General features: G+C 42.6%; 3 protein-coding genes and 1 long non-coding RNA gene across 4 annotated transcripts; 3 read left to right on the top strand and 1 right to left on the bottom strand.

The window, feature by feature from the left end:
* The first annotated feature begins 35,986 nt into the window (after positions 1-35,986).
* Positions 35,987-41,446, top strand: CUNH4orf54 (chromosome unknown C4orf54 homolog). Its single transcript, XM_051185427.1, has one exon. It carries the CDS (start codon positions 36,068-36,070, stop codon positions 41,429-41,431), a length of 5,364 nt encoding a protein of 1,787 aa, XP_051041384.1. The 5' UTR covers positions 35,987-36,067; the 3' UTR covers positions 41,432-41,446.
* Positions 41,447-64,692: 23,246 nt separating this feature from the next.
* Mttp (microsomal triglyceride transfer protein) lies at positions 64,693-104,467 on the bottom strand. The gene is made up of 18 exons (XM_051185426.1): positions 104,330-104,467; positions 98,839-99,026; positions 97,505-97,648; positions 92,638-92,745; positions 90,843-90,959; positions 90,412-90,551; positions 89,577-89,727; positions 88,343-88,500; positions 86,853-87,021; positions 86,137-86,244; positions 81,220-81,432; positions 79,408-79,619; positions 75,341-75,438; positions 75,137-75,258; positions 73,664-73,891; positions 68,223-68,347; positions 66,167-66,337; positions 64,693-64,905 (listed from the first exon to the last, which is right to left on the bottom strand). The coding sequence occupies exons 1-18, from the start codon at positions 104,388-104,390 to the stop codon at positions 64,731-64,733; spliced, it is 2,688 nt and encodes an 895-aa protein (XP_051041383.1). The 5' UTR covers positions 104,391-104,467; the 3' UTR covers positions 64,693-64,730.
* A 12,457-nt stretch (positions 104,468-116,924) lies between these two features.
* On the top strand, positions 116,925-120,990 carry LOC127222949 (uncharacterized). The gene is made up of 3 exons (XR_007834603.1): positions 116,925-116,945; positions 119,946-120,149; positions 120,973-120,990. It is a non-coding gene; the product is annotated as an uncharacterized LOC127222949 (long non-coding RNA).
* Positions 120,991-121,058: 68 nt separating this feature from the next.
* Trmt10a (tRNA methyltransferase 10A) lies at positions 121,059-130,072 on the top strand. Its single transcript, XM_051185420.1, is given in 11 exon segments — positions 121,059-121,133; positions 122,126-122,176; positions 122,179-122,196; positions 123,173-123,247; positions 125,155-125,304; positions 126,924-126,951; positions 126,954-127,001; positions 127,004-127,027; positions 128,278-128,421; positions 128,424-128,617; positions 130,034-130,072. Coding segments are annotated over 11 exon segments (783 nt in total). The 5' UTR covers positions 121,059-121,121.
* The last annotated feature ends 14,107 nt before the right edge of the window (positions 130,073-144,179 follow it).

Genomic DNA, 144,179 nt, shown 5'->3' with positions numbered 1-144,179 from the left:
GCTATTGGACTCTCTTTCTTCTCAACAAACAAACACAACAACAACAAAACCCAAACATTTGTATATATCTATTTCAATTCATTTAGCATCATCTCCTCCCTCCCGTAAACCACAAAGATATTTAATATCTCCTCTACTGTTTTGGCCCTGGACCACTTCCTCCTCCAGCAGCAGGATGGCAAGTTAGATGTGGCATCTGAAGGAGACTAGGACCTATGATCAGGATAGAATTTTGTAATCTTACCTCTAAACTTCTGGATGCTATTTAGGAGGAGTTTGATAACATTGGGGAACTCATTCTTAAATGCCCCCTGGACCTCTTCACAGAACATGGGCTGCAGTTATGTCCCTCAGCATACAGGCTCTCTCGCCACAGACACCTACACTGTATCTCACACCTAATGGCAATAATATGGGCCTATAATCCTCTTCCTTCCCCCAAACAGAGGAAGGTGTATTTCCTCAGTTCTTTCTATTCATCCACCCACTGGTCTAGAAATAAAGGCTCAGGATATGATGCATCAACATTTAAGCCCTGGCATCCCTCTACCAGACAGCAGCCACACTTCAACCACAAATGGGTTCGCCTATGTTATATTACCAGACAGTCACCCAGCTTCAGGGAACAGGGCACTAAATCAACTAAACCATGAATTCTATATCCCAGAAACTCCCTGTTTGTGTTCAATTGCCCACAGTAGTGTCACTTTGCAAAACTATTAACCCTTTCCCAACTTGGGTAGAGTGTAGAAAATTGTGAGTTTTAGACAAGCTTATTATAATATTAAACAAAATTATTAATAAAGTTGGCAGAAAGAATTTGGTTGGGGTGGAGAAATAGTGGTGACTGCTCCAAAGCCAGTAGTCATTGTGCCTAGCAGACAGCTAATGGCAGGTATCGAATGAGACCCTCCAGTGCTGAGACAGCACATGGTCAAAATCAAAGCACTACTGCCAACATGCCAAGCACCTTCTTAATGTAACTCCTATATGTGATAAAGCAAGCAGAGCCAAGAAAAATATCCTGGTCATGGGGATAAACCAGCTAAGCAAATAACTGCTTTAACCCCTACCCCCACACACCTTTAATCCTTGATTTGCTCTATGAATCCGAGAAAGAGGAGAATCGGGATAAGGACTTTAATACACTTCCAACTCTAACAAGAGCATTGTAGCGTTCAGAGTCTCATTGTTCTTTCCTCAATATCATCATGGATCTCATCCTCGTTTTTTGTTACTCCCTGGGGAATTATCCCACAAAGGCTGTGTCAGCCATTGTTATCGTCTCCAGGTAGCATTCTCTTAAGCACCTCAATTGCAGATCAGTCCTCATATACTAGAGATGCTAGTTTAACTCGGTGAGGATTATCACACACCAGCTGTTTATAGTGACAGTGCCAGACTCTGGGAATACTATTGACCTCAAGGATATGCAGGGATTCAGCTCCAAGACTCCCCTCCAAAAATCCTTCAGTGTACATGAAGACCCTTATGTAAAATAATATAGGAAGCTGGAAAGTTGTTATTTACAACCCACACATGCCCATGCCCTTTAAAGTCATCTCTGGATGTCTTAAAATATCTAATGTGCTACGAATACTATGAAAGTAGTCATAACTAATTGTGTGAGAGTTAGTGCATGTACAGTACAAATGTAACTTCAAACCTTCCAGCATTTTTGATTCAGGGTTGTTACGAGCACTTTCCTACCAGCCTGGTCCCAGAGCTGCATCAGCCCCAAATAACACACAGAGATGCTGTATTAATTATATTGCTGTTGGCCGATTACTAGCATTTCTTATTGGCTAGCTCTGTCTTAAATATTAACCCATTTCTATGAATCTAAGTGTTTCCATGTGGTCTTACCAGAGAAAGAGAGAGTCCGGACCTATTGTCCCCTCATGGCGTACATCTTGGCTCCTCTCTACTACATCTCCCAGAATCCTCCTTGTCTCCTAGTCCTGCCTATATTGCCTTCCTATTAGCCAACAGTGCTTTATTCATTAACCAATAAGAGAAACACATTTACAGAATGACAGCTTGTTTGAATCTTTGGATCCAAAAGCTTTGTACGTAAAACTTTTGGACACAAAGACCCAACTTTATAGTGTGGACTCAAAGCCATACTTTCAGGCATCATTTCTGTAGTTCTTTATAGAGAGGACTCATATATGGATTCCCACCTCCAGAAGTTTATAACCCAGGACTGGGAGACATTTCTGATAGGGTGAATGTTCTCACAGGTGTGTGAGCCTGGTGCTGTAGGATACTTGCAGAACCGAACCCACCCGGAGAAGCATTCCAATGCTGCTAGAGGGATGGGGTGGAAACAAGACTTCACCAAGTAGAGGGAAGGGGCTGACAATAGTGCCCTTAACATCTGACCTGCATTAAAACAATAGCATTGGCACCAGCTAAGAAAGAGATCCAGCCAACCAGGAAAGACCCTGTTAGGGAGAACAGACATCATGTTTTAATTAAAAAATCATCCTTTGGGGGAAGTTCCTAAAACTGGTTGAGTTCTGGGTCCCAGAAACATGACATCCACTATGTCCCGAAGAACACAGAAAGGACAGATAGGGATTCAGAAGACAATGCAACTTTGGAATGTCTAGTTATGAAAGGCTCTTTCACCTTCCTCCCCTCTTTGACAGAGAAGGTTGAGAGTCCCAGGCAGCTTCCACACTCACTTGCTAACGGGGTTGGGAAATTGCTTTTTATCCTTGGAGATTTCCCTCTCCAGGAGACTTACCTCTCCGCCTCAGATTAGAGCTCTGTCTAAATGATTTCAAAGTATCTTTTACATTATTTTTTAAAATAAAATCAGTAATGTAGGCATTCACTGCAGTAATATAAAAATGCCCAGATGTTTCTGAAATTCAAATTAGCAAAGCTAGAAAGGAAGGAAACAAACAAAAAAACCTTTGACAGAAACCTTCCCATTGGAGTGTTTCCCTCTGGAGGCAACATCTGCTTCACACAGACTAAGAAACAGTTCATGGCCCTGCCCACTTCCACAGAAATCCCCCTCCTTCCAGTCCAAATCAGAAATGGAGAGAATCTATTTGCTGAAAAGTTGATTATAGAAAGGCAACTAATTCAGAATGAGGGGGCCTAGTTTGTAGTCCCTTAGTCTGCCCTGTTCATTTTTCTCTGTAGTAATGATAACGCCACTTCTTCTAGTCCCTAAACTTCCACACGGAGTCTTTAAATCATAGAATGCATTGAGTTATTCAACCCGTGAACTGATGGCGACAATTAATCAAAACTGCCCTAGTGTTTGGATTAGGATTATGGCCCATAATCTTAATGTAGTCAATTTAGAAAGAGCTGAAATCTTGGTGATTTATATGCGCTGATCTGTGAACATTCTATAGCTCTTAATTCTCTTAAATCTTTACATTTTATTTCAGCCACCTTTACAGTTTTCAGTGTAGAGGTACTGCTTGACTTTCATTAAATTTATTCACAACTATTTTACTTAAAATATTTTCCAAATATTTCCCGTAAGTATATAAACATAAAATAGAGCTGAGGAAACAGTTTAGTCACTAAAGCTCTTGCCAGACCAGCGTGAAGAAGATCTCAGAATTTAGGTTTAAAAAAAATTCCAGGAATGGCAGGGGGCGCTTGTCACCCCAGTGCTGAGTGCTGGCGATGCAGAATTGGGCAGGTCCTTCATGCTCGATGGCCACCCTAGTCTGTTTAGTGAGCTCTAGGTCAATGAGAGACACTCTCAATAAAGCAGGATGAGCATCTGAGAAAGGACATCCCAGTCTCCACCGGAATCTGCACGTACATGGTTAAACATGCACCTAGCCCCACAAAAATAAAAATAAGTACTTAAAAAATTCATTTTTAGTTTCATGTATGTGTGTAGCCATACATACACATACATGTGTGTAAAGGTGCTTCCAGAGGCCAGGAGAAGGCATCATATCTTTGGGGGCTGGAGTTATGTGGGTGCTTATAACTGATCTCAGACCTTCCAGAAAAACAGCAAGCGTTCTTCCTTGTTAAGCCAACTCTCTAGCCCCAATAATTGATTGTTGTATATACTCGGCTTAGATTCTATGACCTTTGCACCTTCATGTGCTAATATCAGTAGTTTACCAGAGGACCTGGGTTTGATTCTCAGCACCCACATGATAACCCACAACTGTCTGTGACTCCTGTCCTGGGGATCTAACTCCCTCTTCCAGCCTTTCTTTCTCACCCTCTAGGGTCTTTTGGAATCTAGACAGAAGCAACATGTCTGGTTAATGCCATGTCATTATTTGCCTATTTTAAAGATGAGGTCTCACTATATTGCAAAGGCAGGCATGGCACCACTGGTTCAAGGGACCCCCCAGCCTCCTGCCTCAGCCTCCTGCATTGGTCCTTGTGCAGGGCAAGTTAATGGACTTTTGAGACAGGAAGGAAGGCCTTCCGGCCATGATACCAGTAAGTCACTTAGTCTTTCCCAGTTTTTCCCTTTTGTAACACAGAAGTAACTGTGTGTTCTAGAGAGGTTATGGCCGTCACACACAAAGCACTGGGCACATCGCGTTTAGTTTATAGGTGTTCAGATAAAGGCCATTGCAAAGTTAATGACTGTGACCATTATAATGGAAACAGCAAGTGTTGCCAGGCACCACGATGCAGATTCCTACTGTCACTGTGAGGTCTATATTTGAGATTGGATCCCTGCCTCACTGCACACCAGGTTCAGGACACTACGCAAAGTTGCCACCTCTTTAACTGTGCACCCCTGGCTCTCCCTGCTCTCCCTGCAGTAGCCGGCTCTACGAGGAGCTGTCCTGAGGTGAGGATGAACTGAGGGGGAGGATGGGGCGGAGCAGTCCTATGGTGGCTCTGAATCCCCAGCACACTTCTCCCTGGCAGGACTACTCTGGGGTGACGATGATTCATTCAAGGACAGAACAAGACACTCTTTCCACCCCACACCCACCGTAGCACAACCCAACGAGAGAGGGAAGGCGCACTGTGGTGGTACTCCACCGTACCTGCTGATACTCTTTTCCCACATGACACCTAATGGGTCATTTTACAGTAAAATACACTTGAGGCCCCGTGATGGAGCTCAGCTACTAAAGTGCTTGCCTGGTATCGATGAGGAACAGAGTTCAGTCCCTGGTAACACAGAAAAACCAGGCATGGCAATCCCATCACTCAGGAGGTAGAGGCAGGAGCATCAGAAATTCAGGGTCATCCTTGGGTACATAAAGAGTTCTAGACCAGCCTGGGCTATGTGAGAACCTATCTCAAAGTAACAAAATAGTAGCAAACAGAAAAAAAATCTCACATGGATCGTGTCTTTTCTTTGGTATATTTTCGGCGGATATCCACCCTTTATGCAAAAGTGAGTTTACTTACCATTTACTTATTCAGCCAAGGATGCCACAAATAGGTAGAGTGTTGACTATATAACAAGCACGGAGCTAGAGGGCCCTGAAAAGACAGGTGACAGACCAGCCTAGAAACTACACAGTGTAGAAGTGTTGGTGATTGCCATATGTTTGTATGTATGTGTGCACACATATACACAGTGCTGAAAGGCAAAGCCTGTGTGTTTCCAAGGCTGATTGAGAGTGGCTGCCAGCACCATCTGCCCGAGGGCAGAAAGGCAGCTGCCAGCTGAGGCTTTAATGTACTTGTTTAGCTCCATCCAGCATGACCCGGTGTGACCACCCTTTCTAGGTAAAGAGGATTCTGTCTCCATTGGACAATAAATCCTCAAGCTGGATCTGGATGACTTTAAGTCACAGGGGGTTGGAATTTTTAGCACTTAGTACTACCACACAAAGGCCAGTGCTGATCTCTCAGGGTGAAGCCAGGTGAGTTAGGTCTGGGATCCAGTTTTAATCAGTTGTTCAATATCAGTGAGCAGAGGGAACGTGATAGTTCTGAAATACTAACAAATGTTCATTTCCTCTGGTATTTCAAGCCCCATTAAAAATCCAGTAGCTAATCTCTGTGAATGGCAGGCTGGCAGGGGTGAGGCAGATGTCAGCAGGGAATAGAGGAAATCGAAGTTCATTCCAATTAAGGTTTCAACTATGTTAACGAGGACTTAAAACAAAAATTAATTTGCAATAAGAGAAAAGGCAAAAGTCTCTTTCTTACACACTTTTCCTTTTCTGTTGTAGGAACATACCTGGTACCTCACACATGTTGGGCAAGCACACTACCACTCACCTGAATCCCTGCCCTCTTCTTTTGAGACAGGATCTTGTTAAGATGTCCAGGCTGAACTTGAACTCACTTTGTAGTCCTGGCAGCCCTTTGTTTTGCAATCTTCCCACACAAGCCTCTGGTCTAGTTTGCTTTCTGTTGTGATAAACACTGACCAAAAGCAACTTGCTGGAGGGAATGGTTTGTTTCATCTGATACTTCCAGTCAGAATCCACCACTGAAGGAAGTCAGGCAGGACAAGAAGTCAAGAAGCAACTGAATTAAGAAACCATGAAGGAATGCTCCTTACTAGGTCTCTCTCCCTTATGTTCAGCTCACTTTCTTATCCAGCCCAGGACCACCTGCCCAGAGATGGGATAGATCAACTCGGCAGTCTCTCACAGACATGGCCAAATGCCTGTCTGATCTGAGTTTTCAGCTGAGGCTCCCACTTCCCACAAAACTCTAGGTTATGTCAAAATGAAGATTAAAAACTAACCAGTACAGAATGGTTAGGATTGCAGGCCCGTGCTAGTACACTCTCAGATATTGGGTGATGGGAGATGTCATTCTGTATATGTTTCTCATACTGGTTAATGAATAAAGCACTGTTGGCCAATAGGAAAGCAAGACAGGCAGGACTAGGAGACAAGGAGGAAAGAGGAAGTAGGAAGGAGGGGTCAAGATGGAGAGTCTGGAGAGAGCAGGACACCAGACAGCTTCCTGGTAAGATGAGACCACGTGGAAATATTAGATTAACAAAAATGGATTAATACTTAAGACAGAGCTAACCAATAAGAAACTAGTATCTGGCCAACAGCATATCTAATACAGAGTCTCTGTGTGTTAATTGGGGCTGGTGCGGTGGCGGGACAAGACCAGCAGTGGGAGAAAAACCTTACTCCTTACAATTGGCAGTTCTAGTTGCATTAGAAAGTTTGGGGTGATTTGGTCTGAAAGGTAAGTAGCCCAATATTAATGGCTCAGCAGCTGGCAACTTTAGCAAATTGTTTATTAATGACAGCAAGCCCAAGGTCCTTGAAGACATCTGGGAAAGGCAAGTGCTTAGAGAATTTACTTATGACATTGCATTCATTTCCTGTTCTATCTCCACCTAAAATACAATCAAAATTTCTGTGTCTAAATTTTTCTACTGCACTTTTCCAGTAACACTACCTATGTAGAAGACTGTTTTATTCTAACACTAAAATTTCTATGCCATTAAACATATACAAAATTATTATATTTAAGTGTAAAATTAATCCTTCTTTTTGGAATAAATTTTAGAAATTATAGTTAGGAAAAGAAAGCTTCCAAAAAAGAAACTTGACTAACTGGTGATAATCCCCATGAATAGTTATCCTGCTAGAAGCTATTTTACCTCTAACATCTTCCTCTCCCTTATCTTTATGATAATTAATAATAATGTATTGCTTATAAGGCTGTTATATATTATTTCAAGTAAGTGTAACACATTTCTCACAGTTTCTTTGTGTCACAAACACCTATTTATAACTTTTTATACTAATTTTAAACAAAGGAACACCAACTTATATCAACTTTTCTATAACCTGAAAACTATTATTCAAGATCATTTTCCATGTTGTTAATCATGAGTGTGCACAACAGTTCAAATATTTACATGGTATTCTTTCCTATGACAATGCTATGCTAAAGAGGCATTTAGAATGCAAACATGATTTTATTGACTTCATAATATATGCATTAAAATTTATTTAACACTTTACATTTTTTCTTTTTATTAAGAACAGATTTATTTTCTCACATAATATATCCTGATTACCATTTCCCCTTCCTCTACTCCCCTTAGCTCCTCTGGCTTCTCCCCCCCATCCAGATTCAATTCCTTTCTGTCTATCATTAGAAAACAAACAGGCTTCTAAGGCATAATAATATAATATGTTATGATTGAACAAAAACTATTACATCAGAATTGGACAGAACAAGCATAAGAAAAAAGTTCAAGAGTCAGCACAAGAAAAAGAGACTCACTTGTTTGTGTACTCATCCCATAAAAACATTAAATTAGAAGCCGTAAGTAATACTATATATACAAGGGACTTATAGGGTAGAAGGAGAGAAATATGTAATATTTATTTGTTTATTTAATATGTAATATTGGGCTGGAGGGATAGCTCAACCATTAAAGGCTAGGCTCACAACCATAAATATTTAATATATAATATATATACATATATAAATGTTGGTATATATAAGAAAATATATATAGAACATATATCAATTTTTTAAAAGTTAAAAAAAGAGGAAAAGTTCTAACATGACGTTATGAGTCAAGGGACTTCCAAAGATACCATTGAATTTGTTTTCTGCTGGGCATCTACTGCTGGGTGTGCAGCCTTCCCTTAAGAGTAGTTTGTTTTTCTAGTGAGACTCCCTTGTGTTAATCCCACTGTGGTATAATAAGAGCACTAGAACAATTTTGAGTCAAATTTGAAGCAAGCTTTAATTAAATACTGGCCATGGTGATCTACTCTGGCCAGGTCCATTTCAGGTTTCCCAGAAAATGACCTCAAACTACATAGGACAGGTGCTTATAAAGGCAAACCCACAAGGCTACTTCCCACCTTCATCCAATCAGGGGCAAGCATACATCCTGGCATATTTCCTGCTCTCATACCTTCTGCCTACGTGTGATCAACACATCTTGTGCAGTTGGGTCAACCAAACTTGTTTAGGGAAGTAGAAACAGGTGGATTGTTATCTATCTTACATGAATAATGGCCCCCAGCACCTCAAGAAGTATCTGTCCTTGGGGAAGGGGCTTGCAGAATAGAGGCATTTTTGTTTCAAAGATCTCTTAGACACAGAAATGAGAACTTAAAACATAGCTTTGGTTCTCACTCCTGTAGGAAACTGAATTTTCATTGGTAATACACTTTACATTGTTAATTTTATGTGTTTGCTTTGGCCTCTGTGTCTGGGTAAAGTGAGACCAGTGGACAGAAGTGTCTCCTTTGTGCCAACTGCCTTTCCCTGGACCCCAGGCTCTCCTTGAGACTGCTCATCTATCATCTCTAGAGGTCCCAAGAGATTCATTAATTTATGAAATAAGCAGAAGTTGAGCAAATGTTATGAGCTTGCTGGGATAGTGGTCCCACTAGGTCCCCCCTAGTCACGGTTCTCTTAGCCTTTAATCAAATAACCACTCAGTCAGTGAAACTGACAGAGTTATGAAGACATACAGTGGGATCAAGACAGGGGTAAGGGTCTGACCTGGATGAGAGCAGGAACAGGCTCTAAGGATCAGAGCTGAAATGTAGGGATGTCCACCAGGTCTCTGGAGGCATGATAGAAAGGGAGGAGGTTGGGTAAGAAGAAAAGACCCACACAGGAAGAGTCTGAAGAAGAGAGGCCACACCTTGGGGAACAGACAGAGCCTCCAGAGTTAGTGAGGAGACAGAGGGACTGAGGGTTGAGCAGAGACAGTGAGAGTCCTCAGTGGGGTTCCCACAAGAAGGGCAGAAGTGCATCATCTTTTGGGGATTGGCTTCCACCACTCTAGGGCACAAGGGTTGGGAGTAGGGGGCAGAGGCAGAGGAGAAGGTAATGCAGAGATCTGTCCTCGAGTGTTGGGGTCAATAGGGAAGGAGATGTAGGATCTAGATTTGCAGTGGTTGATTTACATATGAGAGTCCCACACACACAGGCTAACTGTTCTCCCAAGAGTTAACTTGCTTTGCAGGAAAGTCTGCAGGGTCCCAAGGCCCTAGGAAGTATGTCACTGTGAAGGTGGCTTTGAGGTCTCATGTAAGTTCAAGCCATGTTCAGTGAGACAGACCACTTCCTGTTGCCTGCAAGATATAGAACTCCCAGCCCCTCTCCAGTACCATGATTACTTGCACTCTGCCATGTCCCACCATGTTGGTAATGGACTCAGCCTCAGAAACTGTAAGCCATCCCATTACGGTTTTCCTTTCTAAGACTTGCCATGGTCATGGTGTCTCTCCATAGCAATAGAAACCCCAGCTAAGACAGAAGGTGCCTTTTATCAGCGTATTAGAGAGGTCCTAGGGAACAGGAAGGTAGAAGTTGTCAGTGTCCATAAGAAATTTCATGCTGATAGACCTTTTGGACTCTTGTGCCTTTCCCACAAACAAGCATGATTAGAGGGAAAATCTGGCTAAGAGGAACACCTATTGTTGAGTCTCTTGCTGATATTTTTATTCTTACACTCATGTGTGTGTGTGTGTGTGTGTGTGTAGAGAAAGAGAGAGATAGAGAGATCACTCAGACATGCATTGTAGAGGTCAGAGGGCCCAGAAGTCAATGTTGAGTGTCTTCCTCTATTGTGACTCACCTTGTTTTTGTAACGGGGTCTCTCACTAAGCCAGTGGCTCCTCATTTCCACTAGACTGGCTGGCTGGCTGGGGAGCTCCCTGGGACCTGCCTATCTCTGTGTCCCTCCCAGGGAGGGATTACAGATGGATGTCATGACACAGAACTTTTATGTGAGTGCTAGAAATCTGAACCCAGGTCTTTGTGCTAGCATAGCATGCATTTCACTCTCTAGGCCCTTGCCAGCCCATATTTTCTTACAGTCTTTGGCTCAATCAATTCTAGAGTGGTAATTCTCAATTGGAAGCAATTTAGTCACTCAAGAGCCATTTGGCAATGTCTGAAGACAGTTTTGGTAGGTCCAATGTATTAGTAACTTTTCTATTTCTTTGCTAAAACACCGTGGCCAAGGCAACTTTGAAAATGGAGTTCTTAATTGATCTAAGTAATAAAAAGCCAGAATCAGATATAGAGGAAAATGCTGAGACACCATAGAGAAGGAGCAAACCACCACCACACCTCACCTCCTTAGCATCTCAGTAGACTAGAGTGTGGTTTCCTGTTTCTCCCTGCTTATCTCCTGTTTCTTCCCAGCTACCTCACTTCCTGTCTGTCTGTACAGACCTCCAGACCTCTATGGTTAGCTAGTGGTAAGCTCTATTCTCTGACCCTCACAGAGGCTTTATTTGCACATGCAAGATATCCCCACATAGATTACAGGAAGAAGAGCTTTTGAGCTTATGGTTCCAGAGGGTGAGCCCGTAGCAGGGACATGGCAGCAGCGTGCTGAAGCAAGAAGCTGAGAGAGCACATCTTCAACCAAAAAAAAAAAAAAAAAAAAAAAAAAAAAAAACCAACCCAAAACAAGGAAAGTGAACTGGAGACGGGATGAGGCTGTGAACTCTCAAAGATGCCCCCAGTGACATACTTCCTCCCAATTGTCCCATCTCCTCAGCTTCCCCAAACAGCACCACTAACTGGGAACCAAGTGTTCAAACACCAGAACCTCCGGGGACTTTTCATCTGTACCACCCTAGGTAGAGTGGGCTACTGTTGCTTAGTGAGTAGAACCCTGGGATGCTGCTTATAACGATGCAGCGATGGGACAGTCCCCCAGCATGGCGAGATCCAAAACACCAGTGCTGCTGAGGATGGAAGACAGGTTTTCTGAATATCTGCATTCTGGAAGTGAGTGATGCTAGGACTTAAACCATGACCAGCACACAATACGTTTTCTCAGATGTAGCGACTGTAGACATATTGTATAGAATGCTTTCATAAATCTCTGTTTTAACTTAAGAAGCATTTTATGTTTTTGTCCCTTTTCCTCTCCACACTTCAATTTCTGAGAAAGGAGACCTGGGGGGGTTGATATGGAGAGAGTTGTTTGGTCTATGGATTAGTTACTTTAGATGGCAGCAATAAGGGAGTGTCTTAGTTTTGGTTTCTATTGCTGCAACAAAACACTATGATCAAAAAGCAAGTCAGGGAGAAAACTGTTTATTTGTGTTACACTTCCACTTAAAGGAAACCAGTACAAAAACTCAAACAGGGCAGGTTCTTGGATGCAGAAGCCATGGAGGGGTGCTGCCTATTTGCTTGCTTCTCATGGCTTGTTCAACCTGCTTTCTTATAGAACCCAGGACTACCAGCCCAGGGATAGCACCCTCCACACATGGACTTGGACCTTCCCCATTGAAAACTAATTAAGAAAGTGCCTTACATCCTGATTAGGGAAGCATTTCCTCAATTGAGATTCCCTCCTTATAGGTGACTCTAGTTTGTGTCAAGCTCACAGGCCAATACAGGAAGATCAGATTTATTCTAGCCCATTATGGGACAGATATAATCCATCCTATCAGGAAAGACATAGGAACTTTCTTACACTTCAATGGACAAAGAGAAGAGAAGTTGGGCCCAAACCAGGGACCAGGATAAAGCATATAAGACCCACTGGCCAGTGACCCATTTCTTCTAGCTATGCTTTACCTCCACAAAATTCCTCAAGCTTCCAAAGGAGAGCCACCAACGGGGGACCAAGACTGTGGGGTGACATGTCATGCTCAAGGCATAATAGTCTCCTAGCTCGTAGTAGAGTTTCAAAACCCTCTCTCTTGATTATCTATTTTCCAAGGCACGCAATTGCTTATTAAAGCATGTCAACTAGGACGTCTTTTCTGGCTGCCCATCACTTGTCCAAACTCTGCATATCCAGCACAGTTTGGACACAGTGCACATGGGCTCTGGCTGTGGGCCCGCAATATCCTCTTTACTTCTTCCCATAGCCCAAGTAGAAGAATTAATATAAGTCACACAAGAGTAGCCAGAGGGCTGGATGCTTAATCATGCCAGGTGACATGATGAGTATGTAGGAGCCTGTGGACTCAAACACTGCTGTGTGGTTTGACTCCAGTGCCAATGACCTTGCTGTGCACCTCTCCAACTCCCTCTCCGGCTTGGAGATGGATCACATGTGCATTTTTTGTCCCTATAAGACCTGTGCTCCAGCTGTCTCTTTGGAGTTGAGAAACTCCATTAAACTCAATCTTAGCTTCCTTTTAGGTTGATAAACATAGTCCTGGGTAAGGGTGTAACACAATCAGGGGAACACACACCCACAGGGAGCACAATCCAGGGAACACATGCCCACCTTGCCAGAAAAGGCTGGCTTCTCCTACTCTGCTTTGCTGAGATGTTGTCATCAGCAGATATCAGTTGGGGAGAGTGGCAACGTGAGGGGACATATCTGACAGGATGGCTACTCTTCACAGTCAGCTTGACTGGACTAAGAAATGCCCAGGAGGTTAATGGGCCTAATGATGCTTCTAGAAAGGATTTTAGGATGCAGTCTCTCACGTAGAAAAAGGGTTAAGTCTTTGATGGACTCACACCTTGGTGGCTTTTTTGGAAAGTGGCCAAAGGTAGAATGTGGGAAGTCCTTAGCGGAAGCATGTCACCGGGGCATGTTTCCGTGGCCATTATTGCTCTCAGCTCTTCTTGTATTGCCTCTTCCTATTCATCAGGAAATGGTTCTTCTGAAACTGTCCTGTCACATGATACTTTGACAAACCTTATGGGATCAAGAAACTATGGACTAAGAAGAAGTCACTACAGTGTATATCATATAGAATAGTTAATGTTCAAATATCGGTTAATGTTGAATCAGAACATTTGTTCACATGTCTTTCAACTATGAATGACACCGTATACATGCACAAAAGTTTTGACCATTGTATTTTTATAATAGATTCATGTGTGTTTATGGCGGCAACTTGCAAAATAGAGGCTACTAGCTAAATACTCTCAGTCATGGAAAAGTAAAAGTTTAGGTACGTCATGATTACACAAATACATACAGCTTATAGGCCATGAGTTTTGAATTTTTCTAATTGTTACAAAGTAGAAAAAGAAGTTTGCCCATATACAGACCTACAGAGTTGAGCAAATGGTATATATTCAAAGGAAATGAAGTCAGTATCTTGAAGTGACATTTGCACCATGGTATATCCATCAAGATATCCCACCAACTTAAGGTGGCTTCTAAATATAATGGAATATCATGCAACCTTAACATTAATTCTGTTGTGACAGCATAGATGAATATGTAAGACATGTATGTTAAGTAAATCAACTGAGACTTATAAGCCCCAGTATTCTATGGTCGACCCCACTTGTGTGTGGAATCTTACAAAGTCGAACTCATAGAACAAAGCGACAACAACAAATACAAGGTAAAGTCTTTCAGTGACTGGAGAGTAGAACCATGAACACAAGAGAGTCAGGAACTTAAAGGTCATTTTTGTCTATGTAGCTAGCTTATGTGACATGAAACTGTCTGAAAAAAAAGGTACAAAGTTTAGATTATCCAGGATGAATACATTCTAAATGCAGCATGGTAATTATGGTTAATGATACTGAATTGTGTCCTTAAACTTATGAATAGAACAGACCTTGAATTCCTACTAGCCAAACCATATGTGTGTGAGGTAATTGATATGTTAATTAGCTTGATTGTACAATGATATCACAGTGTGTATAAAAATAGCACATCATACATTTTAAATGCATAGCATTTTTATTTGTCAGTTATTCTTCTGTAAATTGGAGGAAATTCACACCATTCGAAGTAAGGTTCACAAAGCAAGTTGCTGAGTTAGAAATCCATATTACTGAAATAGGAATGTTTGCATATTAAACAAATATGTACCGATTTATAGCTACTACCACACTGTTGTGCAATGTTTGTTTACACTGTGCAGATGTCTTTGCCAAGGTGCTTTCTGATTAGTTTAATAAAGAGCCAACTGGCCGATAGCTAGGCAGGAAGAAGTTAGGTGGGACTTCCAGAGACAGAGAGGTCTCTGGGAAGAAGAAAGGTTGAGTCCCCAGCCAGACAGAGAGGAGAAAGGAGGTGTAAGATTGAAGAGAGTTAACACCACATGGCAGAACACAGATTTTAAAATACGGGTTGATTTAAGTTATAAGAGCTAGTTGAGACAAGCCTAAGCTAAAGGCCAAGCTTTCATAATTAATAATACATCTCTGGGTCATTATTTGTGGGCTGGTGTTTCAGTGATAGTTCACAGAGAGCTTGCTGTACCACACAAAAGATATATGGTAGTTCTATCAGGAATAAAGTCCAAGGTCATAAGTACTGATTTTTAACTGGGTTGTAAGAACACTTTGTATTTTTAATTGCATGTTTAGGTGTGCATCTGTGTATGTGTGTGTGAGTACAGATGTCCTGGGATGTGTCGGATCCCAGGAAACTGGTTATAAGCCACCCAACCTGGATGGCTGGAGTCAAACTGGTCCTCTGCAAGGGCAGTATGTGTTCGTAACTGCTGAACCATCTCGTTAGCCAGAACAATCATTTTAAATTAGGTATATATATCTGCAGTGAGACAATGGTTAGCATGACAGAGAAAGGTCAGGAAAGCAGTAATATTTGACAGGCATTTGCTTTTCAGAGGTGTAAGGACCTAGTCAGCTTTCCCAGGCAGAATTCTCCAGGGGACAAGCTACCACTTAGCACACTCATGCCTTATGCATAATTGAAGAAGACATTATGAGCTTCAATTGCCAACTAAAGGTTGTTCTTGAACAAGTCACAGACCCTTCTAATAAAATACATTTAGTAGTCTTTGATGAGACTGTTTTCCACACCCAGGATCTCTACTCACAATCTACAGACAATGTAGTCCGTTGTCCATGCAACTAATGGATTTCATTTACTTGGCTGAAGTAGCTTTCTCTAGATCCTTGGCAAGGCTGATTTTGTTGCAAATGGTTAAACTATCTCAGAACAATTGTTCAGTGTGGTTGGTGGCCTGTCATTACCCAGCAAAACAAGATAAGTCATTCAGTGACCGGTGACAGTAGAGAACAAAATCGATCCATCTCTGCCATGTTGGGCTTGTCAAGCAGAGCTCCCTGGCACTGAGAACACACTGACCAGCTGCAGATGTCCAGGCCACACCACTCACTCCACACCCCAGCTAGCTCCCTTCATCTCTTCCAACTTTTTTTTTCCATGACCATACTGCAGTCTCTGCTGAAATTTAAGAAAGACTTAAAATCAGGGACACCTGTTATAGTTGGAAATGACCCTGTTGTCTGTGTTACAGTGGCCACTGAGCCTGGGACAGCTGCATGAAGCATGGCCAGTGAGGGTTCACTTCAGTGGTAGTATCTCCTGGAAGAACCCAGCCCCTTGGTGCTGCAGTAGGTTGGTTTTTGCAGAAAGACAGTTTTGCTAAGTAAAAACACTTAAACATACACATGTGCACAGGTTTGCACACACACATGCACACACACACACACACACACACACACACACACACACACACACGGACTAGCAGTAACTGAAAAAAAGGTAAGTTGAATGATGCTAAAAATAATCAGCATATATTGAAATACTTTACGTTGAAAGACTGAAATCTATTTTGTTGCAACGTCCTCAGTAGACTAACACTTGATTGAGTGTGAGCACACCAGGCTCAATGAGATTTTCATGCATGTCACTCTCATGAACTAGTTCTCCTTCAGTGAAGATAGAGTTCTTGGGCTGGGAATGTGGCTCAGGTAACACTGTGCTTGCTCAGTATATACAAAGCCCTGACTTTGGTCCCCAGCATGGCATAGACAGAGTATGGAAGCCTACACCTTTGACTCCAGAATTTGAGAGGTTCAGGTTCATCCTCACTACATAGTGAGTTGAAGGCCAGACAAGGATATATGAAACATTGTCTCAAAGGAAAAAAAATGGAGTTCTTTTCTTCTGTGTTCCATTGGCTTATATAATATAAAATTAAATGAAAGGAATCTAAATAATGAGAACAATGATATTGGCTTGCCTGGGACAAAGTCTGACAGTAAGTGCCCCCTCCCCCAGGAAGAGTGGCCTGGTGTGTGAGACCCAAGCAGTCTGGGGGAAGATGATGGGCAGGGGGATGCCTGGGATGTTTGCCATTTATACATCTTTTTAGAGAATTGAAGCACATTTTAGTGGTGTAGCCCTTCCTTCTGATGTCCCTTACCCAGAAGAACAGGAGCTCCACAGAAGTGGAGTTGCTTTTCAAGAGCTCTGTTTATCCTCTGTCCCCCTGCCCTGCCCTTTGAGAAAGGCTGGGCGTCTGCAGGTTTACGTGAAGCACAACATGAGATTCTAAGTCGTTTCCCTTCAAAATAATAAACCAGTCCTGAAGATAAGCACAGCCAGAACTCAGCTTTCCTCATCCCTAATCTTTGATTTCCCATGTGACCTGCGGCTGCCTCTTCTGGGGTTCTTCTGCAGCCTGATCATCTCAAGTGGCTACCCAGAGTCACTCATAGACACCCACTGTTTGCTATCTGGTGCTGGCCCAGTGCTTTAGTAGAAAGACAGCAAGTCAGTTCAGGTTCCTCTTCACCCTGAACTTGGCACTATCAATCAGTCCACATGTATGTAGTGTGTCATGGGCACAACCACAACTTTGACCTTTCTTGTGGTCCAGTAAGTATTGTTTTTTGTTTTTTGGGGGTTTTTTTGTTTGTTTACTTTCACATTGCTTCTAGGGGAAGCAATATCCAAGCTGGGCTTAGTCAAGTCAAGAGGATGTGAAATTAGGGGTGTTCTAGGCACCGACAGCCCCATGCTCAAAGGCGTTCACTTGAGGCTTGGAGGCAAACGACAGCACAGGAGCCAGTCACAAATAGCCATAGATTGTCTTCTGTCCAAGCTGAGGAGTTTGCACTTTGTTCTGAGGCAGTGGAAAGTTACTGAGGGAGCGAAAGTAGGGGAATGAAGCCTCAGGTTTGATTTACACGGGTCAGCTTGTCAACACTAAAAAATGGACAGGGTGTGGGAGGAGATTGAAAGCAAGGAGGCAAGCTAGAGTTCTGTTATCATAATTCAGGAAAAGATGAAAGAGTGCTGGGCAAAGGCACTGACAGTCTGGATAGAGGCTAGGAGGTGTGTCCCAAGGCATTAATTAAGCAGGCCTGGACCTGGACAGAGCTTTGTCGTTCTCTCTGTCTGTAGAGCTTGACTAAAGTGGCCAGAAGATGACAGAGAAGGCAGAGTTCGTGAGTGATCCAACTTCAGATTCAGTTTCAAGAAGTGTTTCAGAGCTTCTAATTTTCCTTAGGGCTGTTGTGTATGGCAGCCTGTGTACGGCAAGACTCTAGGACAATGCTATAGAATAGATTAGACTCTGTTTGGAGGACCCTTGAGCTATGCAAGTACAACCATTCTCCTTGTGACTAGCCCAACCTCCTGAAGATGGTCTCCATAGCTTCTTGAGTTGGGTGTAACAGGTATGTTAGACTCCAGGAGCTAATGTGAGGCTAAAATAGTTCCTGTCATACACAGCAAATGAAAAGAAGCCTGCCAGCAGCTGAAGACCCTATAAAGAAGCCATGAACCCTCAGCACCAGAGCAGATGGAGACAGAGCCTCCATCAGTGTGACAGAGCTTGGGAGTGCTAGGAAGTAGTCACCAAGGGCTGTCCTACCAGAGCCCTGGACACAGGGCATAGGAATAGATACAGAGGCATGTGGAAGGGCCTCCAGAATGCTGAGCCCTGGGTAGCATTCACACCCACAAATCACGAGGCCTGTTGCTTCTGTTTTGCTGAGAATGCATAGTTTTTACTTTCTGTTGTCCAGTTAGGATGGCATGTTATTTAAACTAGATTCTTTGTTCACAGTTCTCACATATTTGAAAGACATGAAATAATATGGTTGATTTTGTAAAAACACCGAACTATCAAATATGAATCTTTTCTTTCAAATGCTATAAAACTTGTTTGTGACAAGGAATTCAAATCAAACCTTTGTTTTCCCGAAGGTCCTGGTGTATTCCCAGATTAAAGTAGCTGATCACTTCTCAATTCATCTCTGTGCACCAAGTCTTTCAAGACTAGTCAACCGAACAAGATGGTGAGGTTGGACCCAGGCAACAGGGAAAACTGGGTCACCTCCTGAGTTAGACTAGAAACCAAGCACGTGTCTCTCCCGTGGGCTCGCTTCTCCAAGCTCACGCGTCTCTCCTGTGGGCTTGCTTCTCCAAGCTCACCCTCTGGAGAATGTGCCTTGTCAGACACGTCTCTGACAGTGCTGCTTTCTCTCATGATCATGAACTTATTCTTAACAATTTGTCCTCCACCTTAGGCAGTGACTGTATTTCCAAGAGGTTATGACACCAAATTTTATGTATTTATATTTGTGTGTGTGTGATTTTTCCAGACAGGCTTTCTCTATGTAACAGCCCTAGCACCTGCTTTGAAGAACAGGCTGGCCCCGAACTCATAGAGATCTGTCTCATGCACCACCATTGCCTGGATTTTATCTATCTATGTTTTTCAAAACAGGGTTTCTCTATATTTCTTTGGAGCCTATCCTGGAACTAGCGCTATTGACCAGGCTGGCCTCGAACTCAGAGATCGGCCTGCCTCTGACTCCCAAGTGCTGGGATTAAAGATGTGCGCCACCAACGCCCGGCCAAATTTTATTTTTAAAATGTTTCCATCGCTGGACACTGGTGATGCATGCCTTTAATCTCAGCGCTTGGGAGGCAGAGGCAGGCTGATTTCTCCCATCATTATAACATTCTTAAATTTCCCAACACTGGTAGTTGAGTAAATAAATGTATCCAATTACTATATGCACGATAGAATCCAGTATCATATAGCATTTTAACAAAAGATAGACATCTCAGAAGTAAACTACAGTGGAAAATGCCCGGGCTATATGTATCACAACTTTAGCACCAAACCCATCTGGACCCCTGGTACATGATGGCCAGTCACTGAACTGACAAATGAGTAGGCTACTGTGACAAAAGTGATCTCAATCCTAAGAAGTCTGTGAAGTAGGTATTACTATTTTTGTTTCATAAATAGGAAACAGAAACACAAAACAGACTCCAGTGGTCAAGGTCACAGAGCTAATCAATTTATTAAAATCTTTTGCTTCTTCCCATGGCATGACACCTATTAGTACTATTAGTAAACACTTTGTTTTGCATACTCTGATTTAAGAGCTCCGACTACACTCCTCTTATAAAAAGAAACCCTAATTTACATTGTTGTAAATTAAAAAAATGGCGGAGTTTTTCCTATGATAGGGTTGTTTATAAGTGCACAAATGTGGCAATATATTGTTTATGATCTAATAAAGCTTGCCTGGAGGTCAGAATGCAAAGCTAGCTACAGCCATAGAGGCCAGGTGTTGGTAGCACACACCTTTAATCCCAGAACTCGGGAGACAGAAGTAGGTGTATCTCTGTGAGTTAGAGACTATCTGGGGCTACATATGAGTGAATCAGTCTAAAAGAGAAATAGCTCACACCTTTAATCCCAGTACTAGAGATATATACAGGAAGGAACCCAGGGTCTCAAGAGTCATTCATTATTCAGTCTTCAGCAAATAGTCTCCAGCCATGTTGCATCACCCCAGCCTTAGTAGAGGTGAGAACTCTGGTGACTTAGTTGCTTTGCTTTTCTGATCTTGAGCAAGTTTTATGAGATCATAAACAACCTTATTATTCACACAAAAATCTTATTATTCAACCTATTTTGAAGAAAGATGGATGGAGCTTATCAAGAACACACAGATAACTGGTAGCCACCAAAGGAGAAAATGAAAAAGGCAAATTACAAAGCCCTAACAAAATTTCCACTTATCCTTACCTCTTTTGTCCTGTGTATTGCATCGCTCTCACATTTTACTAACATTACCCCATAACTACACTTTTTTCCTACTTGCTTTTAGACTAATATTATTTCTATAAAGTTGTTACTATAAATTTGATTGATATGTTAAATTAATAAAATAGAAATTGGCAAATATCCCCCAAAACCCAGTAGATTTTGGAAATAGTAGACGAGAGGGGTAGGATTGTTTTGGAGCGCTGCGCATCTTTCTGGGCAACAGTAGATCCCGACAGTGGGGAAAAGTTATTTTAGAACATGTGCCACAAAGCACAGGCAATGCCCACTGCTGGCTGCTCATCTTATGTCTCTCTAGTTCAAGATACCTCCAGCCATCCATTCCCTCCCTTAGCAATCCTATGACTCACAGCTTCCTGTCCTGAACTCAGGCGGGGCTCTGCACACAGGATAAGCTATCTGTCCTAATCGTGCTTTCCCGAGCAGGGTAGACAGAAACTGAAAGATCAGGCACTGGCTACGATAAGAAAGATTTTTGTTTCTATATTTGGGCCAAAGGTGAACATGAAAGGAAAAACAAGACAGCATCTTCACCATCAGGGTCCTTTCAAATAATAAAAGAGGGTCCATCTCTATCATGGCCCCCATGACTGTTGTGGGGTGGCAGTGTGCAGTGGCAGTGTCTTCATTTGTTTGACTCCGTCTTTGATGAGTGAAAGTATCACATCATGATCATGGGGACACTGATCTCAGCAGCAGCCTGGCTGACATTTCCCAGTACATTCGGAGACACGGATCAAATCATCAGTAAATTGTTATTTAATGGACTGGTTCTGAGTCAAGGGTCTTTTTCTTCAAATTCATTTACTGACAGCACCACACACAGACGGTTGGAAGGTTGAATTTTAAGGTAAACAGTGAAGCTGATGAGAAGAAGGACCCAGCAGCTATAAATACGTGCCTGAGAATTGCGTGGAAGTGGTCATGCCCTTCCCAGCCAGCACACAGCAGATTCACCGAGCTGTTTACCGAAGGGCTCTAAATTTAGAAGAGGCAAGTCTAATGCAGCCAGATCGAGAGCCAGCCAAAAGCCATCTGATCCTGCCTTCCATGGCTCTGCAGAGGAGAGGACTCTGAGGCCCCTGTGGGGGACCACCGGGGTTTCTACCTTTACCCTGTGACCAAACATAGCCTTGCTCATCAAGAACTTTGCATGAAAGGGGATGCATCTCCCTTAGGTTCTCCTTTCGGAGCAGACTCATCCACAGATCACGCTGGAAGAGACAAAGGGGGCCATTCTTGGGCGTTCTGGCCAGCCTCCCAGTGCTTCAAGCCTACAGTGCAAGCAACTGGTTTAATCTGCTCCTCTAGACACAAAGACACACTGAACAAACCCTTGAGGCTAGAACAGGAGTGAGAGCCTGGAATCTTGAATGTTTATCTGATTTTGAAAAAGCCACAAAAGCTGTTGTACTTGAATTTTTGTGCACTTGAAATCTTTAAACTTTCAGAAATGGTATTCCTTCGCCTGTGTTTTAAGAAAAAAAAAACATTTAAAAGCTACATAACTTTGTCAAGAAAGAGTTTCCAGCATCTGTTGTTATCAGATGACTAAATTAAAACCATTTAAAACAAAAAGATACACACACCCCCTTTTGGGGGATTGTTTCAAGACTCACTCTATAGACCAGAGTGGCCTTGAACTCAAAGAGATCTGCCTGCCTTTGTTTCCTGAGTGCTGGGATTAAAGGTGTGGGATACCACAGCCTGGCAACTATATCCCACTTTCAAATGAAATGTATCAAACTTGATCTAAAATAATTCTCAGTGGTTTGCTGACTGTTATCCATTAACAGACACTAATCTCAATGTAGTTATAAAAAAGTAAATGTCAAATAAAATATATTTGCTGGTCTTGAGGGACTCACAGTGTGTTGCTGTGCAAAGATGTGAAAGCCAATGTTCAGACACCATGATGGGCAGGCATTCTGTAAAGGATAGTACCACGATGCTGTGAAAACAAGATGTGGCAAGACGTTTGGCAAGAATTGGTTATGGCTTCTCATGGATATCACGATTTAAACTGGGGTTTTAAAAGATGCTATAAGTAAGATTTGTCAGTCAGACCAGGGTGGAGTGAGGACAAATCACAAAGTAATGGCTAAGAATGCATCTAGGTGGCTGGGGCAGAAATGTAAGCACTTACCTGACACAGTGTGTGAGGCTCTCAACTGGCCTTCCTGCCTCAGCTCTGAGCTCTGCATAGACGTCTCTTTTCCACACAGCCTTCATGCACAGATCTTTTATTCCTTAGACATCTATAAAGCTACGCCCAGAATTCTAGGAGGCGTGGAACAGACAGTTGACTAATGAAAGGGCAACCTCTACCCGTGGTGACTCAGTTCTCCAGGAAAGGACCGATCCACCATGATCCACAATGCGGAGAATATTAGGTGAGTACAAACAGCTAAATACATAGAGGGTTAGAAAGTAACAAATGCTGCCTACAACAAGGGAGCAGTCAGAGAAGCCTGAAAGTAGCAGAGAGGGGAAGCAGAGCAACCTGGAACATAGAACGGTTAGGGTGGGCCTCATGCAGGAAGTCCCACGTAGGCCTGCGAGAGGAGGAAGGAGTTAGCTACCAAAGCAGAAAATTAAGAAACAGAATGAACAATATACTTAACACACTAAACAATCTGTAATGTTCTTGTGCTGGTGATATGTAGCAGGCTTTCTCCCAAATAAAGACACGGAGACTCACTATTAATTATGAACGCTTGGGCTTTCTCTTATGGTTGTTCCACTAGCTCTTATAACTTAAATTAATCTGTTTCTCTTCATTGCATTTCGCCTTGGGGCTTTTTACCCTTCTTTCATTCTGTACGTCCTACTGCATGTCAGGCTGGCTGGTGGCTGCCTGGCTGGCTGGCCCTGGAGTCTCCTTTCTCTCTTCTCCTCTAGATTCCTCCTCCTACCTAGTCTCTCTGCCTGCCAGCCCTGCCTGTACCTCTGCTGCCTAGCTATTGACTCTTGTTTTTTTTTTTTTTTTTTAATTAGGTCAATCAGGTGCCTTAGGCAGGGAAAGCGACACATCCTCACATAATTAAACAAATGCAGCATAAACAAATGTAACATACCTTTACATAGTTAAAGTAATATCCCACCACAGGGATAGACTGGAGGAATAACAAACTGACAATGTTTGCAAGTCTCTAGTTGTCTAGGAGAGAGAGAAGAGGGTTTGGAAACAGAGAGATGCAGAGGCAGTGATGTGCAGTATAGTTTTAATAAGCCCCCCCCATAGGACTGGAGAGGGCCAAAGCATTTCTTGGGGTGTTGTATTTTGTTTTGAGACAGTGTCTCACTGGATAGCCCTGGATGATCTGAAGCTTGTTATGTAGGCTTGATTGGCCTCAAAATCACAGAGGTCCACCTGCTTCTGCCTCCAGAGGGCTAGGATTAAAGATGTATTTATTAACCAGGAGTTAACAATTGGTTCTTTCCTTCCAAGACCCTGGGGTCCTTTCTGTCTCGAGCTGACCTTGTGGCCAGGTTCCTCTTAGTGGCTTTGTGACTCTGTTGGAGTCCTCTCCCTTCAGGAGTCTGCCTTATTCTGAATTCCTTTGAGGTTATTTGGTGATTTATTTAAAAATGATTCCATGTATATAGCAGCTATAGATAAATTCTGGTTGTTAAGGACAGCTTGAATATTGCTTATGTCACTGTATGTATGGCAAACTGTGCTCAGTGCTAGGAACACAGAGACAAACAGGTCAGCTATGTTTGTTTGCATGTGAAGAAAGATGCATAGTGTTCTATACAGGTAGAGTCTGCCTATAGGTTCATCAATGCCAGGATGGGGTGGCATCTACAGAAGTATGGTGGTTACTCTTTCTATAAGTTTCATTGAAACTTAAGAGGATGAGAATGGAAAATTTTTGGGTAACGAATGACTGTCAAATGACACTAGCCACAGGCAAAAACCTTAAGTTGATTTCTCTGTCTACGTTTCTTATGGTGTATGGAAGCTTCTTAAAAATAAACACAATAATGTCTTCAAATGGCTACATAGAAGATCAGTATGTCCATGTTTTCAATGTAGGTTAGGTTAATTAGATTTCCATCACTCTAATATAATCAGAATAGAAAAAAAGAAAGTTTATTTTGTATCAGTTTTAAAAAGTCTGTGATGAGGTGACTTGCATTTCGCCTTGGGGCTTTTTACCCTTCTTTCATTCTGTACGACCTACTGCATGTCAGGCTGGCTGGTGATCTTGACGCATGGCAGAGCAACATCTCTCATTTCATGCCTCAAAGTAACAAAGAGAGGGGGAAGGCTGTGCCACACCATACTCTTTAAAGGCCACGCCCACAGGGACCTAAAGAACTCCCACTCTGCCCATGGCTCCCAACCTTACTAATTCAGCAACCTTTTAAAACAGTTCCTCCGGCAGTGGTGACCACCAACAATAAAATTATTTTCGCTGCTACTTCATAACTGTAGTTGTGCTACTGCTATGAATTATAATGTGAGTATCTGTGTTTTCCAATGAACCCCAAAGGGTCATGACCCACAGGTTGAGCTGCCTCTCCAAGTCTACCACCTCCTTGATGGCGGATGTTCTTCTGTGTGCAATGAATACATGTTTCTCTTATTGGTTGATGAATAAAGTTGTTTCAGCCAATGAACAGGCAGGATGTAGCCAGGCAGGAAGTATAGATGGGTCCCAGATTAGGAGGATTCTGGGAAGAGGAAGGAGGAGAGTGGGTAGCAAGAGAGGAGACACCATGTAGCTACTGGGAAGATGGGATGTCTGGGTATTCTCTGATAAACCAAGACCATGTGGTGATACATAGATTAATAGAAGTGGGATAATAATTAAAAAGAGCTAGCCAATAAGAAGCCTGAGCCATTAGTCAAACAGCTTATAACTAATATAAGCCTCTGTGTGTTTATTTGGGACTAAATGACTGCTGGACTGGGTGGGACGGAAACTTTTGTCTACACCTCCCCAAAGTAAACTCCTCATTTATGAATTAGGGTGGGGTCAGCATTTGCCCCTGAACCTTCTCCATGCATGCATAATTGAATCTGTAGCAGTGACCATTTACTTTTACAACAGGCCACTTTTCTTAGATTCCTCAGTCTTTTTATACAGCAGGATATTGTACACATTCTTATGAAAGAAGCACATGCAATTGAGTCAAGTGAAGTCTAATTTTAGCAATAAATTTAATTTTAGTCGTATATTATATTCCTCTTGATCACTCCCTTTGCAGATAAGTGCCTTGGTCCTAAGGAGGTAACTAAAGTGCACAAACTATTCAGTTATTGAACCCTTTTTTATAAAAAGTGTTCAAAGACGTTTCTGACCAAATATCTATACATTTTTCCAGATTAGATAAATCTTAAGAGTAGGGCAAATTTTCAAATCTATACAGAATTCAATTCTCTTACGGATGATCAGATTACATTTTATTGTCCTTTTTCTATAGTTCGACAAACGAGGAAAGATCTACTTGTCACTAATGTAGACAAGTACTTCTGACTGTAGTGTGTATGCTAGATAGATTGAGCTAAGTGGCCCAGCGGGTCATTCCTCATGCACATTTCTACTGATTTTCCAACAAAATCCACAAGCCTACCTCACCCCTCCCTGAAGGCTACACAACTGGGAAGGCTTGGCTGAATTTGTTTCTAAACACAAACCCAGGATTAAGAGCTAAACTCTACTCTTTGGAATACCTTGGGTGAGTAAATTAAGAAAACTGCATCCTATGTAAATTCTTCCCAGTTACCCATTGTCCCCAAACCAGCAATAGAAGGAAGCAATAGCTGTGAACAGCTGTGGAAGGTATATGGCGTGTTTGGCACTGTTTTGAGCAATTCACACATGCTATCTCCTTTATGCTCCATGCAGACCTCAGTAGCCATCCTGAACCCATTTTAAAGGGTTGTTTGGGGTCTTACCAAGCAGGCTCTACACGGTCGATGACAAGTTGCAGCAAAGGCCATTCCAACTCTCTGTACAGTGAGTGCCATTAAGTAGCCAGCATTGTCTTCTTCATACAGCAGTGGGGGCTAAAAGCCCAACAGTCTGGGGATGAGAAGATGCAGCCGTCAAGGTAAAAGGACAAGTGTGTGGCCTAGAAGGCTATCCTAAGGCGGATGGCATTTTGCTTAGAATTGATAACACCTAATGCTTCCTGCCCAAATACGTTCATAAGCTTATTCCAGCCATTGTACAAAAATCTAAACTATATACCACAATATAAAGAATGGAACATTCGTTTACTGGCTTTTAAAGACTGCTTGAAATGCCACACACACACACACTCACACACACAGTGAACGAATCATTTCATAAAGAAAGGCAGCAAATAATAAATAGGTAATTGAAAAGATCAGGGTTCTGCATGGGAAAGAAAACACTGCCTGTGTTTGTAGATAGATAAGATGCTGGGCCCAGATTCTGGTAATCTAGTGAAGGCTTTGAAAGTGGCTCCTTGAAAACAGTGCCTAAGGTTCACAACTGATTCCAAATGGACTTTTTTCCAACACACGGTGGGGACAAAGCTTCAGGACTGAAGACAGGGTCTGAAACATAAACCTGTCTCAGAAGCCAAGACACTTGTTGAACCTAAGGGATTTGCATGGGTACAAATCCAAGCACAGTGGTGGGGAGCAACATGTTGAAAGGTATTATTTTGCAAATGTGTTATTTCTATGCAAGGTGGTATCCTCAAGATCCTGAAATGGGATTCAAATGGTTTTCAAAGGTGACTTTGACTTCATTTACCTTTTGTGGTAAGCTATGTCTCATAGGCCTGGCCAGTGTCTAGCCTGTGATCCATTGAGTGAGAAAGCCTGTTACATAGATGTTTTCCAGTCTCCGAGTGAGTACTGACCTGGACCTGATTGTTAATTCAGTGGGATTTGCAGAAATAAAGACAAGAAAGTCTGAGTGGGCAGACTGTGTTCTTCTAACAAGTCTTAGGCTTGGACAGAGCTTGTTTAGTCACACTAGGACTTTAGGGGAAATCCAGGGAAGACCACCAACTAGAACATATTCCCGAGTTGGTACTGATGTGGGGAAATTACGTTGTATTAGCTTGGATGAAGATGGCTTTCCTGCCTATGTTTCTCGGTAGCCAGAAGCCTTTTCTGCACCGATTTCTATTCCAAGAGGCTGTATGGATGGCAAGCATACAGACACCAACTTGAGTCTTATAGAAGGAACACACAATTTCAGGACACACTGAAATAACGCCACACCAAAACCATCTTCTTAAAGGAGACTGGGTTTTTTAAAAATAATATTGTTATTATTTAAATGTTTTCAGCAAAGTAAATGGTCACTAAGAAAACATGCTGTAAACATATGAAGGGTTTGTTGGCTTGAAATTTATCTGGCCGATTTCTCCTTCCTTTGTAATCCCATTAAGCTCAGTTGCAAAAGTCAGACCTCCTGGCGGTCCACCCCACTCACAGCTGCCAGCAGAAAGTAGTCAGGGTTCTGAGCTCTGAGGAAAGGCTTCATTGGTTAATGACCCCTGACTTTTCAAAGGCACAGTCTTCAGAGATCTCTCTTGACTTGGAGGCCCTTACATAATACACAGGCTGATCCACAGGTGGCAGAGAATTTTGTTAGTTTTGCTAGAAGCAGAAGCTGGAAGAACAGCCTGAATGTATCTATTCTGGATTCGACTCTATTGTTGAGCTTAATTTTAAAATTTACTGGGAAGATTTTGCTTTTGTTTTGGTTTTGGTTTTTCGAGACAGAGTTTCTCTGTGTAGCTTTGGCTGTCCTGGATCTTGCTCTGTAGATCAGACTGGCCTTGAACTCACAGAAATCTGTCTGCCTCTGCCTCTCGATTGCTGGGATTAAAAGCGTGCACACCACTGCCTTTAACTGTGATTTTTAATTTGTATTATTTTTTAAAAGTGAGTTTTACTTTGTATTGATAACAATGTATTTCGAATTTTATCTTAAACATTTTGTTGTCATTAAGGGGGTTTAAATGGTTGGCAAAATAAAAAGGTGTTATTTATTTATTTATTTATTTTTGCTACTTTTGAGTCTCGTTTCTAAGGACTTTGTGACTTTAAAACTGCATTAATACTACACAGGCCAAAGCACCTTATTGTTTCACTTATAAATCACTCTTAGCTAGTCAGTCAGTAAGGCTCTCCCTAAATAAGTTTAGTAGTTTGCCTTCAATTATCCCCTATAAACTATTTAACCATTGATTCAATGATGTAGGATAAGCTAGTGTTCACTCATTCTCCACTGTTCAGTCATTTTCAGGTTATCAAAGGTTTATTTTGTTCCTCAAGTATGCCAGACCCTTCACTGAGAGGAAGGGAGAAGTGAATGAAAGAGAGATGGAGAAAAGTTTCATTTTATGAGACTTATATTATCCTAGATGTTAGAATAATAACAATAAACAAGTCAGGAGAAATGTCCAGAGACCTACAAGACTGACCCCAACTAACAATTTGAGCAACAGTGGAAAGGCTACCATTGTAAGGAGTATGGTTTTTCTGCCCACCACCTGGTCTTGTCCTGCAGCCACGCCGCCAGCCCCAAATAATGCACAGAGACTCAATTTGATACAATGCTATTGGCCCGGTTACTTGTTTCTTATCGGCTAGCTCTGTCTTAATTATAAACCCATTTGTGTTAATCTATGTATTTCCATGTGGTCTTCTTACCCGGAGCCTTACTGCTGCGTCCTGCTCTCTCCAGACTCTCCATCTTGGCTCCTCCTTACTACTTCCTATTTCCTCCTTGTCTCCTAGTCCTTCCTATCTTTCTTTCCTATTGGCCAACAGTGCTTTATTTATTAACCAGTATGAGAAACATATACAGAATGACATCTCCCATCATCTCCTCTTTTCTGTCTAAATAAAAAGAAGGGTTGTAAGGAATAAGGTTTTTCCGCCCGCCGCAGCTGGTCTTGTCCTGCTGCCGTGGCAGCTCCAATTAACACACAGAGACTCTGTATTTGATATTATGCTGTTGGCCAGGTGCTAGTTTCTTATCGGCTAGCTCTGTCTTAATTATTAACCCATTTCTATGTATTTCCACGTGGTCTTACCAAGAGCGGAGGAATGGCGGGCTCTGTTCTCTCCAGGCTCTCTATTCTGACTCCTCCTTACTCCTTCCTATTTCCTCCTTGTCTCCTAGTCCCTCCTATCTTCCTTTCCTATTGACCAACAGTGCTTTATTCATTAACCAGTATGAGAAACATATACAGAATGACATCTCCCATCATACCATAAATGCCCTTCCCTGATAATGAGATCAATGACTAACTTATCCACCATCATGGGGCCCTCATCTAGTAGCTGATGAAGCAGACACCCACAGCTAAACACTGAGCTGAACTGGAATCCAGATGCAGAGAGGGAGGACAAGACCAGGCTACAGAAACCCACAGAGACAGCTGACCTGAACAAGGGAGAGCTAATGGGCCCCCCCAGACTGATAGCTGGGAAACCAGCATTGGAGTGATTCAGACCCCCTGAATCTGGGTCTCAGTTAGAAGGCCTGGGCAGTCTAAGGGACCTCAGACAGTGGAACTAGGATGTACAGCTGGTGCACGAAAGGACTTTGGGAGCACATTCCCCATGGAGGGATACTGCCTTAGCCTAGAGGCAGGAGGGAGGGCCTAGTCCCTACTCCAAATGACTTGACAGATTTTGTTGACTCCTCCTGGAAGGTATCACCCTCCCTGTGGGGTGGGATTGGGGGGTTGGATGGGAGGGTGGTAGGGGGGAGTAAGGGAGGTAAGAAGGGAGGAAGGGAGAGGGAACTGGGATCAATAATGTAAAATAAGAAAAAAAAAAAAGTCAGATACCATCCTGCCTGTATCTGAGTGCTTAGTCAGTAGGGAGTAGAAATGTTTGGAAGGATTAGGAGGTGTGGCCTTTTGGGAACAAGTGTGTCACTAAGGGTGGACTTAGAGGTGTCAAGAGCCCATGCCAGGCCCAGTCTCTCTCCCTCTCTCTCTCTCCCACCCCCCCACCCCCCCCCACCCCCCGCTTTGGGATCGGGATATAGCTCTCAGCTACTTCTCTAGAACCAGTCCTGCCTGCCACCACCCTCCCAACTACATGATCATGGACTGAAATCTCTAAGTTTAAGCAATTCCCGATTAAATGTTTCCTTTTATAAGAGGTGCATTGGCCAAGGTGTCTCTTCACAGAAATAGAACAGTGAAGGCATAAGGTAATTTGGTAATAATGTAATATACAGGTTGGTGAGATATGACATTTATTTTTTTTTTTTTTTTTTTTTATTTTTTTTTTTTGTTTCTTGAGATAGGGATTCTCTGTGGGTTTGGAGTCTATTCTGGAGTGTGCTCTTGTAGACCAGGCTGGTCTCAAACTCACAGCGATCCCCGCCTGCCTCTGCCCAAGTGCTGGGATTAAAGGCCTGCACCACCACCACTCAGCTATGACATGGTCATTCTAAGTACCATTGTAGTTAACACCCATTTTCCAAAGCAGATAGAACCAAAGGAGAGAGAGAGAGAGAGAGAGAGAGAGAGAGAGAGAGAGAGAGAGAGAGAGAGAGAAAGGCCACAAAAACAAAAACAAACAAACAACAAAATCCCAAACAAACAAACAACAATAAAAAACACCAAGAGTTTAGGGCTCAAATGTAACATCAAGATTTAAAATGAAAAACAAAAAAAAAGATTCTCAAAAATTACAGAAATATGTGACCTATGTGATTACCCAAGTAGCTGACTTGGCTAGTTATAACCTGCTTTCTAACTGTAATTTATGAAAGACAAGGAGATATCTGCCCTTCTCTGCCCTCACAGATGGGGGGGGGCGCTGGGGTAAACCCGTGTTACCTCCTCCTCTCTGGATACCACGGGTCAGATGGACCAAGATTTAGAGTCAGGCTACTTAAGTAGTGTTATAGCTTTCTCCCGGGGGTGGTCTTCAAGGCAGCATCTCTCTTTATATGGTCATATCTGAAACCCTGACACTTCCACAGCTCCCGAGGAGAAAGGCCAGGCAGAAGCAATTGTCTAACAACAAGTCTGGGGCTCAGAGGAATAAGAGCAGAGAAGGGGGTGCAGAAGGCCCAGTGGGGGCTCAAAAGACAAAAGGGAGAGGAGCCAGCTGGAGAAGGTGTGCTCCCTGAGCTGCCTCCTGGCTCAAGGGGCAAAGTGAAGCACCACTCAGCTCCACATCTGAGCTCCTGTGCAGGCTCTAGGGTTGGTTAGTAAGGGTTTATTTCTGGTGGTGAACTGTCCCTTCCTGTCCTTCCAAGTTTTAAGGGCATAGCTAAGGGGTTGCATCTAGGGTGTGTGTGGCCCCAGGCTACAACGACGTGCTTTTCTTCACTTATTCATCCCCACTGGACATGCTGTTTGTCCCTTCACAGGGACGGTCTCCTCCTAATCCTGCCTCTCCATATCTTTGGACCAGCCGGTCCTGTGGGCAGGCAGCTGGCTTGAGGCTGTCAAAAAGCTTAACTGGCCTGGAAAGGGCATGGCCTTGTGACAGCACCCCCCCCCACCCACACACACACATGCACACACACACACACACACAACCTCATAGACTCAGTGTTCAATTACACACTTAGTGTAGGCCGGAACCACCTCAAATCCAGTTCTAACCAGGGTCACAGTGTTTCTTACGTGAGGAAACTTGTGAAAAGCCATATAAGGCACAAGTTCTACCCAGCCTCCCTGTTTTCAAGCCACGAGGTGGAAATAATAACTACTTTTTAGTCATATGATTGTGAAGTGCTTATTTCAATAACTAAATAATTAGGCACCTTTGAATACTTTCAGAAAAATAAAAAGATAGCTAATTTTCACATGTTCCCACCTGGGCCTGGGAGGAAGGGGCTGGCCACACCCTGGGTCTTAGGCAGCAGCCAGCAGAAGAGCCTTCTTCACCTAAGTTTGTGCTAAGAGCTAAACACACCTCTATGGAAAGAACTTCAACTTAGTATAAGGCATCGCCCTCCCTTCCCATGGCACCCCAGAGGAACTAAGAATGTTTGTGCCTGGGTAAGCATTTGGCATCTAACCTGAGGCTAAGTGTAATCTAATTCATCTCTTCATTTTCCAGCCTATGGCCTACAATCAGTACACTGTTTTGTTTCTCTTGAACGACGTGCTTATTTATCATAGTATGCCAGGGTTGGAGGCCCTAAATATAAGTATATCCTTTGATCAACTGGTGAATGGTGTGGCCCTCCTACTTAATTTCTTAAATCACGTTAAGGTTTTACACACACTGAGCTAGCTCAGAAATCCTTCAGGGAAAGCTAAGAAACTTTCTCCACAGAGACTAACATAACAACACTGCTGAGTCATATCCTTTGTTGCTCTCTGGATTCCCATATAAAGTTATCAACAGGGCATACCTTGCCTGGCTTACCAAGCATGCCTGCTCAGCATGGGTTAATGCTGCCACTATTAGTCACTGCCAATTGCTCAAGACTTGAGATCGGGCAGGCAATCACTGAGTTCATCTGTAAAAAAGTGATTGTGATCATATGAAAGAATAAAAGGCTGTGTGGCCACCAATGACTCCAAACTATTCAACAGACTGTAGACCGTCCCTTTTCATAGTACTGTAAACTGACCCAGAACTCTAAAAAATGCCCCAAGGTAAACAGTTTGGACTTCTTAGCTGTCTTCTTTACGCTAAAATTGGTCATTATTTTTTCTATTTATAGGTTTCTTTTTGAATAGTCAGTCCTACTGAAGATTTTCAGCTTCTTTGATTTTTAAAAGGAATTCATGGTTTGACTTAAATGAAACTTTTTGGAAACTGACTTTATAGGAAGGAACTCTCCCCCAACCCCCCCCCCCACACACACACTTAATATTGTCTCACTAGAGAACAGAGAAGGAGCCACACATCTCCTGAAGGTAAGTACACAGAACTGTGCTGGTCTGAGTCTCTGGGGTTTTGTGCTCAAAGAGGGAGCAGGAGGTGGGAAGGAGATTTTTAGGAACTTTGGATATTTAGAAATTGTGCTGGGCAGTGGTGGTGCATACCTTTAACCCTAGCACTCAGGAGGCAGAGACAGGATGGATTGATGAGTTCAAGGCCAGCCTGGTCTACAAACTGTGTCTCAAAAAATGAAAAAAAAAAGTTAGGAATTAACTTACACTCAATGCTCCTGACCTTCCAGTTTTATACTGTGCCAGCCACAGGAAGAAACTCGGGAAGATCTGTTGTGTTGTCATGATAGACAGGGCCATATGAAAGTGTTGGAGCTATTCTGCCTTAGGCTATAATTGCCTAATGAGCAGAAACTCTGCCTCTTGTTCAGCCATGAAGTACTCAAGCCTCATAGTACCTGGGTCTGTCCTCAGGGTTTACTGGCTGAGGCATGGTCAACCTCCAAGAAAATTTAAAACTGGAGAGATGAAAATTCTGCTTGCTGGAGAGGTGGTAACTATATTTAATCCCATTTTATTAATAGGATCATGGTTCTTAATTCCCCGAGTCCATAAGGTGTTCTCAGGTTGATTTTATGAAATGAAAAACCAAACTCAAGCAGCTACGTGACTTATTTGTGGTCATGCAGACTTAGGAGCTGGTGCTTTGAATTCTGTCCCATCTCTGGGTCTCGGTTTCCCCATCTGTAAAATCAGTACAGTAATTATACTTAACTCACAGGTTCTAAACAGGATTCAATAATTAATATATACACAAATTGCTTGGCAGTGGTGGTGTATACCTTTAATCCCAGTGCCCAGGAAACAGGCAGGAGGATCTCTGAGACTTTGAGGCCAGCCTAGTTTACAAAGAGATTGAGGGTTGCCAAAGCTACACAGAGAAACCTTATCTCAAAAACCCGAAACAACATATACGTACATATGCACAAAGTTAAATGTCCCTAATTATTGTATTCATTCATCAAGAAACTCTCTCTCCTCTCTCCTCACTCCACATGAGTTATGGCTTTATAACCATAATTTTATTTGTGATGCTTTCAGGCTCTCCTGATCATGTTTGAGTGGCAGTGGAGAGGGCAGAGGGCTGGTCCAGGGAGAATGGTTGTGTTGAGATGCCTGCATCCCAGCAGGGAGAGAAGGCAGAAGCTGCAGTTGTTAGGTGCCTACTGCCCACCTACCCGCAAGCCTACTCAGAGGAAGGAACACTTTTCAGCGTGGGGGGTGGCATTCATGTCAAAAGGGGATGCTTGATCGTGTTATTTTTGCTTTCCACAAATGTGGATGTTTAAAAAAGGGCTTTATCCAGTCGGCATAAGTGACACACAGACTATGTATAGTGGTAGAACCTGGCAGCTGATGAGGGCCAGATCTCACCAAAACCAAATCGTAGTTCTCCATGGGCTGCGCCCAGGGAATTGCCCCACAGGCTGCGCGCACAGCCCCCTGTGGTGGGTTTCCTTGGCTACTCTGCCTGCAGGACACTTGACTTGTTTGGAATGGATATGTCTCAGAGCTGGTGAACTGGGATTTTGGCTGTATTTCATGGGGCATGCCAGAGGCTCACATTTCCTTTCTAAAGCTCCCTCCAAGTGGCACTGTACTCATGGGGGGTAAGCATGTTCGTTGTTCTTTCCTGTGGTTTGACTCTGTGCCCTGCCGCCCTGGCATACAGCCAGGGGAACCCAATCGCTGAGCTGCAGCTCAGGCTATATTTAACAGGGTTTATTGTTCTTGTCATGGGTTTACAAGTTTTGAGCTTGAGTAGATGCGGTAGGGATCTGAAAGTCTGTCCACATTGTCCTCCCATGTTTCTTCAGACTGCCCGTAGCTCCAAGTTTATTTAAGCAGTTTTTTAGACCTTTGAAAATCCCCCCCCCTTTCAGCTTTGAATCAACACAGTAAGGGTCCTAGAAGGGGCCCTCCTGCCCCCCATTTTCAAACAAATAGGTTATGTTCCACATAGTATAAGTTTAACCAAAGGAAAGGGGGATGAAAAGCATTCTTGTTCTAGGAAAACTTTATTACCACCACTCATCTGTTTTTGTTCTCCAAAGACATAAAGAATATGCAAATAAGGCAAATATAAAATTAGCATATGCACAAGGGAGACTCGAAATATTTCTGGAGTTTCCTTAATTGATTTGAAACCTGGTGCAAAATTTGAATTTTGAACAAGGGGAGAAAATTCATGTAATCGGAGGCTGGGGAGAGAAAGATGGCAGCTAGTGAAGGGTAACTGTGTACTTGCTAGACGGCTCTAAAACAGATTACAATGAACATTTGGCGGATTTGAGTCAGAAGCCACATTCCTCTCCCACCCCACCTCCTCTCCTCATCTCTTCACAGCCTCTTCCTTTCACCCTCAAGTGTAGTTTCGATATGACTAGGGAATGGACACTAAAAATATTTCTGGAATGACGTGACCCTCTGTCTCCCCATCCAGAAAAGCGCCAAGGCTGCACAAGACACAGCACATGCTTTCCGTTCATTTCTGGCAGACCCGGGGTCGACCTACAGATGCAGCTTCTTCGCTGGCTGATGGCATTCAGACCCCCAGCCACGGACGGTGCCAGACAAGCAACTGGACAGGACAGCTCGGCAGCAGGACACTGGCCACAGTCGCGGCCAGAGCCGCAGCCCCCTGGCTACAGACCACCTCTGCTGCCGCTCTTGGGGGCCCTCCCCCCTCACTCTGGCTTGCCGAGGCCCCGCCACAGGGGCTGAAGCACTGGGCAGTGGTGGCAGCTGTAACACTGGTACCTAGAGCCTTGGGAGCAGCCCCGGCACGTGGGAACCTGTTTCAGGTCACTCTGCGGCCCCTCCGGGATCAGAGGGGGACCCAGGACAGCCCCAGAGCTCACCGCTGCCTCTTCTTGTCCCTGAAACCTGGGCAGGGGCTCAGAATGGAAGGCGGTACTTCTGACATGACCCCTCAGACCAGCCTGATGCCTGCAGAGGACCTTGTCAGCCGAGCACAAGACAGCTCGGAGCCCAGGCAGCAGCTGCTGCCGCTTCCTGAGCCTTTAGACTCTACTCAGCCCGAAGCCAAGTATGTGGAGATGTGTGCTTCAGCTGGAGTCCAAAGTAAGAGCCCCCAGACCGTGGAACTGCTACTGGAACACTGCTCCAGGGAGCAGGCCTCCGGGAGCCCAAAGACAAAAGCCAAGGATGAACCCAGCAGCCATGCTAGTGAGGCTTCAACCCTCAGGAAGAGCCCTGCTTCCTCCCAATGCCCCAGCTCCCGGGCTGGTGAGAATGACTTCTCATCTTCCTCCTCCTCCTCCTCCTCCCCGGTGGACAGAGCAGAAGACGCTGGCCTTTCCAAAACGGATGATCCTACCAAGTTACTGAGGGTCCTGGCTACCTCCTCTTCATCCTTGGGCTTTGAGAGTGAGGCAGAAATGAACTGCCAGCAACACAACGGAGAGGAAGCAGGGGAAAGGTCAGGAGCAAGGGAGGATAAAAGAGGAGGGGTGGGTGATGGGACAGAGTGCAAGGACATCATCGCCAAGTCGCAGGGCAAGAGGGACCCTCTGAAAAACGAGGAAGCACACTACATCACCACCCATGAGATCCAGCTGAGTGAGGTAGAGCAGGGCATGGATTTCGATGTGGGGCTGGCTTCTCGCTGGGACTTCGAGGACAACAACGTGATCTACTCGTTCGTGGACTATGCTTCCTTTGGTGGCAGCGATGAGACCCCAGGAGACATCACCACCGAAGAAGATGATGACAACAGCTGTTACGTCAGCACCACTCCGAGCACCAATACCACTCGGACTCCCAGCCCCATCAGCAGTGACCTGGCTCGCCCTAGCACAGGCAGCAGTGGCCGTGACACCAGCAGCACAGAAGTGGGCAGTGGCCCCTCTGACAAGGACACTATTCCCCCACCCACTGGGCCTGGCACTGCCACTCCACCAGAGCCTTTACTGGAGCTCCGGGACGCAGCGTTAGGGGCACCCGCTACTGCTGCAAGCAGCTGTGGGAGTGCAGCAAGCCAGATCCTCCTATCAATCAAGCCAACTTCCAGGGCTATAAATGAGCCTAGCAACGTGCATGCAAAGCAAAACATTATTTATGCTGCCAAGCATGAAGGCGACATGAGCCTCCGCGTCTCTACAGCTGCTGAACGCAATTCAAGTTCACAAAAGCAAAATTCGGCTGCAGCCGTGGCTCAGGACCATGCAAAGAAATTCATTGCAGTCCCAGCTCGACTGCAAACCAGGTGCGGGGCCATCCGGGCCAAGGAGCTGGTGGACTACTCCAGCGGAGCCTCCAGCGCAGTGAGCGAGCTGGACGATGCGGACAAAGAGGTGAGAAACCTAACTTCCAGGGCCTTCCGGAGCCTTGCTTACCCCTATTTTGAGGCTCTGAACGTCAGCTCCCGAGAATCCTCCGCCACACTCTCCGAAGTGGGCTTTGGACGATGGTCAACCTTCCTGGACTTAAAATGTGGAGGAGTTGGAGCCAGGGTCGAGCAGAGCCTGCTGAGGAGCAGTGCTGCCTCTGTGGCTGCAGGTCTGAGGAAGGGTGGTGGCACCCGAGCCACTGCCGACCAGCTCTACCTCCAGGCCAAGAAGTCCCAGACCAAGGCCTTGGAGTTTGTGGTCAGCAAAGTTGAGGGAGAAATCAAGCACGTGGAGACACCTCTGTGCTTCCAGAAGGAGATCAAAACTGGCTCCCGGGTTGTCACACTTCTGGAGCCCCTCAGTCTACGAAGTGAGAGCAAAGCCAGCTCAGCTACGGGACACTGCAGAGTCAGCAAAGGTTCTAGCAAAGGTCCAGGGTCTGTGTACACAGATGATGGATCAGAGACATCGGAGAGTAGCAAGCCTGCCTCCCGCAGTGACGGCCCCCAGAAGAAGTCCAAATTTGCTTCGAGTCTGCTCAAAAATGTCATTTCCAAGAAGATGCAGCGAGAACATGAGTTCAAAATGGAGAGAGGAGAAGTCACTGATACATCTCACTCTAAGGCTCCCAGCACCTCTCAGGAGACAGAAGGGCCTCCCGGGGCTGACAGGCCCCGGGAGAGGGGCCTGCAGAGGCAGAACTCTCGGCACTCTGAGGCTAGTTCCGAGTACACAGTGGTCAGTGTGTCTGATGCAGGTGGGGAAGGGTCTGTCATAGGTTCTAAGTCCCCCATTTTCAAAGCCAGTACTCCCCGGGAGAGCAACACAGGCCCTGGCCGAAATGTCTCTGATGGACACACGGAAGTGTGTGAAATTAAAAAGAGTGCCTCAGAAACTGTGAAAGGCATCTTCCTTCGGAGTCAGAACAGTGCCTTCCGGACATGGAAGGAGAAAGAAGCGGAGAAGCTGGAGGAGAAAGCCCCCGTTGGGAAGCTGAAGCTCCCCAAAGGTGGGGACTGGAGGGCTGATCTTGGGGAGATCTCTGCCAGCAAGTCTACCATCATGTCTCGCCTCTTCGTTCCCAACATCCAGCAGATGCCCAAGGACAAACAGCCGGAGAAGCAGGCCACCAAGTACGCAGCTGCCTCTGCCCAGGCTACCTCCACGGCAGTGATCAGACCCAAAGCTCCTGAAATCAAGATCCGCCTGGGAAGTGTACAACAGCCAAGCTCGGACTTCAACATTGCCAAGTTGCTCACACCCAAACTGGCTAGTGGCAGCAACTCAAACCTCTTTAAGACTGTTGAGGACAACAGCAGGACCCAGCAGAAACTCTTCCGCGGTGGGGATAATCTGGAAAAAGTGCCCCAGTTCCAGGTGAGAGATGTTAGAGACAAGTCCAAGGCCCCAGGACCTCTCCACCAGGTGAGGGATGTCAGGAAACTAATCAAAGGGTCAGGGGACAGCAGTGACAAGGGCAGTGTCACCCCAGAGCAGGGGTTGGCAGGGCCTAAGCCTAGGCAGCTGACTGCTACAGCTGGAGGGTCTAGGTCCTTGTCCCCTATGGTGATTACGTACCAGGCAGTTGTGAATCCAAGAGAAGACAGTGTGGAACGAGAGCCCAGGGACGGTGTGAGCAAAGTGGGCAGCGGCAGTAGAGTCTTGAACTCCTCTCCAGAAGGGACTGTCTTGGTTCACAGGGCGTCTGGCAGGCTGCCTGTGGCCACCATTGCTCCCAATAAATCTGAGCAGGGCCCTTACCTGCCCGTGCTCAAGATTGTCTCCAAGGCTTCTGCTCAGCGGACCCCGGAGAAACCCAAAGAGGAAGACACCAAGGAGGAAGGGAAAACACCCAAGCCAGCCCGGAATGCCTTGGAGAAGCTAACGGCTGCGGTGAGGTCCATGGAAGAGCTGTATAGCTTCAACAGGAATGAATGGAAGCGCAAAAGTGATCCTTTGCCCATGATGGCTGACAGCCATGTCCTGTCACTCATCGCCAGTGAGGAGAGGGAAGGGGTGGCGGGACCTGAAGGAGACCCTGACAAACTGGCCAAGCAGCTGGGGCAGATGGAAGAACCGGGCGCAGGACACAGAGGTGGTGTGGTGCTGAGAGGGGCCCCCATTGAACGTCTACAGAGGAGAAACTCTAACCCCAGCACGGAGAGTGTGTCTGCCCGGGCAGCTGCCTTCGAGAACATGGCCAGAGAAAGGCCCAGGTCGCTCTATATTCCCCCAGTCCACAAGGATGTGGAACGAACCCAACCTCTGCAGCCCCTCCCCCCACTCCCCAGCAATCGGACCGTGTTCACAGTGAGTGCAAGCAGCACTCAAAAAACCGGGGGTGTTGCCGGCAAATTCACACAAGGGCCTTCTCCAGAGAACCTTTCAACAGCCAAGGGCATCAGATCGCAGGGGCTCAGATCGCTCAAGATCTCCCCAGCCACCCGAGCGCCTCCGGATGAGGTCACCAGCAGGAAAACTGTTGTCAGTTTGGAAAAGAGCAACAGTGAATGTGAGAATTACCTGACCACCCCCCTTAAAGGAAGCTCTGCTGCAGGGGAGTTGCTTGGCAGGCCAGGGGTTTCCAGAGATGCACCTCCCAGCTCCTCAGCTGCCACTCTTTGCAGCCTACCTCCACTGAGTGCCCGCAGTCAGGTCCCCAATAACTCCAAAGGCGTCAGTGGAACCAGTAGGCCAGCTTGGCGTACCAAACCTGACAACCACCGAGAAACAGTCGCTGCCGGGACAGGGCTACAGAGCCCCGAGCATACTCCCACCGCTGTCTACCACCAGCAGGCACTGCCCTTTACTCTCCAGGGGGCCCAGCCTCAGGTCCTCTGTTTCTCCCCACCCGGTATGCCAGCTCCAGCACCTGCAGGCCCAGCCACAGTCCCCACAGACCCCTTTCAGCAGACGCAGCCTCAGCAGACACAGCGCAAGATGCTCCTCGATGTCACCACTGGACAGTATTATCTGGTGGACACGCCCGTTCAACCCATGACCAGGAGACTGTTTGACCCGGAGACAGGACAGTATGTGGATGTGCCAATGACCTCCCAGCAACAACCTGTGGCACCCATGTCGCTTCCTGTACCTCCTCTGGCCCTGAGTCCTGGGGCTTATGGGCCCACCTATATGATCTATCCTGGATTTCTGCCCACAGTGCTGCCCCCCAACGCCCTGCAGCCCACGCCCATTGCTCACGCAGCAGGGGGCAGTGAGCTCTCAGTAGCAGCAGAGACCCCCAGCAAAGAGACAGCCGCAGCGTTCCCTGAAGCGCCATACTTCATGGCATCTGGTCAGTCCCCTGCCTCCTCTTCTTCCTCGGCCCCGGCAGTCACATCCCAGCTTGTGGGGGCCAAGGGCTTTGCCCAGTTGCATGGCAAGCCTGTCATCAGTATCACCTCCCAGCCCCTGGGGCCACGGATCGTCGCCCCCCCTTCCTTTGATGGCACCACCATGAGCTTCGTGGTGGAGCACAGATGACAAGAGACACAGGAAAGCAGAGCGGAACAGCTGCTGGTGAGTGACTTTTACTCTGGTGGTCTGATGAGAGAGAAAGACTCCGTGTCTCTGTGTTGGGCGTGGGAGGGTTGCAGCGACTCTCTGTAGATGTGAGTGTTCTGGTTTGTGAAGGAGCTAACTTATTTTCCGCATTCCCTGCTCTCGGCACGCCTCAGTCTGCCATGGATAGATAGCCCTTTCCCTTTGACCTTTGCAAATGGCCTGAGTGCTGGTCCCACCAGAAAATGACAGGAAAATGAATCTCTTGGCCTTTGTTTCAGTCAAGGTTGGTAGCAGGAAAAAAAAAAAAAGCCTGGTTTAGATTTGGTGGAGTGAGCCAATCTGTTTGTTCCTGGCCTCCTGGTGAGACAGAAAACCCACTTTAGGTCACTAGAAACACACTTAACCTGTTTGCTTCCCAGTAAGTAAGAATTATTTCAAATGGATGTTTTCTAAAGTCATCAAAAATCCTTTTCCCCTTCCTTCTCATCTTCCCCTTGAAATTTCTTATACTAAAACTCTACATTTTTTTAAGTTCTGTTTTTGAGTTTTCAAATAATCAGAATACTTTTCCTAGGGTCTGTAGTATATCTCATGTGTGGGTAGATATACAGCATGAACATGTACACACACACACACACACACACACACACACACACACACACACGTTTGACCTTCACAAGAGGGGGAGATTCTGCAGCCACAGTTACCCCTTGGATAGAGTTGCTGCATTTCGTGCAGTATTGCACTGACTGAACCCACCATGCTCCACATAAGCCCAACCCCATAAGCACCATAAGACCTGCTCCGCTCCCTTTGAAAAAGAACAACATCCATGCTGCACAGGGAAGCAGAGAAAACCCTTTCTGACACCTAGTCTGCTCTGCACGCACAGGCAGGGATTTCTGCTGGAAATACAGTCTGTGGAACTTGATAGGAGGCATGGATGTGGGTGGTTGGAACCAGGACACCTCAGGTCAAACACAGAAGGCAGAGTGAAGACACCTTCCAGCAGGAGACACGGCATCGGAGCTTTGGGAGGGCTTGTCTGGGATAATCTTTGCCTTACAGAGCAGGAAGGGTTGAGATTTTGTGTCTCTAGGATTTTCACTTCTTGGGAAAGCCACATTGGATGAAAAAGAAAAAGGGCAACCGAGATAAGAGAATAGTGTATTCTTGAGGATGATAATAGACTCTAACATTCCTATGTTATCTCAAGAGGGGACACAGTCATCACCCCTCACACCCTTGTGTGTGTGTGTGTGTGTGTGTGTGTGAGTCTCCCCACACTCTTGTGTGTGTGTTGTTGTTTATTCACACATCTAAGGTAAGCAGACCTATTTACCAGCTTGGGGACATCAATATCTATCACCGGATGTGTGTCAGAATGTCAGCTGCTAGGACAGTGTATTGCTGCAAAGTGTCTTCCAACAAGAAAACTTTGCATAGTTCACATTATTGGGATTTTTGCTAAGAATTCAAGCGAGAACACAAACTTTGCTCTAGCTGCAACCTAGAGTGTTTGGGTTGTTCCTCACCAAGAGTCTGCCATAGGCACTGCAGTGTGTGATGACCACTAATGAGGAGGGGCAGGGAGGGGACACAAAGGGAACCCTGGAGGGCCTGCAGGGGACTCTCCGCATGGAGGAGTAGCTCTGCAGAGACACTGTCTATAGGGGACAGCGTTTTGATCCCCTGGGCAGATGGTATGTTCACCTAGGGATGATCAGTTAATTCTGAGGAGTTTGTGGAGCTTTGATGGTGCAGAGAGCCGAGGAGGTTGCAGAGCAGTCACCCCCCGCCCATGATGTTCTTTTAGCAGCTGCCTTTGGCCTTTCTTTGGTCTGCTCTGTCTGGAGAGGTTTGGTGTGCTGCTGCTTCCATCAGACACGGGCATAAAGCTGAGTTTTGCATCTGGAAAGTTGAAGGGTAGCTTTGAATTGTTCTTGCCCTTGCTGGATGCACAATGTTTACCCTAGCAAAGAGCCCTAAAGATAGAAAGGCGGATGTTGGCTTTGATCTAAGCGGAGGAGTTGGGAACCAAGGTGAGCCTTTTGTGTACAGTCAAGAATCTAGCTGCCAAACTTAGATATGGAGTCAAGGTCTTCAGGACCCAACCTTATACTTCCCAAGGAAAGATCAGATTTTAAAAAGTGGTGGGTAGCTCTTTTGACAGTTTTGGAAAACAGTGTCTGAATATTCCAAAGCGCCCATTGGTTTTCCTGATTGAAGTCTCTGCAGGTGGTTTTTCAGCTGCAATGTTTCCTTCAGAACTCAGACTTGAAAAGGTTACAGGGGACTTTGTAGGATAGGGTTTTATGACACCCTTTCAAATGACAAGCTACACAAGGGATTTGATTCAATTATAGCAGTGAATCCACCAACAGGTAAACTAGACTTGGAGAGATTTTTGCTGAACTGTCCAAAGGATGAGAGGGAAGTCAGAGCGTGGGGACTGGCCCTTATCTCTGACATCAGCGTTCCTCAGTAAGGTACTAGAACAACAAAGGGGGGTCCCAGAGGAATGTCTGTGGTTTACTCCCCTGTGACATTTGCCTCTGAACTACTGATGTTTCCATTGACTTTGGGGGTACTTATTAAACACAGATTTTAAGGGAACACTGTTAGATTTTCCATTCAGTCAGGGAGTATGAATTCCATGGCTACCCTCTGCAGCCATTGTGTGCTCTGGGGTGGGCTGCAACTCCACAAGGTGAGGGACGCACTATGGCTCTGTAAGTCAGGAGCAGATATTCAAACACGATGATGAGGCGGTCCCCCTTCTAAACTGAAAGCTAAGATTCCTTTCAGCCCAAAGACAATCTAATCTCATTGTCTATTTTTAGTACTCTGCGTAAAGGGGACACCTCCTGCTTTTACTCCTTGGGTAGACTGCGTGCAAAAGCTCACAGCCTTGTTTCTGGTTATCCCACTAGGAATCTCTTCCCCTTTCCTTCTTCTAATTCCTGTTCTTTTTGCTTTGGGGGATTCATGCCAGCACACAAAGCACTGAAAATTTTCAGTGTGTGTGTGTGTATGTGTGTGTGTGTGTGTGAGAGAGAGAGAGAGCGTGTGTGTGTGCATGTGTGTATGTGTGTATAGGACTGTGAGGAGATAGTGTGTGTGCGTGTGTGTGCATGCATGTGTATGTGTGTATAGGACTGTGAGGAGATGGGGTGTGTGTGTGTGTGTGTGCGTGCATGCGTGTGTATGTGTGTCTAGGACTGTGAGGAGATGGGGTGTGTGTGTGTGCATGCATGCGTGTGTATGTGTGTCTAGGACTGTGAGGAGATGGTGTGTGTGTGTGTGTGTGTGTGTGTGTGCATGTGTATGTGTGTATATGTGTATAGGTCTGTGAGGAGACAGAGTGTGTGTGTGTGTGTGTGTGTGTGTGTGTGTGTGTGCGCGCGCATACGTACGTTCGTGTTTTGGCATGGTTTGGGTCTATTTTGGTTTTGAAAGTTACCTCTCCACAGGATCTTTGATGCCTTTCTGAACACAATAACTTTAACAAAACTTTAATCAGCACTATACCTGCCACCTAGGGTCCAGCCTTAGAGAATGGCAATGAAGATGGAGTTTCTGTTCCTCCTGGTCCCACAGCTGTTTTGCCTCAAATAAACACAAGGAGACTTACATTAGATATAAACTGTCTGGCCAATGGCTTAGGCTTCTTACTGGCTAGCTCTCTCTTAACTATTAACCCATTTCTATTAAACTATGTATTGTTACTAGTCTGTGGCTTATCTGTAATCACTCCTTCTGCAAATTGGCATCTCCCTGGCAGGTTGCTTCTCTCTGCTTCCTCTCTCCAGAATTCTCCTAGTCTGGTTAGCCCCACCTATTTTCCTGCCTAGCTACTGGCCTATCAGTGTTTTATTCATCAACAATAAGAGAAACATATACAGAAGGACACCCCCCCACACACACATCGTGGCAATGATTTTGTTTCAGTTGAGTGTCCCTTGCTTTTCTGCAAGACTTATTTCTTCATTTCTAAGCATGTTTCATGACCTCTCTTCTCTCCTTACTTCTCAGGGTTATTGCTATGAATAGAGCCTCATAAAAGGAAAAAGAAAGCTGGATTCAGGGCTACATCAAACATTTAAACATATTTATTAATAAAGTAGATTTGTTTATTGTAATAACACCCCCCAAAATGTCAGGTGCTCATTTGTTCGCTTAACCCACACATAAAATGGAAGTTTAGCTGAAGTGGAAAATGAATTGTGATGATGAAATAAACTTTCATAGTGTGTTCTGAGTGACCCCAGAGGAGTTCTGACACTATCAAACCCAGATCTGTTTGTATCAAAACTGAAAAGTCAGGCAACTCTTCCTTAGCTACTGTCCCTTCTATGGAAGGCCTGGTTTTCAACCTGGACATGCATATCAGTGTCATTTCACTCTCCATATCCCCTCCCTTCTAGGGATACTTTGGTAGTTTCCTGAATATCTGTTCTGTTGTTTGCTGTTTGAGAAATTATTCTGGGCTCTTTGTTAATTGTTTATTTATTTGCAATATCTTCCCACTGTGGGTTCTCATTTCTCAATTGACTTTAATGATCTACCACGCGCATCTATGCATAGGCCCATGTTGTGTTTTGTTTTTATTACAGAATAAATAGCTTAAAGTGCAGGACTGGGTAGCCTTGCCAGCTCTCTCACCAGAACATACTCCAGAATGCTGAGCATCCCTGGCAGGCCAGGAGTATGGTTACCCTGCATGCCCCGGTGGACAGAGGTACCCAGCTGCTGAACTGCTGTAACTCCACACTTCAGTTTCAGTTAGTCCCATAATTACATCCCACAACCAGTGGTTCATTTCTCTTCCCTTCCCTGAGCGTGGCTGTGGTGCCCTCTCCCAATTATTGTATATAGCTAGAGTCTTTTTCTATTTTTTGTTGTTGTTATTTTGCTTTTCAGGACAGGGTTTCTCTGTGTAGCCCTGGCTGTCATAGAACTAGCCTTGTAAAGCAGGCTGGCCTTGAACCCACAGAGATCTGCCTGCCTCTGCCTCCTGAGTGCTGAGATTCTCAATGTCCTTTTATTTTAATTGACTTTTCTGTTCTCCATTTTCATTGGATTGAGCTTACCTCTAGCTTACTCTCATACCCCTCTCCACGATTCTATTGTGCATACACATATTAGCCAAGGCTAGCCTCAAACTCATGTGAAGCTAACCTCAAATCCCTGATTCTTCTGCCTTTGTCTCCCAAGCATTATGATTACAGGTGTGCTCTGGGTACCTTTACATTTTCTTCCTCACCAAAACTCAGCCTATTGTCATTGATGTCTTTAAACAAGCAGATAACTTTCTTATTCGCTGTTAGGCAAGTGAAGGCATAAGTTGCCCCAATTCACAGCAACTGAAGTTGAGGCCATCTGAAGCCCACGCCTGCATTATATTACATTTCTCTCCCTTTTTTCCATTTGTTATGAAATATTTCCCTTTCCTTTTGTGCCAGGCTTAACTTCCCTGAAAAATTTCAATGTCTTTACGTTGTCTCTTGGCCAGTCAGCCTAGTAAAGAATTAATTATGTGACATTTGTGTCCTCGTAGAGGATGGCAGAACATGGCTAGGCTGGTGGCCCTGGTGCTAATTTTTCTAACTTCAGTCCAATCAGATGGGAAATGAAAATTCTATACAAGAGCAAATTGAATCTTCTAGCCATTTTACTAGAAGACAGAGAGAAAGGGAGGGATGGATGGACGGACGGATGGAGGGAGGGAGGGAGGGAAGGAAGGAGCATGGGAAAACTGCCTGTGTGTCTGTGTATGCATGAGTGCATTCATTTGTGTGTGCTGAGTTTGAGGAAAGGGACAAGAAAGGCGGGAAGAAGGTAATAAGTTGAAGTCTGAATATATCCAACATATACCAAGCTTCTCTATATGCTTTTCTCATGACTAAAGAGAAATCTGAGCCATATAGAGACACTGGACTCAAGGGTGTGTCTTCAGTGATGAGAGAGTTTGGGAGAGAAAAGGTATGGGAGGTACACACGAGGGGATTTCCCCCTCCCCAGGGATGTGGACCAGTTGAAGTACTTCGGTTGAAGGGAAGCTACGTGACTGTGACCAGGGCACAGGTACACAGGAAGTCACATAGCTAGAACTCAGATAGCGGGACCATTACTTACTGGTCTAGGCCAGTTCTCCATACACTCTGAGCCTTACTTCTCTCATTTGTGAAATGGCAATAACCTTGAGAAAGTTGTAAAGATGGAACTGTCAACCCCCCCCCCTCAAAGAACATGGCATGCAGTAAGTGCCAAGGCTTCTTGGAAACAAGAACCCATAAACGCCCTGATATTTCCCTCAGGCCCTAGACAGAGCAGGAAGCCAGCCCTATTGTTTCAGTCACCCAGGGTGGTGTCAGGTCCCTGTGCACAGATAGCTCAAGTTTCCCAATCAGGAGACAGTACCCATAGCTCTGCAGTCCCCTCAGAGCTGGCTGTTCTCCAGACAAGTCGGCTGGGTGCCAGGGTATTCTAGTATCCCACATAACCTTCCAGCCTGTTATAAAACTCTGGGTCCAGCGTGCCAGCTGCGTGTGGTGATTTTCCTTTCTGTCTGGGCACAAGCCTGGGAGGTCCACCCTGACTCCCTGCTGAATGCTGTCAGTGTTCCAGGTCTAAACCCCTAGGAAGGCACCGGGGAGAGCCCCTGGTAATGCGGTATAGAGCTAACCCTTCTTCTGTATCCCCAGGATCCATTTGAGAGGCCTCTGATGGGTTTTATTGACTAATTATTGTGATTTCATCTTAAGAAATAAATGGATACTTTCACATTTTTAAACAGAACTTCTCTAAAATTAATAGAAGCAAAAAACGAAACAAAACAAATACCGTATAGATAGCCACAAAGTAATATCTAGATTAATGATCTCTATGATCCCAGGACATTGTCTCAGTTGGCTATCATCTTGAAGGAGAGTCTCCTTTTCCTCTTCCTTCTCCTCCTCCTCCTATTGGTGCCCTTATAAACCTTAAAAGCCTTGCTTTATGATGGCACCAAGCCAGAGCTACTGTCAAGTTCTTTTATGCAGTTGAAATCATTCTTAGTCCTATGGCAACCCCTGCTGTGGTGTGGCCTGATCACTGATCACGTTCAGTTAGTTTCCTCTTGCCATTCAGTGTGAGTTAAGGCAGAAAATCAACCTTAGCCAATAGTGTATTAGTTGTGGACACTGCATGCCCCATGTGTGGACATTTCCCTTAGTCTGAATGTATTCTCTCAACATAAACAGGAAACAAAACGATACTTCCTTTCTTAATAAACAGGTGCTTAAAGGGCTTCTGTCTCCTAGGTCCCTCGCCTTGCTGCTTGATTGGTTGTATTTAGGGAGATGCCATCTGATTCTTCTTCCTCAAGATGTCTTACTCCTCAACAAATGTCACTTGCAGTTTATTTTATTTTTGCCTTTGTAATCTTATATTTGGACATTAACTTTTGGGCATTAAAAAAGATCGGTGGTGGTGCACAACTTTAATTCCAGCAGGCAGATCTCTGTGAGTTCGAGACCAGCCTGGTCTACAAGAGCTAGTTCCAGAACAGGCTCCAAAGATATAAAAAGATCCCTCTTAAAAAGTTCTAGAAGACTATAGTAAAATTTTTTTAAAAGGAGAAGAAATCTTTTGAACAATGCCAGTGCTGTCTTAAAGTGGATTTAATATAACCAGTCTATCTAATTTATATAGCAGCGCACTGAGAAATTCCACATGATTTAGTTAATGGTCATTTGCTTTCCAAGAATCCCTAGTGTTTCAATCATCTGATTAGATAACTGACATAGCAAATTTCAAATGATGCCATTTAATTTAAGAATTGATTCTATGTGTTAATTTTAGGCATGCATACAATATATTATTTTGTTTTTGTGAATGGTTTCAGAGAAACTAAACAAATAACTCTAAAATCATTTTTAAAAGTGGATTGAATTTTATTTTATTTTCAAAGGCAGGTTCCACTTGGCATTTTCTGGAAGTCAGCAACGGCTAGTAGTTACAGAGGCATGGTTTCAAAATTTTAAAATATAAGTTCCATATTATAGAGAAATGAGCCAAATAATTAAATAACAGATGAGGGAAGTATGACTTTCATGCACCTTTACAGGGGAATACTCTTTGAGAATTAACTACCTTTTCTTTGACCATGTTTTCTTTGCAATTTTTTCTTTTGCAGGAGCAAGACAGAAATAAGGACTGTTCTTTTATCTGAGAGTGGCATTGTAACACTACGAATTCACCTGAATAACTTCCAGTTGTGTTACGAACTTTTATTTCTTATGAACCATGTGTGTAAGTTTGTATATTTTCCTGAACTACAACTTTAAGGTAGTTTTTGTTATTTCAATTTCACTGAGATGACTGAATGATTGCATATCTCCCCATAAAATATCTCTTTTTATACTTTAATACAGGATATAAGCTTTCTTATCATTGCCTTCCCTCCAGCACGTGTAACCAGGCAAACGGTATACTGAGTATTTGAATGGTTTATTCAAAAACAGGCCATAGAGTCTGATTGGTTCTGTTATAAACCAAATCAGCAAATCCATAATAATAGGATCCCAAATCACCTTGGAGTTCCTTGGACTATATGGGCGGTTCTCAAGAATCCAACCTTTGTTGTAAGAGTGCAGCACACACACACACACACACACACACACACACACACACACACACAGCCCCTTTAATGATTCCCTTCAGAGATTCCCTCCTGCCTCTCACCATGTGCAGCCTGGTTTCGGGGAAGTAGAATTGGCTGAGAACTTGCTTTAGTGCTCGAATATCCTCCAGTCCTAGCCATCGCAAAGTAGAAGCCTACAATCCCAGTGCTTGCTTTTTGCTTTGAGTTTTAACAGATGTTAAGAGTCCAGACCGTAGGATGTTTTGCTAACCAATTGTGACCCAATTCTGACTGAACAGATACCTTCAGCTTGTCCTAATTGATGCCTCGATAGAGTGATACACTGAAGAATTTCTTGATTCCTTTCTAACTGAATGCAACTTCAAAACCAATAGTATTATTATGCCAGGACTTCTGTAAGGAATCTCTGTTCGGTTACTCATTGTTTAAAGATAAAGTATTCTGGTAAATTCTTTAAATAATAATCATTTTGATTTTGATGATCATCAATATTTGATTTCTACTTAATGTGTTTCTTGAAGAGCAGGATTTTAGAATGCCTTAAAATATTGAATTTTCTAAGGTTTTACAATTTTACTACTTTGTAATTATGGGGATTGGGGGGCAGACTCAAAAACAAGCAAATTCAATGTCATTTCCAGGGCCTCCGTAAAAAGGGAAAACCAAGTACTAAACATTAAGTTCTTTTTGATAAAGGGCAAGATTTGAAGCAGCAGGAATGGTGGTCGTGGCCTCTTGGTCACTGGCTAAAGAGCTATGAGATAAAGCTTTGTCTGTGAGGCTTGTGGTAGGAAGCATGATCTCTGGGATGAAAGATGCCTTTGGGCCATATTTAGGAAAGCATTATTCCCTTCTCATATAACATTAACCTGAGAACTTTAGCATTTTCAGGCAAACTGGCTACATATAAGGTCACTTAATACTGGAACAAGAAACTAGAACCAGTTTCTTTCAAAAATCTCAAACTTGTAGGCCCTACAGCCGCAGCATGAAATCTCAAGGATTTGAATGGAAAGCATGGAATGCACAGGGTTTGCATGGAGAGAGCCCTCATCAGGAACAAACTCACGGGTTTGCTTGCCAGCTCCCTACAAAGAGAGATGTCTCTTCAAGAAAATGTGTCAGTCCAGAGACTAGGAGCCCATGGGCTACTATCGATATTTATCACCAGCTGATCTGAGCCTTCCTTTCTCACAAAGTAGGAGGGAAACTGAGGTTAGTGGGGAGAGGAAATTTTATTTGTTGCTTCTGGGTAAAAAGGCTGAGCCCTCCCACAAATTTCCAAGGATGTGGTTAAGTGCGCAAGTGGTTAAAATGCAATTATAAACTCGTGTCTATGCCGTCCATACGAGTGAGCTGTTGATCATTTCACAGCTGCACCATCATCTGCTGGACTGTTTCCTACCTCAAGTGACAGAGGAAGAAAATTCTCACAAGGCACACATCCCAATCTCAGTTTCCTTTGTTTTGTCGTTTCTTGAGCTTATATGGACATTTGAATGAAGTGGCTGGCTATTCCTTCTCCTTTCAACCAATGTCGATGAACCAAGAATCTAGGCAGCCTTCTATGGTATGAAGCAGTAACTTTCAACAGTGTCTCTTAACAACTGAATGACCTGTCTCATACTTTTCATCATAAAACCATTCAAAAAAAAAAAAAGTACCCTAAATAGAGCTATGAGCTTGAATCTAAACAGAACATGCCCTGGCCTTTGTAATGTTTTCCCCAAGATCATGTGTAAGGCTTAGTTTCCAGAATGATCATGAGAAACTCTGTGACGGAATCTCAATCCATTGACCCCCCCCCTTTCTCTGTTGAAACAGGCCCTAATTGACAGTATGAAAATTCAGCTGACCAGGATGTATTTCTTTGGAGACTCACTGAAACTACCTTCATATGTAAATGAAGCCCAGGATAAAGCATTAGTACAAATATGACTATCTGTGAGAAACTAAGCAAAAAATGAATTATACTTTTATAGCTTTATGATATATTTCAAAAGTTAGCATGCATTTCAAATTCATCTTTACAACTAGAAAGTGTCTAGTGACACAAATATCTTTTTTCTTTATTCAGATTTGACCTTTTCACTCTTGCTTCTTAAAAAGATTTGATGTGTTCTAATGTGTTCTCCTCATCTGCTGTAGAAACTAAAGCCTGTGTTTGCTGCCAACCAAATGATCCTATTCCCTGAACTCTGTCTACCTTGGCCTGCAGGACAGAACTGATTCCTAAGTAGATGGCTACACTTCCACAGTGAGTGTGTGCAGTGTTGGTTTCTAGGTAGATGATTATAATCTCATGATAAGTACTCATGTGTGCATTGAAAACACATTCAACAATACTCTTTGTATTTAAGACTATCATGGTATACATTTTCCTATGTGGTGCTTGAGGAGTTTTATTCTACGGTTTACAGGGTGTAACATTTGCACCCTAAAAATCTCAGGGTATGCTATTTTACCCAGATACTTGAAAGAAAAAGGTGCCCTGTATTTTATCCGTACTGTTGATGGGGGAAATTGTGTGTAAGTTTGTTTGAGAAAAGTGCTCATAAAAATCAATTTGATAAACTGTTAGGTTTTTACATAATTTCTAAGGAGATGTATACATAAGTAATATATATTGTCAAGAGACTGCTTATATATTCTTTAGATTCTGGCCCTGAGATAGGCCTCACCAGTATGTAAAATCACTAAGAAAGCATGTAGCCTTTGCTCAGTAGTGCCTTGACCTCAAGTCGAATCTGAATCACACTCCATTTGTGACATCTTTGAGCACAAGACCCAGAGGGTGGGTTCTAAAGTATGGATTTTTGTGTATGCTTGTGGGTATCTCTGAAGGCAACTGAGCATTCACTATGACACTTGCAAGCTGGTAACACACTCAGCATTAATTGTTGCAAGTGTATTATTGGATTAATTCCTATTTAATTCAAAATGGTGCAGAATAAAAGACACATAATGAATTTAGTTTTTCTTTAAGTATCTGAATTGCTTTTTTTCAATGTAGTATTAGTGGCTTCAAGTCCTTTCCAGGGGTCCCTGAGTTACCCACTGTGCCCATATCTGTTTTTCTGGCAGACGGTCTCTTCCTACCCCAACCCCTTATGAAGATGTGTGTTTATGTATTTACATATAAGTTATATTCATGTATAGTGATGACAGTGGAGGTTGAAGAGAATGTGAAGACTGTGGAAGTTATGTATGAATAGAAGAGTATATATTGTATAATACATAAAGAGGGACATTGGGGAATGTTGAGCTGTACCCTCGACTATGAATGATGGTACATGGAAAGAATGTGCAATTTTAAAGTTCATCAGTGTAGTGACCTTGGTGGAGAAGTTCCCAGCCAAGGTTTGATATAATTGATGGTGAGGTGCTATAAGTGTGGCTAAGGGAGCTTTGAACCCAGCCAACAGCTCCAAGATTTGCCTTTCAAGTGTTCTTGCCTTTGTAGAAGACTGCTGAGATGGGGTTCTGTGTGAAAAGATGACTTGCCTTTAACTGCCAGCATTTATAAATGATGGTGCAATCTTGTGTGTCGGTTTTTTATTTTGACAGTTTTGAAAATGTGGTTGTTGTTGTTTTCCAGTAAAAGTAACTATAAAGAAAACATGAGTTGTTGGTATTTATTTCAACTCATAAAGCAAGCTTTGGATATTTTCATTTCCTCTAGCTTCCGGTTTAAACTCCTCGTTTAACAAGCATACTCTGTTAGTGCCATACCACCGGGTATATTCATTTTCAGGTGGTATGGGAACTAACACCTACAGGTTCAATGACTTGGGGCAATACACATTTATGACCTCATTGCTCTGGAGTTTGGAAGCCTGGTACTGATTTTTTTTTCTGTATCCAGAAAATATCATCAGGCCAACCTAAGCATAACCACTTCATGAATTCACATTTGTGGGTTCCCAACAAGGTAGGTGCTGCTTCGCTGACACTAAATAGCCACTGTAACAAGTGTTTCTGAGAACAGGCATGGAAGCCAACAAAGCAGTGGTCATTAGGCCTTTTAAAATCTGAAGATTACTACATGTGACAAAAAATAAAGTTAAGGAAACCCCCCCACACACTTGAAATGAAAGACAGTCTGACCTGGAAAGCTAACCCAGACCACTATCAGTTCCCTGGAATTTGCTAACTTCCCCTCACAAGGCCCTAAGATAGCAGGATACCAAGAATTCACACTGCCCCTCCTTTCAGTGAGTCAGCAGGTGGTAAATAGGGTCCTTAAGAAACAAAGAGATAGCTGCAACTCCAGTGTGCCAAGACAAGATTAATTAGCCCACCCTGAGGCCCTAAGGTCTACTGACCCTAACAGTGAGACCCTCCGGCCTCAAAGGGTCAAAGGGTCATGTACTCAATAGACAGAGGGTCACACCTCCTCCCTAAGCTTGTGGGTTTTGCCTTTAAAAATGCCTGTGCCTGGAGAATGACGATTCTCTCTAGCCTGCGTGCTAAGGGAGCCCGGTTGAGCAAACGTTTCCTGTTCATTAAAGCCTCTTGCATGTTGCATCAACTGGACTGGCCACTGAGTTCTTGGGGGAACCGAGCGAAACTGGGAGACTCCTCATCCTGAGGGTCTTACAGTGTCATTGTCCTTAAGCACAGCACAAACCAACTGAGAGCACTGTGAACATGGGTGTTCAAGACACCTGGACCAAAGCTCAAGAAAAACTTCCGGTTCCCTTTGCATTTGAACAGGAGGGAGCTGGCCTACACAGAGCTAGAAAGAAAATGAGCACTTCGGCTATATTTTCAAGAGTCACCTCTGGCTTCGGCTCATGTTCCTTGGGGATTTTCAGATTTCTCTGAGTCACCCTATATGACACCATGTTTCTCTGCATTGTGCCACCTCCCTAGTTGTCCTGGCAATGTGGGGAGGAAAGGCATTATTTCACCTTGCTTCAAACAGTTCTTGCTTTTCTATTGTGAGAAAACACTAATGAAAAAAACGGCTGGGCAGGAAGCCGTTATTTCAGCTCACACATTAAAATCCAGCGCTGAGGGAAGCCAGAGCAGGAACTCAAAGAGAAACTGAAGCAGAGATTAAGGAGAAACGCCCCTGACTGGCTTGCTCTCCATGGCTTGCTCAGCTTGCTTTATTATACAACCTAGGGTCACCTACCGGAGAGTAGTACCACCTACAGTGGGCTGGGCCCTCCCACATCACTCATTAATAAAAAAAAAAAAAAAAAAAAAAAATGTCCCAAAGACCTGCCAACAGGCCAGTCTTACGGGAGCCTTTTCTCAATCGAGGGTTCCTCTTCCCAGACAAGCAAAGCGTGAGTCAAATGGACAAAAACCTACCAGGATTCCAGTCTTCATTACAGCCCTATCCTAACATTCCCAGCCTCAGGAACTATTATGTGTGGTCAGAGTTCCCAGAACATTTACATTAAGGGAATGCAGATCAGCAGGTGGCCCTTCACAGGCTGACAGTTGCCTTAGCAAACACCTTAAGCATGAACTACTGGCATTCTTGTTCTTAAACAGCACTTCTGATAGAAGGTCATTTTTACTGATTTTGAGGTCATTTGAGTTCAGCCTTGCTGGCTCTCCCCAATTTCCTGTCATTTTGATAGAGAATTTATTCATCTAACAACACCCCAATTATTGAAGATCTGCTGCATGTGATATTGTAAAATCTGTAACTTTAGAACAAAGCATGCCCCTTCTTCTTACCATTTATTGCTGAGCACTGATCTACACCCAACCTAGTAGATTAGAACAGCGATGGTGGTGTGTTTAGTTTACTTATCTGCCAGTTAAGCAGGGCTGGGCTTGGAAGGCTTTTCTCTGCCTCAGGGGCTGTAGGCAGCGACCAGAGAGCCCTATCTCCTACTGCTTCACTTACAGACCTGATGTGTTTGCTGAGAGCTCTGCTGAGCCACAGACAAAATGACCTCAGGTCCTCTTGGGCCCCTGGCTGCTCAGAAATCTTCAAAACGTACTGGCTAAGTTCCATAAGTGAGAATTCCAGGAGGCAGGAAACAGATGTTGCCAGCTGCTTAAGGCCTTGTGCAGAAATGGATACAGCATTGTTTCATCATCTCCATCCAACAGGTAACTATAAAACTACAATGCAATAGATAGGAATACAACCAATTCCTCTAAGAGAGGTTTGCTGAAGAACTCGGCGGTGTGTTTTATACCTCCGTTCTCACTGAAGAGTGCTTTCAAACACACTTTTTAGGAAGGAGTTCTAAAGTCGGTTCTTAGATGAGAGTAGGCTCAGTCAAATGTTCTAGAAAAACAAATCTGGAATGAGGGAAATTGATAATGGGTTAGGTGGGCAGACTTTTGTGTTTGTGTTGGGCAACACTTTGGAGACAGGGGTAGACATCACAGATGTCCATCCAGTGTGGAGAGAACAGCTTCCTTTGGGGGAAAAAAAAATGAATGCCTAGGACAGCTATGCCAGATGCTGTGGTTCAAGACAGACGTTAAGTTTTAGGAAAGCCTTTAACTATGATGGTAATGCCTCACAGGCTTATAACGCTGTTTAATCCCAGCCATGCCTAAGACATGAGATTGAAAGGAAACTGGCCAACAACCACCAAAAAGAGAGCCATGTCAGTTACCTAGCTCAGGGCCAGCAGGGGGCCAAGAGCACCAGGTCTGGCCAGGACCAGGAAAATAAGGGCCCTGAGAGAGACTGAAGTGGAGTCTTTCTGGTCGTTCAGAGGACAGGGCAGCCACCAAGGGCAATGAGGAACAGTGGCAGACAGGGAGCATACTCAACATTCAAGATAAAACTACCCAACAGAAGTAGTGTGGGAAAAAAGTAACTTTTTTTTTCTGTTCCTTGACACTATAGCTTAGTCAACAGAATGTCCCTTACAGACAATGTTTCTAGAAGGCTTACATTGCTTTCAATACTACTGCATAGAGAGTAAGAATGGATTTATTTAAGACAGAAATACCCAGGTGTGAAATTTAATTCTGTCTTTCCTATTAATTACCTTTATTCCCTAAGTCTTTATCTCTGTTGTAAAATTGGCATAGTCATGGCCATTAGAGTATGACATGCATGCATATTATAGTACTGAAGTACACACACACACACACACACACTCACACATAAACACGCACGCACATAAACACACACACACAAAATAAATACTTTTGAAAATGAAAAAAAAAAAAAAAACAAAGCTAAAAAACCTAAAACACAATGGCAGGAGACAAAACGATAGCCAGTTTTGTTGGTATAGTTAATCCCATCTGGGAACACAGAAAAGCCCTTGGAAAACAATTATCTTCCTCCTGACAGTATCTGTGAGCAGGGAATGGGACAGGAGGTGGGCTTGGGAAGGTCCATTTGGGGAGGAGGAGGAGAGAAAGCATAGAGACTGGAAAGGAACAGCAAAGTGAACATAAAGCTTATCTGGGAAAGTGGGCTTCCAAGGACAGGGAAAGGCATTGCTCATGAAGAGTTGTGGTGAGATATTATTTGTGGTTTATTAGAGCTTGTCTAAGGATTCAGAAAGCAAAGTCAGCCACAAGCCATAGAAGCCAGGTACACACTTTTAATCCCAGCAGCCAGAAGCTAGGAGGTGCTGGTACACACCTTTAATCCCAGGATTAAGAGGTGACAGATCTCTGTGAGTCCAAAGTCACTCAGATCTGCAAAAGACTGATCCAGGCCTGAAGAGAAACAACACACACAGATGATCTCAGCACGTGGGATCCCATGCCTTTAATCCCAGCACTAGAGGGGGTATATAAAGACTCAATATAAGGAAGGCATTCATTTTCCAGCCAAGATGAGGAGAGGCAGCAGGGTGAGCCCATTCAGCCTGAGGCAGTAGTAAGAGCTACCTTGCTTTTCTGACCTCAGCTTGAAGTTTTAACCACAACCTCAGTCTCTGGGGCCTTTATATTTCATATTACAAAGAGTCATTCCCATGAGGCTGGAATTAAAAGTACAAACTCACCAGTCTTCTCTGTGTTTCCATTCTATACAAAAAAAATAGTGTACAGTGACAGTTGCTCCCCAGAAGGCCAGTTAGGAGCAGGAATGATTGGATATCTGCAAAGTATCTAGAACAGTGCACAGCAGTTATGTGCAATTACACCATGTATGCTACATAGCTACATAGTAAAGGGAGGGTGAGACTTTGCTTAGATTAAAGAATCTTAACTTCTGGGAAATGCCCACCTTCCTAGTTGAAGAGTATGAAACCATGTCTGCCTTTAATCACCTGTCTATCTCAACACCCCATCTCACACTGGACCAGAGCTCTGTGACTGTGTTTACACAGCTGATTATCAAGCAGAGTGAGGGGAATAAGTATAGAAATGTGGGGATAGATCCCAAGAGCAGGATGAAATTGACTCACTGAGAAGTCAGGGTCATTTGAACCTTAGGCCTAGGCTGGAAAGAGAATGTCCATACTTTTATGCGCAATCTTAGATGATGTTAGCAGGAATCTTTCCAGTAAAAAATAGAAGGATGGAAATAGTGCATAGGTTTGTGCAATTCTCCAAGCCAGCTTTAATTAAATTAAACCTTCCTTAATTGGGGGGGGGTCACTGATGTTCTAGAGCTCCTGTGGCCCCACAGTGGAAGAGAAATAGTGAAGCTCTCTCCAATGTTGGAGACTTTAGGAATCTGAAGTTTCTTGTTGCTTTTAATCTTATCACACACAGTCTGCACTGCACAGCTGGGTCTCTTTGAGCACAAGTTGTTTACCCACTCCAGCTGAAGAAATAGACCTGACTGTGCTCTGGGATCTCAGATGACCCAGACAGTAAGGCAAACTGGAAGCAGCCACAGCTGGAAGCCAGTTGTGGGTGAGCAGTGACTGGGGCAGCACTGAAGACATCATGAGTATCACTCACTTATTGGTTTTTTTCTTCCCCCCTTTCCTTGGGATTGTGAACACGTTTGTAACACATTGACACTGTTGTAAGTTGTATTGTTTCCTTTAAGGTTTCTTGAGATGACACAACATAGCCTGAGAAGATGGAAGGAACAGAACTTGGAAAACTATTTGTTCTTTGAGAGCTCATACACAATCTACGATGTGCTTCGATCACATTCATCCCACATTACCCTCCCTAATGTCCTTCCCACTTCCACTGGGTACCCCCCCCCACTTGCTTCAATGTTTGTTTGTTTGGCTTTTTGTTGTTTGTTTTAATTAACCTACTAGATTTAATTAAGGTTGCCTGTATGAGCATGGGTTAAGGTTATTTCCTGGAGCACACTGGTAATGAAAAATGGCTCACAACTTCCCCCCAGAGGCCACTAACTGCCAATATCTCCTCAGTTAGGGGTGGGGCCCCATGATCCTACTCCCACCCATACTGGAAGATTGACAGGCTAATCGTATATGAGTAACCATAGCTGTTAGTCCTGAGTGCAACCTCTGTGTCATGTCCAGGAGAGAGCATCACAGCACTCCCGTCCTTCAGCTCTTCTGCCCCTCTCCCATTATATTCCCTGAGTCTCGGGGAGGGAGGCCATATAGATATCCTGTTTTTAGCTGAGTATTCAGTAGTGGCTTATTCTCGACACTCTGATCTGGAAGTGGACTTATAGATGGTTATGAGCCACCATGGAAGTTCTGGGAATGAACCCAGGTCCTCTGCAAGAGCAACACATGGTCTTAACCACTGAGCCACCATTTGCACAGTTATAAAGTGTAAGAGTTTCAAATAAGTTTTTATTAGCTTTCAGAGTTCTCAAAATTTGCATAAAAGTCATGGACTTCATTGTTACATTTTCATGCACGCGCATACACACACTCACATACACACACGTTCTTATTTGTCACTTGCCACAGTCCCCCATCCACCTTGCATCCCCCTGCCTTGCCGGTCCCCTTCCTCTGCCCAAATAGTCCTCCTTTCTGCTTTTATGCCACATATGTTGTTGGACAAACTCCACTGTGTATATGTACAATATGCAGCCATTCATCTGCTGACGGACAACTGAGCCAATTCCATATCATGTTTCTCTGTGGCATGCTGACTTAGAATCCTTTGAGTAAATAACTAAGAGTATCCTAGCTGGGTCATATGGTAGCCCTAGTTTCTAGGGTTATTTATTTTATTTTATTTTTTGAGAAATAATCATAGTGATTTCCACTGGAACTCTACCAGTTTACATTTCCACAAGCAATGAATAACAAGTGTAACCTTTCTCCATATCACTGCCATCAATTATGCTTTGTTTCCTGGATGTTCGTCATTTTGGCTAGAATCTTGGTGTAGTTTGAATTTACATTTCTCCTGTTGGCTAAAGATGATGACCACGCTTCCAAGTCCTTAATGGCTTTTTAAAATCTCTTTCTTTGAGAACTCTGAGTTCAGCAGTCCATGATCTGATCACATTACTTTGGGTTTGGGGTGCTTCGTTTTTGTAGGTTGTATTGTTTACTATTTTTGTTGCAATGACCAGGTCCCTGGCAAAATCAGATCAGGGAGGAATTGTTAGGCTCATGATTTGAGGTGATGCAGTCCATCATGATGGACAGGCACGGTGGCAGGGACAAGAGGCACATTAGGCCTGCAGTCAGGAAACAGTGGACAGGAAGTGTGTCTGGGCTATAAACCTCTAGGCCCACGGTCTGTGACCTACTTCCCCCGGTAAGACTCAACTTCCTAAAACTTCCACATCTCTAAATCAGCACCACCAGCGAGGAACCAAGTCTTCAAACAAGATCCCTTAGGAAGCACTGTGCATTCAGACCACGACAAAAGCCTTTGTAGGCTGCAACTATTAATATCTTGTCTGATGTGTAGTTGGCAAAGATAGTCTCCTATTCTGTGGGATCCTCCCCCCAATTTGGCTGATCCTTTCATGTGCTGTTCAGAATCCCTTTAATTTAGTGCAATTCTATTTGTCAACTCTTAGGATTGTTCCTGTGCTGTTGGGGTTTATTTAAAGAAAGTGCTTGCCTATGCCTATGTCTTGAGGTATTTTCAGAGTTCCAAATCTTTGACCCATTTTGAAAAGATTGTGTGCGTGTGAAGGACATGGATCCAGTTTCATTCTTGTGTCAGTACCGTGTGTTGAACAAGACATCTTTTTTTCTAATCTATGTGGAGAATACCTTTGTCAAAAGTTAGCTGTCTATAGCTATGTGGGTTTATTTCTGGGTCCTCTATTCTATCCCATGGGTCCACATCTGTTTTGTATGAGCACCTGGCTTTGTAACTTCACAGGGTAACTTGAAGTCAGGCACTGCTGTGTCTACAGAATTTCTTTCTGCACAGGGTTGCATTTACTATCCCAGGCCTTTTGTGCCTCCTCGTGAACTTTTGACTTCTTTTTTTCTGCTTTTGTGGAGAATGGTACGGGAATTTTGGTGCAGGCGCATGGTAGATTGCTTTCCTTGATGTAGACATTTCCCAATATTAATTCTGGCAGTCTATGAGCATGGGAAGTCTTTTTATCTGCTGCCATCTTCTTCAGTTTGTTTTTTACAGTGTCTTCAAGTTTCAGTTATGGAAGTTTGTTAGCTCCTTTGGTATATTTATTCCTGGGAAGTTTTTTAATGTATTGTAAGCAGAATTTTATTCCTGGGATTTTTCAAAGAAAGCTTGGTATTGATATATAGAAAAGAAGGTACTGATTTCATCACATTGATGGTGTATCATCCTACTTAGCTGAAAGAGTTTGTCACATTGGAGCATTTTTTTTTCTGGTCATTTTTAAGGATCCTTGAAGCAAAAGATAATACCATGCATCCTTCCAGTAATGAATAGGTAAACAAATGATACATTTATGTGAAACATTATAGCTGAATGTTATTCAGCCATGAAAAGAATGAAGTACTGATTATGCTACAATGTAGACAAAAGTTGTGAACATGATACTGAAGGAATGAAGCCAACCATCCAATACCAAGTAATATATCTTTCTTATTCCATTAGTATGAGATGTCCAGAACAAATAGGTTATTGACTTCTAGGGGTAAGAGATGTAAAGATTGGAAGTAATAGTTAAAGGGGACAGATTTCTCTTTGAAATGGTGCAAATGTTCTAAAAATGATTGTGAGGACTATACAACACTGTACATTGACTTCTACATAAGAAATACTTATGTATAAATTCTAATGCTATAGAGATTTTGCCAAAAAAATGTATGTTAGTGTAAATTCGAATTTACCTGTGGGCCCAAACACCCTTTAAAGAGGAAGAGACTTTTGGCAAAAGAAAAAGGGGAAGGAGAAGAAAAGGAAAGGAAAGGAAAGAGTCCTATAATAGAGCGAGAAGGAGCTGTACAGTCATAGGCCAGGATCTACAGAGGATACAAAACCTCCCAGGATTTGGATTCTTCCTCAAAGCTTTGTAGCTGCTGTTGAATCTTTACACAACCTACCACCCAAATCCTTTTAGCAGGAAACCTTTGAAACTAAAAGACAAACAAAGTACAGTAGAGCCCAACAGCAGGCACTGGGGCAACCTTGTTTAGGAGTCCTGATTCTATCATTCTCTAGGTCAGATAATACTTTCTGTGCCTCAGTTTCCCCACCAATGAGTAAACTGTTTGGTCCAGCAGTCATTAACACTGCAAGCCTGCCACGCACTTGAAATGTTAGTGTGAGAAGCGGGGAACAGCTTGTCATGGGCCATTCTGCAATAATCAAGGACGGGGATGGCCGTCACAAATGATGGTCGAGAAGTCTGGCTGAACCCTTGAGGTCTGTAGGCAGGCGCTGGCTGAGCAGGGATCGGGAGCCCACCTTAAGAGGGTTCCACAGCTCCCAAGCCTCTTACTACACGAGGGCTTTCTCACATCCACTACAGCAAAGACTCCAAGTGGGTTCAAAGTTAAGTTTCTGACTCAAACGATTCATTTAGTCTGGTTCCATTCCAGCATGGTCCAGTACTCTGAAATTTTTTATCTTGTTTCTCTAAAAAGGAGTTACTGCTTGTCTTAGGCTTGTGGATTCTTGACTCTTTGGAGCATGCTAAGTACTACACATTCTCTAATGATGAGGCTCAGCCAGCTGGGTGGAAGGGACATGACCATACACGCGTGCTCAGGGCATGCAGTCATCCCTTCTAGAGAAATGGGTACTCTACATTTCACAGAGGCAGTTGTGGCTTACTCAACAGGCTTAGAACTGAAGTTGCTCAGTCCATGACCGCCTGGCTTGTGCCCCGAATCATTTTGTCCGTCCTGTAGTGTCAGGACAGTGCTTCGTACCATTCACCACCTACCACATTTCCACCCGCCTTCAGTATTTTACTCCTCTCACAATTCTGTAACACAACAAGTGTGCCGATCTATGTTGCTTTGTTGAAAACTTGAGCTGTGTGTTGTTTGCAAGCTGCCCGGTCCTGATAAATTGGTGCTATTTCCTTCAGAGAGATGACTTCCCATCTAGAGACTGCATGCTTGGCTTGCTGAAGAGGCTTAGCTCAGCACATCCCTAGGCTCATAAACAGCTAGATCAAAGAATCATGGATTCAAAGCAATAAAGGACAAAGGGAGCTCACTAAATTACATACGTTTATTTCATCATCACAATTCATTTTCCACTTCAGCTAAACTTCCATTTTATGTGTGGGTTTAGTGAACAAATGAGCACCTGACATTTTGGGGGGTGTTATTACAATGAACAAATCTACTTTATTAATAAATATGTTTAAATGTTTGCTGTAGCCTTTTAATCCATACAAATAAAGACAGTCTTTATTCAGTATCATAGTTTTGAACTACAAATCCATCATTCTCTTGAAGCAACAATTCATCCAACCTCTATTGGATGTTGCACAAAGTATAGTCAAATAGATGGAGCTTCTCCCACCCATCAATTGAGGTATAGAGTGGTAATTACAGTTATGTCCCCTACAAAGAGCTGTGTACCATGTTACAGTTTCAGAAAGACACATCCTAAGAAAAAAAACTAATGGATGCTCTGAGACTCAATTATTTTTATTCCTGTATGCTAATTCCAAATTAGGGTGGATGACTTCCAAGTGGTCTCACTGTAGGGTCAGCGGAGACACGTCACAGGATGCTTTAATTCTGTCTCTTACTCTAATGCTTATAAGACTAACAGAAAACATAAATAATAATTCTTGAGGTTGACTAACAAAAAATTTTAAGTCTCATCTCTACCATCTCTCTGAACCTTCCAGAAAAAAATACATGGGGGGTGGGCAGGGCAGGAGGTAAAGACAGAGGAAAAAGAGAAAAAGGAGGAATATGGCTTGCTTGGATTCCCTCCACTCCTGCCCTACTTAGGAAATGTATTTCAAGCCTAAGATTCTGTCAAAGGCTCTCTTTGAAAGCTGTTGAATCAAATTCACATTCACCTAAGCTTTTTATGGTTTGGGGTATTTTTGCTGTTGCTGTTGTTTTTGATAGACACTAGTTTCTTCTTAGAGCAAAAACTAGATTCACTGTAGTGGTGAAGTACAAAAAGTAGGCCTGTTGTTGCAAGTGTCATATGGTGGCTCAGAATGACACTGTGGGGCATCTCCTGAATGGGCTCACATTTAATCAATTGAAGCTCTCCATTGCTCTTCACAAGATCTTAAACACAGGTAAATATGTAAACACCGTGTACTCAGAGAGCAATGACTAGGCACATTGAAGCATATGGCTCTCAAAGGAATGGATCCAAGGGAAATACCACTCATCAGTTTCAAAACCATCCACCCGAGTTGTCACTCTCTGGCTGAGGCGGGAATACCACATTGCACATCTCAGAGTTCTCTTGATGGAGTGGGAGTTCACATCCAGACAATAGGCTTTCTTTTCTTCTCCGAGAGACATAGCCTCTGCCCGTGGACAGCCTTTCATATTTTGTCTCAAATTGCCTGTGTAACAAGAAGAGGAAGGGCAGAGTTACGCACAGTCAAACCACCTATGCTGCTCCCAGGGCTGCGCCTACCCTGCCCTGGAAACTCCATCTGGAGAGGAGGCGTAGGTACTATTCTGTAGCATGTTCCCATTGTTTTCTCCCCTTTCCTTCTGATACCAATAAGCACATTGTGACTGGATGGACATGGGGAATCCTACTTTGTTCTGGAATGAAGGACTGGATTCCTGGGATGCTCTTAAAACTCACAGTCCTTGCTGTCTCTCACCACTCATCCCAGAGCCCCCACCCCAAGAGCACTCCCCTTCAAAGCATCAGTCCAACAGGATTGAAGAGCAGAATGTTGAGAGGGAGCTATTCCCAGCCTATGGCCCAAGTAAAATGGTGAACCAGTCTAGCTAGCCATGTGGCTGGGCTCGTGGTCACTGCATGTATTTATGGGGAATTACTCCAGACATAAACATAAGTTAATGTTAGTGGACATTTAATGTTCTGAATGTAAGCTACTATTGTTTATTCTAGGTAAATGTAACTTGCTGGCATTGTTCTTGAATTACTGATGCATTTTTTTTTTTAATATGGATCATGAAATACCAGTAAAATAAGGCACTTAACTTTGGCCTGGTTATTGTAAAAGATGACATAACTTGCCACTTGCTAATTCAAATCTACAAATTATACCTTATGGTTAGGTACAGTTCAAGGAAACATTTGTAACTACTAGGGAGGAATTGGCTGTTACCTAGACTCCAATCATTCTAGCTCCAGAAGTTCTTGGCTACAAAGAATGGCAACTAGACCCAAGGACATGGTATTAATGAAAGACAGACCTAGAACAAAAGAGGAGTTGTGAAGACACATGGGCAATTGTATGATAGGTTTTCTAAGGACCAAAGCTTTGTAACACATTTAAAAAAAAAATTCAGAATGTCAAATCCTCAAATTTAAACAAGGTCACATAGCCATTGTACAAATAACCGTGGATTCCCATGGGTCATAGGATATCCAGATGTACTTTGTCAACGAAGAAGTTATGAAGATACCAGACAAAAACTGCACATGTGGCATGTTTTTCTTAAATGGTGTGGCAATTCCTACAGTAAACTGAACCCTTTGTATGGGTCTCCTCTTTAAAGGTAACTTGTTGCTGACCTGGTTTCTTCTGTATGCTTTTCATTCTCAGACTGGATGTTAAAGACTGAATGCAAGCTCTTGGTGATGTAGGGATGTCTGGGGAACTTCTGTGAGTGCTCGTTTACCTGAATGGCGCTTCTGCCCTGTCCATCTGCATGCAGACTAGGAATGGATACTGTGAGAACTGCACTGTTGAGATGAACTCCAGGCCTGCCTCTGTCTCCGCCCTGCTTTCCAGGCCAGCCTTCACAAAAGATGAGTCCACTGTGACGTCGCTGTTGATTACCACGGCCACCCTGGAATTTTTGAAAAACACCTCTTATTGTCACAGTTAACTGAACAGGACTAAGAGAACTTCACCAAGTCTCAAACTCGTGGTACCAGCAGACTGGTGGGACATGCTTAAAAGTGGAGAAGTGACCTCAATACACATAAAACCAGGACACGGTGGTGCCAAGGGTTGGCTGCCAATGGGTTGCTCTTTCCCCAGACATCCCTTGCCTGGAATTCTAGACATGGGACCTACGTGCATACCACATACAATGCTGTTTGGGATGTCTGTACCAAGGACCAAGATGAAACATGCCTGGAACCTAGTCCTCTCTCAGTCCCAGAAACTCCCGCATTTTCTTAAAGGGAAGTGTGAACACACGAGAAGACAGCTGACATTTGTGGTAATTTTCTTGTCAGCTGTCTCCCTTGGCTTCATGTTAGCCCATTCAGTGCCATGTCGTTGCTTCTGAAAGGTTCACTGGAGGCGTGTATGGTTGCCAAGATACCTGGCAGAGTGTTGTGTGACCAAAAACCATCCCCGTAGATGAGCAAATAGGATGGCTTAGCAGTGGCCACTTAGAAATAGACAGGCAGGTTAGGGACTAGGGCATGCGGCTTGGATAACAATGAAGAAGTTAAAAAAAAAAAAACTAGTACAACTTGATATTTCTTTAAGCAATTGTAAATTTCAATTAAATGTGGTGGAAACATACACTGGCAATGAAATCAAATTTACATGTCCATACATTTTTGAAAAAGAGATACTAATTTTTGTCTAGGAATTATAAAAGAATTTCTGCTGCCGTTGTTCTAGTATAGAACAGGACAATGGGTTGTTTTAACCTTTTGTCATTTAGCAGAATCTTCTACTGTCTTATACTCAAGCAACGTTTAAGAGATATTTAAGTGAATGAATGAGCAAATTAAAGATAGAAGACAGATCAGTTACAGTTAGGATGCCAGGAGAATGGAGGGTTGAAGAGAAAAATGGCCTCAATAAACAATGTATACTTAGTTGAAATTATGCTTATGTTTTATATTGCAATATTAATATGAGGTCTTGGGATGGACAAGAAGGAAAGGCTATGGTTTAATAGCAATGTGTTTGTTCATCAAGATGACAAGGGATCAACTGTGCTGGCTAGCTTGGTGCCAACTTAACAGGAGTTAGAATCATCTGGGAAGAGGGACTGTCAATGCAGGCGTACCTGAGGGCATTTTCTTAATTAGTAATCGATATGGGAGGGCCCAGCCCCTTGTAGGTGTTGCCACCCCTAGGCTGATGGCCCTGGGAGCTATTTTTAAAAAAAAAAAAAAAAAAAACTTATTTATTATATATACAGTCTTCTGTCTGCATGTGTGCTTGGCTGGCAGAAGGGGGCGCCAAATTTCATTATAGATGGCTTTGAGCCACCATGTGGTTGCTGGGAATTGAACTCTGGAAGAGCAGCCAGTGCTCTTAACAACGCCCCCCATACTATTTTTAAAAAGCTGGCTGAGCAGCACCCCTTTTGCCCTCTGATCCTGCTGTGAGTTACTTCCTCAACTTCCCTTGAGGATGGACTCAAGCTGTCCTTCACTACAAGATGCAATAAACCCTTTCCTCCCCAACTTGTCATGATGTTTTATTACATCTATAGGAACCCCTAAGGAAGACAAATGTCAACTACTAAAGTGAAATGTGGAGAGTGAGCCTTCATCTAGTGCATTGATTGTGGATGTCTTTAGAAGCAGAAAGACCCTCGGTGCTCAGATTGACCTGTTTCTAAGATTCTATCAATGTAAGGAGTTCCCATGATCATGTCCAACCGAAGCATACAATCGAAAACAAAAAGCACAGGTTTGGAAAAGTCTGAAGGTTAGATAGCTCCCCAGACATAGTCTTGCTTTTCTTTGCATTGTGCTTACCGATTTTTCACTCGGGTTTTGGATTCACGATACCACAGACTGAATTCCATTGAACCTGAAATATCGATAGCCAGACCTCCCTGGATCTCCATATTAGCCTTTAGTCCAGATTGCAGCTGAATATCCTAGAAGCAAAAATTACAGTAATAAGCACCGCTTAGTTAATGCCTCTCACAGAGACACGTTTGACTTCTTGCTGTACAGAGAATACTGAACTGGTGCTGCTAGCAATGCTCACTTGTTTATTTGTTTGTTTGTTTGAGTGTGAGCCCAGGACCTCTCACCCTCTCTGCTAGTGTTCTGCCCCCAAACTATACCCCTAGTGAAGAAGGCTTGGAAACATGTTATTCCAATCTTGGTCACCATTGCTAATTTGCTAAGTAAGTCAGTTAAAATAGCAGAGGGTTGGAATATCAATTAAGAAGGCTGTTTTCCTTCAGTCATTGCCTTTCTCTGGGTATGTGTGTGTGTGATTCATTTTCAATGTGTGGCTTCTGGCAGAGAGTCAGCACTATAGGAGCAGTTTCAAAACGCACTTTCTCGGGCACGGGTACCCCAGTCTTCTGCTTTAGGAACTCTGAGGGTGGGGCCCAGCAACCTCCTTCAGAGGGAGAGGCCTTCTTGTGATTCTGACACAACTAAATTTGAGAACCACGGGACCAGGAAAATGATGGTATTTTTGTCAGAAGCCCAGCCATGACTTTTTTTAGAAATATCAAGATTGGACAAACGATCTCTTCAAGATCTTAAGCGCGTCTCTGGTTTTGTGTCGGGGCAAACACAGGCAAACAGAAAGGCAGGATGGAAATCCCCAGTGCGGTATTCAAGTTCCTGGAACTGCCTAGGTCGAGCTAGAAAAGGAAGGGAAGGCAACTGAACTAAGCGCCTGCTGTTTGACACTTGAAATAACTCCAAAGGATGGTCTAGTCAAGCGCAAACTCAACTGTATTTCCCAAAGGCATGGTGGCCACTTAAAAAGAAAGCCCACCCGGATGGCTCTCTTATTGTCTGAAGCCCACAGCCTTGTAGTGTTTGCCTGTGTTTAGGTTTTTATTCTCATACATCCCCTGCACATTGAGTGGGGTGATGCTGGCTGAGGACGTTTTGTGCTGGACTGGAATCAGGTGGTCTGGGTCAGTGCTGAATGTGATAATGATTCCGGGAACACAGCTCTGAGTCCTTCACTTTGGTATTCCTCCAAAGATGTTAAGAGTTCCTGGCGGCTAAGAGCATGACTAACTTCTTTGTGCGGCTGCCATAAGCAGACCAAAAGGCCATGCATCTGCCAGGTACCAATGCCATGACTGCACTTTTTAGAAAGGGCTGTGTACAACTGTTCTCTCTGAATTGCAAACAAACAGAAATACCAAACATGGCAGGGAACCTCAGAGGACTGGTTCATACCCAAGCAGAACAAGAAAGTTTGACCTTGATAGGAATATGCTTTAATTTTGAAGGACACTCTTGAGTGCTCTGTGCCAGGGCTGGGACACATGAGGTGATATCCCTAAAGATGCTTAAAGCGGTATTTACTCTAGGACAAAATCTGGCTGCCATAGGATCCAGGAGCTATGTCACGCTTCATAACCAATGTAAAGAATCACAACCTGTCCTGTAAAACCCACAACAATCGTGCCCAAATGTGTACTTAAACCTATGCCATGCATGACACCAGAGGTCTGCTGTACACTGTGCCCGGCCTGTTGCCAAGTAACTACTGTAGTGTCCTGACCCAGGAATACTCCTTTCTTTGCATAATCTTGTTTTCTTGACTGGGAATCTATACACCTGTTAATCCATTCCGACCAGCGGAACCCTAAGATGTAGATCCCAACCTTCTCACAGGCTGTGCATTAGCTGGGCCATTTAGCATCCAGACCACAGAAGAGAGCATTTCAGTTATCGGCCAAAAAGCCTGTGTGAGAAGAGCATTTTCACAGCAAGAGGTTTGGAGAAACAGTTTGGCAGAGGAAGAAGGAATTGTACTGGATCTACCTGAGGACAAACCAACATTCCCACCCCCCACCCCCACCCCCACCCCCACCCCCACCCCTGGGAAAGGGACTAGACTATACAGTGCAGTGGTTCTGTTCCTTTAAGAAAATTAAGAGTGGAGGTAACAGATCTTGAGCAACTCTACGCTCAAAGCCTTACATGTGAGAAATCATTTAAACATGGTGCTGATCTACACTGGAGCCATTGTAATTCTTCACTGATAGGAAAAACGATGGTTTAATCTGCACCGGGAGCACTGCACCGGGAGCACTGCACCGGGAGCACTAAATTGGGAGTACCGCACCGGGAGCAGTGTCTAAGTACAATTTTTTCAGCTACTGTTCATAGCTGTCACATAGTTACAACTCTGTCTCACGGTCTGTAAGAAAGTCTGTTCTGAGGAATGTTGCAAAGAAGATAGAGCATAAACAAGTCCTCAATTGGCCCTGAATATATATGTATTTAATATTTTGTCTATGGACTAGAAGAAGAAGGTGTTGGAGCTTGGGATGTAATCTCTTTGATTTTTAACTATGACCTGCAAGGTGTTTTTTGTTTGTTTGTTTTTATAGAACAGGCACGGGTATTTTTGACAGCTCATCACATTGCTTCTATTTAAGAAAATGTTATTTCTTGGCTAAAGAGATTCCTCTTTTTCAGACACCTGTCTCTGAAATGTAATCCAATGACAGACAAAGACAGACAGACACACTTACACACTGAGAGACAGAGACAAACAGAGAGGGACAGGGACAGATACACTCACAAAGAGAGACAGACACACAGAGACAAATACAAACAGATATACACACAGAGAGAAACAGAGAGACAGACCCAGACATACACACAGAAGGAAACGGAGACAGAGACAGACAGACACATACAGAGTGACAGACAGATACAACACAAACACACACAGAGAGACAGAGACACACAGAGAGACACAGAAAGGGAGGAAGAGAAAGGGAGAGGCAGAGGGAGAGAGAGGGTGAGCACACTGAGTAATTCTAGCTACCCTGGTGGCTGTGACAGGCTGCCAGCTGCCAATGTTTCCTTCAATGTCAGCACTTGACCTGGAGTGGTGTGCTCTTCTGAAGCTAGCATGGCATCACTGGCATGTTCTGCAGAGCCGAGGGCCACGGCAGTTCATTTGTGAAATAACCTCAAATCTGCCGCATACCTCAACCTGATACTCGGACACTGGTTACATTTAATAGCGAAAGGGGCAATCTCTCATAGACCACGCCTAGCCCAGGGCGAGGTATCTTAATGAATAGGAAAACCATACAAGAACATTTAAGTCAAGGATTAACAAACTATAGCCTGCAGGAAATTCTGCCCAACTGGCTATTTTTGTAAATACATTTTTTTTTTTGAACACAGCTCTACTCATTTGATATACTGCTGACGGCTGTTTTCACTCTGTAATAAGGCTGCGTAGGTGTATGGAGACCGTTTGGCTCTTGAAGCCTGATATGTTCACTCTCTGCCCTTTACAGGTTTGCCAACACCGAGTGTTTATTAATGCGTGGCTTGAGGGTTGGAGAGTATGAGTGGCACCTTTCCTTTTCCTCTTCATTCACATGAAGAGAAACGTGCTTTTCTTCACAGAGCACCTACACCCAGGGCGGAGCTGTAAAATCCAGCTTCCCTTGCAGCTAGAGATAGTTGTGTGACAGCACTTTGGACAATACCATCCATTGTACCAGGGCTTCTCGATGGCCATGCAGCTCTTCACCCTCGCCTCCCTTCTTTGGGGGACTGGGGTTAGAAAGGAAGTGGTAATCACATAGTCAGGAAGTGACAAGCGTGAGATCAGAAGTTCCAGCAAAGCTGGACATGGTGGTACTCGCCCTTAGTCCCGGTACTGGGGAGGTGGAGGCCGGCAGACCTCGGTGAGGACAAGGCCAGCCTGGTCTACACAGTGAGTTAGGCAGGCTGAGCTGAAAGGCACAGATTGTGGCCCCTGAGGATTTCTGTGTTAACCCTAGACTGCCTGCTTCTCAATGCTTGTTATGTCATAAGAGTCACACTATCATCGTTGTCATCTGTGTCTACTTTGGACTTATATAAGATATACAGATAGAACATCACATTTAATTCCAGCCATTGCTATTTTGGGGTAAATTCTAACAAAAAAAAAATGGGATACTTAAGCCTTCCTCAGCTCTTAAAACCTGTGACTTCATAACCAGAACCTGAAAAAAGAAAACCAGAATCCTGAAATGATTTGGTGGAGAAGATACAGGGTGAAATCTTCAGATCTGCCAATCTGTTCTTCACAAAGGAAGCCAGTCCCATGGTATGTAAATCTTAAGTGAAATCTTGTAACACTTCAATACAATAAATACCAGTTAGAGTACATACCAATGCCCAATAAGATGCTACCTAGCACTGTCCCATTTTTAACATCATTGTGTACATAAAACACTAAAGAAAAAGATGTAAGCATCAAACCCTCATCTCGAGGGCAGTTCAGATGACCCCTCTTCTGTTTCTCAGAAAATCCAAACGGGCAAATCAGCTGAATCCCACAGTGTCTTTTTTTTAGTCACCAAAACTCTTCTACGTAAAAAGGAGTATTATAAGACTTAGAGCCAAAGAGCTCTTAAAAAGTCCTGGAGAATAAGTAAGGTCAAGGAAGCGAAAGTACTTTGTTTTCTAGGAAATGAGCAAGCATCTCTAAGAAGGAAGCTGAAACATGGGCTGGTGTGAGCAGTGGCTCAGGCTTTCACTAGTATGACATCATAAAATGGTGCAGCACACTGATTTTCATAATCGTTGTCATTACAGTGCCAGCTCCCGCACTCAGGATAAATAGCCAAGCTCTTCGTGCAGGAAAAGCAAGCATGCAGGTAATGACACCTGTGCTGTGTTGCACCCAGGCATTCTCCACTAAGCAGCTGAGAGTAGAGAAGCAAACGATGCTTCTAGAAGCAATGGAGAAAGGGTCACAACAGCAAGAGAACCAACTGCATAAAGAGTGAGCTCCAAGACCCAAGGGCTCTAACTTGTATTCTCTAGACACATTGAAAGTGTGTCTGGTGGGCCTCGAGGGGCTCAGTTAGGTGGTGTCTGCTGTGCAAGCCTAAGACCTGATTTCAGTCCCCATCACTCATGTGAAATCAAGGCACAGCAGTGCACATCTGTAATCTCAGTGCTGGGACAGCAGACAGGAGAAGTCCTGGGGCTTGGTATCTAGCCATCCCAGCGTAACTGAGCTTGGCCCAGAGTCAGTGAGAAACTGTCTCACTGGGAAGCAATTGGGGAAGACATCTGAGGCTGACCTCTGGCTTCCACACGATCCGATCATACAATGATGTGCTTATTGTGCACAGACAGGCACGCGCGCGCGTGCGCGCACACACACACACACACACACACACACACACACACTGTGCTGGGACTCAATAAACACTTGTAGGCTGAGAGAGGTAGAGAGTTACCTGGGAATGGTCTATTAGCAGAATAAGCCCTTTCACCACGCTGACAGGGTCACTAGATGCTGACAACATTTTGGACATCAGATCACTGTATCCATTGAAAAAAGTGACGGGTCTGAGCTGAACGTCAAACAGGATGGCTGACATGCCAGCATAGGAATCAAGGTTTTCCTCTCCTTCATCAGGAGTGGCTGCAATCAAGCTTTCCAGCCCTTGGGCTTCAATGACCACCTGGGAAGAAAAGGGCACAAGGTTGATGGCCTCAGTTTCCCTGCTCCATAATGATGCAGCTGCCTCCAGGATACAAATAGGACTTTTCCAGGACCCAAACCCAAGTATCTTCCGTAACTAGGCAAGAATGAAAAAACTAAACCTCTGTGCCTGAACAGAATGGGGATTACTTTTCTCCGTGTAATCTTTACAAGTCCCCCTGCATGTATGGAAGATTTGATTCCTTTAGCAGATGAGGTGAAGACAGGTGAATATTCACTTAGCTAGGATGAGGCAGAAACAGAGCTGGGATGCCTTCTCTGTGACTGCAAAGGGCACAGGCATTCTGTTGGATGCTTAATCTCCCCACTCTGCCCCACACACTGGACCTGCCATCTTTGCCAGCCTTTGAAAGGAGAGGGGGAGGCAGTGCCCTCCAGTCTGCTGTTCTGAGAGGGTGCATTTGCACCATGTCCAACTTTCATCCATCGCCACACAATACGGCCACACTGTGAGGAAGCTCACACCCGATGACTAGCATGTAAGGAATTTTGCATATTTTCCATCCTGCATAGTCAGGCACTAACCACTGTGTGTTTGGCATTCCTGAGTGCATATCAGAAAGCAGATGGCAATGCCTTGGCATGGAGGGACTGTGGTGCTATTGAAGGGTGTGGACATTTCATATTGACAAGCAGTCAAGTCTCCATAGCAATGGATCATTTTTGAAGCTTGAGTAGCTTCAATTAGAAGGTTAGAATATGATATCCATTAAATTAAAATGATGGTATACTTCATAATAATGATAAATCATCACTTAATTTTGAACTAAAATCCAACCAGTTCTCAATTACCAACACTTGATTCTTTTCTCTCCTAGCAGTGCTGGAGAAATATAGGTTAACTCTTTAAGAAACCTACACTGTATTATAGTTTCTTGTAAGGGGCAATCAGTCTCTACAGAGATGAACAAGCACGGCATAAATTAAATACTTAGAAACACACCCAAGGAATCTATCTGTGAGTGAAAGTTTAACTAGAACTTTCGGCACGACTTCAATTCCGTAAATGTTGGTGTCTCTGAAGTTACAGAAAGACATCTGGAAAGTGAAGCAAACCAAACTACTTTGGTTTCAGTTTTGGATTTGAAACTTTACCACAGACGCCACCATTAGTTTACAAACATAGTCTGTAATGCTACTGTCAGTATATGTCATTTTACTCACAGCAGTTTCTTTTGCTAATAACTCATGGGACATGAGGTACCTGACTACCATGAAGATCTGCCTTCCCCAGGTACTGGAAGATGTTCAGGTTGCTCCTCCTCAGAATGCCGGAGCCAGAGTAAAGCATGTCAAGGCTGTATGTGGATGCCGCGTGGGGACTACCTAATGACAAAACAATCACGGGCTCAGTAACACTTCAGCAATGCTAATGAAAGAGTGGGGGGGATCTATGGGGGTCACGTACGTTCTATGTAGCCAGTGTAGGCAGAAGAGGACCCGCTCTTGGAGAAACGGTCGTAATTGTGAGCAACCATCTCCTTGAGGACCTGGCGGATCATTTTGCTGCAACACAGAAGGAAAGACTTCTCAGTCATGGCAATGTTTGTTTCCCAAGTCAAATTGGGAATGCAACCAAATCCTCAGTATTAGAAAGAGAAGGCCATGTTTTCCGCATGCTACAAGACTAAAGGAAGTCACAGCCAGGCATCAGGGCTGAGATGAGGGCTTTCCTCTTCATTCCCCAAAATTCAGAAACTTAGTTTGCCATCAAAAGGACAAAGGGTAAGGGTGGCCAGCTATGAGATGTCTTCAGCTGACTGGTGGACGCTTTGGGTAGAAAACACATCTCCGAGTCATCATGGTTATGTTGTTAAGATAATATATACATTTAAGGAAGCTGTGCCAAACGGGAGGCTCCACACATTCTTTACTTTTTCTACACCTTCTAAAATCACCACAGGCAGATGACACAAAACAATAAATTTCCAGGATTGCTATCTGTATTTTATACCACAGACAAAGCTTAGCAAAGCCTACCGGGGAACAATTCTACCCTCTAAAGCATTAACTCTTACTTCAGGCCTGTGTCGTGTTTGTGCAACCAGCACGGAGAGCTTTTCATTTCTCATCAGGCCCTACTAATCTACCAGTGACGGTAAAATTAAAACACATCAACCCACGCCCCCTCGGTCTGAGGCAGAAATGGTTTGCAATAAGGAGCGGCACTTTCTGTCTCCCTGTGTGCCAGGATCACCGGCTCACTGGACTTTAGCTTAGAAGTGAAAAGGTCATGTTCTCAAATAATCAGAGGGTTTTCATGTGGATGAACACTAGACACATCCTGCTGTGCCTCAGGGACAAAACCAGAGCCAATACAAAGGCATCAGTGTGTTGGAAACGGTTTATGGCAGCTGCCATCTTGACCATGTGGCCTAGCCTCACCCCACATGGTTCTTCCCTCGGCTACACGGGCAGCCTAGGCAGAGGGACAGTCTAGCCAGCTTCTGCCAGACAAAATCCATTTACTTTCTGCCTTTTCCTCTTTGTCTCTACTTCCTACTGGCTCTGTTGCGCATGGCTTGTTTGCAGAATCTTGTCCCCTTCCAGAGCAAACCTTGCCTGCTCCATCTGCAGCAGATCTCCTTTCTTGTCACTGGTGGTTTTAAGTCTACTATCTCTTTAAATGCCCCGTTTGCTGCAATGTACAAATCAGAGATTACAGTCTGGTTCTCCCTTTCTTATTTTTACCCAATCCTGTTTGATATAACTGTGTATATCTGTACATGTGATTTAAATTTAACTTTATATGTGAATGTAAGCTAGCTCTATATCAACTTAAATTCAACTGTGCTAAGTCATAACTATTTCTAAATTGTCATGTATCTTTAAATGATGGCAAACATTTAGGGTTACAAAGGTCTATTTCAAATTAACAAAATATTTATGCCACCCAATCCTTCCTGTAAGCTGTTTACAAAGGTTAAACTTCTATTACAAAAGGGATTTCCTTTCTCTACTACTTTGTCCTTTACAGGCATAAATCTAGCCTACTAAGTTGAAACCAGTTACAGTCAGGCTGGAGGGCTCTGAGTAAAACATCCCTCCACAGCCTCTCAGCTTGGATCCAGTTCTCCAGACAGATTAATTAATTACAGGGATAAAGTCTTACCTAGCCACCTATGTGCTTCAGACAAGTAACTAAAGGCAAATTTTGTCTGTGGAGATATACTAAATAGACAGACAGCACTCAAATGCTCCGAGATCTAGAGAATGTGGTATTTAAAATGTTTCATTAGAAAGCTTTTATAACAGAGAGACAGGCCAGCTGCTGGCACCACCCATTTGCTCCAAGAAGCAAATGGTGGACACTGAAGAAACTCTACCCACAAAAGTGGCAATGCTAACTACTGAGAAATCCTGCCTTTCATCTCAACTGCTGCAAAGTCCTTAGAGCAAAGGGCTCTAAGGACTGTGGACAAGAGGGAAGTGGAATCGACTTTCTCCACGTTGCTTGGGCCAAGGGTACGTAAGTTTTCCAAGAGCCCCTAATCCACAGGTCCCACGCTATCAGCAGAAGGCAGGTGTCCTTTGACCTCAACAACTGTGGAGGACCTGGGGGATAGCTGTCCATGAAGCCAGCTAGTAAATCTCTGTTACTCTCTAATCAATAATTCAGGTAGATTTTTATCCTTCTCAAGAACTCTGATGCTTTTGATGACTGGTAGCTTTGCCAGCTTAAAGCAGCAGCCAAGGCTCCAACTGTTATAAAACAGATTTCAGGAACAGGTGTTCTAAGGTTTATGTGAAGATAGGAAAAGTGTAAGATGTATGGAGGTCTGAGGATGGAAAGTCCTAATATAAGGTCTAATGCAAGTTATGAAGGTCTGAGGATAAAAAGGCTTACGTGATGACAGAAAAGTGATTTGAGGCATTCAGATAAATGGAACATGCTCCAGGTTTCTCTCTCTCTCATAATGCTAGTGTTCATAGTCTTAACATTTATCAATAAAGTTTTAATGACCTACTAATCCAATTCCGACAAAGAACTAAACACCATACTATGCCACTATACTATCATAACTGTAATTACAAGCTCAAAATTAAGGTGCTTTTCATTGTGCTAAAGGTATGTCAGTTTAAAAAGTGCTAATTCTTTCAGCCAAGTAATTTCTGACATGAGTATGCTGCTAATGTGCCCAATATTTATGTTTTCACAAACTCAAAGGATTCTTGTAAGATCCAGGGAGCCGAATTAGACCCACCCAAACATGTCAGATTCACTCCAAATAAATATTATTCAACCTCTTCCTGGTTCCAGGACTCCCTTCCCTCATCTTGGGACCCCCTGGGGGACCCCTCCTACATCTTACAATTCTCCCTTCTGCTCTGCCAACATCTTGCCAGATCAAAGAGACGCCAGAGTTCCATACAGCCAGGACTGTGATGAAACAACCAGCTATCCCAGGACATGGCAGCACCCCAGCTTTCTCAGACCCGCCAAAAATGATCAATGCCTCCCAAGTCAGCAGGAAGCAGTCTTGAAAACTCGAAATCCTTATTCCCTAACCTACCACACCTAACTCCCCACCTTTTTAATAATAAGAAGAAGTGGGAATGTTGGAAACTGGCATTCTTCTGGCCACTCCCCCTAATGCTGGGCGGAGAGGCGTGCCTGGCATGGCCCCATTATGGGCTGTGTAAGGGCTCAGTACGCATGTGCAAACTTATCCTTTAGAGCAAGTGCCCCCACCCCACCCTTTTTCTCTTCTGCTCCCGGTGTCCCTGTGTGTCTTCACCTCTTTTCTCTTCCCTTCCCCCTCCCTCCCCTTTCGAATAAACATCGCACTCAAGCTCTGTCTGCCTGGCATATTTGTCCCTCCATCTCGGTCACCCTTGCCTACCATGGAAGCCGCCATGGTCCCTCACGTGGGACCCCCATCTCCTCCAGCTTTACCCTATCATTGAAACAAATGAACAACTCAGTGTGTAGAAAGACACAAGAATGAGGTCCCAGCACAGATTTGCTAAGTGGCAGTGAGCTTCCTGACTGGCAGGGTCTGGTGTCACTCCCAGAGTGAAGTCCCTGCTGTTCCCAAACTTGGGCCTTGACTGAGGTCTGCAGTTGAGCAGCAAACTCAGGGGAGTTATGATGGAAGCCTGCACATTTCCCTCACATTTGAAAAAACGAAAGAGCATTTGTTGGAGTGAGTGGTTTGCTGCATTGTGCTACTTACAAAATTAGTCCTGTTGAAAATGTAATTGGGTTTTAAAACTTTGCTAACATTTGCTGATTTTATATACATATACACATACATATACATACATACATATATTTACCATACTACCTGGAGTTCCAAATCTCGGCCAGTGAAAGGGAAGCTGTTTTATCTGACTCTTTGTGGAAATTTGCCTTTCATTGAGTTTATGTAACACTACCCAGTGTAATGACCGGGTCATGGTTATTAGCTATGTGTGCCTGTCTCGATACCCAAATGGGTTTGAGTGGGAAGAGGCGTATGGAACGCATCGTACCTTGAGGGCATTTCAAAGTTCAGGATGTCTCGCACGAAGGTCAGCATGTATTTATTCATTTCTTTGGGCAGCTCCCCAATAGAGAGCAGAATGTTCTTCACATCCATGTAGGATGGGTTGCTCTTTAAGATGACGGCAGCGGCAGTCGTGCGCACAGTCTTTTCGTGAACCCTCCGATTCTGGTGGTATATCCTGTTCAAGGTCTTCTTCACCTGTTAGAGACGTCCAATCTTAGCACACCCATGGAGTTTTAAAATGGATACTGGGGGGACAGGGAGATGGGGTCATCAGGTAAAGGAGAGAATGACTTCAAAAGGTTGTTCTCTGAACTCTTCATGTGTGCCACGGTTCTCTGTCTCTCTCCCCCTCTCTCTCTCCCTCCCTCCACCTCTCTCAGTAAATTCATATAACAATGTAAAATTTGATCTTGTAGTGAGAGTAGCAAGTGCTTATTTAGATACACATGTGTTATTACATTGGCTAGATTCCTTTGAATTAGGTTGATTCCATGTGACTAGGCTAGCTTGGACCATGCATAGAATTGATGTGAATGGCTCTTAGACAGGAGCAGTTAAGACCTGGCATGCCTTCTGCATCTCTTTCATGACTGCTGTGAATCATAGCCACATAGTCCCTGACCCATGCTAGACACAGCATGAGCAGTAAACTGTGGATCAACTGTAAGGCTTTGCAGTTTATGTATCATTGTAATAGTGCTTGTGATTACCTAATATAGATTTCTAAGGCTGCTGCAGTGGTAATGAATTCTGGGGGAGAAGGCAATGTGATTCATTTCCTCTCTTTTAAAATAGAAAATCTAATGTGCCCATTCCCAAAAGTAGCCCATTCCCAAAAGTAGTCTATGTTCATGCTAAAGGTAAAAACAGTTTCCAAACTTTTCCCCAACCCCAACTCACGCACAGCCTCCCCATATTGGCATTCTGCACCAAACTCTGTGGTGTGAATGTTTTTCCCCAAAGGTTTACATGTGGCCATCAGTGTGGTGGTGTTAAGGTGGTAAAGCCCTTGAGAGGTAGTTTTGAGGGACATCATTCGGTCATTGCCCTCAGGAGGAATTAATACAGGTTTCACAGGAACTATAGTTCCTTCAACAATTAGTTTCTATAAGGGATTACATCACCTCTCTTGAGTCTTTATTCTACATGAACTATGCCCTTTTCTTCAGTTCTCCTTGTCTCTTGCCTGCTCCTATCTTCTCCAATCTTGCCCTTACTCTCAGAATTGTAGGAGTTCGATAACCCACCCAAGAGCAAACAACTAGGAAAGGGCCACCCAGAATTATAGCCAGATTGGTCTCCCTTAAAAGCCCACACAGTCAACTACTTGTCACACAAACGTGGTAAGAGACTCTCAGCTGTAGATGGCATCCTCAATGGTAAACACCCTCAAGGAAGCTCCTAGTGGAATGCTCTTCTTTAACAAAATCATAGTGTAGGCTTCTAGAAAACCATGCATGAGCAGGTGAGGTCATGTAGTTCAACCAGTTGGAAACTTAAACAATTTTCTGAAATGTACAGAAGCAAAGACATTTCTAAAGAGAATTTAGCTACCTAGCTAACTTCAATAATTTGTTTCTTAAAATAAGAAAATGTGTTTCAGGATACAGGACATATCTGTTCAAAATGTGAGGCTGGCTTAGGATAGCATTAAATACAACTTAAGAGTTATTTCTGAGCAAAAGGGAGTGACTGTTATGAGGAAAAAAACTAAACAAAAGCAGAGTGACTTGAGAGAAGATGGCATTTGGTTTAGCAGAAGTGTTTTTTCTCTCTCCTTCTGCGAGGTGTTTACCTCATCGGTGATGAAGGAGACATCATATCTCTGGAGCACAGTGATAGCCAGGTGGCTGATGGGCCCTTCTCCAGCCTCAGCGTACTTCAAAAGGAGCGGGATACCTTCGGGAAGCAAGGCATTCTTCAGAGCCAACAGGTACATCATGGTGTCCTCCTTTTTCTCTGGCTTTTCAAGTCCATTCAGGATTAGCTTCTTAGCCTCAACCACAGCCTAAAAGATCACACACCTCAGACAAATGCCCAGCTCCGTACTTAAAAAGAAAAAGTCAACTTTTAGGACGTTTGCTCTGGCTACCAAGTAAAGCTTGTTAAAGGCACCCAATGGTCTCAAATGTCTGTTTCCATGTTGTAGAGAAGCAGAGCATAACCAATAGTTGCCATTTAGTCTTTAATACACTCCAAACACAGAAGAAGCACAGTTATTCTCTATGGAGGACACTTTCTCAGCATCTCAAACAAAAGATAACTGTGGGTCTATATCCCCAGGTCCTTTTGTTCATCTTTGTTCATGGTTTAATACTACAGTGTCCATGGACCTCTTGGTGATACCATGATTCATGGGTGCTTGAGACTCTTAAATAAAATAAAACAGTATTTGCATGTAATCTGTATGAACCCTCGTGCCTATCTGAGTCATCTCTACATGATGTGTTGTCCTCAGTATATTGTGACTGCTGGGTGAATGGCTGTGCTGTGTTGAATACATGGCCACTGCACTTGCATTTGCCCTCACTATTTCAACCTAAGGCTGGTTAAATCTCAGCTGGAGAATCCCCATAAGCAGAGGACTCGCTCGCTGTATTGGTATTTCTGCATTTGGTGAACTGACAAGGAATTCCTTGAGGGTGGTATGATATTCTGTGCGTCTTTATGTTAAAGGATTGGCATCATGCCTAGTACAGAGTCGATGCTCACTAAATAATGCTGAGTGGGTGCTTTTATGTATGGATTTTGTCTAAAACCAGCTATTTAATAATTGTTGAAATTGGACATGCAGAGATTTATCATTCACTAATATCTTAGACGTAATACCAGCTTTGATTTCTGTCAAACTTGACAAACATTTTCAACATCCCTGTTGCTAGCAGTCCTTTCTCATGTGTTCTATCTCTGACTGCTACCTGTGGCCTCAAGAATGACTCTCTGTATTGTTTTTAACAACAAGCATTTAGGAGGAGGAGGAGGAGAAGAAGAAGGGAACTGAATGCCAGCTCATAATAAGAATGGGAAAAGGGGCTGTATCTATTCAGCGTTTTAATGGATTTTACTAGATTTTAATCCACTTGGTTTTCCGTATATAGTTATGCTTACAAAGTAAATTCTTTTCTATTTTTTTTTAATGGAACATATGAGAGATTTGATAGCCTACTCAGGCAAGCAAAGACATTTTTGCAAATAGGACCAAGATACAAAGTTGTAGGTGATTAACAGCGAGTAAATTCATAGCACCAAAACTCACATATGAAGAAAACGTTCCAATCAAGGAGGAAGTTGTGGAGTCCCATAACTTCTAAGGACAAGAACACCACTCAAAAGAGATGAAGAAGATCATTCAAATGTGGTAAAGGGTAAATGTCATCAAGAGAACAGAAAGAACTACAGACATATGCACATGCAACAACAGAGCATCTGAGGTATGAAAGGAGACACACTGCCACCCAAGAAACACACAGGACTTCACGGGTCACCCAGACAAAGTCAACGAGGAAACACTTGAACTCCACATGGGGGCAAGCATATCCCAGTCATAGGCTGAACATCACATCCAATACCTACAGGGTAGGTTTTCTTCTCAAGGACACACAGAAAATTTGCCGGCTATGTCATCTATTAGGCTACACTATATCTTCAGGGGTTTTGTTGTTGTTGCTTGGGGGCTTTTAGTGGCCTGGAGCTCACTATGTAGACCAGAGAGCTCTAGATCCTCTATTTCCCGTGTGCTGGGACTAAGGGTACACAGCACTATATCTAGTACACTGTAAGTTTTAACACATTTAAGAAGACTGGAACCATATCAAATATTTTCCAGCCACAATTAAGTAAAACTAGAAATCAAATAGAAGAAAGAAATAAAGGGAAATTAACCAATATGTAGAAATTAAACAGTATTCTCCTGAACAACTGTTGGGTCAAAGAGAAACTTAAAATATACATTCAGGTAAATGAAAAAGGAAATACAACTCGCTTCATGGTCACAGTAAAAACATCCCTGAGAACAAAGCTTAGAGCATACTTGCTGACATCAAAAGGGATCTCCAATAAACATCATGTTACGTTTCAAATAACTGTTGTTAAGAACTAAAGAAACTCAAAGTTAGTAGGAGGGAGAAAATAACAAAAACCAGACAAATAAGTGAAGTAGAAAATCAGGCAAAAGAAAAATCAATGAGAATAAAACTGTGAATTTTTAAAATATAATGGAAATCAACAGACCTTATGCTAGAATAAGAAAAAAAGACAAAAGAGTCAAATAGGCAAAATCAGATATGAAAGATGAGAAGTTCCCACTGATGACACAAACACAACAGGTCATCAGAGTCAGCCGTAAGGACTAAGTGTTACACAGAGACTGCACAACTTAGGGAAACAGCCCAGCTACTTGGAACATTTAGTACAAACAAGACTAAACAATGACACACACGACACTGGTAATGAACAAGACTGACTATGTAATCAAGTCTCCTGGGAAAGGAGGGCCCATGACCACATGGCTTTACATTTAAAGACAATCCTCCTCAAAGTCTCACAAACAACTGAGGAGAAGGAAATACCACTGCCGTCACTGTACAAAGCATTGCCCCATGTCAGAGCCAAGATACTAACAGAAGACTAGAAACTATCACTGCTGAACATAGACTGCAAACTTCTAACAAAGTAACAGCATCTGGGAGAAGGATAGATGGCTCCACAATGAAAAACACTTGATATTCTTGCAGAGGACCCTGGTTCATTTCTCCCATCCAAATGACGGCTCACAAACATTGGTAGCTCCAGTTCCAGAGCATCACACACCCTCTTCCGGTCTTCACAGGCACCAGGCACAAACAGAACAATTACACACATCCAGGAAAAGCACCCATATACACAAAATAAACCTTAAATCAGCAATAGTACACTAAAATACCCACATACACATTCTATATGATTGAGATTCATCTCTGTGATGATTCAGCCTTGATTTTGTACATGCAAATCAACAGATGCAACTGACCATACCAGCAGAGTGAAGGCCAAAACAATATGGCCATCTCAACAGAGGAAGAAGAGACACTAGGCAAAATGTTACCTTCTGATAACTCTACAAATTAGGTATAGAAGGAATGTCCCACGTGATAAAACTCCCTAGGTGGTGAATTCATAACTAACATACTGCACAGTGAAAAGCTGAAGGCTTCTCTATGACCAGGAAGAAGACAAGAATGCTTAGTAGACACTACTATTCTCCATCACACTTTAAGTCCTAGCCAAGAAATAGAAATAAAAGCCATAAAGTAAGAAAGTAAATATGTGAAACCACCTATTTTATGACCAGATGGCTTTAAACACAGGGAAGCCACTATCTCACTACTGGAACTAATGAATGGATTCTGTAAAGTGGCTGAACACAATTTCAACAAACATTTTCCCAAATGTTAATAATGTAATATCCTAAAAGGAAGGTATGAAAAGAATGTTTCTATAAGAGTATCAAAAATACTTAGCCAGGAAGTGAGCCACTGTGTACTGAATACTAGAAAATGGTTGCAATGACTAAAGAGACCACTAATAAGTAAAAGGATATGCCATGTAGGAATAACTGATATCATTAAATGTACATATGATCCAAAGCCATCTACAGAATTAATGCAATCCATATAAACATATCAATAACATACTTTAGAGAACTAAAAACTATAGTCCTAAAATCTGTACAGAATAAAAAAAATACTGAATGGTCAAAGCAATTGAGCAAAAGGAACAAAGCTAGAAACATCACAGTACTGTATTTTAAAATACAGTGCTGAGCAACACTCATAAAAACGTCATGGTTTTGGCATAAATTTATAGAAACAACAGTCTGTGGGATCAGACTGGGGTACATAAGCCCACACAGCAATGGTCAAATGATTTTTTCCCCACAAAGTGCCAAGAACACACAATAGGGGAAAATGGTGTCTTCGATAATGGCTTTAAGAAAATGTACATTCACATACAGAAGGATGAAAGTGGATCCTGAAATAACTCCAGTACAAGAATTACCTCAAAATGAGTTATAGATTTAAACTTGAGATCTGCAACTGCAAAATGTCTAGAAAAACAGCATCAAGGGCAGAGAGGTAGCACAGAGTACGAATACTCACCTTACTCCCAGCACCTGGGAGTCTGAGGTAGATTATGAGTTTGACGCCTGCTTGAACAAATTCAAGGCAAGCCTGAGCTACATAGTGAGGCCCCATTTCAAAAGTAGGTAATCCGTTGATGAAATTCAGTAGTGGAGTACACACACACACACACACACACACACACACACACACACACACACCATTGTCCAAGGAATTAAAAACAAAGACAAAAAATGCCCAAGTACATACATAGAGGACTATCAAAAAATGTGTATTAATAGGAGATTGGTGGGTGATTTGCTTTCTAGAGAATATTTATTGAGAGAGTATTTATTGAATACAATCTATATACTAGGAATCATTTAAGCAACTGGTGTTGAAAAGCAAAGATTCATCACTAGAACTTACATCCCAGTGAAAGACAGAAATAAACAAGAAAGCTAATGAGCAACTGAACTGTAAAGTAGGAGAGATGGGAATGATCACTAGGCAAAAAGGAAAAGGGGGTTGGGGACTGGGAAGTGACCATGTTGGCAGCGTAGCATTACATTGGGAAGTCTGGACAGCAGTGACATGAGACCAGTGGCACTTACTTTGAGCTTGCAACCTTCATTCTGACACAGCTTCCTGACAAGGGCTCCAATGATGATCATAACCGTTTCCCTGATGTCGTTGCTTGCAAAGGAACCTTTGAACTTACTCTGTGGCCAAGCAGGGATCAAACAGATCATCAGAACACTTCAGCATTCCAGAGGGACACTTTCAGTTAAGAAAGGAACAAACTTCCCGGCAAATGATTTTGTGTTTACAGATAAAAAACTCAGAATTTCAATTCTGCAGCACTTAGAAACATGGTGTCTAGTTTAGCATGAAATCTTACTAGATCCCAGGTGATCTTACTCATAGTCTGTGATTGCTCAGGCTAGTCTAGTCTTTATATGAACCAGGGACATCAATATGTGCATAGAAACAGCATGAAGATTTGATGCATCACATAGATGTTCCACTCCAGGGTTTTCCCCTTGGCCACATGGTGAGATAGGTGGCCATTATCTTCGGGCTGTCATAAAGTACAGGCTGTTCTGGTCACTAGACCTGCAAGACTCTAAGTGAGAAGATTTACTGCACTGTTGGTGCACAGAAAAGAGGCCAGAGAACTCTGAATGTGAATGCCAGGAGGGAGCTCTCTTTGCCCTCATCTCTCATTGGATCCACTTTAATGCCTGCTTATACTTAAGAAGTTTTTCGTTCATCACTTTTTAATTTCAGCAGCCCAGGGTCCCTATCTTCCCAATATCCCCCGACTTACAAGGAGGGCTCGAAGGAGTTCTTCATCGGGGTGGGAGGCAAATCCACAGGCATAGAGGAACCTCTCCTGGAGAACAATGCTGCTGTCACTTTTGAAATCCAAAAAGTCCAGGATGGCTTCCAACGAGTCTGGAGTCTGAGCAGAGGTGACAGCATCTACAAGCTGAGGTCTGTAAGACAGGCATCACTTCAGATATTAGTGTTCACAATGAAGCTATCACAACCTTGTCACTCACTCACTAATTTGAACTTCCTCCCAAAAGTACATTTTTCCTTTGAACAAAAAAATGTGAATAATACATTCTCAAAGAGATCTTAATTCTACTTAAACATCTCTAATTCTTTCTCTTTTCTCAGAACATACAAACTACTACACTATACTCGCCTAAGCAAAATTCAATTTAAAGATTTATAAGTTAAAATTATGTAAATATTTTTCTATGTAATGCATAGAATCTGAAGTCCCAAACTGAATACTTTTCTCTAGTTAGATATGTAAATATACACACTTCTCAAATGTCTCATTTAGAGCACCATTATAGATAGAAAATGCATAACTATTTTAACTGCATGTGTAAAAGAGTTTTTTTTTCCCTTTAAAAATAAAAAAACCACCATGCTATAGCTCTATTTCATCCACAACAAATGTGTTATTGTCTTCCATAGAAAGATTTTAGTTAAAAACTAGTCATAAAAAGTTATCTTTGGTTAGTTGAGTCTGGGCATGATAAAATTTTTAACTGATTTTTCACACTAACAAACACATGAATATAAATACTACATATTGAGCTCATGCTCATAGTGGCTCAATCCAGTAATCCTAGCAGTAAGGAGGCTGAGGCAGGAAAATCAACTCAGGTTCAAGGTCAGCCTGGGCTACATAGTAGTTTCAAGATAACCTGGACTACAGAGTGAAACTTTATCTCAAAACATATCAAACAAACAAAGTTGATTAATAGCTTGAGCACACAATTCCACAGAAGCGAGGCAACCCCCTCAGCAGAGCGTGAGTATAAACCCAAGCCTGTACTAATTTAGACTCATGGACACAGAACCATAGCCATGAGAATCGGTGAAAATGGGTGTACTTCCGGCCAGGTGAGCATTGTGTTACTGATCTGTGGCACAGCAATTAGAGTGTAGACTCTGATTTGGAGATTTGGAGGTAGGGTAGAAGATTGGAAGGGGTCCTTGTTGCATAACAAAAGGATTAGAGAGGCAGCTCAGTGGTTCAGGGCACTGCTACTCTTGCGGAAGAACCAGGTTTGATTCCCAGCACCCACATGGCAGCTCACAACAACCTGCTACTCCACTTCCAGAGGACCCAACACTCTCTTCTGACCTCCAGGGGCAGCAGGCATGCATGCTACATACATGACGTAGCAGTGTTCAAACACATATAGTACATCATTTTTTTTTTTAAATTAAAAGACAGTAACAGTGTGAAAACATTCTCTTGACAGATGACCCTGAGCAACAATGGGGGCTTACAGCACTTCCTTCTTCTCTGCCTTCAGGATCTGGAGGATCTCTTCTCTCCTTGCAGTCCTGAGGTGCTGAATGAAGGCCAGGAAGCTGCTGACGGCCTTGGCATTGGACAGGTTCTCAGGCTCTAGGTGTTTTCTGATAGACTGCCAGTGCTCCGCCAGCTGCAAACACAGGCACAGTGCACTTCATTCTGAGCTCCCAGTTTACAAAGGCAGCCATTCTCCACAGAGATGCAGCCGTCACCCAGCTCATTTCATGTGCAGTGTGAAGCTAGAAGCAAATACAGCGGCCTGCTCCTCTGGGGGCCATACCTCTGCAGTACCATGTCTGTGGGTGCTGAACTAGCAGGACCTTGGACAGCGGCCAAATGATGTTTGGCTGTGTGGGTCCTTCCATGACTGTTGTGATGACTACATCTGAGTCCTGGGCTTTTAGCACACTAGTGAAAGAGTGCGGAATTTTAATTATCAGCAGGGTGTCTGGTATTTGTGAAGGGCAAAGTGAGAGCTGTTTCAGAGCTGCACACATTTTCTAACTTACTTGAACCTCGCTGAAAGTCAATTTTTCCAAATAGTTCAAGCTCCCTACTTTTCTTACAGAATCAGTTGTGTGAAATCCAGTGTCAGGCTGTTGTTAGGATCTGAACTGTCCAGAGATTGTATCTATGCTTAGGGGGCAGTATTGAGGAAAAGGCCATTTCTCGCCACTTCTGTTATCATACAGTGGTGTTAAAAACAGTAACGATTGTAGCCAGTGAATCTTTCTGCTTTGAAACAAGCCCCACTTCAGCATTTTTGTACCTCACTGCCTAGAACCTTACACTCCATCAGCCTGTGTGGTAAATCACCTGTGTGATTTACCTGTGTGTTAACTCAGCTGTGTGGTAAATCACCAGCCTTCTGTATTAAAATGATTGACTCCTTTATCGAATTAGCTGGTGTTTTTGCTGCAGAAAGAGAGAAAGGAAAAAAAAGGGAGGAAGGGAGGGAGAAGGGAGGAAGGGAGGGAGGGAAACAGGGACGGAGGGAGAAGAAGGAGGGAAAGAGGGAGGGAGGGAGAAGAAGAGAGGGAGGAAGGGAAGGAGAAATGGAGAGAGGGAAAGAGGGAGGGAGAAGAAGGGAGGGAGAGGGGGAGGGAAAGAGGAAGGGAGGGAAAGAGGGAGGGAGAAGGGAGGGAGGGATGGAAGGAGGGGAGGTGAGCAATTACAATCATTAGTCCTGAGTTTGTTCACACTTACAGAAGGGCATCCTTGGCAGGCACGCTGGAGGACCTGCCCCACTATGGGGATGGCTGTGTATTTTGAATCAAGTGCTTTAATCACACCTGCAACTTGCTTCCCAGGTACCATCCTTGGACCTGCCTCAGTCGTCTTCAGCTCCAGTTTCTGCCTGTGCAACACCAAATGGAAACAGCATATTATAAGAATGTATGTATGTATGTATGTATGTATGTATGTGAGAAAGAGGAAAAATACAGAAACTGCAACTCTTTAAGAAAACACAAAGCCAACTAACTTATTCCATTTATACCCGAGCTGCAGAATTTCCAGCAACACCTTAAACCCCAAGAAAATTATAAAATTTCTCTGGTGTAATTATTTTGTTCAAATATTGGAAGTTAAGTCTAGACTTTCAAAATATCATGCCAAGAGAAAATTTGCTTGGGTGCTGGACAAGACATGGGGTGTCAGCCCTTTTGAGCTTAGTCCTGCTTTTTGAAAATCATGTTCAAGGCAATCACATGTCATCTATTAACCAAGACAGCCAACAAAGCTTGTTGAGACCAAAAAAATGGTCTCAATAGTGACTTTTTTTCTGATATACTTTCCTAGAGTTTTGTCTTTCTGTCATCAGAAGATAGGAAAACCTAGTACTTAGTATATGTTACTATAGATTGTATGAAAAATTAAGATGAATAAGTTGAACTCAAAAATTTTTCAAGGACTTCATTCCTAAAGAAGCCATGTGTGATGCACATGGACACACACACACACACACACACACACTTACTTACAATAATGTATAAAAGTTGAATATAATACTGTATGAAGGGAAATAAAAGTTTTGTCTTACTTTGATACTATTTTTCCTGCAATGGTTTGTAGGAAATTCAAGGCAAAATCCCTTGTCTCTTCTGCATGCACAGCTGTGACAAAGCTGTCCTCTATCTTATAGGTGGTGACAGATTTGGCTTTTGAACTGACACCCAATACCTGCATGAATAAAGAAATAAGTGAATGAGTAGAAAGTAATTATCCTTGATCTTCAATTGAATCAAACAGCAGCTGTCTTTCCATTTTCAAAAGATGCCTCTTTTACAGGATTGCCCATCATCCACACCCACAGAACATTTAAATATCTACTCACTTGGCACATGTGAAAATATAACCTAAACTAAAAATGATAAACGTCTTCACGTCATACTGCTTTGTTCTCTCCTGTTATCTTAAAGCTCTACAGAATGCCACTATTGAATGCCCCACAGAAAGCAATACCTGCCATACCTGATTTACTGTTGTAAATCCAGCCCTCTCAATTTTGCATGTATCCAGGGCCTTAATCTTGACCACTTTGTCATGCTGAGCCTGGTAGGTCACTTTGCAATCCCCAGAGATATCTACCTGGAACAGAAGTAAGAGCATACTGTTTGGGATGTTGTGCAGACCATCTGTGTTCTTCGGGAAAGAGGCTTCATTCCTGGGCTCCATAATATGCCATGGCAGAACCCCACCTCACCCCAGGGTGACATAACAAAAAGCTTAAGTACTCAAGGGCTCCTACTGGGGTGCTGCTTCTCACTTTCTTCCATGGAGTCTTAAAACGCCTCCTCTGCTATCCCAGGAATCATGGACCATCCTATTTCTCTCTGAGCGTAACTGAAATCTCTGGTCACATGGTAATTATCTGGGGAGGGGGAGGTATTTTTACAGGCTGTATCAAGATGGTGTGTGATTTTTAATAGAAACATGATCATTATTCTTGAGACCCATGGAACTGACTAAATCCATTGCTACTCATAATAAAATATTGAGTTTAGACAAAAACACCTGAATATGGACTCTGCTCTGCTCTCCCAGCTTTTGCTTTGGGTCTCCTGCTGGTACCACATCTCCTGCTGCAATGAGGTATGCATGAGGTAAGGAATGAGGCTAACCCTCATTCCCTCATCCCTCCTCTCATGGACTGGAAGACTTAAGACCAGGAAAGCTGGTGTACAGCTTGGCTCAAATCTGATAGCTGGAGATCTACTTAATTCATTTCTATTTCTTTTCTGAATTAGGGGACTTGGGGTAAGTATTGACTCTACACACTGACACTGCATTCCAAATAGCTATGATTACTAAAATGCAGGTGTTCAGCTTTTTGTTTATTCATGATTTTTATCATCCTCTGGGGTAAATCCAGGGACTGTATTTCTAATATGCTGCCCCACAAGACAGCAGCAGAACAGAGACACCTGACAACTATCGGGTCCCCAAGGTTTTCTGCATATGTAAAAATTATTCAAAGTCCTTTTAATATAGTTGATTTCAATTCTTTAACTCTGTATTTAATCAATAAATAATTTCATATGTAAATGAGATATGACTACCCAACCTAAGTCAACTTTTCTAAAACAGTACAGAGGTTGTACTTTTCTGTGGAATTTCAATGGGCAGAAATTCTTATAAACAGTTTTGAAATGCCCTTTGACAAGATGTTGATTGATTGATTGATTGATTGATTGATTGATTGGCCTACTTATTTATTTTGTAGTACTGAGGCTTGAACCGGGCCTCATGTATGCTCAACAAACTCTACTACTACTGATCCATATCCCCAGCCCATTTTTATATTTTATTATTGCTAGAGAGGTATTTGTGTGTTATGAAGGTATATGTGGTAAATGCATGTGTGTACACCTGTGTGCATGTGTGTACATCTGAGTGTATGCGTGTATACATACTTAATGTGTTTTCCTCCATCACTTTTTCCTTATTCTCTTGAGAAAGGTCTTTCACTGAACCTGAAGCTTGCCGCTTGGGTCAGCAGGGCTGGCCAGTGCACTCTTGGAAGTCACCTGTCTCTGCCTCTTGCACTGGGTACCAGCACACAAGTGGCCACACCCAGCTTTTGTAAGGATGGTGGAGATCTGGTGGGTTTTGCTAAGTTACCCAGGCTGTCTCAAAGTTACTATGTGGCCTGGGCATACCTTTGCTTAAAATCTGGCTTTAGCTCCCAAGTAGCTGATATTATAGTTGGACCCCCCTCCGCTTACCCTCACCAAGATGCTGAATTCTTAGAATCAGCACTAAGTACCTCATTGGTGGTTCCAGAGCTTAACTGCATCTGGAACAAGCTAGCCAAGCCTCTCTTGAGATTTTCTATGCCCACAGGCTCATTTTCATATGAGTAGAACTCTTTGACCTAAAGGGAAAAAGAAATAAAAATAAAACAAAGGTCATTGTTCATCAGATCTGGTTAAACATGTGGCTTGAGGGCCAGGTTCTCACCCCTACTGAAGGTGTGAGATAGTTAGCACAAAGCTGTGATTTCTTTCTGTGAAAAGAAGCAGGTTTTATTTCTAAGAAGGACATCAGGACATGGGGCGTAGGAGCCAAAAATGAAGAATCTGAACGTAATGACAGTTATTACAGAGTCAGGAATTTCTGTGAAAACCAGGGCTGTGAAAGGAGGGAACTCTAAGAGCATGCCTTTACTTCACATCACACACTTTTCTCTTATAACTCTGCCTGGAACACAAACTGACCAATGAAGAGAATGACAATTGCCACAAAAGGCAGATTCCTGAAAGGGCCTGATGTCTGCAGGCTACAGCAGGGCCCAGGTTTGCCCACAGGTTTGCAAAGAGAGCGAATGCTGATGCTGCTCTGGGCAAAATACAGAGAGGCTGGAGGACCTGCCGGGTTGTCTACTACACAGCCTGCCCGTGGCTACTGTTTAAGGTTCTCCTTAGAAGGCGGGGAAGATAGAAATGAGAAGAGCGATTTGGCAGGAGTAGGAAATGATGTGACTCTGTTTTATCCTTGCCATTTATTGGCACCGTGTCTTTTATTATTTTAATGAGTCAGCCCATCTTTAAGAAACAGCACAAAAATGTCAAGAGAAGGTTTTAGAAAGCAGCCTACTGTTTTCTCCTCAGATTGACTTTAAACACATCACATGGTTTAGACGAAAAGGACAGGCACGCCTTCCCTGTGAAACTTATCACGGTCTTCAGAAGCTGTGGCAGAATACTTCCGGCCCCCAAATTCCCAAGCTGTGGCAGAATACTTCCGGCCCCCAAATTCCCAATGCTTTCCTAATTCTCAAAACCCAAACATAGAATCTCAAGTAAAACAGAAAGTTCAGTAATGTGGTAAATTTAATTACTACCAATCCCAATAATTCAGCCTACCTAAAAGTCTCTTAGAGGACAATATTGTACCTGAATTAAGCTCCCAGGTGCCTCAAATCCCTATTTTTACTTCCTAGACATGCTCTGCCTGGGGACAGGTTTTCTGGCTACTGTATCTATGATCAGTTTTAGTCACTCCCCTGCATAACCCTGCAGTGTTAGAATAGTGTTGTTTGTGCTGGTTAAAAGGGAACTGTGACAGTGACCTCACTGTCTGAAAATCCAGGGATCATGTTCTCAAACAAACCACTGGCCATTTCTCAAATCCAAGTTGGCTCCCCGATGCTCTATACTATAAACTGGATTTCCTTCCTTTAGTAATAACAGTAAATAATCTGGAAAGCATCAACTCGGAGACACAACTGGTAGCTATTGTTTTTCTACAACTAGAAAAGTAGACAAGCCTTTTGCTTTGCCATTTGTACGGCTGCTATTTCAGAAGCCAAACTGTTCATTATTAGAACAGGCCAATGTGAACCAAAGTAAAGATAGCATCCTTATTCATATGTATCAAACATCGAAATCACTTAACAGTGATAATATTAATAAACTGGAACTTTGAAGTTTGACCCGTGTGTCTGTCACAGCAGTAATCTTAAATTCACTGTTTCACAAGAGGAACTGAGTATGTTTTATGGTGTTCAGGTCATAAAGCTGATAACTTCATCTAGTTCTGAAATGAATTCTAAATACCCGAGTGCTCAGGCCTCTGGTCTGAATCCTCAGTCCCCAGAGCTCAGAGAACAGCAGGCTAAGCTTTCCACACAAGGAGCTCAAACTGAGAGTGAGGCCAGACAGACTGGCAGGAACGCCCAGCATCGTGTGCTCAAATCTGGAGCCATTTTTCCTTGGAACTGTATTTTCCCTTAGGAAAAAGATGTCCCTTGTAGTCATGGACTCAATCAGAGAAGGCAAATTTACATCCTTGCCTAAACAACAAAAGACAAGTTGAACTGATCCTGACAAACAGGGATTCACCATTTTATCTTTGATATTTAACTAAGACCAAGCATGGGTAGGAAGTATGGGACTGAAGCAAATGAAGACATGGGTGATTTTGACAGGTGCCACCCACAGCTAGCGCCTTTGCAGGGTCAGTGTGTGAGCAGGAGCTTCAGAGCCAGGTTTAGATAGCAGACCCACACCAGGAAACAATGTAAAATAAGAGGCCAGCTTAATTTTATCAGTACAGACAACCAAAACTAAATAGGCACCTTTTGTGTGTCAGTGTTCATGAACTTCATGTGTAACTGCCATGTTCCCAACTTAATTTGTTGCATGTGAACAAAATCAGATCATGCCCAAGCTCTTGCATATGGTTAATGAGTGATTGTGGGAAAAAGAAAATAAGCAATGAATATGTATATAAGGGTTTTGTTAGGTTCTTTCATAACGTAAATATGGGAGTTTTCGATGGGGAGAGGAGAAAGGGGGCTCTAAAAAAAAAATCAAAAGATTCTCTGGAAATCCCAGGGATTTTGTGTAGAATTTAACTTTGGTCTAGGGCAGAAATGTCCTCCAAGAGAGTTGTCCCTCAGCCGTTTCCCAGACTTTGCAATTTCTCTCCTCGTAATCTGAAATGACAATGACCTTTCTAACATCGATGTGGCCAGGAATTCCCTTTGACATCTTAGTCTACAGGGTCGAGCCTTCTCTGGCTATTTTATTGTACAATTGAGAGATATATAATAATGTACTTTAACCCGTGGCTACAGCAAATCATCACAGACCACAGTTGCCATTGGACTGGCACTGAAAGAGTGATGTGGCAGCTTTATCCAGCCTTTGATCAGTGAGGGCACCGAGTTCTTATGTGTGTGTGTAACAAGACTTTGTACTCAGCTCCTTTCAAAGACACTGAAAATTCACAGGTTGCAGTTAAGATCATAAATGCAATCAATATTTAATAGACTCAAGAAGCTTGCCACTTTGGAGATGCAGAGAAGAAAATACCTGTGTTTTGTGTTAATAAAGTTGAGCCATATGCAAATCAAGTAAGTAAATACACGCGGTGAACAATAAAGTAAAGAATTCTTCAAGTCAGCCAGGGGGACAATGAGAGAACAACGGAACATAGAAGTTACGGCCTAGACTGTACTTGAAATGTCAGCTTCATGACCTGTCAGCTCGGTGCCCTTTGGAAACTTTCTTAACTTCTCAGAACTCTAGTTCCTCGTCTGCCACAGGAGGATAACACAGCAGCCACCTCCTAGGTCTGTGACTAGCACAGGGGACAACGTTCCTGGTGTCTTCAGGCAGAGCTCAGCACGCTCTAAGCACTGCATTCCGTGTTCTTACCACTAACTGAATCATACGCCAAGACCATTTAGCCTCACATCAACTTTTGTGTCTAACCCTTTACAAACATTCACTGAATTTTCACGTTGCTGAATGCAATAAGAGAAAGACGTGCTTGTTGCTCACGAAACTTGCTGCTACCGTGGACAGAAGACAGAGAACTGTAATGCACTGTGACGAAATTTGAATAGAAATGGTGGGCTTTGGGGGATGTTAGGGGAAGCTTTATGGATACACCAATCAGCACAAGGTGGAGATACTCTGGGGGAGGGGAAAAGAGACATGGAGCCCAGAGTAGATGGGCTGAAATATAATTAGGATTGGGCATTTTCTCTGCTGAAAGTTATAAACTAGCAATGAATATGGATGGCTAAAGAAAAAAGGGGAGGCGATGATTGAGTTCCAAAGCACTAAGGGTGTTGTTTCCAGCTGGCCAAGAGGGTGTGGCTGTCACCAAGAAGCGGGCTATATGAACAAAGCTTGAGTCAAGGCAAGGTTCTGTCAGGTGGAGAAAGCGAAAGGCACTCTGAGACTGGAGTTTGAATTTTATGTGAGGGTAGCACATGCCCACCTCTGAGTTCTTTCAGGATTTCATAACCAAAATGTGCATCCTGGTTTGCATTAGAGGTTTCTGGCATTTTTATATTAAACTACTTCTCATCATGATTTCGAGGGAGAAAGTTGAACGTTGGAGACAGGCTAAATGACAACTGTAACTCTCCCTATATCTCCCTATTGTTTTTCTACTTCATGGCTGCACTTGAGCTCACATCTTCCTGTGTGAATAGAACACCCACAGCTTTCCAAAACCACAACATGGAATGCCTGGTAATGGGCTGTTGACAATTGCTTCTCAGTTCCAACATATTAACACCTTAAAATAGGCTAGAGTTAAATCATACGTAAAATTCCTGAAAACTTACAGAATTTCCATACTGGGCTTCCAGGTGGATATTATAATATTCATCCATCACCGTGCAAAATTTAATGCTCTTCCAAGTCATATTTATAAAGAATGTCTCAACGTTTTGAAAGCCACTGTGTCTTCAACATGACACAGCAACATGTGCTTTGCCCAGACAGATATCCTCACAAGTTCCATTATTTACCCAAGCTCTGACCTTCTGATCTAATCTGCCCCCTTTCCTGAACTTATCTAATGTGCTGTAATGATTCTCTATGCTACACTAGCTCTGCAATCCTTCCTAACTTAGTAGGTAGTAAGAGATGCACTTACCAAGCAATGTTCCTCATCCATAAGTCAATACTTCATTCTGTTGCAAGGCTTTAATGAGAGAGAGAGAGAGACAGACAGACAGACAGAGAGAGACAGACAGACAGACACAGAGAGAGAGAGAGCAGCTAGGAAATAGAATTGAGAGCATGATTTGATTTACTCTGGAGATGTTTAAGCAGCAACACTATGGTTCCCTTAGAGCCCTGCCTGCTGAAGGGAAGCTCAGACGTTACCTTCCCCCGGACTAGATGAAGAAGCATGGGTCTCTGCAGAGCTTCCAGGTTGTCCTTTCCTATGATCTTAGGGGTAGTTTTGCCCTTGAAGATGTTCTTCTCTCCTCTCTGTTGGTTCACATTTTCAACATTGACGGCCGTTATCTAAGGTCAAGAAAAGGAAACTATTAGGAAAAAATTTCCACAACTGCCTCTTAAAAATAAAGTGGTAAAGGCAACCAATCGAGGCTGTCATGTCTCCAAAATGTGGATTCACAGGACTTGTCACTCACATTTCTCGACAAGTGCCTTAACTAAGCTATGGCGCTTCTCCTTGCCATTCCCTTTAAAACAGAGAAGGTTTAACTTGTCAAAAGTGACAACACTTAACTCTGGGATCTTGAGTTATAACATATGCGACTTGAATTTGGCCCTTTGTGTCACTGTCACTTTCCGGACCGATTTTGGACAGCTGTTGTCTACCTCATCGTCTCCCTGTCTGTGATGTGTCTGAAAACATTTCTGCCCATTCTGCCTCCTTGTGTTTATAAAATGAAAGGTGAACAGCTGAGTTACAGAATAAGATGCAGGCAAGGTCTTCTGCAGAGAAGCTTGCTGTCCTAGTGACAGTGACTCAGAGGAATGCATGGTAATGTCTTGATCTAACTTTGAAAATACAACAACCACTGGAAACATCCAAAGAAATAGCAACAAATTGTCAACCCTGTTGCAATAAACAATATACCTTACTATAAAAAAGCTATTTGCTCAATGTACTTGGGCCAGTGGACCTATTTAACAGTAACCTGCAGAAGAGAACGTAACTTTAAAAGCAATCCATTGCTATTAGTTTCCTGGAAAGCAGGATTACAATATACCAACATTATAAAGTCCTACAAATCTAAACCATCATGGCTGACCAAAGGCTGTCATCCTGTGGAGTGTTTGGTTCCTTCTATAAGAGGCTCTGCCCCTCATCAGACCTGTTAACATCTACCTGTTGAACGAGGCCTCCCCTAATGCATCTCCATTTCAGTTCTTTGTGTGACATCCATTGCAAATCCCTTCCTCCCAGGACATTTGAATGGATTCCAAGACAATGTCCCTATTCTTATTAAGACGGTATAGGGAACTGGAGGTCAGACTTCAGTCACTAGGCAGCATGGAGCAGCCTACTTCAACAATTTGGAGAAAACTCACTATTGATGAGCAACAACTTCAAAGTTGTGGATGCCTCACTTGTTAAGCCAAGCATAACCAGTAGCACGAGCAAGTGCTGCTGGGTGGTGTATTTCTGACACCTAATCTTAGTGTAGTGCTGTTTGTTTGTTTCATTTTTCGTAGAAAATGCCCACCGTGACTTGGATCAGTTGGTCATCGTCGCCATCAGGATTCCTCCACAGTAACACAACATCCACATCAGATGCGATCCGGTAGCCCACGCTGTCTTGCACTTTTCCTTTACCCCCATCAAGAAACACTTCCGTGGAGTAGGTGAGTTTGTATAGCCGCTCATTATTTAATGAGAGACCAGTTGTGTGACCTACATTAAAGAGGGGCACAGGTCAAGTTTCAATTGCCAGGCACCTGTCAGGCCTGAGAACATACTGTCTTACCACGGGGCGCATCCTTCCAGCTCAGTGGAGCTTAGCAAGCACCTGTGATGGTGTGCTTCTCCGTCTGCTAAAAGCATCGACTTAAAAACCACAAATAAGTAAGTTAACTGACAAGCATACAACAAGCTTCCATTTCAGAAAACTGGTGTTTATATCCATTATCAAGTCATCTTCATATTGCCCTGGTTGAACATAAGACAGTTTTTAAAGCAACAATCACGTTGCTTTCAATCAGTTGACTAAAAGTTCAAGCAGAGGTCTTGGCTGGAATTGCTTTGCAAATTCAGTGAGATCATTTGTAATTATTTAAAATTATATGTGCATGGGTGGTTTGGCTACATCTATGTACACTAAATGCATGCGGTGCCCAAAGAGGCCAGAAGAGGGTATTGGGTATGCTGGGACTGTAGCTAAATATAGTGGTAAGCTACCATGCAGATGCTGAGAACCAATCCCAGCTCTGGAAGAGCAACAAGTGCTTTTAATCAAAGCACCGGTCCATCTTTACCACACTGTAATTAATACATTTTTAAATCCAGCAGCTGAGGGTCAAAAAGTGTTAGTTATCACACACACAAAAAAAAAATCCTTTCATTTGTGTACTTGCTGCTCTTAAAGAATTTTTTTCTTTTGTAGTTTTCGCTATAAGCTTAATTATCAAACTTGTCCAAAGAACATTCCAGTGGTGGTTGTGGTGGTTCATATATATAACCCCATATATATATATATATATATATATATATATATATATATATATATAACCCCAGCACTTTGAGGGCTGGGAAGATGCCCATGAGTTTGAGGGAAGCCTGGGCTATATAATGATTCCCAGCAACTCTGAACTACATAGTGAGTCCCATGCCAACCTAGGCTACAATATGAGACCAAGTCTCAAAAACCAAAAGTAAATAAATAAAAATAAAATAAATCTGTACCCAGGTATATTATTGTATAGTAATATTTTTAAGAAAATATTTAAGAGCCAGCTATAAATAAGTTTAAATTAATTGTGCCTGAAAAAAAGACAATGAATTACCTAAAATTTTAAGATGAGCTTTAATTTGGACAGGGGGGTTTAATCAAATACCTTGGAAGTCAGTATTAGGAGCCAAAGAATCTACAAAAGGAGATGTTCACGCAGTCCCCAGCTCAATTTAACCCATTCCCAAGACACGGAAAGGGGAAGGATTACAGTTTTCTCAGAAACAACATGTTTATGATCACATAAGCTGGCCTTGTATATTTCCTGTGTCGCTCACTAGATTCAGTCAAGGATTCAGTGTATCTCTTCTTCCTTGGAGTCACTGGAGTTACTTTGTCAGTGAACTCTACCACAGAGTCATAACTTACTTTCCCCTTGAGGAGTATGCACATAGCCAGGGGTAGTGGAGTATGCCTCCAATCCCAGCACTTGGGAAACAGAAGCAGGTAGATCTCTATGAGTTTGAGGCCAGCCTAGTCTACATCAGCTTCTGCCCACCCACCCCAAGCTACAACTGCATAGTCTCCAAGAAAAAGAAACCAACGCACGTTGCCTCAAGATTATGTGCTGACATTCATAAAAATTTAGTAAGCTCAGCCTTGGTCAGTCCATTTTGAGACGGGGTCTCTTTATGTATCCCAGGCTGGCCTAGAACTCTTCTTTCTCTTGCCCTTTGCTCCAGGTGCTTGGATTAGAATTTTGCACCAGACTTCTGGCTCTGAGGTGGGCATCGCTATTCTTCATTAGATGAGATTACACCATTTTCTCAGGATTACTCAGGTAATTAAAAATGGTGACATGGTGGCAACTCTGCTCCTAAAGATCATGTTCTTTACTACAAACCCTTAAAATTTTAGACTGAGTTCTCTTTCATTCCTAGGAAAGGAGCTGGGAATTCCTTCTTTCCTTTACCAATGATGCTCCGAGAAACTCCTGGGATATGTGCAAGTTTCTAGAGTCAACTACCATGTCAACAAACAAGAAGACAAATTTTCTACTTTTATGTAGCTAATATTTATGTGACGAGGAGCTAGAAAATAGAATATAGATAAATAAGTGGATGAGGAAATACCATAGAATGGCAGGCATGCTAATAGAGACAAATCTACCGGGAAAGGGAATGCCTCTGTGAGGCAAGGTCAGCTTTAGGCTGGCCACATGAGCATCTGTAGCGAGAGTCACACTCCGCTCCTCCCACTCCATTCTCAAAGAGAGTGGCAAGTGCAAAGGCCCTAGAGAGGGCTCATGCAGATCCAAGTGCAGCAAGAAATGGAATTGACTAAGTAAACAACACAGATGAAGACCAGGAGGTTGAATGGGTGCCTCGGGCATCCGGGAGACTCATCAGGGACAAGTCCAGACGCCTGGAGTTTGAGATAGGAAGCTGACCAAGGTTCAAAGGGAGGACAAGGGTTTCAATAGGCATCCAGAAGAGGCAGGTGACAGATGAGTGTGAGCTGGCATCACACAAAACAAAGTGCAAACAACAAGTCAGCCAAGCCTGGGGCATGAGATACAGAAGGAAGATGGAGTTAAGAGAGAGAGAGATCTATCAAATTCCATACAGGGCACAAAAGTACTGCACGCTGTCTTATCAAATCCTCACAGCGGTTGTGAAAGATAAGCGGTACAGGAGAGCTGACAAAGACTGACTCTAAATTCAGCCCCCCACACGGTGTGGACTCAGAGGTTTAGGTTTTATGAAGGCGTTCAGAGCTAGTGTGCTGATGTTTTCTTAGCTTTTACTTTACCAGGAACAAGGAGCATGGGACATACCAGCTCCTGACTGCACTGGGACCGTGAGTGAAGCCTAGAGCAGGACGGGCCCTGCTCTCCCTCGGCTTCCCTGACCTCTGTCTACAGGCCTCAAGTGTCTGTCCTTCCCATCAAATGCTCCAAGTTTAAGATGATCCAAACAGCTGGACTGTGCTTCAGTGTTAATTGGGACTCTACCCCTGATCTTTCTCTGATTCTTTTCAGGGATCTGGCAACACTGAGCATCTGAAATACGAGTGACTTAGGTTCAATTTTAGGCTATTGCTCTTTAGGGTAGACATAATGCATTTTTTGTTCGAAAAGTCGAGGCAGTGTAATAGCCCTGCTAACTGGCTTAAACAAGGAGGCAAAGCAGAGGTAAGTAAGAGTGAGGCTTCAGAGGTAAGGGAAGAGGAGGAGTTTAAGAATCTGGTAGAAAAGTGTAAGGCAGATAGGAGAGATGGGATGTGATTAATGCAAATGGACTAGAAACCAGGGTGGGGTCAGAGACCAGTGAAGACCAGAAATGAGGAAGCCAATATGAAGGGTAGAGGTGACAAAACAAATGGAAAGTAAAAGCCCTACATTAAAAAACAAAACAAAACCAACCCGGGTCAGCACTGAGAACAGCTCCATTATTGCCCTGCAGTCAATTACAGCCAGGGGAAACTTGGGCCTACAAGTTCACACTCAATAAATCAGACTGCCTTCCATGCTACCTTCATCCTAAGGTTAGTAGGAAGGTAGAGTTGTCTCATGTCCTTTCCTGGTTAAATATCAATTGCAGAGGCAAAGAATCTACAGTCAAATCATGTTCCTCTAACACCAAACAAAGGCTACTCCATGTGGATGGAAAGAACAGTCCTGTATTGTATCTTGTGACGTTTAGTGTAAGAAGGTCTTTGAAACGAAATTCAGAAACTCCTGCGAAGAAGCAGAAGCTCTGGGCCCCTCACTTGCCCAGGGTTCTTGTAAGACTTTGGAAGGGAAGAGGGCCCGAGCCACCTGTACACAGTCCTTATCTTTTCTCAGTAACCTTTGTAAGCACAAGATATTTTCATAGTGTTTTATTGGAGACAGCCTTTCAGTTGCACAAGCTTTCAGTTCTGAAAACCTGGATTTGTCACTGAGCTTGTACACAACAAACTGTCATGCTCTAGGCCACATTTTCCCCATGCGCAGGAGGCATGCCTGCATGCTGTTGGTGTGTGCTCGCATGTGTTATGACTGTGTGTGTATGTGTGTGCGCAAACATGCGCGTGTTTGCTGTGTTTCCTTTACAGAATGGGAATTTAGAAAGAAGCCACAGTAACTACTGTATCACCATCACTTTTCAAAAGTAATCATAATGTGGGGCTCTATAGTATACTGTTTAAATCATAGACAAACAGTAAAACACTGCCTTCTAACAGTTCCAAGTCAAATGTGATTTACAAGTTTTTGTTTTTCGCCTTAGGAAGGGTTGTCTCTTAGACTCTAATGATTTTTGAAAATGCTAAGAACATTTGCTCCAGTTTAAGAGTATATTTGCTCAGGTGAAATAATTGAATTGTAGCCCTCTATATCTTGCTGTAATAACAGCTCTTCCATGTAGAAATTTCATACACACAAAAACTCTCAAGGCAAACTTCACTTTATGATCAAAAGTCACATTTATCCCAAACTTTACAAGTTTATGTGCCTTCAGATCGATTGGTTTTAACAGTATATCTTTTTATGAGCTATAAAAAAGTGGCATCTTTACACAAGGCAACAATCTGAAGGCCGAAGAGTTTATAAACTGGTGGACTCATAGATTACCTATCAATACATTTGAAACCATTCCTTGTGAAATTCTTTCCTCCTGTTTTTTTCTGATATTATCAATTTGTGTGTGTAAAGGTATTTTTGTCTTAAAACAGAAACGGTTAACTAGTAACACTATTTTTAAAGATGTCTTATTTCTTAAATCCATATTATAGAGCTTTATTTTCTTTAATTCACTGAGTTGGATTATTCTATGCCCTTTGAATGCCAGCAGAATTCCAGAATGTTATACCATTTCATTCATAAGGCTTTGGCAGTCAAATGTCTCTCCCCCACCCACCCATCCCCAAATTGGGTACGATTCTTCTTGCTGTCCATTGCTAAGCAACTAGATGTAAATTTCGGAACTGGTTTTTAAATCCTATTTTACAATTCAAATGAAGGCCCTGCATTTTGTGTGTCTGTCAGCAGCAGGTAACAATAGCTCAAATCTTTTTCCAGGAATAACAAACCCAAGCTAGAAACACACTGGTCTAGGGGATGGCGGGCTGAAACAAAAAGGGGCCTCCACTCTTGTAAAACAGAGCCAGAAATTAAATTTTTTCACTTCCACTTATTCACTTACCCCCAAATATTCCAACCTTATATACTTTCCAAAAAATTGTGTACTTAGGCACCACACACACACACACAAACACACACACACACACACACGACTGAAGTTCAGGAGATGGCACACACACTTACCTTTAACAGAGGCAGAGTAGGAGGAGAAGAAGCAGAGGAAAAGGATTGCGAGGAGGATCATGCTGCCTGGCTATCCTCTGCTGCATCCACTCCCCAGGAGTCGCTGAGAAGCCGACTCTTCTGGAGGCAGCCAGCAAGGAAGTGACCCTCCTCAGAATCTGCGACAACTGTTTATCTATAGGGGAAAGGTCAGATTCCAAACTCCAAAATCAGGACCTAAGTTCATGGAAGGGCTGACTATTAATGATTAAACATTGGTGGGCTATAGCTTTTGGTCTTTCACTTTTAAGAAATGTGTTTCATTCAAGAAAGGAAATCAAGGAGGTCTTGAGAGACAAACTAAACCAGTTCATACTCCTTCAGATGCAGAAGCACCGAGGGGCCAAAGAAACAAACAAACAAACAAAAATAAAGCAAACAGAAATCCTGGTTGTGATACTTTCCTGCTCAAGTACAAAATCACCAAAACTAGAACATTAACTGCCTGTTGGAATATCTCCCTGATTACAATAAAAAGAGGGAAGTCCAGTTAGCCCCAACCCCACTGAACCCGACTGAACCAGAACACATCATCTGCTCATTCATCTATTTATTTATTGGCCTTTTCTGAGACAGTTTCCCTTTTGTAGCCTTAGCTGTCCTGGAACTCGCTCTGTGTAGACCAGGCTGGACTCAAAATCACAGAGATCAGCCCTGCCTCTGCCTCCTGTACGCTGGGATTAAATGGGTGGGCTACCACAACCTGACTTATTTTTTAATTTTTATACTAGTCACAAACCATTATAAAAACCACTCTTACCTTTATAACTTTAACTAAGTCAGACCACCACTGATAAAGATAATATTGTATTAGACCTTCTTCTATGCCGGAAATGTGGCTAACTGTTCTAAGACTGTGAAACTACAGAGGCTGGAACAGACCAGGGAGGCCACCATGAATGTGTTAGAAGGACAACTGAAGGCACCAGAGCAGACCTCTGCACCAACAGGGAACACTATTCGGGTCCCCAGACTGGGGACCAGAATCCTGTCTTTTCTGAGTTGGATTTCTTTTCCTTCCTTCCTTCCTTCCTTTCTTCCTTCCTTCCTTCCTTCCTTCTTTCTTTTCTTTTTTTTGGGGGGTGGTGGTGGTGGTGGTGTTCAAGACAGGGTTTCACTGTATAGCTCTGGCTGTCTTGGAACTCACTTTGTAGACCAGGCTGGCCTCAGACTCTCAGAGATATGCCTGCCTGAGTTGCACTTCCAAGAGATTCAGAGGATGAGCTCCAGTTCTCACCATTTTTGCAGCAGAATATTTGTTAGGAAATCTCTTTAAAGCGAACGCCTTTGTATAGTTAAAGGCACACTAGCTGAGTCAGCCAACACTTGCCACTGGTAACTGCCAGAGTCCTGGCAGAAACAGGCGCACTTCTAACATGAAGTGGCATGGTATGTCTGTGGAGGGGAGGCAGACAAAGAAACTCTGGTACCAAGGGTTATTGGAATATCTATGAAAAAGACTCATGGCCATGTTTTACATAGAAAATGGGTTCTCCCCTAACCTGGAGCTTAGGTCTCTTAGACAATTTAGGTAAACGAGATAGCAAGCAATAGGGCTGCAAAAGGAAATGTAAAATTTAAAACCCTCCAAACTGAAACTTTTCCTTTAATGTGCATTTCATATGCAAAACTGAAAGGTGAAAATTAATTTAATCTTCTCTTAAGAGTAGGACTTCATTTATTATTACCAGTTTTCCTGGGGCCAGACAGAAAAGGCATTCTCTCTCTCTCTCTCTCTTTCTCTCTCTCTCTCTCTCTCTCTCTCTCTCTTTCTCTCTCTCTCTCTCTCTCTCACACACACACACAGCTTTACAGGGTACCAGGCATTCATATACAATGAAAGTGCTTGGCACTTCCTTTTTATTTAGTTGCTGTTGTTACCATATTTTTTCTTTTTTTAAATAATAAATCATATTTATTTTCTTTTTGTAATTATTTTTATTTTACATGTCAATCCCAGTTCCCTCTCCCTCCCTCTTACCCTCTCTGCCCTCTCACATGCACCCTGACCACCCTCCCCTCCCCTCCCCCCCACCCCAACTCCATATGTAGGGGAATGCCATCCAGTTGGGGTCAAGTAGATCTGACAGGTCATTTGAAGTAGGGACTGGGACTTCTCTCCTATCTCTAGGTTAAGGCAGTTATCCCTCCATGGGGGATGTGTCTACAAGGTCCTTTTTGTGCACCAGGAATACATCCTGGTTCCAGTGTCTGAGGTCCCTTAGACTGCTCAGTCCTTCTGGCTGAGACCCATATTCAGGGGGGCCTGAGTCAGTCCCATGCTGGATTCCCAGCTATCAGTCTGGGGGGGCCTTTAGCTCCTCCTTGTTCAGGTCAGCTGTCTATGTGTTTCTGCAACCTTGTTACCATAATTTTTAAACATGACACTTTACTGTGGAGACCTGGCTGACCTGGACCTCCAGGGGAAAAACAGAATGGCTTTCCATTCAGTGATCCTCCTGTCTCTATCTCCCCAGGTGCTGGATTTAAACACATGTGCTACAAGGTCTTTCTCGCTTTGCTTTAATTTGAATAGATCTCCAGATGTGTCCACAGTATTAGATAGGTAGATATAAAAGGCCTTCATAGTCACTTATGTTATGCTCACATACGTATGTATTTCAGCCAAGACCTATTTTGAATGTAAGAACTGTCTTGTATTTTCATCTCAGTCACAGTTGCATACATTTACAGCTATCGTAGAGTATGTGGTGTGCGATACGTGTCTCTTTGGGTAAAGTTCTAGTCGTTGTCAGGAGGTTGTATCAGAGTCCAACCAATAAAGAGCATATCACTATTACCTAATCAAGGGAGTGCTGTTTCATTTGAGCATTTGATTTCCACTAGGACGCACAACATTCAGTAATCATTCAACACAAGACATGCAATAGGCTGCTTCTGTTGGTCACAACATCATCCATTTATATTTGGCATATAGTTCTCTTTTTACAAAGACATGGGAGAAGATGTATCATGATTGTTTTGCTGAGATGAACTAAGAAGGGCAAACACTTCCACAGTCACAGAACTTGCCTTGATTGCTCTGTCACACAGAGCAAGCCATGTACAGTATATGTGAGAGACATCTCCTAAACTCACCAGCTGGTTTGCATGGCACATGAAGCAGGAAAGGATGTCAACACAGAACGAAGTAACAAAAGTTGGCCTTAATACTGTACTGTACATTTGGCCATCACAACAGTCACTTCCTTTTGGCTCAGGTTACTTGATTAAAACTACTTTAAGGAACATAGCAATACTTGATTGCTTAAAAAGCAATCTTTGCTTGCTTAAAAAAACATTAAAGTTGGGATTACATAAGAAATTGAATTTTTGAACAATTGATATTGTTATTAATTAAAGAGGATGTTCTTAAATATGACAACTTAATGTGGAAGTTGATAGAACAACTGTTTTTGTGATGGGTACTCCAGGCTGAAAATACACTGATCTGTCCTAGTCAGCACAGAGGGAGACAATACACTAAAATCCCTTCGGTGGTACCCAGCCCTGCCACAATACCATGTTGCCTTGACAAGTGAGGAATGCTTGAAATTAAAGGCAGATTACTGGTTCCAAAGTGCAGTTGTGTTCTGTTGAGTATCATAGATTGTTAGGAGTTAACTTATTTCCCTAGATTAGAAGATAGATGAACTTTAGCCCATTAAAGGTTAAAAGGAAATGAGTTACCCTATTAGATATAGACGTGGCAAGTCAGGATGTAAGATAGCCCTGAGAAGAGAAGTCTATCTGTGTCATCAGAACATTTTGCTCTGTTCTTAGAAAAGAGTGTGACACTGGAGTGAGTGAGGGAGGGACGGGGAGGGAGAGAGGGAGGAAGGGAGGAAGGAAAACTTAGGACACTTTAAATTACTCTTAAAACATCATACTGTTCTAATTTAGTAAGGGACTTAGCATTTTGACAGAATTCTGAGAAACATACTATGTTAAGAACTTGCAACTTGCATACTAAGGTATGTTAGTATATATATATATATATATATATATATATATATATATATATATATATTTTAACAATTATTATTGAAGGTTTTGTTAAAATAGATACTAAATTACTAACTTCAGTGAAAGCAAAATTGAGGCTTAAGTATGAGACATTTGGAAGCTAAGATTAAAAAGTCATTTTTCAAAACAGACTTAAGTAAACATACATAAACACATATAAATATATTTGTCAATAATCAGAAAACCCTTGTGCATCATGCTAATCTGAGAGGACCCTAATAGTATGTCTGGTCACTTAGAACTGGGTTATCAGACAGAAGAGAACTAGTAGAAGAGATTTCAACAGATGAATATAAAGAAGTTAAAAATTTAATTTTGATGAAATAATAAAGAATAACAAAACAATTTCATTGCCCTTTTAAAATATAAACTTCAAGCCTAAATGTTGAGCATAAGTACAAATTTCTTTTAAAGGTCTACATAATATAACTCAATTACATTTAGGCACAATAGGGTAAACAAATGAATTGATTTACAGCAGAATCAGAAGCCGATAGTTTTAAAGCAACCACCAATACATAATATTTAAGAAATATGTATATAATACTTAAGGTATATTAAGATATAAAACACTTAAGATTGGTCAAGTGTGGAAGGACAGAGTGCAGGTAAACGATGGCATTTGGGATAGTGCCTGAAGAATCCCCAAGAACTTTAGAGAGCACATGTTAACCCTGAAGCTGTTGTGAATAGTTGCTGTCCTCCAGTCCTGGAAGGCAGAGGAGCTCCTACAAGAGTACCCCTGGGCTGATATCAAGATGCTGGCATGGTGTACCACTTTCTGAAGACTTCAGGAGAGAATCTATTCCCTTGCTGCTTCCAGCTTTTGGGAGCTGCCTGTGTTCTTTGTCTCGGGGGCCCAGTCTCTACACCTTTAAGATCAGCAGGAGAGGGCCGGATCCTTCAGCCTCAGATCACTCTTGACTTCCTCTTCTGTATGATTCTTCCTCTGTGTAGACAGTTGATTATATCAGGCCTATGTGGATAACCCAACAGGGTCTTTTTTACTTGGTGTCGGTCATCTGATTAGTGACCTAAGTTAACATGGATGCTCTCTGCCGATTAAGGCATGAGCACTTTGGAGGAGCTATTTTTCTTCCTGTCATAGATACAGACCTCAAACAGATTTAAGAGGCTCTGCAAACTCCAAGTAGTACAATACATGCATGCATGCACACAGAGCACAGTGGCTCAAGAACTTCATAATCAAACTGCAGGCTGACAAATAGAAAGGGTGATATGTGATGGGCCAGATAAGAAGGCAGCTCACCCTAAAAGGGGAAGATGAACCAACAATCATGTCATTATCGACACCACCAAAGAATAATGACCCCTTTGAGGGTCCAATGGCCCTTTCACAGGGGTTGCATATCAGATATTTACTTATCATTCATAACAGTAGCAGCATTACAGTTATGAAGTAGCAATGAAATAATTTCATGGCGGGGGATCACAACACAAGGAAACGTATTAAAGGTTCACAGTACTAGGAAAGTTGAGAAACACTGTCTTAGAATGATGTCTTTAATGTGCTGGGTGAATAATATTAATCTGCAGTTGACAACTATCACAGTTATCAGCATAGTGTTCTATACTGTGTAAGTATTTAAATCCTAAACAGAATAAACATGTTTCCAGAAAAAAAGGAAAAAGATCCCTCTAAAAGTTATCTTTAAAAATTCTACTTCAGGCAAGGTATGGTGGCACCCACCTTTAATCCCAGCTCCTTGGAGGCAGAAGCAGGGGATTCTCTGTGCTTTGAAGGCTAGCCTTGTCTACATGGCAAGCTCTAGGCCAGTCAAGGCTACATATGGTAAGACCCCGTCTCAAAAGAAAACCACTTCAGCAGAAAATAGTGACCCTAATCCAAAGTTGGAAACTGAGATAAAGAACAAAGACATTGCCACTCTCTGAGGAAACACACTCTTTAAATGTTAATATTTTATGTAATTGAACTGATCATAAAGTATACAAAAATAACAAAATATGTCACGTCATGATGGGGGAAATGTTCTTCGATATGCTGTGAATATATGTTTCTCTACTAATTGGTTTAATAAAATGCTGATTTGTCAGTAGCCAGGCAGGAAGTGTAGGTGGGGCTACCAGGCAAGGAGAATGCTGGGAAGGAGGAGGCAGAGAGGAGCTGGAGACTCCATGTATCTGCTGAAGAAGAAAGGGGACCTGGCATCACTGGTAAGTCCAAGACCATGTGGAAAATACATAAATGAATAGAAATGGGTTAATAATTAAGTGAGCGAGCCAATAAGAAGCCTAATAGTCAAATTGTTCGTGATTAATATAAGCCTCTGTGTGTTTATTTAGGCCTAAATGGCTGTGGGAACAGGTGGCAAAGAAACTGGGTCTACAACATCATTTTGTGGTACAAGAAAGTTTAGATGTTTATTCAATCACAAGAATCAATTCAGCAAATTGAGGTTCATCAATTCAATATGGAGCCATTTAAAATACCATGCAAGTATCTTCATTCATAGATCTACTGTATTTTGGAAGTAGATTACTAAATAGCTAATACAGGTAAATGAGACAATTTCTTGTTTAAATACAGAGATGTGAACACAAAAAGGTTAAAAGATTATTCACCAAAACCAATACTAACTAGTAATTGTTATACTTATTCATAATTTGTTTTACATATCTGACTTATATTTTCTTACATTCTGTATATCCTAGTCTATTTAAAACTGTGTTTAGATTCATAAAACATAACTACAATAGGTTAAAGATTTCTCATATAGGCTATATCTAATTACATCTAAGGCTAAGGATTTACATCCATACAGTAGATTTAATATTAATAATCAAGTTGTTAGCTAAAAGCCATACTATTCAGATTATACTTGTTATTTTAGATCTTTACTTTTTTGTATATATGCCTGTGCTTGAGTATAATTATCTGTACCACCTGTGCAGGAAACACAGAAGTAACTAGAATTACAGTCATGAGGTACCATGTAAGTGCTGGGAACCCAAACTGGGTCCTCTGCAAGAGTGGAAAATGCTCTCCAATGCTGAGCCATCTCTCCAAGGCCCTAGAGTGTGCTTGCCTTTGGTTAGTCTTTTCCCCTGTTCCAGTGTCCTATCCAGGATACATTATATTTGATTGCCATGTCCCCTTCGGCTCTTCTTGGCGGTGACAATATTGGGGAATTCTCTTTGGTACTCTGTGAAATGTCCTTCAGTTGGAAACTTTGGCTTCTCCAGTAGAAGACCACTTCGTTCAAGATTTGTTTTTATCACATGGTTTGAGATGACTGAAGAGATCTATCAGTGGTATGGTTACTTTGAGTCCGGGACTGACAAGTGGTGTCAAGAGTTCTCCGTGTACAATTATTCGTAACTTTTATCCTCATTCTTTATTCTGGACTCTTTGGAAGAAAGTACGATGCTAAAAAGGGAGCGACATTTCTCTCTAGCAGTGGAGTAGTGACATGAATTAATAGGGTTTCCTTGGCATGCTATTTTGTCTTCTCTTGCCCAATTACTTACTTAATCCCTTACATTAGAATCACAGACTCTACACTTTGAGCTGTAGCCTAATACTACTGTGTTTAGTCTTGCTATAGTTGCTTATTTTTTATTCACTCAGAGTAAAATGTTTGTTTAATCAGAGTTCTTTCAGGGATTTAGGAAGATGGCTTAGTCTGTAATGTATGAAGACCTGAATTCACATCCCCATATAAACTGCCACACACACACACACACACACACACACACACACACTTATGCTGGAGAACTCACAAACACCCACACTCACATATTCATGTGAATACACCCCCCCACCCGGTCCCATACACACTCACATCATGAGTTCTTTCAATTTCACTCTTGTGTTCCTTACATGCCCCACATCGATGTGTTAAGGTTTAGATTTTTTCTTTTCAGTATTCATTGGCTACATGAATGGTAGGTATCCATTTTCTCAGGGTCTTCAATTTCCAGCACAGGAGAACATCTCTGAATTTACTTGGATCTTGAGTTTTCCATCAGTCTTTCAGATTTCCTTCTTTAAGCTCTTTACAGATTTATTAGATTTCTATCTATGGCACAAGATGGGGTTAAGTGTTTTAATTACAAGATAAGACTACATCACTGACACACAGACCAACTGGATTTTGTGTGTTGACGTTTTTGTCCTAAAATTCTGCTATAATTGCTAATGAGTGAAATGAGGATTTAGGAAACCTTTGTCTTTTTATATAGATAGACAATCATGCCATCTGTAATTTCCTTTTCCTTCCTTTTCACTAGCTAGGCCTTTGGGCATGTCATATGCTCACAAGCACTTTTTAATACTCATTCTTTCCTCAACCACTACTTTCTTCAAACTTCTCCTTTCTCAAAGCAGTCCATTTCTTAATTTTCTGTTTTGTTCATATTTTATCTCTGAAATACTGGGTTCATGTCTTACTCCTCTATCTCCGTCATTGTTCACTTTGTACTGCAGCACCTTTAAATGAAATCCAACTATAATCCTTTTGTGTAGTATTCTTAAAAATATTTGCTGTGAGTGAGCCTACCCATGGACCTGGGTAGAGTAATAGCACAACTTCCAGGAGTCAAGTCACCTTCCTCACGAATGTCCTGGAGACTGAATGTAGGTCCTCAGGCTTGGCAGCAAGCATCCTTACTCACTAAAGCCATCTTGCTGGCTGGGCAGTATCTGTATTTTTAAGGAGGGGGGTACCGCTTTTATACTCTTAAGACTACAAATACCTTCTGTTGCTTTAGTAAAATAGCACACATGTACCTGTGTCTTTTTTCTTCCTGCTGTCTGTTCCTGTTCAATTTAGACCCTAGCAGTTTCTCCATGGTGCTGGGCTTAGCTTTAGAACATTACCCCCATATGCAGGTTTTAGCAATTCCACAGTGGCAACTCCACAGCTTCCTGATCATTCTTTTACATTCTCCTTGGATTTGAGTTTGCTAGACCACCTGTTAGTTTTCTTGTTGGTGTCACATAGTATCCCTTACTCTGCAGCAAATGCTCAGCAGTTAGTGGCCCTCCTGTTCCCAGGGCTTTCAGATTCTTTTTTTGCCTTAGATACAGCAGTCTGAGACAGCTAGCCACACCAGATGCTCCACTTGTTTCTATGAGGAGATTCAGGAGGTTCACAAATGTTCCTCCCTATGCATCTTCCCAGCATCTTCAATATTTATGAATTATAAGGTACTTTAAGTTATCGTTGAAGTTTTTCCTCTGTTTTCTAATTCAACCAAAGTGCCAGTAGAAATAAATATAGTGGAGAAGCTATTTCTTCTTTTTAGATACCTTTCAAGTCATGTTTTAGATTGAGTCCATTTGGGCCCTCCAGTCTAAAATTAAAGTATTCACAAGTGTTACTCTGCCCCCCACATATCACTCCCAACTTGCTGAAGAGTACTCAGACTTAAAGCTAACTAAATTTTTAGTGGAATTTTTAGTGAATGCCCAATGTGGCGAAACATATGGAGAAGCTCATAACCACATTTATTACCATGTTTGGTGCCCTAAAATTCTGTTCTATCTGTAGCTTTTTCTCCTACTTTACAATGTGTGGTCCAACTTAAACTGCCTGCCAATTGTCTGAAACTGGTGTACAGATATGACTTATTTAGGCTGCTCAATATTTACTTGTGATTAAATCACATAAACTCTTTCTTTCCATAAATGTTATTGCATACATTTAAGGCATACATGATACTATGGGATAGATATGAATAGTAAAAAGGTTGCTATGGTGAGGCAAATTAACATATTCACAATTTCATAGTTAAGCAACTTTTTCTGTTTCCTTTGTGATGACAGCAGCTAAAACCACTTCCTTAATATGAAAACAGTGTACAGAACAACTCTATGACCAGCAGTCCTCAGGTTACACATTTACTCTCTAGACTGGCTTATCTTACATGTTGACTCACATCTTCCTCCCCTCCCCTGAGCTTCCCCTTCCTCCTAAGTACTGCTTTATCCCCTATTTCTGTATACTTGATTATTTCCCACACATAAGTGAGAAAACAAAATATTTTAGCTTACTTGATAGCACAAGGTCTTCTAAGCTCATTTACAAGTAGGCAGATGGCAAGATCTTGTTTTTCCATGGCTAATAGCTTATTGTATATATTTACCAGTTTCTTACTCCATTCATTTGCTAACTCAGACAGATATTAGTTTCCCTATTTTGATGATGGGGATTGCTGCAAGGAACATAGCAGTGCATGTATCTAAGAGGCAGTGATATGATTTTCTCAGTTTTCTGTATGTAATTCTATTTTTAACTTCTCTAGAAACCCTTGTACTATTTTCTATCATGGTTCCTCAGTATTTTACAAAGCAAAGCAGTGTCAATACCTACAAACCAGACTTCACACAAATTCAACTTCTGACTGCTCTTTCAAAACTTGAGGTCTGCTATCATTGGGGCCATATTGCCACTTGGAGCTTGTACTCTGATTAAAAAGGAAACACCCTCCAGGCTTCCCTGCAGGTGACTTCTCTCTCCTTTGTTACATTCCTGATTCTACAGATACAGTAGGCTCATGACCTGCAGAAACTTCTTCTAGCCGCTCAAAGTTCAAACATCGCACTATTGGGTCTTAAGTCTGTTTCTATTTAGATGTCTGCAGATCCCCCGCATTCCACAAATATTCAAATCCAAGCTTGCTAATTTTTTTAAAGTCCAATTTCCTTTTAGTGTTCTCTAAATGGTTCAGTTAATGGAAGTGTCTTTCTAGCATTGTTCAAATTAGAAGCATCTTTAAAAGTCAGCTTTCTTCTCTCTTCCTTACTCTACCCATTGCTTTTCACTGTGTAAAACCAGCATCATGTTTTGGTCTTTGCTTTTCACTGTTCCCAGTGTTGTAAATTCTTTATATTTCGAAACTGCTGACTTTCCAAGATGGAGCAAAATCGTAAGATCTCTGAAACCATGTGCTCACTTGTTCCTTTATATCTGTAGGCATCTTGAGTATGTATTCATTTCTGGAGCCCCTATTCCTTTAGGACAGAAATAACCATTTAGTCATCATTGCATAAAATCCCAGGACAAATTCATGACTGTTAAATGTGTTAAACATGAGTCTCATAAATCAATGACTGCTTCATGCCACATGACCTTGCCTTAAAAACATTTTATATGCTTCTGTCTTTCTGCAAGTACTTTTCTCTTTTTTTTCCAAATACTTCCGATTGATCCTTCAACTACAAGATCAAATAACTCAGTCAAAATTTGCCATCATTAAAATGGGGACTTTCTCATAACTTAAACAAAACAAAATAAAAACAACAACAACCACCTCTTTTAAATATCGAGGGTGCTAGGCACTACCTCTAAAACTGTATCATTATTTATAAAGCAGATCCCATGGGGCAACTGAACAGCTGCTGAAAGATTTGGCACACTACTATGCCAGCCTGAATTTAATGACCTACATGTGAAGGGCTCCATATCCAATTACTAATCCTTCCTCAGCTACTCTCTGCCCTGATATGGAGGTAGCTGAAAAAAGATGTCCTACTAACAGATCACAAATGGATCCAGTTTGTGCCAATGCTCAGTTAACAGAAATCTTTTAGACTTGAGAGATCCACAACAGAATCCTGGCCCACACCCCAAATACAACTGGAGATTTTAAGGAAGGGCTTCAGTTTTGCCACTAAATTCAGAGACGTTTGAGTTCATCTAAGAGGCTGTAACCATGTCCAAAGATCAAGCATAAAGAAAACTCCACACCTTGTACCTTTCAATATTGAAAGGGGACGAGTTCTATTAAAAAGTTGAAAATAGTTTTTAATTTCCAAATTCTACAATAGTCATCAATCAAAAAACGGCAAATTAATTTTAAAAAAGGTCAATCTACATAAGTGCTTAATTTTTCCCCCGCGGTTGACTTGGTCTATATTTAGCCAAAAGATTATATAAGGTCAAGTATTACAAACGATGAAATATCACTGGTGTTTTGCAAAATAGCATAGAAAAACCTCCAAAGAATGGATTATACAGCTTATGTTTTTACTAAGGATATAAAAAAATATAAACCTTAAAACTCCCAACTTCAACGCATTTTACTAATAACTTCACTTAGGAAAAAAACAATGTGATGTCAGTAGCTTTTGCCTATATAAATCAGAAATCATCTGGGCAATAGGTCATGTTCTCAACACCGAGAAGAGCGCTTCGTCTGTTTCGTATTTTAATTTCTATACGTAGGGCTTTACTCTCTTGCGACGCGAGCATATACGTAAATTAACGCCTGTGAGTACAAATTCAGGTCTCGCTAGGGGAGAACACCTCGTGGTAGCCGCCACTTCCCCAACAAAATCTAGGTCTTGGCCCCGCCCCCAAAGCTCCGCCCCTCTCCCCAACCTAGGAGTTTGTAATCGGCGCCTTTAGATGACGTCATCCGCAAGTGCCGTAACCAGGCGTGCAACCACCGCCTCTGCCTCTGGGAGTTGAAGTTTCTGGAGGAGGACCGGACGCGTGGAGCGGTGGGCACTTCAGAAAGGCTTTCTGACCGCACCCTGGCGTTCCCCCATCGGCCCCGCGGCTTGGTAAATATGGCACTGCGGCTGTCGCGCGGCTGCTCTTTGCTGTCCTTTCGGATGCTAAAGGAACGCGCACCGTGCCGCCGGCCGCTGCCATCGGGGCTTCCGGGGGGAGAGGGCAGAGCCTGGGAAGTAGTTGCCTGTTCTGCAAGGAAGTGACGTCAGGTGGCGCGTCCCCCCGCCCCGCCCCCACGGCCTTCCTTGCGGCGTCCTGATTGGCCAGCTGGGGCCGCGTTCTCGGACGCACAGCAAGCTCGGGGCGGGCACGGCGGGCGTGTGTCTGCGCGTGCGCGTGCCCTGGACCGCGCGGCTCTCCAGGTTTCTGTTGTTGGTGGGGGCCGGGGCCGGAAGTGTGACAGGAAGAGGAATGCGGGGTCGCAGGGCCGCCCGTCGCGGTGCTGCTGCTTTGTTGAGGGAGCGGGCAGGGCGCCTTCCTCTTCCCCGCGCCCCCGGCGGTCGGATGGAGGGAGCCGAGGGGCAGTTGCTGCAGCTGCGGCTGAGCCTCGTGGTGAGCCGAGGACGAGTCTTAAGATCCAGCTGCTGCCAGACGTCACCGACACACTTGGTGTTTAAAGTGTGGCCGCTTGTCTAGCAGCATAGTCTTCCCTGCTACCGCGGCACTGACCAACGCGTTAAAACACAGTTAGAAAAGAAAGAAACACACACACACACACACACACAGACACACACACACCCCAGAAAAGGACCCGGTTACCGCAGGCCATTTGGCTCCTTCCTGCAGGCACTGCCACTTGGCAGTTCCCGAAAAGAAAACCTTACAACCACACCAGGGCTGTTTTATTTTAGCCGGCGTGATGACAGCTCTGGTTTTTGTCTTTGGCCTTCGACGATGTATGCTCTCTCCACACCCTTAGTCATCATTCAGTTCTGAGTTTTATAACCCCATCTGATAACCTATATCCATGAATTAGCCATCCATTTTTTTTTTAATTGTGCTACAGTAAAATCCCACACGTTCGTTCTAGATTTTCTTAAAAAAAAAAAAATGTTCTTAAATACTTGCTTGAGTGGGCTTACTGAATGAAAATGTACCCTGAGCATCGCTGCGGGTCAGGGTGGAGTTCCCAGACTCTGCCATCGAGACGTACGTCATGACCCAAACTAAAAGTATGCTCAAAAGTGCCGTGTTTTGCATAACAGATAACTGCGGTAAATTCGTGTACAGTGTGTTTATGGTACGGTAGACGGTCGGGAGGAAGCTGTCTTGGTAAAGTCTAGCCAAAATAAGATAGCCCGCTAGTATTTTATCTGCATTTCACGTATACTTGCTTCAGTATGTCTGGCTTACTTAATTAAAGCGTAGAAAACTCACCCAGCACAGTGTTTTGAGAATCGCTAAAGTAAATTCGTGTTTCTTTATTTTTGATAGGCTGTTCAGAAATGTCACTATTCTGTGATAGGTCAAATTAAATTTAACTTGAAACATTTAAATGTGAAAGACAGGCTCCCCCTGGTGTAGGTGAGTCGTAAAACGTGGCTTTTGTAATTCTCACAGTATAGCTCAACATCGTGGAGGTTTATTTAACTACACACAGAACTACTGAAAAATATTGCCACGGATAAACAGAAATTCCTTTCATAAAATGTTTTCTTGTGTATTCTAGTTTTGCTTTTCACTTTTCATGTTTAATGAGTCTTGTTTCTTCCATTATCCCTATACATTTTTTTATTTAATACCTTCAGAGCTGACTGTCAACAGTGTGCAATCTGCACGGTCCCTTCAGAATCCCTCACCCCCAAGGTTTTCAGTTACTGGGAAGGGTTGCTGTTAGAACTGGGTTTGAGCCATACTGTATTCAGCTTTCTTTTGATCAGCAAGTTCAGTTCTACCTACTATGGATAGAGATGCATGTGGTTAGACTTAAATGGAGATTTATTTCAGCCAACCCAAAGAATTTCACAGACTGATTACAGAATTAATTTTTATATTTTGCTCTAATCCACCTAAAGTGTTTACAGATATACAATGACATTTGTTGAAAAGAAAATTTGTGTGTATCATTCAAGTTATAAAATTTCAATGAACAAAAGTTGAAGATGTGTGTATATGTGCACTTTTAAAATTAATTTGATATAATATGAATATTAGTATTTGTTTTAATACTCAGATTTAAAATATAGTCCCCTTTATTAATAAGTAATTTGGAAATAGTATTTTTACTGGCTGCTTAATATATGTAACTGACCTTATAGAGTATACATAATTGATGTTATAGAGGAATCATAATTTATTGACTCTCTTTGCTGACATTGCCGACACTCAAGTAAATTCTGACTTTTCACAGTTAAAAGTAATGCTAGAATGAATGCAAATTTTAGTGTATATTTCTGATTCAGGGAATTGCGTTCTAAGAAAATAAATTACTAGGTCAGATGTGTCCCAGTTTTTGCTGTGATAAAACACTGACCAAAGGCAAGCTAAGGAAGGAGTCACTGGCTTATGCTTGTAGCTCACAATTCATCACTGAGGGAAGTCATGACAGACTCAGGCAGACATTGTTGGCTTACTCCAATGCTTACGCTTAGTTAGCGTTTTATATGGCCCAGGACCACTTGCCTAGGGATGGCACTTCCCACAGTGGGCTGGCCTCTTCCATATCAATAAACAGTCTGGACAGTTCTTCATAGATGTGGTCCCAGACTAACATCATCTGGCAGTTCCTCCATTGAGCTTCCTCACATAACCCCTGGCTATCAGTGTGACAGCTGAAGCTAATTAGGACAGTATCAGTGTATTACAACTCTCAGAAGATAACTTGCCTTCTGGAAAACTGTATGACAATGTGTAATCACCATTTCTTTAGTCCTTAATTCATGTTAAGTGAAAGTCAAAGATCTTTGCCATACATGGAATTAACTGTCTAAATTTGTATTTTTATTATAGACAGAGTTTAACATTTGTTGGCATCTATTGGCCATTCGGGTCATTTTTGCTTTGTGTCTGTAAATTATGTGTTCATGTAAAAAAAAAATGTTGCTCTCTAGATTTTCAGAAACAACCAACATGTCGTCTGAGATGCTGCCAGTGTGTCTTGCGACTCCTAATGTGGGAAGAGAGCCAGGTGTAAGTGATGGTGAAGAGGATGGGCAGAAGCCAAGCTTAGATGCAGGGACTGAGCCAATATCTAAGCGGCAGATGAAGAAGCTGATGAAGCAGAAGCAGTGGGAAGAACAGCGAGAACTTCGGAAGTGCGTACTTCAGAGCATGCTACATCCTACTCAGGGATGGGATATCCTCTTAATAGCTGTCTTCCTTACAACTGGTTAGGAAAAAATAAGCTTAGGCATGCTATTAGCTATTAGCTAACACTGAGTTTCTGTTAAAACCACAAATTGTGACTTTGCTTTTTGCAGTACTAATAATGTTAGGCTCAGCATCTTTTTCTCCCCCTAACGCTGCCTGACTAGCAGGACACCTGTTGCAACAGCTGAGACAAGGGAGCTGGTATCAGTGTCCTAGATACGGGATAAAACAACAACACAGGAAGGTCAAACATTGCCCTGACAAGGATGTGGCTAAAACAGGTTTTCATGAAAGCATTTAGGCTACAGCCATGTCTAATGCCAAGATTTAGAAGAGGTTAGAAAAACGTTGGGTTTTTATTTCTGTTCTTTTAGTAAATTTAGTGAAATTTTCTTTTAGTGTTGTCAATGATTATTGAACTAGAAAATCATTTAAGGGATGAGTTATGAAAGTAAAATTCTTTATAACTCTTTTAAGTTTTTCTTAGGCATAGTATAGTATCAGTAATGATACTACTGAATAATATATTCAGTTATTCATTAAAGAAGCTTTATATTATCTTTGCAAAGTCATTTCCTCTATGTGTAAAGTTATTGCAGGAGTAAATAAAGTTGTTGCTGTCTGACCCTTTTCTATCCACAGAAGAGACATGCTTTCATAGAACCATGACTGTTTACAAACATAGTTGGTTTTTTCCTTTTGTTTAATTAGAAATCTTGGGAATGTCTAAATACAGAAATAACAAAACGTTTTGTTTACTAATTTTAGGGAAAAACGAAAAGAAAGCGCAAGAGAAAGAAATTAGAACGACAGTGTCAGCTGGAATCTAGTTCAGATGGGAGCGACAGAAACGCATCCGAAGACATGGTGTCCATAGCAGCCTCCGCCTTATCATCGACTGCAGTTTTGACGATTTGATGGTGTTAAAGGTATCACGAGGTCCCTGTGTGTGAACTAGGTTAAATCCCTCTTATTCTCATATCTAGTATTATGGATAGTATTTATATAGTTTTTCAAAATCTCTGCTCCCAAATTAAGTCCTATAATAAGTATATGCATATTTACATATATGTTTGCATATGCATAGATAGACACCATTAATTAGATAGTAAAACTTGTAACTACATGTTAGTCCTAAAGACCTATGGAGTCACTGTGACGGCACATGTCTGTAATCCTATCACATGGGAAATGGATGCAGGAGGATCTCAGAGTTTTAGGCCAGCCCATTTGAGGCAAGCCTGGACTACTCAGTGAGATCCCTTTCAAAATTTGTTTTCAGAACGTCTGTGGCACGACTGGAGATATGAGATGGCTCAGCAGTTAGGAACACCTGCTGGTCTTCCAGAGACCCGGGTTTGGGTCCTAGCAGCCACGTGGCCAGAGGCACTGCCCAGCATGGTGCACAGACGTATATCCAGGCATGCAAACACGCACAAGTGTTGTTTTAAATCTTGCATTTTACCAGTGCCACTGGGGTAAAGTGTAGAAATAGCATTTTTCTGAAAAGGTTTTGTTGTTTTCCATTTAGACAGCGTCAGCTAGCATTTTGAATAGACTTTAAAGGACAAAAGGACAGCTGAGTTATGGAACATTAACTTCCAGTTGTTCTGTCAGTATGTAGGAAAATCAAGTGAATATTATCACAACAGTCATAGTTTGAGACAGGGTTTCTCTTTGTAACCTGGCTGTTCTGGAACTCACTCTGTAGATCAGGCTGGCCTTAGACTCACAGAGATCCTCCTGCCTCTGCCTCCCAAGTGCTGGAATTAAAGGCATGCACCACCTCCCTGGCTGTCCTTACATTTTAAAGGAAATATTTTTGCCTACCTAGCTATTCCTTCTCTTTGTTCTATTCCTGTAACACCACAGAATAGCCTTAGGTGACTTTGATAACTTTTTAAGTTGTGCTATTTTATAGGATATTAAGAAGCTTCATAAGCAGATTCAACGATGTTACGCAGAAAACCCGTGCGGCGTCACCCTGTGCAGGTGTGTGTGAAGGGGTTAGAGGAAACTCAGCTTTCTTCCCCATCTCCCATGACGAGGCATGGATTGTTGTCCTTAGCTGGGAGTCTTAGAGGTTTCTTGTGTCATGCTTATTTGATCTTTTTTTTTTCTACAAAAATATTTTGAACATGAGTCTTGTGCATTTTCAGTGACTGTCCACCGCTGTGTAGATGGGCGTCTTTGATTTAGGACATGTGCATATCTTCACACCAGGTCTCAGCTTCTGACTCCTTCCAGCCACGGGAAGTGGGAAAGGAGGGTTCTAGGCTGCCCTGTTCCGATGTGTACAACAAGGCCTCTTAGCTGTGGGTCTGTTTTACATTTCCTTTGACAGTTCTGAAAAGGATTTCTTAAATTTAGTTGAGAGTAATTGTGGAGACTAGTTGGCTGCTGCTGTGACTCCTACCTCAGACGGGAAGAACCAAGAACTTCCCACATGTGCTGTGCTTAGATGTGTGTCTTACCATGTGGAGCAGTATGGACTGTGTTTTCATATAATTCTGTACCTGCTTCAGTGATAGCCTTACATATATATTACATATATGTAATTATATATACATATACATTTACATATATATATACACACACACACTTTTCAAGGTCTTCAGCTTGATACAGCTGTAAAGTGGGGGTCAGGAAAGGCTCCACAGCAGCAAAAATAGCAACAATAATTAATAGTGGCGGGCCCTTCCTCCCAGGAGGGGGATGAGAACCCGAGGAAAGGGCAGTGAGTTTGCAGCATGATCTTCAATGGCAGACAGAGGGAGGAAAATGTGGGTGGATGCCACAGCCACTGGGTTAGCACATGCCCTTTCTACCACCTAGTACAGGGTTGCTCAGGGTTGGTAACAGTTCTTTTTCTTAATCACTGGTCATCAGATGAATGACGAGGGAAGTAAAATACTCAGAAATAAACTGATTGTTTTCCTTCTTTTTCTCTGCTTACCTTGCTCATCAGTTTTATTTGACAAGCCATGGAGGGTCAGCTGAAGAAGAACATGAATGAAACGACAAAGGATGGGTCAACTGGAAGGTAGTACAGCAGTCCACTCTCGTGACACTCAAGTACCTCTAAGCTCCTGGAAGGCCTCTTTATTTTACCTAAGCTCTCAGTAATGGTGTGCACTAAGCCTGTGTGTCAGTGCACCCATGTTTATAGAGGTGTGCACCAAGCCTGTGTGTCAGTGCACCCATGTCTCAGAGGTGTGCACCAAGCCTGTGTGTCATTACATCCATGTCTAGAGAGTGTGCACCAAGCCTGTGTGTCAGTGCACCCATGTTTATAGAGTGTGTGCACCAAGCCTGTGTGTCATTACATCCACGTCTAGAGGTGTGCACCAAGCCTGTGTGTCATTACATCCATGTCTAGAGGTGTGCACCAAGCCTGTGTCATTACATCCACGTCTAGAGGTGTGCACCAAGCCTGTGTGTCATTACATCCATGTCTAGAGTTCCATGGGGAGAAGCTAAAGAACAGAATGAGATGTCTGCTCATTTGCGTTTACTCTCCTAAGTCTTGTCTGCTATTAAAACCACTTCTATATAATAGAAATACCCAAAAGTCTCTCTAGAATTTGAAAAGTGTCTCTACATGTAAATCCGTGCTGCTCATTTTGTGAGCAGTAGACAAACATGAACTCTTGAGAGGTGAAAATCTGGATCGTGAGTTGACATGTGCTGTAAGTGTGAGGTACATGCAGAATCAGAAAGTGGGGGTGGGATATAACATAGACATGTTATGTTAATATGTTGAAGGTAACTTATCCATGTTTAATTTTTAGTGTGGCTTCTAGAGGAGATTTAAATTCTCTGTGATGTACACTTTCCCTATTTTAGGTTTTTGTAAAGATGGCTGGGTACTCTTCTGTTCTGAGGAGTGCTATGTTCTGCTTGTGTGTGTTTGCTTTCAGCTTTCTCTTCTGGTACCTTCTGATCTAATAGCTGCTTTCAATAAAAGCCTGTCATACAGACATTTACAAGAAGATTATCCTTAGCAAGTCTTTAGATTCATGTCTTTTTTCCTAAGAAATAATGACTATAATAGACCAGCATACTTTATAGTTCAAGTCTTGCCAAGCTTATTATGTACACCCTCACTTTTCTAGAGAAATACAGATTTAGTGACTTCAGGTTACTCAGATACCTCTTGAAGCCACTACTAAGTATAGGAACACATTTATAGCATACTGTTTTCCAGAAAAGTAATTATATTAATCAGTAGCATACAATGTTAAATGTCTGCTTCACTTGATTTTCTTTAAAATTATTGTGTAAAAGTCAGGGGAGTGGTAACATCATTCAAGCAATTAATGTAACTTGAAAAATCTGGGCTGCCAGCTCTCACTCAGCCTTGTGTCTCTGAATTGATAATTTTGGTAAAGAAGCTTCCAAGTTTGTCTCCTTGTAGAAACAGACGCATTCAATTAATTAAATTGACAAGCAGTTTTGATGATTGACATAGGGAGATGTAATTAGAAAAGGCATTTCTTGTCTGGAAAATGGTGTGATCAAGACAGCAGGAAAATTACATTTTTATTTTTTATTTTGGGATCCGAGATAAAATGAGAAAGATAGTCTAGTGCCATATTCACACGAAAGAGTTCCCTAAGTTAAGGGGAGTTTGTTTGGTGTTAACCCTCCAGAAAAGGGCTGAATAACAACAAGTGAGATTTTAGGAACTTAGCTTGTCATCGTGTGTGGAATTAGATTAGGGACTGAGGCTCCAACCAAGGAAATAAGGTTAGTAGAGTATGTCAGTGACTGAGCTATGAGGGGAAGGGAATTGGTTATGGATTTTAAGCACTGTTCTAACAATAGCCTCTCAGGCTTTACTCCAGATGGTTTTTAGAGAGGTTTCTTTTGGGAAAAGAGGATAATCATGTTTAGCTAGTGTTCACAGTGTCCTGCTAATTAATACGCATCCTCCTTTTGTTTTTAAAGGATATCCACATCCAGTCAGAGCACTATAGTGAACTCATAAAAAAAGAAGACCTGGTTTATCTGACATCAGACTCTCCTAATGTACTGAAGGACTTAGATGAATCAAAGGCCTATGTGATTGGAGGCTTAGTGGACCACAACCATCACAAGGTACTGTGCTCTCTGCCCTGCCTAAACCTGTGTTTCGGGTAGTGAGGAAGTCCTCAGGATGATGGTCTTTCTTGAGCACCTGTGACTGTGGTGGTAACCCTCCCTGCAGCCCTGGGAGAGACCAGGGCAGTTTTTTCTATACTTCACACACAGTTTTGGGTACTAAGAAATTGAACCTAAAGTCAACCGTGTTGGTTGGCAAAGCAGATTCTGGAAATGACCAGATTGCTGCAGAGTCTATATGCCTAAGCTGTGTGTGCTGTGTTGCTGAGGGCTCTGATGCTAAGGAATTGCTAAGCCACTGAAGCTTATACCAATCTTTAAGAAATAGGTTTCATTTTTGTTTTATGTGTATGAGTGTTTTGCCTGCATGTGTCTTCGCTTTGCTTGCCTGGTGCCCTTGAAGGTCAGAAAGTGATGTCAGGACCTCGGGAACTGGAGTTACAGAGCAGTTGCGAGCCACCTGCCATGGATGCTGGGAGAGTGAGCCCAGCGGTCTGCAAGAGCGGTGCTGTTAACCACCGAGTCCATGCCAGCTCTATAGCAGTTTTTAAATACGTGATTATCAAATTAGTTTTTCTCTCCATTTTTTTCTCACCTTATGTTTTATGTATAAAACGTTACAGAACTCCCACTTAATGAAGAAAACATTTTTGTGTACTTTGCAACATGCTCAGTTCATCCTATTTTTCTGAAGAAAAAGTATTATTTCTAAGTAAAGAAATATTGTCAGCACAGTATATGAAGGAGTTGTGTGTTCTTCTGCAGCAGTATGTACGTAGAATTTCTACCATGTCACAGGTGAGCACATCAGCCTGGCCAGCAGTGGCTGCATGGCTGTGGCACACCAAGCTGCACTACAGCAGAGAAACTGGACTTGTTTTTGTAAAACTGTGATCTTGAAGGGGCCAGGTGTGGCTAGCCATGAGCTGAGCAACTCATGACAGTGAAGGAACCTTCTCGTCAACCTTTCTGTTGTTCTCAGTGGGAAATTCTAGCTTATATGCACAAACATATTGTCTGCTCAAGTTGTGTCTCTTTCTCTAATAAAATAGTTTTTTTCCCAAAGCCCCTAGCTCCTCTCTATCTCTTGTCTCCCTGATACACTAAGTACTTGTTGAGAGATTCAGTTTACATTTCCTGGATGGCCCTTCTGGGTGCTTTTATCTGGGATAGACATAGACTTCAAGCATTTCCAAGTTTGAGAAAAGATAGAATTCTTATCTGATTTGTAGTTATTGAAAGCCAAAAATAAAATATAAGGACCACTGAAATACTTTTCAATCTGGATTTCATCCCATTGCCATTTGTGTGCCTTTGTCTATTTCGATCTCACAGAAAGAGTGATGGTTTCTCTCTGAATTCAGCTGGAGAGTTTAACACTATGAGAAATGGGGTGGGGGAGGGAAGAGAATAATCAGAAAACATCTGCTGCAATTCTTTGTTCTGCCACCTAGAGGCTTCCTAACTGCTGGGAAGGCAGTTTTCACCTCTGGGAAGTGAGGTGTACACAGGGCTGGATGTTCTCTCTCTGCCTGACTTAGAGCACACGTTCCAGATAACATTAGACCTACACTCTCATCGACTGTACATCTAAACCCCGTTGTCTTTATTTTCAGGGTCTCACACTTAAGCAAGCATCCAGTTACGAATTGAGCATGCACAGCTCCCTCTTGCAGATTTTGTGAAGATGAACAGTGTAAAGTCCTGGCAGTTAACCACGGTAAGCTATGGAGGTGACTGAGGTGTCCCTGAGTGGCGGACACCAAAAGAGACAGTACATTCAGACTCGGACAGATAGAAGAGAGAAGCCGTTTGTTTATTAGAACAAGAGTGAGTCTCTAGACAGTTCTGAGAATCTACAAGACCTATAAAGACAACTCTGTAATCTCGAACTCGAAGAGACTTTTTTGCTCAACTTGTGGCGTGTTTCCTCCCAGTTCTTTTCCTGTGATGAATCTGGGGGACCCTCCTTCATTTCATCAGAGTTTTCATGGGATTGATTATTAGTGACTATGTGATATTACAGCCTCTAAATAATCATTTAGTCATTTCCCCATTATATATATATATGTATATATATATGTATATGTATATTTCCATCATGAATAACATTGTGATACAACTCTGCTTTATAATTAGAAGGTTTTGAGAGGGGTTTCACTGTATAGATTAGGCTGGTCTTAGAGAAATCCACCTGCCTCTGCTTCCATCCCTGAATATTGAGATAAAAGCCATGTGTCATCAAGCCACCCCATCTTTAAATTTTGTAAAGATTTGTTTCTATTCTCTGTGTATGAGTGTTTCGTCTGCATGTATGTATCTATACCAAATGCCTGTCTGGTGCTTGTGGAGTCCAGAAGAGGGAATTGGATCCCCTGGAACTGGAGTTATGGCAGTTATAAACAGCTGTGTGGGTATTAGGAACTGAACCCCTGTCCTCTGTAAGGAACAATTTTTAGTCAGTGCACAACAACTTATGTAATCTAAGTTCTTTGTGTATAGCAGGCTTTATGGGGTAAGAGAAATTAAATTAAATTACTTATTCAAGGAACAAATATCTTCAAAAACCTTTGATACCTTTTGTACTTTTGTACAAAGTTATCAGAGATAGCCCTCCCACAGTGTGGTGGACCTAGGGACAGTATGATATCCTTTTCTGCTAATGTGAAAGTAGAAGACAAGAAGCAGGCAGAAGGCTCATTCGGTGGTTCTTCCCCATAGGGAAGGGCGAGGAAGTGAGCTGAATGCTAACCATGGGGCTTAGGGAGAAAAAGATGGAAAGAACATAAAGACTTGAGAGCCATGGGGCAGTTCATCCCTGATAGCCAAGGGGAGGAGGGGTAAGAACTTTGCAGTAATTAGGACAAATCAGGACAGGGGCCACAGTGCAGTAATTAGGACAAATCAGGGCAGGGGCCACAGTCTAAGACAGCATGCAGCATCGTGGTGACCCATTTGTCTGTGTCGCAGTGTTTGAGATTATCCTGGAGTTCTTGGAAACAAGAGACTGGCAAGAGGCGTTCTTTACCATCTTACCCCAACGGAAAGGAGCTGTTCCTGCACACAAAGCCAGTGGAAAACTCTCCTCAGGGGACCAGCAGCCCCGGCCAGAAGCGGGGGCAGTTCCAGCGAGGGAGAGCAGTCCAAGAATGACCCCGACTCACCACAGAGAGAAGAGCAGGGCCAGCAGAGCAACCAGCCCGGTGTCCTCAGTGAGTCCGTCCACAGTGACCAACCTTCCCTAGCTGTCCTTCCACTGAAGGAGCGCCCAGACAGTGGCTCGTCACAGAACACTCAGACTACAAGGAAGGTGATTTTCTCTCATCTCTGTTGTGGGGTTTTAAATCGTGTCAAAAGTTAAATGATAATGAAAAACCCTTTAAGCACCAAGAAAGGATTATTTGGTTTTGTGTAGGAAGGCCTAAAGGTATGATTTCAAAATTGTTTTTAAACCTCAAGTCAGAGTCATGGAGAATGTTACCGTATTAGCAGGCCTTCATTCTCCTCCCCTTCACTGGAGTGTATTTGTCAGGATGTGCCTTCTGACCTCTTAGCTTTGTTCTTTTATGTTCCTATCAGTGTCTGTCTGTTTGGTCTGATCCTGTTTGGTGGACCGGATGTTCATGAATGTTCTGGTGTCTACTAGAATGTTGAACTTGGGAGGCTGCCCTTATACCTGTAGCTTTTGTGTTCAGCAGAGTTCTTTCTAAGAAATATTTATTTCTGGAAAGGCACTAGTTGTTTGCTGGGCATAGCAATTTCCTTTGGATAGTGGAGCCCCGTTCCCTGTGCCTACGCTTTGAGTGTCTTCTCATACTTCCCTGAAATAATCACAAGAATAACCTTAATCCCTTAATGACAATAATAATTTAATTACCCAAATTAAAGTTTTGCGTTGGCTGGACTATTCCACAGTGTTATTCTTGAAGGATCAATTTGTCTTTACCCCAGTTTAAAGTAAAAACATCTATCCTTTCTATATTTTTCATATATATATAACATATATCTCCATATGTTAGCTTTCAATGTGAATATTGTACATCTCCCTTCTACTCTAGTATCCCAACTCATGTAAATGTGTGTTTCTGTAAATAACATAGGCATGTAGGAAAATGTACATGTAATAATGTTTACATCTGTCCACATCTCATTTAGCTCTCACATTTTAGTTCATGGTTACAGGGCTGATGTGTATTATTGTGGAATGATTATGCTGAATGCACTAATGCCCAAATCCAAAATTGAACAGTGGTTTACAAGGGAAGACTGCATGGCAATTACAGGGAAGCTCACACAGAGCAAATGCCCTGTCACCAGTTTAGTGGATTCCAGCAGCTCCTGCTCCCTGTGACACAACCTGTGTATTATGTTGTGTGTGTGTGCTAACATCACACTTAGATATTAGATTAAATGTTGATGTTCAATGTCTCTTTCTGTTGCTTTATTCTCAGCTACCTAATGTAGCTAGTTGTTTCAAAGTCTACAAACAGTGGATGTAAACAGCCACACTACAGTTCTAAAAGAATAAAGTTCATGTTGCTGTACTTGTCCAAGTCTCAGATTTTTGTGAGATGTTCCCCATGTGCTATGTGTGAGCACTTGGTCTCCAGCTTGTGGCTGTTTTGGAGGTTGTGGGAACTTTGGGAGGTGAAGCATGTCACTGCGCGTTGGATTTGAGGGGCTTATAACCCACTTCTGCTCCTTGTTGGTTGTTCTTTTTGTGCAGGTAGATGAGATCAGTGCCCCCAACTGCCAGGCCAGTTAGGCCTGCTCTTCCCTGGGTTTTCTCAAGCATTCTGCCATGCAACAGAAAAGTAAGCTAATACAGTGCCTTCCACTTACTTTCTATGAAATAGAATCCTATGTAATTATGGAAGTGGAGGAAATTATGTCAATACTGTAGTGACATATTATTTATGATTTATTAAAAAGCTTACTATGAGGATTCAGAAAAGAAAAGTCAGCCACAAGCCATAAAGTCAGGCATACACCTTTAACCTCCAGCAGTCAGAAGCTAGGTACACACCCTTTAATCCTAGGACTCCAGGATTAAGAGATAGAACCTGATCTCTCTGAGTCCAAAGCCACCCAGATCTATACAGTCTGAAAGGGAATTATTAAAGCTCACACCTTTAGTTCCAACATTAGGAAAGTATACAAGACAGAAGCAAGGTCTCTGAGAGGTATTCCTCTCCAGCCACACTGAGGAGAGGCAGCAGTCTGAGACTCAGTGAAGAGCTCGTGTGTGGATCAGCCCTTTCAGCCTGAGCTGAGGTGAGCTAGTGGCCAGCTGCTTTGCTTTCTAATATTCAGCTTGAAGCTTGAACCCCAATATCAGTTTCTGGGTCATTTATTATTATTATTATTATTATTTGTTACAAATTACCACATGGTTTAATTTTCATTACTTGCAAAGCTCTGTATTGGTTTCCTAGGTGTGCCGAAACAAGTCACAATAGACTGAGTGGGCTAATATGACCACAACTTTGTTTTCTACAGTTTCAGAAATTGCAGGTTCAGAATCAAGCTGATAGAACCAACTCCCCAGTATTGTAAGGTACCTGCACACGAGTGGCACACACAATACACATTTAAAAGAGTGTATCTCAACCGTTGCCAGAAGACAATAGTCACCATTCATTTTCAAATAACTAATTTCTGGATTATTTGAAGATTGGCTCTAAAAATAATACCTAAAGACCTTTTCTTAATGTGTTGTTTCTTTTTTCAACTTTTTTTTGTACAAGAGGTAAAAATGAAAGGGGAAAGAATAGGTAAAGGTGAATTAATGGGCACAGAGGGGCTAGAGTTGCCAGTGAATGGGCCCATGGGAGACATTTGTCCCTCTTTCCCCAGCTCACCGGAGGCATGTGCAATGAGCTTAACATATTCCCCAAAGTCAGTGGCAGGCTCAAGAGATGGGACCCTTGCTGGGAAGTATTGGATCATTGCATGAGATTTAAGCCTTGGCACTCCTATGTTTTCATTGTGAAACTGCCCATGGTACCAAACTCAGTGTTCATATTTTAAATGACTGTTACCATGTTTATCCTGTCGGGAAGAACAAAAGATTGCCTGTGAAATAAGTAAGCAATGCGGATGTGGTGATGCTTTCACACACTGGCTTTCTCTCTTGCCTTTCTTCATTTCCCTCATTTCTCATGAATGCACACACATAAGCTGTACATACAAATATATGTGCATGTATGCATGCACACACAGATACACACACATAAAACAAAACTTGTTGAGATAAGAGAAAAGCCTCACTATGCAAAAGAAAAACCTAAGCAGCTGGAAAGAGGAATTCAACCCCTGAAAGTAAGCATTTTCCCCTTGAAGCATCTCCCAGACCCCAGTGGGGATGATCTTTAGTAGTCTACAGAACAGGCCCAGTGTGATCTCGAGAGTCTTTGTTACAAGTGAACAACTTGACTAGCTAATGTTCTCTTTCAAGATAGAAGACAGCCACAAATGAAGGGGTGTGGATCATCTGTAGAAGAAAAGCCACTCTTCCCAGAGCCTCCCAAAAGAAAATGACTTCATTTTCATTTTAGCCCATTCCCCTTCTTTGTCTCCAGAATTGTAACAGAATAAAATTGTGTGGCATTAAGTCACTAAGGTTGTAATACTTTGTTGCAGCAACAGTAGAAAATGTACTTTTCTCTGGTCTAATTTCTTCTGTCTGCTGGGTGCAATTGGCAGTGATACTCTAGATGATAGTTGAGCCACAAGGTGGAAGGATCCCCGGCCTCTCAATCACCAAGCAATGCAAAGGTATCCACTGAGTACGAACATGAGTCCTGAACTCTTATGTAAGAAATAAACCTTGTTATGGTTGACCCACAATATGTTACAAACTTACACTAAAGAATAATAGCTGGGTCCCAAGAATATTTCATTTAAATAACACAAAAAAAGTCTATATTAATTATTTTCATCCATCATTAGCACCACTAGCAGAGTGAAAATAAACTCTGTGGCTTGTGAATGAAGAAGTAACATTTATTTATTTATTTACTTACTTACTTACTTATTTGGAGAGGAGATGAGAAATTTTCTTTAACAGTCCCAAAACTTGGAAACATTATAGGTTACCAAAATTGGCTCAAATGTTAAAATTCTTGAGCAGTTTTTCCCCAACTGGATTTAGATTCGGCACTCAATTCTGATTATGGATGCCTTTCTGGTATCCTCTATGTTCAGGTACTAATATCATTATTACAGACAGGAAATGAGATTTAAATAAGCATGTTTCTTTCATGTGTATTAAAACTGACTACAAATAGAAATAATGTCTTCATTAATATTTATTTCTAGCATTATATACAATGTGGTTTTGAGACTTACATGGGCCACCATATAGGAGACCATTATTTTTTTTACAGTATTTTTGATGTTCTGTCCGTGAAGTTCATCTTTGTGAAAGAGCTGGCCCGCGTTCATTTCTACCTTTGGTGTGTTGAAGGACAGATGGCTCTTTGGTGAGTGTATTCCTTTTTTTCCTTGCTGACAGTGGCTTTGCTGATCCATTGTCCTGGGTGCTGAAACTGAGAGGAGGCTTTGGTTTTGCTGAAATACTCTGTAACAGGTATTTTCATCTTGTTTTTTCTTATATACAATGGGGTCTCAACCCCTGAAATAGAAAAAGAATGCAAATAAGACTGTAACCGAGAGACTGAATATAGCTTCTGCCTTATTTTATCAGTAAGTGGTGTGGAATTAAAAGCCAAACAGGCACTAAAAAGTCATAACAGAATCGGGTTCGTTTGACCGTGATCACCTACAATGAGATATTTGTGCTAGCATATATAGTCTGTTTTTTTGCCCTTAGAATTGTTGATGTGTGAGGGTGTTGGGGTAGGGACTGGACCAGTGAAATAAGAATCTGTTATCTTGACAGAGAAAACAAGAGATCAGACATGCATCTTAGAACAATTTAACTGCATCCCTTAGACCTTTCCAAAGCCCACACAGACACTCCCAGCCAGGATCAGGTTTGGAGATGCTGAATGTCTACTGTGGAGAGAAGCAGTGTGATCTGGAGATTGCAGTTTAAAAGTCTGTGCATCTTGGCAAGGCAAATCTATGTGTGGGTCGTTAGTAAGGCTCATGGATGAATAGAACTATCCTGTTCTAACTGTCATCCTAGAGTGAAGCATCTGGTGGGAGAGGCCAGGTGGAAAGGGGCCATCCTTGGAGCAAGAGGCAGGGGTGCTTTCCAATCTCAGCTACATTTACTGACTGGTCACAGACGGAGCCACTTTGGGGTTTAGTGAACTCCATGGGAAAGTGACAATGTCTAGGAGAATTCCACGTGATGAACCCCTCATTTCTGGTTAAGGGAAAGTGGGAAACAAGACTGTGACAGTTGCTCTGTAGTCTCTAATGCAGTTCTTGTTTTAATGCTGGGAGCTACAAGCCACAAAGTGGCTACCGTTGGACTATTCAGGACCAGGTAGGCTTTCTACAATGACTGGTCTCTATAGTTAAACTGCAGGATGGACAGGGCTACAATTGGTACACACTGACTTTCAGCTGCCTCATAGGGCACCTGCTTATGATTGCTACAGCAGTATTCTGTTCTGCTTGGTTTTCTTCCAGCAAATCATTTAGGCCCATGACAGTTAAGCTGAGCAGAGTAATCTAGGAAGTCACTGTGTCTGTGTGGGTCAGCCATCCTTCCCGTGATTGGGTGTGACTGTGTTGCTTCAAATTGGTCTGACGAGTTTTGTCAGATTTATCTTACACAGAATTGACAGATCGCTTTAGAGAGGAGCAGAAAGCCTCTAACCCTCATGGATTGCCCATTGAAAGCCAAGACCCTTAGCGCCCATACCCCTAAGTAGTCAGTACCTGATTTCCTTATACCACCTGAAATCAACACAAACTGTGCCAACAGCAGCGATACCGCTTTATTGCCTTCAGATCCTTGACTTGTTTCTAAATCAATTGGAGAAAGAAGAATTTGAGCAATAGCAACAGACTAGGGCATCAACAAGCTAAATGGCATCTATCTTAAATGTGCTAGCCCATCCTTGGCCTAAATTACTTACCAGTGACTACTTACTGGGAGCAAATATCTAGCAGGCCTACTGCATAAGCCACTCACTGAAAGGAGGTCAGCTCATACCAGGTCTTGCCTGCTGACTCAACAGAAACTTAACGGTGCAGACAATTAGAATGTATACTTTTAAAGTGGCTTTTTTTTTTTTAAATCACATTATTTTTGTGACTTTGCATTTAACTTAACTTTTAATTTTAGAAACAACTCAGGCCACTGCTCTCCCAGCCTAACACTCATTCCTTCAACATGTTATACATAATTCACTGTTTTGCTTTTGGGAGACAAAAATGCTGTATAGTCCAGGATAACATTAAATTTTAAATTATTTACTTTAAATTTGTAAACTCTAGCAGTCTCCTTAGTGCTGAGATTACAGATGTTTACCACCACACCAGCTGTTTTGTTAACATTGCATGGTTTAAGAAATACTGCTTCTATATGCATTATCAAGCTTGCTTGTGAACTCTTGATGAAAAGTGGGCTCAGAGGTGAGCGGCATGTCGAGCTGTGGACTATCTATCCCCTAATGTTCTAACTTTACTACAGAGGCTGGTAGTCAGAGATGGGTAAGGTCTTTTGCCTCAGGCAACCTAGAACAAGTCATGAATGACAGAATGTGTGCTTCCCACTGACAGGTAGTGCTGGAAGGTAGAAGAACACTACCTAAGATGAACACAGCTATCTGTCCTGTATGAGGAAGCATGGGTATTACTTAATTATATTAAGAAGGGGAATTTATTGGTGTACCCATAAAGATGGCTGCACTCAATCTTGGCACAAGGACGAAAGAAGTTCAAAAAAGTAGTCTCAGCAAGTCCCTTAAAACCTAAAGAAGCCAAGGGTGTGGCTATAGTAGAGGTGTTTGGCTGCCTTATTCTAAATAACCCGGGAACTGAAGTACGGCGGCTACTCTGACCTCAAGGCTAAGGCACGAGAAGTTGAAGCTAAGGTGTGGATTACTGAACCCTTAGAGTAAGAGGAGGAAGAAAAAGTCTGTTGTTGCGTATACATGATACCATATTCCCCTTTTGGTTAAGGTATATGAGTGGTGAAAAATAAATTTGTGGCATTTCGAGTGATGACTGATCTGCCCTCCTGAGTTCAAAGAAGAAAAGGGGAAGAGAAGAAAAGGAAGGAAGAAGGAAGGAAGGAAAAGAATGGCTTCTAAAACAATTTTCAGATGGCTTAGTGATTATTTTTCTCTCTAAAACTAAAAGGGAATATATCAGTGAAAGTCAGTTGAAGTGATTTATTTTTTATCTTCATTGCTTTACATTAAAATTTATATCTGTAGATGCTAGCATTTAACAATGTGAGTAACACTAATAAGCCTCAGTTTCCTTTATGGTTTGCATGTTTAAACTTTTTTTAAAGCACTTGGGACTAGAAAGATGAAGCAATGGTTAAGAAAACTTTGGTTCTCCAACACCCAAGAGGCTCCACAACTTGATGCCCGATGACTGTTACAGGAGGCATCTATTGATGTCCTCTCCTGGCATGATGTGGCTGCTGCATGCATTGACCTCATTCATTCTCTCTATAGCCTCTGTGGGTAAATACCTAAAACCTTATATTTTCTTAGATCTCTAATTGTCTAGTCTTTGCCATTAGTAGAAAGGGGATTTGCTTCAAAGAGAAAGGTTATTTATTAGCTAAAAGAACACAGCCTCTGCCAAAATGTTCTGAACAGTGGAACCAAGAACAACTTTGCTGTTAATTGTGGAAATAGAAAGAAACACTTACATATGTACAGTCACTCACTATGGGATGAGACTTGAAGAGGAAGCAAGGGAAGTGTGACGTCTTTATATTACAGGGAATGGACGGCCCCATATTGCAATCACCTGGGCAGCTGATGCCCCTCTGTAGCTCTGGTCAGCACTTTGGATTTTGCAGGTGAAGTTTGCATCGATTTGGCTGTGGTGGGTGTTCCAGCTAAGGATGGCTTCTTGGGCTTTACTTCTGGTTCTGCTAGGGTAGTTCTTCTGTGACCGAGTCAACATGTTAATCTCCCAGCTAGTTCAGAATAGACAAGGCCGACACCAACTCCTTTTCTGATTTGGGGAAAGAAAGGTTGGGAACATGAAAAGTTACACTACTGTCATATTGGCCAGGAGAGTGCAGCTTTGTCCCTGTTTCAGTTAGTAACGGGTTTCATTCTGTCAATTCACACATTTTATGGCATTTCAATTTGTGTTCACCCCTTTCTCTCCCATCTCTCCGACCTACCTTCTGCACCCCGCTGTGCACTATGCACTGATGCACTTGTGTCCACCCCCCACAAATATACACATATATATACATTTACAAAAGAAGATCTTATTACTTGGGTAATTTGTTAAATGTCACAATCTTTTACCTCTCCCCCCTTAGAAAATTGCCCCCAAGCACTTTGCAATTATAGAGTAGTCTTGAACTCTGTTACAAAGGTACTAGTTTTCCAAGTGCTCCCCATTCTGCATTAGAGAGTGCTCTCCAGAGCAATGTTGCCTGACCATCAGCATCACCTGGGATCATGTTACAAAAGCAGATTCTTGGGGCCCGTGTGGAGTTTGTTTGAATCAGTTTGATGATCAGCTGGATTTGAGGAACCTTTGCTGAGTGCTGTATGGATTGCCCTGCAATGGTATTATTGGTATTTTCATGACACATACCAGGCACAGCCCAAGAGATGTCAGGCATTGGCACAGATTAAATCATCAGGCTGTTAGAGTCTGAAACATGGAAGGCCATGCTGCTACTGTCGACGCAAAAGGAAAGAAGCAAGTATATGTTCAGATTCCACACGGCAGGCCAGAGGATGTGTTCATGGAGACCCTTGGGGTAAGAAAGACGAGATGCAGAAACCAGCCTTAGCTGAGAGCATGTTTCCTACTTCTGGAGTAAGTTCAGTGTGAGATGCAATACTGCTGATTATCTGAAGACCAGCTCCAATGCAGGCAGGAATAGATACAGCCTTACCAGGGGACTCACAGGCCAAAAACAACTCTGGGCAAATAATTTTGCAGTGTTGTTTGAAAACCCCAGGAGGGAAGCTTCAGACAGGCACATTCATCGTGTCTGACAATAACCCAGTCAAGTGCCTGCAAATACTCATTTCCATCTCCTGCTTTTGGGTACTTAGGTGAAGCAGCCACTGCAGGACTTCTGCCAGCCAGGTAAATTGTGCCAAAATGTCTAGAGCTTTGCCAGGATCTGGTGGTTACATAGTGAGGCAGTAAATGGCACCGGGCTCATAAAGTTTCCCATGCTTTCTTTAACGTCACTCTGGGTACATGATGCTTGGGTCGGTTGGGATCTACTTTGAAACTACATTTCAAACAGTGCAAAGGGGGATCAATGAAAACATCAGCAGTTCAAGCGATGCTTGTTGTTTGTCATGCTGTGCCTGTTGAAAAGGTCTTAACATCTGTTAGGGCAACAAACTTCAGGAGATGGACCCTCGTACAGGCTTCCTAGGGCTGACAGAGAAGATCTGCTGATCACACAAGCGGCCCACCATGGCTGCTGCTCTCTCAGTGTGGCTAAGAAGGACTTCACTGAGACAGTGAGGCAGGGACCTAAATCCCTTCAGTCAGTGAGAATCCATGCTTGAGTTGTGGGAGGGATTGTGTGTGTGTGTGTACTCATATGTGCATGTGTGCGTATGCGTGTGTGAGTGTATGCGTGTGCGGCGCACATGCTGCGCTTGTGTGTGTGTGTGTGTGTGTGTGTTTTCCTTTCCCCAAAGCCTTTCCTTCTGGCACTGTCCTTCCTTTTTGAAGGGCCACTGTAAGATAGGAAGCTTTTGTCCTTTAAGCACTTCACGGGCAGTGTCCTACTGCCTTGGAGTGTGCAGGTTTCTACTAAGAAATCAGCAGCCTTAGTAGCAAGGTGTGTGATGTGCCTTCTTTCTGTGGTTTCCAGCAGCCGGGTGTCGGCTGAGGAGCAATTTACCCTGAGTTTATCTTTCTACATTTTAAGTTTCTGTCCACTTTAGAAAATGTTAACTGCTATCTCTCCCCATAATTTCTATGTTCTAATCTTTACTGCTTCTGAGACCCCAGTTCTACAACATTAGAATACTCATTTATATTCTCATAGGTCAATAGAGCTTGTTTATATTTTTATATCTACTTTTAGTGATTGTTATTGGTATGGATTTAAATTATTTAATATTTATGTATATGGGTGTGTGTGTATGTATGTATGTATGTATGTATGTATGTATGTATGTATGTATGTATGTGTGCAAGCATGCAGGCACATATGTGGAAGCAGGATTGACATTGGATGTTTCCTCAGTCACTGTCCCCAACTGTAGGATTAAGAGTAATCACATTCTTCAATTAATGAGATTTTGGGTCTCATCTGAACTGCGGTGTATTAAGCAACTCTCTGCACTCTGCTGTGTGTGAGTGACAGCCAGCAGCTCCGAGACTTGTTCTTTCATTCACTCTTTGCTCCTGGACCTCTGCAGCTTGCTCTGTGCATGCAAGGGTTAGCATTGCACCAAAGACTAGAATTGGGGCCCTTTGCTTGTTCTCGACACAGATTTGTCTTCTTCAGCTTCTTACTTTACAGCCGCCTCAGCATCCTCAAACTAAACCGTCTTCCGTGTAGTGAAGCCCACTGCACTGTGGCGTCACTTCTCTGTACCAAGGGGTTAGGAATGTGCCCTAGGAGAAACCTGAGCTGAACGTAGTAATCAGCCAGTTTCACAGTCATAAAGCTGTATAGCCTATGTTGCCAAATACCTAAAAATGGCTTTCCCTTATATTCATAAATCCTAAGTTTATCTATCATATTATCATCTGTTATCTATTAGTGTCACACACCTGTGACATTGCTGCTCACTGTTCCCCGTGTGCATGTGTGTGTGTGTGCGTGCATGCGTGTGTGTGTGTGTGTGTGTGTGTGTGTGTGTGTACATGTACCCACCTGTATTCCCAGCTATTTATTTGTACCCACTCTTACTTTTATCTCCTGATTAGATAGTTTGGTATGCACACAGTGTTTTCATTCTCATCAGGCTTGATGCTCATCACTTCTGAGGCCTGGGAGCCAGCAGCAGAGCATCCTTGGAGGCACTGGCATGTTTTGTCTTTCAATGCATCCTAAATCAAAGATATAGTATGATTGGCATGCATTTTGCACTTGTAATTTCTATAGAATTAAATGTAAAATTAATGAGAAGCATGTGCAATTGCTTACATTTTTATTAAACCGTGTGTGTGTGTGTGTGTGTGTGTGTGTGTTTGGGATTTGCATGTGCATGGGCATAGAATGGTACATGTGTTGTCCGAAGCCAACTTTCAGAATTCAGTTTGTGCCTTATATGTGAGTCCTGGGTGTCTACCCCAGGTCATCAGGCTTAATAGCAAGTACCTTTACAATAGTTACATTCCATTAGGTCAGAGAAACATTCCTTCTCCAATAAGAGAACCATGCAAGCAAAACCAATATTAATACTTTTAACAAGTTAAAAGTGTCCTTTAAACTCTACCAAACATTTGGAGACAAAGCAGATAGTGACATATTATTGACTTTGGTTGAAATCATTTAAAGCCCTAGAATGGAAACTCAGGATATAATTTGGATGCTGAATGTGAATTGGTCCTGTGTGTTGTTGTTCAGGTAGCAATAACTTCTACGATGAGCTTTGCGTTACATTGAGGAAGATTTCCCTTTACCACCAGGAAGGCAGTTAGAAGATTCATGTTTGGCTGCAAAGAGGCTTCATTGTGAGAGCTGTGCTTCCTTGCTCTACTAAAGCTTCAGGGATTTGGAATCAGGAACTAATATTCTTCTCCTTTCTTAGCTGAATAGGAAATAGAAAGGCCTGTGGTGGGATGAGGCGGAAGGTACAGTCTGCAGTTCAATCAGTGTCAACAACAACAACAACAACAAGGAGTATGGAGACCTTGTGGCCAAGGAGCTACAGAATTGCATTGGATCTCAGCGCCTGTTCCGGAAGGCTGTCTAGCCAGGCGCCCCAGCTGTCAGCTTGACCCACACACCAAGCTAATGAGCAAATGAGCCAACCTGGGGCGGGACCAGAGTGATAGAAGAGCATCTAACTGTTGTTGGCAGTGGTGACAGTGAAGCTGACGTATGCAGACTCCAAATCATGTGAACACTTCTCATGCATACACTAATTGTTTTGCTTCAGCTCCTCTCCACCGAACACAACTGAAACACCTGATTGGCATTTTAAAAGATAAATAGAAGAAGCAGAATGCACCAGGACAACAAGAAATTAACAAGACAAAAGCAACGGGAAGTAAGAAACAGAAGTGTAGCTATTTTTGTCTTGGAATCATTCAGCATGATGATGGCAAATAAGAACTTTTCCTTTTAACTACCTGGAACTGTCTGAAAGACAGATCTCAAAATTTTAGTCATAGTGTTTCGTCCTGTGTGATAACCCTAACTATGATATACATCAAGGATGAAAAAGCATAAAGTGCCAATGTTAGGGGCAAAGAGACAATTATGCAGATGTAAAATCATAAAAGTATTTTTTAAACAATGTGTCAGTAAATCTTAAAGAAGTAAATGAAATAGATAAATTCCTTGGGAAAAAAAAATACAAGCTGCCCAAGCTCACTAAAGAAGAAACAAACAACATATAAAGCAATTCTCTATGGGAAAAAAAAAAAGTTCAATTCATAGTTTAAAAACTTTTTAGCACTGGAGGAAACTTCAGAAATTAGATGACTTTTAATTATTGATAAAATCTCTAGACTACTAGAGTTCCCAATAACATATTATATCGTGCCCACATTGTCCTGAAAACAAACCTGAAAAAGATATTATAAGAAAATGTTTTGTAATGCTATTTAGGTATGTAATATAAATACATAACAAAGGTTTATATATTATACTTACTATATTAATAAACACTATCATTATAGCACTGGTAATGTATTACTAAAGTTTCACACTTAAACCAATACATACAAATATTAAACAATATTTTATAAAATGTAGTGGTGAAAAGAATAACTTATCTTTACTAAGTAGAATCTTAGAATGCAAGGATGGTTTAATATTGGAAAATGAACCTGTGTTATTCACTGTATAATAACCTGAAAAAATAGGGTCATCTCAAATGCAGAAAAATTGCTTGGCAAAGTTCATCCTCCATGCCTGATAAAGCACTGGAAAGAAGGAAGCTGCCTCGGTCGTGTATAGGCATCTGAACAGAGAGAACCAACCCTGTACTTCCAAGCTGAAAGTCTGGATGCTCCCTCTTATGAGCATCAAGTACAAATAAGGCTACCAGCTCTCCTGTTTGTAGTTAACACTGCACCAGAGGTTTGGCCAACTACAGGAAACCACAGCAGACATGGGCAGTGTGCAAATTTGAAAACATAATAGAAAAATTAGAAATGTAAATAACACCAAAAATAACTTTTTTTTTTTTTTGGAAGGCAGAGAAGGGGAAGAACCTTGAAACAAAAAGGCAAAGAGGTTCAGATTTAAATTAAACATCTGCAAAACACATGTGGCAAAGACTTCCTTATATGCTGTGTGAAAGCTTTTGCATCACAGTGACAAAAAACAACTTCAGAGACAGGCAAGCGATCTGAACAAACACATCCATAAAAGGTCACATAGATGACAGGAAGAAGAGGAAAGTGGTCATCTTCATCAGGGGGTGAGAAAAAGTCAACACTAAAACCACACAAGGAACACACCACCAGGCCCCTGAGTTGATTAGCCTCGTTTGTTTGAAGACGGCAGTCATAACTTCAGCCTCCTTTGTACTAGGATGGCAAGCTGCAGCCTTGCCGACACTTCCCCTTGATCAGCTCTAAACTAAAACCAATCGTTGCCATTTCGAAAAATGACATAACTTGGCGTTCTTCCTAAAGTGTCGACACAAAAAGCACTGCACGCGTCAGTTTTTGTGCGTGCAGGAGTTACCTGGGAGGAAATGACGTGGAAACACCGCGAAGACTTGTGTGTGGTGTGAATCTTCGCTCTCTTACAGAAGAACCAGATCAGATCTTTTCTTTATATGGGCACAGTTGCAGCTGTGGCAAGGAAGAGAACGAAGGAAACAGGGTGGATCTTAGATAACTCTGTTCTGCTAAGTGAAAGCAGACTTTAAAAAAGAACCCTGCATGGGAACTCGTTTGGGTAAAAGTTAAAAGTCTTTGTCCTTGGCAGAAACAGAGGCTGGGAGACCGGGTGCTTTGGTATCGCTTCACCAGGGGGATGCAGATGTACTTGTCAAGATCCATCCAGATTGTGCACTGGGGATATAGATGTCTTACATCATAAAGCTACACTTTAATAAAGCTGTAGAAATATTGTGAAAGAGACTTCTCAGAAGGATTGCAAGACAGAGCAAGTGTTAAAGAGCCAGCTGTGGGAAGGAGTCTTGAAGTCACTCAGCCAGCTGCTTGAAACATGTTTGTTTCAGCTTCTTAATCACTAAGGGATTGTCTCGAGGAAGTCTTGAAGCAGTTATTTGGTATTTCTAAATGGCTCTGAAAGAAGTAGAATATATTTAAATTAAAGAATTTCAATACATGTTTTATGTATTAGTTACTAAGAAATAAACTAGTCTATTTGGACTTAAGGTCAAAAGCTGAGGCCTATGTGTGCATATGTGGAAACCTGTGACAGAAAACCAGTATAATAACATCCTTCAAGTGCATGTATGCTTCTTAAAATTATTGGTTCTATTTCCCAACATGATAGAATGAACACATTGCAAACTGAGCTTTCCTTCCTTCCTTCCTGCTTTCCTTCCTTACCTATTCCTTCTTCCTCCTTCCTTCTCCTCTTCCTCCTTGCCCTCCCTCCCTCCCCCTCCCTCCCTCAGTCCTTCCTTCCTCCCACTCCTCCCCCTTCTCCAATCTCAGTCTCAGGCTGGCCTGTGATCCCCCTGACTCAGCTTCCCAAGTAAGTAGGGACTGGGAGTCTCTTAGCAGTCCTGGCTACTTTTGCTTTCTTGATCTAATTAAACTGATTGTAAAGCAGAATCTTAGTGTATGTTTCTTGAACATGTGTGTCACTACGTAGTGGACAATTTATGTTTTGCTTTGTTTAGAGTCACACTCTTGGGAAGAGGCCCTCACTGAGGGAGTTGTCCCCCAAATCAAGTTGGCCTGTGGGAGTGTGTCTGTGAGGGACTGTCTTGGCTGAAGCTTCCTCGGTGTGGGAAGACCCGAGGTGTGAGCGTGGAGGAACCATCCTTGTGGGTCATGAACTCTCATAGTAAATATTGCTAGCCAGCTACATTTCTCTTGGTTGGGTGTGATGAGACCAGCTGTCAACTCTTGCTGCCATGATTGCCTTCACAGTGATGGACTGTAACCAAGAATTGTGACCAAAAAAAGCCCTTTCTCCCTAAGCTGCTTTTTTTAAATCAGAGAATCTCCTCACAGCAGCTAAAATGAAACTAGGAAGGAATTGGTTCCCAGGAGGTGAGGTCATTAGTGTCACAAAACTCCTTGGGGCTAGAGATGATGGCTCTCTGGACCTGATCCTAGCACACTGTGAGAGCACGCGCATGCCTGAAGCAAAGCATTCATACATACAAATAAATCTGAAAAAAAGTTTTTCCAGTAGAGTGCTTTGCTTTTATACTTTTGGACTACTTTGGAAATTTGGAAGGGATCTGAAAGTTTTGATATACTGATGATCTGAAAACAGTGCATGCTGCAAAAGTTTGATGGGTCTATCTTGGGATCTTGGAGAAGTAAGCATCTCTTCATTTACTTAGTCAGATACAAAAGACAGACTTCTTCATATGAGTGGGGGGGTAGAGTGTGGTGAGCACAGAGAAGGCAATGCCGTTGAGCCTGCG

Source organism: Phodopus roborovskii, unplaced genomic scaffold, assembly GCF_943737965.1.
Source record: "Phodopus roborovskii unplaced genomic scaffold, PHOROB, whole genome shotgun sequence".
Taxonomy (NCBI): Eukaryota; Metazoa; Chordata; class Mammalia; order Rodentia; family Cricetidae; genus Phodopus; species Phodopus roborovskii.
Note: the sequence above shows the minus strand (reverse complement) of the source record. Positions and strands in the feature narration are given on the sequence as shown.

Excerpts from the sequence above, each read along its gene's own strand:
- CUNH4orf54 (XM_051185427.1), top strand. The coding sequence starts at position 36,068 with ATGCTTTCCGTTCATTTCTGGCAGACCCGGGGTCGACCTACAGATGCA.
- Mttp (XM_051185426.1), bottom strand. The coding sequence starts at position 104,390 with ATGATCCTCCTCGCAATCCTTTTCCTCTGCTTCTTCTCCTCCTACTCT. Across the intron at positions 90,960-92,637 it reads GCTCTGGAACCACCAATGAG|GTAGATATCTCTGGGGATTG; the intron begins GTACTTAGTGCT and ends CTTCTGTTCCAG. Across the intron at positions 81,433-86,136 it reads ATGAAGGTTGCAAGCTCAAA|GCTGTGGTTGAGGCTAAGAA; the intron begins GTAAGTGCCACT and ends GTGATCTTTTAG.